General features: G+C 41.2%; 1 protein-coding gene and 1 pseudogene across 1 annotated transcript; one reads left to right on the top strand and one right to left on the bottom strand.

Moving 5' to 3' along the window:
• Window positions 1-52089: 52089 nt before the first annotated feature.
• Window positions 52090-103248, top strand: LOC121437488 (annotated as a pseudogene).
• A 24591-nt stretch (window positions 103249-127839) lies between these two features.
• On the bottom strand, window positions 127840-131168 carry LOC121437487 (probable G-protein coupled receptor 101). The gene is made up of 2 exons (XM_041637355.1): window positions 131115-131168; window positions 127840-129127 (listed from the first exon to the last, which is right to left on the bottom strand). Exon 2 carries the CDS (start codon window positions 129039-129041, stop codon window positions 127842-127844), a length of 1200 nt encoding a protein of 399 aa, XP_041493289.1. The 5' UTR covers window positions 129042-129127; window positions 131115-131168; the 3' UTR covers window positions 127840-127841.
• Window positions 131169-144179: the final 13011 nt, after the last annotated feature.

The following is a 144179-nucleotide window of genomic DNA, read 5'->3' as shown; positions in this document are numbered from 1 at the left end:
TTCAGGGAAGGGCTCCACAATATTCCCATCATTGGGCCCCTGCGTGAGTCATAACGGAAAAGACTGCGAGGAGCTTTTGAGGTTAGGAGGGAGAGCTGGAGGGTCATGAGACATGTTTTAACTTATTTTTTTTCTACCAAAGATCCTTCTCCAAGGGTTCCAGGGTTGAGGATGTGGGTTAGTAAGGTTAGAGAAGGTAAGTGGGCATTCCGCATCTGGAGTTTCAAGGTTCTCTCTGGAATCATGGATGTTCAGGCGATGGTAATGAACAGCGACAGAATCTCTGGTCATCATGTCCACCTGGGTCTTAACAAATCTGGTTAGTTTAGCAAAGGCCCATGGGCCAAAAGATAACAGCAATAAGATCCCCATAAAAGGGCCCAATAAGCTAGGCAAAAGTGTAGATAACCATGGGGAAGTAGAAAACCAATTCTGATACCAGGATTCCTGTTTTTCTCTATTTCTTTTTCTTTCTTCCAGACTATTTTTAACCTTTTGTGTGCTATCCTGTACCAGTCCCGTTTTATCTGAATAAAAACAGCATTCTTCTTTAAGAGCAACACAAACTCCTCCCTCTTTGAGAAAAATCATGTCAAGACCTCATCTATTTTGTAAAACTACCTCTGACAAAGAAACTAATTAATCTTTCAGACTCTCCAGGCCTTTTTGTAACTCCTGGATGTCTCTATCCACTGCCAGGCTAAGTTGAGCATATTGTTGTTGAGAGGTGATGAGGGAGGTGATTCTCATCCCTGCACCTGTGGCTCCCAGTCCCAGAATAACAGCCAAAGTGATGGCTGAAATAGGCTCTCTCTTATATCGAGGCAAGGCAGCACCTCGTTCCCAAAAACTGAGGAGGTCCCCTGGCTCATGTATAGTCAGCCGAGGTATCAATTTTACAAGCACGTGTACAAAGTTGATGGTAATTATATATGTAGTGAGTCCCAAAGCACAGGCAAAATAATGCCCCTTGGGTGCAGAAATGTACAAGTAAGAAGTGTTAACAGTAATTGTTTGATTGCAAATCTTTAATAGTGGTTGGGGAAACTTTAGGGCGGGCTCTCTGAGACACAGACCTATCCTCAAAGCCTGTCCCAATGTGAGGCCCTCACCATTAACCCGGTGCCATCTGAGTCCTTCAGTTTTATTCGTGAAATTAAGAGGACCGAAGATAGCTAGACCTTCATAGAAAGGAGGCCTTGGGGGAAAACATACCCAACATTCCTCGTATCTGGAGTTGTTGGAAGCATGTAAGGCAGTTGTGGAGGCATTAACCACGGATAAGATGGCTTCTGCAGAGGATGGATCGCCCTTGTGGTAATGTAGGTCTGTAAACAATAGGTGTTACCCGGCTAATGCAGGAGACAGAACAGAAGGCTGGGGCCCACCCAAATGCAATACAGGGTTAGGGCCTATGGACATGGGTTTTGAGCGAGGAACTTCTTTAAGAAGACGTATTCTAAAAAGAAGACCAAAGTCTATCCCTTCTTGATATAGGCGCAGACCCCATTCAAAGGTGCGGGAGGTTTTTCCAAAAATATTTCTCCCTGCTGATGTAAAATTAATTATTAGGGGGGTTACACCATCCTCCTTTGAAGCAATTTTAGCTTGAGGAATTATATCTTTTTCCAGTTATGTAATCCTGGCTGGAAGAGGGTTTCCAGTATGTATCTCCAGTAGTTTCACAGCCCCATGAGGCACAGTAATAGTCATCAGTATACCCGCAGCGGTAGTTTCAAGTGCGGTCTCTGTGAATGGTCCCAGGGCAAACATATATCCCTGAAATGTCATCTTTCAGCCTCTGCCTCTCATGCCAGTTGGCACAACCAGGGTCTATAGTAAAGGTCCAAAGTTCACATGGTCTTTTTATCTCAAAATAATCAGGGGTGCCCCAATAAGGGTGCCCTCCCAGAGCAAGTTGGCAGAGTCAACATATAAGGGATCAAAGGGTGGCTCAGAACTAATAACTGAAGATGAATTGACAACATCTCCCGCTCCTTTAGAAATCTGCCATGTAAAATTGAAAAGTTGCTACTGAGGTGATGTTCCTCCGACATGTATCCAAATAGAAAGGAACCAGAGTGGTTTCCAAATTGTTGCCAGCATCTGAAAGAGAACACAAAAGGGGAAATTTTCTCAGGGTTTGTTTTCCCTGGTTGGATTATATAATTTTATTAGACACTCAGGGAGCCATCTGGCATTTTGAGCCTTGCTATCGTAGATACATGCATGGCCCTAGCCCCAAATAAGCACAGGGTCTGGGCCAGCCCAGACTCCCACCAGGGGTACTTCCATAGGGCTTGTGCATAGGTAGATTGGGTAGAAGGGTGCCACAATCTATCTGCAGCGGACTGTCCCTGTTTGTCCAAAGTTAGGAAATTGAGCACAAAGAGAGCATGGGCCAAGATTGTCTTAGCATTGCCTTTTATGGGGTAAAGGGTCTCTTGTGTCATTAATTTAGAGATGGTATGCTTAAGAGTCTGATTGGCATGTTCAACAATGCCCTGGCCTTATGGATTATAGGGGATACCAGTACAATGTTTTATATTTAACTGGGCACAGAACTGTTTAAATTCCTGGCTAGTATAGCCAGGCCCATTGTCAGTCTTAAGTATTTTGGGCTGTCCCATTGCAGAAAATGCAAGAAATAAATGAGCAATAACCTGTTTAGTTGCTTCCCCCGTCTGAGCGGACGCATACAGGAAGCCACTATAAGTATCAATAGTAACATGAACATATTTAAGTTTACCAAAGGAAGGGATATGAGTAACATCCATTTGCCATAGCTCCCCTGGGATCAGGCCTCGAGGATTGACCCCCAGATGGGGTTCAGGTAAGAATGTTACACAATTTTTGTAACTTTTGACAATCTGTCTAACCTGTTCTCTGGTTATGCCAAATTTGAGACGCAAAGTTGAGGCATTGAGGTGATGAAACAAATGAGCATCTTGTGCTGCCTGCACAGGATCTTGTGGTGAGTTTAAAGCAATCAAAGGAGCATTCCTATCCGCCAAATCATTTCCTTGTGTTAGAGGTCCTGGCAAACCAGAATGTGCTCGAATGTGACCTATAAAAAACGAATGTGAGCGGTCTCTGATTAACTTTTGAATTTTGAAAAATAATTGAAAAGTGGCTGTCAAAGGCCGAATGGTAGGAACCATCTCAAGGACCTGAAGGGCCCTAACAGCATATTGGCTATCAGAAAATAAATTAAATTCTTGGTAACAAATCAATTGAAATATAATGAAAGCCGCATACAGTTCCACCATTTGGACAGACTTATGTGGGGTATCAACAATATAGGCCTTATCATTACTAACATATGAGGCTCTTCCATTTTTTGAGCCATCTATAAAAACAAGTAAGGCATTTGGAATGGGCTGCAAGCATGTATTCTTTAGAAATGTAAAAGGTGTGATATTAAGGAATTGAATAAGCCTCTTTCCTGGCATGTGGGTATCAAACTTTCCCTGAAACCCAGCAAGTAGGACGGCCCATTCATCATGTTTCTGTTGTAGCCAGGCTATCTGATCTCCCGAATATGGGGTAACAATAACATCTGGGTCACGGCCAAAGTATCGAACTGCAGTTTTGATACCTGAGAACAGAATCTGATTCACCAAAAAGGGATAGGAGGGCAAAATCTTGGACGAGATAGTAGGCACATGTATCCAAAGAAGCAGCTGCTCCTCTTGCCACAGGAGGCCTGAAGGCATATAATCAGTGGCAAATGTCAACAAATAAAGCATTTTTTTTCAGGATCAAAATATCCTGAGCCTTGTTGGGAGATAGCTTCCTCTATTTTTATTATTTATTTATTTATTTATTTTGGTTTTTCGAGACAGGGTTTCTCTGTGGTTTTGGAGCCTGTCCTGGAACTAGCTCTTGTAGACCAGACTGGTCTCGAACTCACAGAGATCCGCCTGCCTCTGCCTCCCGAGTGCTGGGATTAAAGGCGTGTGCCACCACCGCCCGGCTAGCTTCCTCTACTTTTAAAAGTGTGCCTTCTGCCTCTAATGTAAGGCTCCTAGGGGAACTAGGGTCAGGGTCTCCTTATAATATATTAAATAAGGATATTTAAATATTTTAAATCCCCTGTTGTGAGTCTTAAATAAGGGCATAACCAATTGATATCACCTAGAAGTTTTTGAAAATCATTTAGGCAACGTAAACTTGTTCTTTTTATATAGATTTTTAAGGTGCAAATTAAGGTTGGTTCTAATTGAAATCCCCAAAACAAAAAGGGATAGCAAGTCTGAATTTTTTCTGGGGATAGAATAAAGGCCCTGTATTGTAAAGCCAAGACTAAATCCTGAGTTATTTTTTGTGCCATATCAGCCTTATCTGAAGCTATTAGTAAGTCATCCATATAGTGAATGAGATACGCAGAGGATTAAAGTAACCTTATGGGATTCATGGATTGTGCTACAAAGCGCTGGCATAGGGTGGGTGAGTTGGCCCTGTGGCAAAACTCACCATTGAAACCGAGGATTTGGGCCAACATGATTAGTAATTGGAATGGAAAATGCAAATCGCTTACAATCTGCAGGATGAAGGGGGATAGAAAAAAAGCAATTTTTATGTCAATAACAATTTTGTGAAAATTTTTGGGAATAGCAACTGGTGACGGCAGGCCAGGCTGCAAAGCCCCCATGGGTAGCATGGTTTTATTAACCTCCCTTAAGTCCTGTAACAGTCTCCAGTCCCCATTTTTCTTTTTAATAACAAATATAGGGGTGTTTCATGGAGATGTGGAGTGCTCAAGATGTCCCTGCCCTAGTTGTTTCTGCACCAACTGTAGGGCTGCCTGAAACTTTTCCTGAGGCCTGGACCACTGGTAGATCCAGACTGGGTCATTAAACTTCCAAGATACCCTATCAGCCTGGAGTGCAGGAGCATCAGTGGTCCTTATGAAAAAAAGGTCCACACCTAAGCCTAAGCGATCTGGGTGTTGTTCAACAGCGATAGGGCCTGTAGGTCCCTGTTCTTCCTTTCCTAATCCTTTACCCGGGAGGAATCCCATATTAAGCATCTGTTTGGTGACAACTTCATTAGGGCTAAGCATAATAACTCCCATTTGTTTTAAGATGTCCCTTCCCCAGAGGTTAACTGGGAGGCCTGGGACTATAAAAGGCTGAATGGTGCCTGAATTGCCCTCTTTATCCTTCCAGGTTAACAACTTGGAGCTTTGTAGAGTACTCTGGGTTTGTCCTATACCTTGTAAGTGGGTGGCAATGGAGTCTACAGGCCCATGCCTTAGGCCAGTATCTAGATGATAGAACAGTGGCGTCTGCACCCGTGTCTAAAAGGCCCTGGAACTGTTTATTATCTAACCATAATGTCATCATAGGTCGAGTATCAGAAAGCTGTTGCACCCAATATATATCAGAAGAGCTGGGGCTCGAGGCACCATGCTCATTTCCTTGGCAGGGGAATTGTCCTATCATAGGCAATGGCAGGGCTTGTGCTATGCGATGTCCAGCTCTAAGAGTTAGGGGACCCTCGGTAGCCGTGGCAAGTAATTTAATTTCTCCTTCATAATCAGCATCAACTACAGAGGGAATAATAGAAAGCTATTTTAGAGAGCATGAAGCTCGCCCTATAATGAGATAGAACATGCCAGGAGGAGGAGGGACATATAGACAATTCTCTATAATTGTGGTCCCATCCTCGGGGGGTATAATCTGGGTAGAGGAGGGACACAAGTTCAATCCTGCGCTCCCTGGGGTGGCCCTGTAAAGGGGTTTTGATGTTGGGCCGCTCCCCTTACATTGGGCACCGATGTTTGAACTGGCTGGCACAGAATTGGTGAGTACGGGCCCCCGATTGGGGCCCCTTTCCTGTTTCCCTGAACCACAGTAGCAGAGACAGGGACTAAGGGGTTGTCCATATTATCAGTCTTGGATTTGCATTCATTTGCCCAATGTTTGCCCCACCTGCATTGGGGGCAGGGTCCTGGGGGGCCACCCCCTCTGTTCCCAGGACCATTTTGAATACTCTCAACCATTCATCGAGAGGGGTATTCTCTTGCAAAATGTCCCAATTGACTACAGGTGAAACATGTCTTCCCTCCGGGGTGAGAGTGTCCCCTTTGTCCCTGAAATACTGAGCCGATGGCCAGGCTGATTGACTTTGATAGCTGATGGCCAAAATTATCTACCTCATTACACACGTTAATCATACCAGAAACATCAATGTCCCTCATTTTTCCCCTTAATGCAGATTTGCATGCTGTATTTGCATTCTCGAAGACTAGTTGTTTGAACAAAGTCCCTTCCATTTCCTCTGGCCCCAAGATCCTTTTTGCTGTTTCTTGGAGTTGACCCATGAACTGGGCATATGGCTCCTGAGGCCCCTGAATGATCTTAGTGAGTGGGGTGGTAGTGGCGCCAGTGGAGGGAACTGTCCTCCAAGCTGCCAGGGCAGCCTGTGCTGTCTAGGAAAGTATTCCAGGTGACAACCTCTTTGTCTCTTTTCATCCACAAACTTGCCTTTGCCAGCGATTTTATCAGCTGTCCAAAAGGCAGTCTGACTTAATGGGTTTCTTCTATTTTTGCTAGCAAAGGCCTCAGCCCTATCGAGAAACTCAGACTTCTAGGTCAGGTACTGTCCTCTAGTCAGCACTGACTGGACCACCTTGCTCAATTCTATGGTGAAGGCGTAAGTCATAAACAATGCCACACCAGTTTGGAATTATGATTAATAGGGTGGTATTTATTTAAAGGGGAAAAAACTTACAGATCACCATCAGCCCTCTGCGCAACCAGGAAGGGAGTCTAGTCGCTGGCGGAGCAGGAAGTGAAGAGAGAGAGGAGAGGGAAGTGGCTGCTTTTTTAAAGGGAGAGAGACCACGCCCCAATGGGCTGGTATCTCAGCGGCGATAGGCTGGAGGAGTGGGAGGACCTCCCGTAACACTATGGGCAACATAAATCCTTCTCCTGCTAATCCCTCCAGTATAGAAAAAGTAAAAGGTGCATTTATCCCATAATTTTTAACAGCAGAGTGAAGATCTTTAATATGTTTAATTTTTAATTTTTTATATATGGGCTGAAAGGTTTCACATTCATCTTGTGCAGGTTCTTCCTCTGAATCAGAGGCCACCTGATTTTGATCATAATTTTCCTCTTGTCTTGGCTCTAACCCCAGTGGGTCTTCTGTGGTATCAGGTTGGGGCTCAGTAGCCTCCCCTGCTTGTCCAGCCTGCGACCAGGTCAGGATTGGATAAGCCATTTTACGATTAAGTCTAGAGTTTGTCCATCTGTCTAAAGTCATGCCCTTTCCCATAGTGAATTGTAAGTCCCAAATCTGAGAGGAAAGATCTGAAAGTTCATGTTATAAGGTAAGCACTTGCTTAAGACCCCCTATTTGTGCCTTAAGGGCAGCTTTTATATTAAACAATTCCTGAATCAAAGGAGTGAGCAAAGGCATGCTATCAGGTGTGGCCAAGGCATAAGGCAGCTGCCGTGGAATCCTTTATGGCTGACTGGGAAAGACGTGAGGAGCTTTACCTCCTCTATCATACCTCTCTTCCCCATATCTAACCGTTTTTTCCTCTAGTTCCTTCTCAGACTCTGAATCCAAAAGCTCCAAATCTTGCCAGCTGGGTTTGGTTTCATCTTTAAAAGTGGCCAGCGATGGATAAATGCCTTTAGGCATTTTTTGGTTCTTATCTCCAGTGGGTACAGTCCCCTTTTGGAGAGCTGTTGTAGGTTTAACAGGTCCTGGGGAGGGGTCCTCGGGAATACTAATTATAACCAAAGGACAGGGGAAGGGCACTCATTCTTGTTATCTTTACGAGATCATGAATGGAATGCCTCTAAGAATTCAGTGACTATTGTCAAGAGTTGGGAAACATCCCCTCCCTTTTCTGCACTATTTATGATGTCCCTGATCAGGGACCAGTAATTAATAACAATATCTGGCACAGAATTACCTGCTTTAATCATCTCATTAAGATCTTTGCCCACCTTGTCCCAAGTTTTAGGGTGAATTTTTAGACTGGTAAAAACTAACCAAGGGCATTTTTCATCTATAAAACAGAAAAATTCAGCTAAATCTCTCTCTTTAACTCTTACTCCTCTCTCCCTGAGTGACTATTTAAATTCTTGTATGAATTTCTTTGAAAGTGATTGTCCCATGTCTATTGGACCACAATGAACCTGCGCCTACCTCATCCTGAAGATTTGTCCAAGTTTTACAGCTGGCAGGACCTCTTTTTTCTTCTTTGTTTGTCCTGGGACTGCGCTTCTGTCATCTGATAGCTAGCCGTGCTTCAGGTCCCTGGTTCAGGCACCAATGTACCCGCCCAGCAGGTCCAGTTATTCCAGGGTCCCAAAGAGGCACTATCTGAAAAAGACACAGGCAGGAGAGGAAAAGAAGACCAAGCAAGCCAAACAGGATTCTGTTCTCAATTTGTCAAGGTCTCCATTTATTGAAGCAAGCTTTAGTCTTAAATACTCCTCAGTGAGGAAATCAGGCAGGGGGAACTGGGGAAGGGTGAAGGGAGAAGGGGGAAGGGGGAAGGGAAAGCAGCTCAGCAGCTAAGTGGGGAAGTTGCAAGGTCAGTGGTTAGAACACTTGCTGTTAGTGATAAGCAGCAAGCAATGAAAACACTCTGTAGTGTTTTCCAGAGCTTGGGTCTCCAAGGTTAGCATGTAATGTTTTGGTTCTTTAGGTTTTCTGTCTCAAGGTTTTTACTTCAAGGCCCTGTGAGAAAGGAGAAGCCTGAAATGGCTTCTGACAAAAGCATGTGTAGGTCTCTTGGCTGCTGGATTCAGTTCCAGTTCCCAGGGCACACAGAGGACTGCAGATCACTACTTTTTCTGTGAGTTTACTCCCTAGATAAATAAAACTTTGTTATACTTCATTCCAGTCTACTGTGGGACTCTTTTGTACACCAACACTCATTATGTGGCAACAAGCAAAGGAAATGATAAGGAAATGTCCTACTTGTTCTTTATACAACCAAACACTACTACCTCCAGGAAGCAACCCAAAGGATACTCAAGGGAATGATATCTGGTAGATGGATATGTTCCACTTTGTAGAATTTGGAAAACTAAAATATGTACACCACACCATTGACACATATTCAGATTTCATTGGGCAACTCTGAGTTTGGCAAAGGCTGATTTAATAATCACACATTTGCTAGAAGTTACGGCCATCATGGATATACTGTTAGGAATTTTTCCTAACATGAGCTCTCTGCCAATGCAAAACCCCAATCAAGCCAAATTACAACAAGACAAATTAAGAAATATCCATGTTTGATGGGATTTCTGCACTCTTAGGTGGACCCAAGGTGGAACCAGGAAGTCTTGAACACGACCACCACCAGGAAGAAAAAGAGACCATGTGTTCCTCTTTTGGGAGTTCACTTAAATACCCTGATGGAGGTAGGTCTTGTATCTTACCTGTTGCTTTCATTGGTTAACTAATAAAGAAAACTACTTGACCTGATAGGACAGAAAATTAGGTAGGTGGAGTAGACAGAACAGAATGTTGGGAGAAAGAAGCCAAGTCAGGCAGTCTCCATGATTCTCCCACTCCAGAAAGATGCAGGTTAAGATCTTTCCTGGTAAGCCAGCTCGTGGTGCTACACAGAATATTAGAAATGGGTTAGATCAATATGTAAGAGTTAGCCAATAAGAGTCTAGAACTAATGGGCCAAGCAGTGTTTAAAAGAATACAGTTTCCGTGTAATTATTTTGGGTATAAATCTAGCTGTGTGGGAGCTGGGTGGAACGCAGCCCACCGCAGCTCATACAACAGAGTGGTACCCAACGTGGGGCTAAATTCACTTAAAAACCTGAGAAGGCTTAAAAATAAGTGAGAGAGAGTTTATAAAGCTAGCCGTGTGGGCGGCCGGGTGCCAGGAATGTCGCCCGCCGCTCCAATCACAACAGAGTGGTGCCCCTGTGGGAGTGGTCCCGACCCCCCCCAGGGAGGGGTCAGAACCAGGCATGCTGGGATTTGTAGTCCAGACCAATACAACTCTCAGGCCTGGGGGCTGGGATGGATGCAAGGGGCTGGGGTCTATGCTCCCAACTTAACATTCCATACTCTGGATATAGGGATGACAGGAAATTGAAGTCATAATTGTGAGCAACAATTTAGGCTTTCTAGAAAAAACGGTGTTGACAAGTCTGGCTACTTCCTGCGGGTATAGGGCAACATGGGGAAGGGAGAGTGTAGATGGAGCAGTGGGCTGCTTCCTGCCACCCCAGAGAGCTCCCGGTCACCTGCTAGCTTTACCTGAAATAATTACACGGAAACTATATTCTTTTAAACACTGCTAGGTGTTGCTGGGTCAGCACTCAGCGAGAGGTGTGGCTGGAAAGGCATCCCACGTACTGTCATTCCAGAAATGTCAGCATCTGTTCCTTGGAGGAGGAAAGAAGTCAGGTGTCAAGTTTTCTGAATAGGTGCCTGCTTGAGCCTGGAGTGATGGTAGCAGCATGGGTGTCCCAGGAGCTTGGCAGCCGAGCAGGTTGTGAGGATTACCGTGTGAGATCCTGCCCATCGAGGTTCAAGAGACCTAGGAGTTAACTGTTTGAGGAGTACTCTGTCCCCTTTGGAGAGCAAGGCAGGTTTAGGGGCATTAGGGTCCACTGGTGTGGTGGCAGGGAGACAACTGTCAGCATGTGAATGGAGAAGGGACCTTAAAAGGGAGAGGTATAGTAGGTACCCTACCAGTGAAGGAGTTTGAACTGGGAGGTGATGGCTAAGGAGAAAGGGCCTGCCATAAAGCAGCTCAAAAGGGCTCAGGCCCGTAGGGGAGCATGGGGTGGCTCTGAAGCAAGTAAGGGCAATGGGGAGAAGGGAGGACCAAGATAACCTGAGCTCAATGGAGAGCTTGGTAAGTTGTTGTTTGATGAGTCCATTGGCTCTCCACCTTTCCTGAGGATTGTGGATGGTAGGGGGTGTGGAGTTTCCAGGAGATGTTGAGAGCCTCTGACATGAGCTCCATGACCCTGGAAGAGAAGGCTGGCCCATTGTCCATCTGGATGGTCCGTGGGACTCTAAACCTGAGCCGCCATATCTGCTGTTTCCCTGGAGACTAGAAACACTTCTATCCATTCTGTACAAGTGTCCACAAGTGTTATGAAATAATGAAGTTTTTTTATGAGTAGGCATATGAGTGAAATCAACCTGCCAGTCTTCACCAGGTTAGTGTCTGCGAAGCTGGTATAGAGACTGACGTATGTGGAGAACCCCTTGTGGGTTGGTCTGGGCACACATCTGGCAGGAGGAGTGAACCTGTAAAATAGAATCTTGGAGATAGGTGGGGTCAAAAAGGGGCTCCAAGAAGTGGAACAAAGCTTTGGGGCCTATGTGTAAGGTCTGGTGGATGTCTGAAATGATTGACAATGCCTGGTCTTGAGGAAAGATGAGATGGTTATTTAAATAGAACCATCCATCCTTTGGTTTTGTGTCCCTCTCCCTTTTTTAACCTCATCCCTCTCTGGTAACAGGGATGATAGAAGGGAGTTAAGAACAAAATCCGTTCTGTAGAATCTGAGGATCTGGAGGCCAGCCCCCAGGCTACTGAGTCTGCCTTGGCCCAGTGAATAATGAATGGCTACTTCTGCAGAGAGCTAGAGGGCCTCCAAAAAGTTGGCTATAAGGGGTCCATTAACTATGGGAGTGCCCTTGGTAGTAAGAAAGCCCCTTTCCTTCCAGAGTGCAGAATAATTATGGGCTATCAAGAAGCCATATTTCAAGTCAGTGTAGATATTAGCCCATTGGCCCCTAGCTATTTGGAGCACCCTAGTCAAGGCAACTAATTCAGTCTTTTGTAAGGAGGTTCCCATTGGCAGGAAGGTTGCTTCGACTATGTCAGTGGAAGTGACAATGCATATGCTGCCTATTAGTTTCCTGATTTATTTATAAGTTAACTTCCGTCAACAAACAGGAGGAGTTGGGGAATCTGTAAGTGTCTGGTTCAGAGGACCCAGCCAGTGTGAGGTTAAAGCCTCTACAACCTCTGGGCAAGAGTGAGAGGAGGTACCAGAAGGGGAGGGAACAGGGAGGAGAGTTGCAGGGTTTAGGGCAGGACTGGAAGCCAAAGTAATTTAGGGGTTTTCTAGAATCATTAAGTGAAAAGTCTGGACTCATGAAGGCCTCAAAAGGAGAGAGAGGAGTGTCTCAAAAGGTCTGAGAGGTGATGGGTGGAATTTACCATGATTGGCCCAGACAAGGCGATCTTGAGAGCCTCCCGAGTAAGTTCAGCTACTGCCGCCAGGGCTCTCAGGCATGGTTGCCATCCACAGACAGTGACATCTCACTGTTTGGATAAAAAGGTGACTGCCCAGAATGGCTAAGATCAAAAGCACCAATGATAGCCTTTGCTGAAGAGGATGTGGAGTAACAGAATACTCATCCATTGCTGGTGGGAATGCAAACTTGTGCAACCACTTTGGAAATCAGTGTGGTGGTTTCTCAGGAAATTAGGAATCAATCTACCTCAGGATCCAGCAATACCACTCTTGGGAATATACCCAAGGGATGCCCAATCATACTACAAAAGCATTTGTTTAACTATGTTCATAGCAGCAATATTTGTAATAGCCAGAACCTGGAAACAACCTAGATGTCCCTCAATGGAAGAATGGATAAAGAAAGTGTGGAACATATACACATTAGAGTACTACTCAGCGGTAAAAAATAATGACATTTTGAATTTTGTATGCAAATGGATGGAAATAGAAAACACTATCTTGAGTGAGATAACCCAGACCCAAAAAGATGAATATGGTATGTACTCATTCATTAGTGGACTCTAGCCATAAACAAAGGACATTAAGCCTATAGTTCACACATCAGAGCAACAGACTGAGCTCCCAAGGTCCAGTTGAAGAGCAGAAGGAGGGAGAATGTAGTGATGAGGCAAGCAAGCCTGCTTTTTGTCCTGCCCAGCTCCCCCATGGCTAGCTTTACACCCGAAATAACACCACACAAATTGTATTCTTTTAAACACTGCCCGGCCCATTAGTTTCAGCCTCTTATTGGCTAATTCTCACATCTTGATTAACCCATTTCTAATAAGCTGTGTGGCACCATGAGCTGGTGGCTTACCGGGAAAGATTCTAGCCTACATCCATCTTGGGTTGGAGAATCATGGTGACTGCCTCACTGCCTTCTTCCTCCCAGCATTCTGTTCTGTCTACTCCACCTACCTATGTTCTGACCTATCAGGCCAAGCAGTTTTCTTTATTAATTAACCAATGAAACAACAGATAGATAGAAGACCGACCTACATCAGGAGAAGATGAGCAAGTCTAGACTGCGAGGGGTTGGTCCACCCACTGAAACAGTGTGCCTGTTCTAATTGGGAGTCATCAAATTTAGCTGGACTGGGACTGAATGAGCATGCAATCAAACTGGACTCTCTGAATGTGACTGAAAATGGGAATTGACTGACTGAAAAGCCATTGATAATGGCACTGAGACTTGTTTCTACTGCATGTACTGGCTTTTTGGGACCCTAGTCTATTTGGATGCAAAGCTTCCTAGGCCTGGATGTAGGGGGAGGGCCTTGGACTTCTCACAGAGCAGGGTTTCCTGCCCTCTCTTAAGGAAGGAGGGGGAGGGTGGAGGTGGAGTGGGGGAGTGGAAGGAGAATGAGAGGAGGGGAGGAAGTATAAATTTTTGAATGGAAAAAAATTTTACAAAATTGAAATAAAAAAAAGGGGCGACTGCCTGATTTGAAGGCCCAGCCTTTTGGGTTAGAACTCCTGTGGCCACGCCTGACCTCTCATCTGTATAGAGTTGGTAAGGTTTTGTGGTGTCTGGAAGAGCAAGAGCAGGAGCTGTCAGAAGACCATCCCATAGTAGAGAGAAGTGGCGGTGGATGATGGCCGGGTGGGTGAGAGGTCCCGTGGGCATCTCTCTGGCTGCCTGGTACAGAAGCTTGGCTGTAATGGCAAAGTTAGGGATCCAATGGTGGAAATGGCAAAGTTCGGGCCATTTTAGAGGATTTTAGCCCCTTTGATTGGGGCTGTAAATCCTGCAGAGCCTGGACCCTGTCAGAGGTGAGGGTCTTAGAAACCGGGCTAAGTTGAGCACCCAAATATACCACTGTAGGAGAGCACAGTTGAGCCTTATTTGGTGAAACTTGATATCCCAAGGATCCGAGGAAGTTCAGGAGTGCAGTGGTGGCCTGTTGGGACAGAGACAATGTAGGACTGCAAAGAAGTAGATGGTCCATGTACTAGAGGAGTGTGCTGGAGCCTGCATCAAAGTTTGAGAGATCTTGAGCCAAAGCTTGGCCAAAGAAATAGGGACTGTCTCAAAAACCTTGAGGAAGAATAGTCCACATAAGCTGTCTGGAGGACCGGGAGTCAGGGTCCTCTCAGGTGAAGGCAAAGAGAAAGTATGAGTCAGCGTGTAAAGGGACAGTAAAGAAGGCATCTTTTAGGTCTAGAACTGTAAAGTAGGAGGTTGTAGGAGGGACGTTAGACAGAAAGTTGTAAGGGTTGTTAACTACTGGGTGAACTGGAATGACTGCCTTATTTATGAGGCAGAGGTCTTGAACTAGGTGGTAAGCACCAGAGGACTTCTGCAAGGGAAGAATTGGAGTGTTGCAAGGTGAGTCAATAGGAATTAAAAGTCCATGAGACCGGAGACATCTGATGATAGGCTTAAGACCTCAGTGGTGGGTTTCAGAAATGGAAAACTGGGGTCTGGAAGGGAAGGATAGAGGGTCTTTAAGGTTAACTAGCACTGGCTGGTGGTGAGTAGCAATCGCAGGAGTGGAAGTGTAGAACTTTAAGACAATTCTGAAGCCATTTCTGACAACTCTTAGTACTTCCCCTCCTCCCCTGGGAACCAAGGACATAACAGCTATGCATGTAGGTACTGAGATGTTGGGAACTTTCCACCTCCCTGAATAGGGGCATGATAACCCTTAGGTGTTGACTCAGTTACTGATGTTTTGACTTAGTCCCTGTAAAGAGGCAAAGTGACCCTCAGAAGTTTCCCTTTACCTCATCTGATCTGGCAGCCACTCTCCAGCCAATTACTGGTAACAGCCTTTTTGAATAAGCCAATCATAATAGTTAAATAACAACCCCCAGACTCCCCTTCCTTCTGTGGTTTTTCCCTTTAAAATTAGCCTGAACCAAACATTCAGGGTCTTCTAGCCTCCCGACTGCTGGAAGACCCTGTCATGACAGAATTAATAAAATTCTCATGCTTTTACATCAGCTGTGATGAGAGATGATCTCTTGGGGCGACTCCTCCTCCTCGATGATTGGACACTAGGGTCCAACAGAAGCATCCCATATGTGGGACAGAACAGTCTGCAATAGGAACCTGTGAGGCTGTTAAAGTGAAAAGAAAGTGTGACTCAGCAGAGTGGGGGGGGGGGCTAAAGTGAGTGTGGCCCTGAAGCGGCTAAGGATATCTCAACCCAGTAAGGTGCTGGGCAAGCAGGTATCACTAAGAAAGAATAAGAGAAAAATTGTCCTGCAAGAATGCAGGACAAGTGGCAAAGTTTTAAATGGGGGAGGAACAGGTCCCGTCTACCCCCATAACTGATATTGCTGAAGGGAATGTACGGCCCGAGTGAGAAGTCAGAACAGAATACGTAGCTCCCGTGTCCAATAGAAAAGTAATGGACTTACCAGCTACCTGTAGCTTTACCCTAGGCTTGGGTAGGATTTTGGGATATACCAAGTCTGGGCAGCATCAATCCTCTGCAAGGTTGAGAAGTTCGAGGGCTGGCACAGTTTCACTTGCTGATGTTGGACCTCCGTGGCATGGCATAGAGGACAAGCCTGCGTGGGGGCATTGTGATTTCCAGTGTCCAGGTTGCTGGCCGATAGGGCATAACCTCAGAGGAGGCATAGTGCAATATCATGCCCCATGACCATTTAGACCATACTTGAAACAGCTTGCCTGTGAGGTTGACTTAGGCTGGGATCCAACAGGGTAGAGCCTTGTGGTTGGATTCCCTTGTCCCCCTTCCTGTGACCTTAGGGCTGCTGCAAAGGCCTGGACCTATAAGGTAGCTTCCTGTTGTAGCCTCGTCTGATGGGAATACTTAGCTGTTTCTTTTCAGGCATTAAAAATTTTAAAGGCCATTTTCACCAATTCCCACATAGGGGTTTGGGGACCCTCCTCAACCTTTCTTAACTTTTCCTAATATCTGGTGCTGTCTGAGAAATAAAATGGGTAGCCAAGACCATGGCTTCTGCTGGGGAGGCTGGATCTAGCCTGGTATATTAGACCATGGTCTTTTGTAAGTGATTTAAAGAAATGGCTGGATTTTTATCTGCTAGCTGTATAATCTCTTGGAGTTTGTCAAAATTAATTACTTTTCTGAGACCATTTCCATACCCTGAAGGAGACAACGGACCATGATGTCCCACCTCTATTGGCGGCTTTGGCCAGGTTGGTAGTCCCACTGTGGTTCTGTGGCCGGCACAGTCACTTCTTCCACAGGGACGGTACTGTCTATCAAATGAGTTTTGTCTGCATATTGCCTAACTGCTACCTGAATTCTACTTCATTCCTCAGGAGTGAGAGTAGAATCTTGAATGATGTAATAGTCTGGGACAAATAAGAAAACTCCTTGATATAAGCAGAAGGATTAGTAGAAAAGGAACCTAGTTGCTTTTCTGAGAGAGATCTGGAAGAGAAAAGAGAACATGAACTTTCATAATGCAATCAACTCCTGCCACCTCCTGGAGAGGACAGAGAAGGGTGGAGCTATGGTGGGATCTGACATGGGAGGAGACTGGGGAGGATTAGAAGGGGCCAGCCCAGTGCACAGAGAGGGTCCAAGGGTGGGGAGGTGAGGTAGGAGGGGGAAGGGAAGGTGGGTAAAGTGGAAGTTGACCTTGAACCTCAGGATTAGGAAGGGAGTGGGTAGGCGGGGAAGGAGAAGAATGTGGAGGTTGTTGCTCCACAGGAGGGGTTTGGGTAGTGTGGACTTGAGGGAGTGGGTGAGGGGCCGGTGCCTCTGGCTGTATCGTCCAGCTGGAATTGTCGGGATCCCAATTTTCAGATGACTGGGAATTTGGAGGCCTTGCGGCCTTAGCAACCAAGATTGGTGTTGTGAGACACTGGCTCCTAAGGGAGGGTGAGAGCACAGAGCCCAAAAACCTTGGACATATGTAAGCTCTGCCCATTTGTCCTTATGGTGACAAAAACTTTCCAGGTCCTGGAGGACAGTAAGCTCAAGACTTCCTTCTGGTGGCCAACGTATCCCATTGTCAAGATCATATTGAGGCCAAATCTTAGTGCATAGGGAAACAAGCTGTTCGGGACAGATTGTGTCAGACCAACCCAATCAAAAAAAATTTGTAAGAGGCATCCCAGGGGAGACAGTGGATCTGGCTTTGAACTACAAGTGCCCATTTTAAAGTCTATGCCCAATCAAGCATATTTAGCATCCACTAAAATAGCTCTTAGGCCCAACAGGGTTGTGGAAATTGAATGCTAGGTGTCCCAAAACAAACATATCTCACCTCAGCTAAGCCAGGTCTTGCCAGTTTGACTCCTGCTGGGAGGGGTCAGGACATGGCATGCTGGGATTTGAAGTCCAAACCAATACAACTCTCAGGCTTGGGAGCTGACATGGATGCAAGGGACTGGGGTCTCTGCTCCCAACTATGCTCCCAACTTAAGATATACCTGTACAAATAAAGTCAGACGATGTTCCAGCATATGTCTCTAAGAAAATAAAACAGGTTTTTTTTGCTTATTATAAAACATATTACAGGTATACCACATAATCCTAGAGAACAGGCAGTTACAGAAAAATCAATCGACAGGTGGATCAGGATTGAGCCAGCAATGAGATCCAGAGTCAAAGATCTCCACCGGAACAAGTACAAGGGAGAAACCGCTGAACAAGTGAGCCAGAGCCAGAGACTGCTGAGGGTCTGGATGTGAATCCGGGACCTTCAAGGGAGTAGACCTAAGCCAACACCCTGGTGGGTTTGGGTGAGAGTCTAGGACCTCCTCCAGAAGTCCCTGGTTTGGAGTTGAACCTTTTCTGGTGGAGATCACTGACTCTGGATCTAGTCACTGGCTCAGTCCTGATCTGCCAGTGTCCCTGGTCTGGGTTGGCTTCTGGGACTGCATTTGCTTTTGGCTTCTGCTCCCAGTGGTGCTTGTTCATTCTTTTTCCTAGGTATCTTGTTCTGTCCCACATGGTTCTGTTATAGATCGCTGACTCTGAGTCAGGTTAGCATCTCAATCCTGATCTGCCAGCGTCCCAGGACTGGATTGGCTTCCAGGACTGGATTTGATCCTGGCTTCTGCTCCCCACCATTTGAAATTCTTTTGTTGAGAATTCTCAGTTCAGTTCTATACTCCATTTTTTAAATTTGGATTACTGGAATTTTTATATCTAATTTCTTGAGTTCTTTGTATATTTTGGAGATTAGTTCTCTGATGTGGGATTGGTGAAGATCTTTTCCCATTCAGTAGGCTGCTTTTTTTTTTCTTATTGACTGTGTCCTTTGCTTTATAGAAGCTTCTCAGTTTTAGGAGGTCCCATTTATTTATTGTTGCTCTCAGTGTCTATACTACTGGTGTTATATTTAGGAAGTGCTCTCCTGTGCCCATGCATTGAAGGCTTCTTCCCACTTTCTCTTCTATGAGATTCAGTTTGGCTGGATTTATATTGAAGTCTTCAATCCATTTGGACTTGAGTTTTGTGAATGGGGATAGATATGAAACCATTTTCATTCTTCTACATGTTGGCATCCAGTTATGACAGCACCATTTGTTGAACATGCTTTCTTTCTTCCATTATATACTTTTAGCTTCTTTATCAAAAATTAGGTGTGTGATTAATGTCCAGATCTTTGATTCGATTCCATTGGTCAACCTGTTTGTTTTTATGCCACTCCCAAGCTGTTTTAATTACTTTCTAAATAGAGCTTGATGCCAGGGATGGTGATGCCTTGAGAAGCATCTTTATTGTATAGGATTGTTTTGGCTATCTTGGGCTTATTGTTTTTCCATATGAAGTTGAGTCTTTCAAGTTCTGTGAAGAATTGTGTTGGGATTTTGATGGGTATTGCATTGAATCTATAGATTGCTTTTGTTAGGATTGCCAATTTCATCATGTTGATCCTACCTATCCAAGAGCATGGGAGATCTTTCCATTTTCTGGTATCTTTTTTTAAAAAAATTTTAATGAGAAAAAGAAAAAAAAGTTTCCACCTCCTCCCAGCCTCCCATTTCCCTCCCCCTCCTCCCACCCTTATCCCACTCTCCCCACTCCTCTCCCCCTCCCTCTCCAGTCCAAAAAGCAGTCAGGGTTCCCTGCCCTGTGGAAAGTCCAAGGTCCTTCCCCCTCCATCCATGTCTAGGCAGGTGAATATCCAAACTGGCTAGGCTCCCACAAAGCCAGAACATGAAGTAGGATCAAAACCCAGTGCCATTGTCCTTGGCTTCCCATCAGCCCTCATTGTTCACCATGTTCAGAGAGTCCAGTTTTATCCCATGCTTTTTCAGTCACAGTCCAGCTGGCCTTGGTGAGCTCCCAATAGATCAGCCCCACTGTCTCAGTGGGTGGGTGCACCCCTCGTGGTCCTGATTTCCTTGCTCATGTTCTCCCTCCTGTTGCTCCTCATTGGGACCTTGGGAGCTCAGTCCGGTGCTCCAGTGTGGGTCTCTGTCTCTATCTCGATCCATTGCCAGATGAAGGTTCTAAGGTGATATGCAAGATATTCATAAGTATTGCTATAGGATAGGGTCATTTCAGGTTCCCTATCCTCAGCTGCCCAGGGAACTAACTGGGGACATCACCTTGGGCTCCTGGGAGCCACTCAAGGTTCAAGTCTCTTGCCAACCCTAAGGTGGCTCCCCTAACAAAGATTTGTGCTTCCCTGCTCCCCTATCCAAACTTATTTTATCCCAATCATCCTGTTTCCCCAAGATCCCCCCATCCTCCCCTTCTCCCTTTTCTCTCCCCATCTCCCCTTACCCCCATCCTACCCCACCCCCCAAGATCCCAATTTTTTGTCTGGCAATTTTGTCTACTTCCCATAGCCAGGAGGATAACTATATGTTTTTCTTTGGGTTCACCTTCTTATTTAGCTTCTTTAGGATCACCAATTATAGACTCCGTGACCTTTATTTATGGCTAGAAACCAATTATGAGTGAGTACATCCCATGTTCATCTTTTTGGTTACCTCACTCAGGATAGTGTTTTCTATTTCCATCAATTTGCATGCAAAATTCAAGAAGTCATTGTTTTTTACTGCAGCGTAGTACTCTAATGTGTATATATTCCACACTTTCTTCATCCATTCTTCCATTGAAGGACATCTAGGTTGTTTCCAGGTTCTGGCTATTACAAATAATGCTGCTTTGAACATAGTTGAACAAATGCTTTTGTCATATGATAGGGAATCTCTTGGGTATATTCCCAAGAGTGGTATTGCTGGGTCCAGGGGTAGGTTGATCCCGAATTTCCTGAGAAACCGCCATACTGATTTCCAAAGTGGTTGCACAAGTTTGCATTCCCACCAGCAATGGATGAGTGTACCCCTTCCCCCACAACCTCTCCAGCAAAGGTTATCATTGGTGTTTTTGATTTTAGACATTCTGACAGGTATAAGATGATATCTCAAAGTTGTTTTGATTTGCATTTCCTTGATTGCTAAGGAGGTTGAGCATGACCTTAAGTGTCTTTTGGCCATTTGAACTTCTTCTGCTGAGAATTCTCTGTTCAGTTCAGTGCCCCATTTTTTAATTGGGTTAATTAGCATTTTAAAGTCTAGTTTCCTGAGTTCTCTATATATTTTGGAGATCAGACCTTTGTCTGTTGCAGGGTTGGTGAAGATCTTATCCCAGTCAGTAGGTTGCCAATTTGTCTTAGTGACAGTGTCCTTTGCTTTACAGAAGCTTCTCAGTTTTAGTAGGTCCCATTTATTCAGTGTTGCCCTTAATGTCTGTGCTGCTGGGGATATACATAGGAAGAAATCTCCTGTGCCCATCTGTTGTAGAGTACTTCCCACTTTCTCTTCTATCAAGTTCAGTGTGTTCGGACTGATATTGAGGTCTTTGATTCATTTGGACTTGAGTTTTGTGCATGGTGATAGATATGGGTCTATTTTCATTCTTCTACAGGTTGACATCCAGTTGTGCCAGCACCATTTGTTGAAGATGCTTCTTTCTTCCATTGTATACTTTTAGCTCCTTTATCGAAAATGAGGTGTTCATAGGTTTGTGGGTTAAAATCCGGGTCTTCTATACAATTCCATTGGTCGACTTCTCTGTTTCTATGCCAATACCCAGCTGTTTTCATTAATGTAGCTCTGTAATAGAGTTTGAAGTCAGGGATGGTAATGCCTCCAGAAGATCCTTTATTGTATAAGATTGTTTTGGCTATCCTGGGCTTTTTGTTTTTCCATATAAAGTTGATTATTGTCCTCTCAAGATCTGTGAGGAATTTTGATGGGACCTTGATGGGAATTGCATTGAATCTATAGATTGCCTTTGGTATAATTGCCATTTTTACTATGTTGATCTTCCCAATCCAAGAGCAAGGAAGGTCCTTAGATTTTCTGGTATCCTCTTCAATTTCTTTCTTCAATGCCTTAAAGTTCTTGTCATATAGATCTTACACTTCCTTGGTTAGATTTACCCCAAGATATTTTATGCTGTTTGTGGCTATCTTGAAAGGTGAAGCTTCTCTGATTTCCCTCTCTGCTTCCATATCATTTGTGTATAAGAGGGCAACTGATTTTTTTGCAGTTGATCTTGTATCCTGCCACATTACTAAAGGTGTTTATCAGCTGTTAAAGTTCTTTGGTGGAGTTTTTGGGGTCGCTTATGTACACTATCATATTATCTGCAAATAACGAAAGTTTAACCTCTTCCTTCCCAATTCGAATCCCTTGATCCCCTCATGTTGTCTTATTGCTATTGCTAGAACTTCAAGCACTATATTGAAGAGGTATGGAGAGAGTGGACAGCCTCGTCGTGTTCCTGATTTTAGTGGGATGGCTTTGAGTTTCTCTTTGTTTAATTTGATATTAGCTGTCGGCTTGCTGTAAATAGCTTTTATTATATTTGGGTATGACCCTTGTATCCCTAATCTCTCCAAGACTTTTATCATAAAGGGATGTTGAATTTTATCAAATGCTTTTTCAGCATCTAATGAAACGATCATATGTTTTTTCTTTCAGTTTATTTATATGATTGATTACGTTGATAGATTTTTGTACGTTGAACCAGCCCTGCATCTCTGGGATGAAGCCTACTTGATCATAATGGATAATTTTTCTAATGTGTTCTTGGATTTAGTTTGCCAGTATTTTGTTGAGGATTTTTGCATCAATATTCATGAGTGAGATTGGCCTGTAATTCTCTTTCTTGGTTGAGTCTTTGTGTGGTTTTGGTATCAGAGTAATTGTAGCTTCATAAAAGGAATTTGGCAATGACTCTTCTGTTTCTATATTGTGAAATACATTAAGGAGTATAGGTATTAGGTCTTCTTGGAAGTTCTGGTAGAATTCCGCATTGAAACCATCTGGTCCTGGGCTTTTTTTGGTAGGGAGGTTTTTTGATAACAGCTTCTAATTCTTCGCGACTAACAGGTCTATTCAGATTGTTCACCTGGTCCTGGTTTAACTTTGGTATATGGTATTTATCTAAAAAGGTGTCCATTTCTTTTACATTTTCCAATTTTGTAGCATACAGGCTTTTGTAGTAAGATCTAATGATTCTCTGAATTTCCTCTGTGTCTGTGGTTATGTCCCCCTTTTCATTTCTGATCTTATTAATTTGCATATTCTTTCTCTGCCATTTGATTAGTTTGGATAGGGGTTTATCAATCTTGTTGATTTTCTCCAGGAACCAGCTTTTTGTTTCATTGATTCTTTGGATTGTTTTCTGTGTTTCTATTTTATTGATTTCAGCCCTCAGTTTGATTATTTCCAGTCTTCTACTCCTCCTAGGTGAGTCTGCTTCTTTTTTATTCTAGAGCTTTCAGGTGGGCTGTTAAGTCTCCAATGTGTGCTTTCTTTGTTTTCTTTAAGTGAGCACTTATTGCTATGAACTTTCCTCTTAGGACTGCTTTCATAGTGTCCCATAAGCTTGAGTATGTTGTTTCTTTATTGTCATTGAATTCAAGGAAGACTTTAATTTCTGTCTTTATTTCTTCCTTAATCCAGGTATGGTTCAGTAGTTGAGTGTTCAGTTTCAATGAGTTTATAGGCTTTCTGGGGGTAGCATTGTTGTTGAATTCTAACTTTAAACCATGGTGATCTGATAAGACACAGGGGGTTACTTCTATTTTTTTGTAACTGTGGAAGTTTGCTTTGTTACTGAGTATGTGATCAATTTTCGAGAAGGTTCCATGAGCTGCAGAGAAGAAGGTATATTCTTTCCTATTTGGGTGGAATATTCTATAGATGTCTGTTAAGTCCAATTGACTCATTACCTCAATTGATTCTCTAATTTCTCTGTTAGGTTTCTGTCTGATTGACCTGTCCATTGATGAGAGAGGAGTGTTGAAGTCTCCTACTATTAGTGTGTGAGGTTTGATGGCTGCCTTGAGTTTTAGTAATGCTTCTTTTACATACATGGGTGCTTTTATATTAGGGGCATAGATATTCAGGATTGAGACTTCATCCTGATGAATTGTTCCTGTTATGTGTATAAAATGCCCTTCTCCATCTCTTCTGATTGATTTAAGTTTGAAGTCTACTTTGTTAGAGATTAGTATGGCCACACCTGCTTGTTTCTTAGGTCCATTTGCTTGATAAGCCTTTTCCTAGCCCTTTACTCTGAGTAGGTGTCTGTCTTTGTGGTTGAGATGTGTTTCTTGTAAACAGCAGAATGTTGGATCCTGTTTTCATATCCAATCTCTTAGCCTGCGCCTTTTTATAGGTGAATTGAGTCCATTGACATTAAGTGTTATTAATGACCAGTGGTTTGTAACTCTGGTCACATTTTTAGTAGTAGAGTTTGTGTGTTTCCCTTCTTTGAGTTGCGCTGGTGAAGGGTCTCTAGATGTCTGATTTATTGTGGTCATTGTTGGACTCCTTGGTTAGTGATTTTCCTTCTATTATTTTCTGTAATGCTGGATTTGTGGCTACGTATTGTTTAAATTTGTTTTTATCCTGGAAAATTTTGTTTTCTCCATTTATAGTGAATGAAAGCTTGGCTGGGTATAGTAGTCTGGGCTTGCATCCATGGTCTCTTAGTTTCTGCAGTACATCTATCCAGCACCTTCTGGCTTTCATGGTTTCGATAGAGAAGTCAGGTGTAAGTCTGATAGGTTTACCTTTATATGTAACTTGGTCTTTTTCCTTTGCAGCTCTTAATATTCTTTCTTTATTCTGTATGCTTTGTGTTTTGATTATTATATGGCGAGGGGATTTTTTTTTTGATCCAGCCTATTCGGTATTCTGTATGCTTCTTGAACCTTCATAGATACGTCTTTCTTTAGGTTGGGAAAGTTTTCTTCTATAATTTTATTAAATATATTTTCTGGACCATTGAGCTGCACTTCTTCTCCTTCTTTTACTCCAATTATTCTTAGGTTTGGTCTTTTTATTGTGTCCCATATTTCCTGAATGTTTTGTGATGAGAGTTTATTGGACTTGCTGTTTTCTTTGATCAGTGTGTTTATTTTCTCTATGTTATCTTCAGAATCTGAGATTCTTTCTTCTATCTCTTGTATTTTGCTGGTTATTCTTGTTTCTGTAGTCTCTATTCCTTTACCTAGATTTTCCATGTCCAGCCAGCCCTCTGTTTGTGTTTTCTTCTTTGCCTCCATTTCAGTTTTCAATTCTTGAACTGTTTCCATTATCTTTTTGATTGTTTTTCCTTGGTTTCCTAGGGCATCCTTCATTGATTTATTCAATTCCTTAAACTTTCTGTTATACTTCTCATCCATTTCTATAAGGGCATTTTTTACATGCTGTTTAAGGGCATCAATCACTTTCATAAATTCAATTTTTTCTACTTCTTCTTGATTAAGGTGTTCATGTCCTCCTGTTGTGAGGTCACTGGGTTCTGGTGGTTTCATGTTATTTTTCAGATTGTTGGGTGAATTCTTGTATTGGCGCCTGCCCATCTCTTCCTCTGAATGCTTCCCTGTGGATCTTCTTTTACAGGATCAGTTCTCCTTGCCTACTGTTGTACCTTCTCAGTGATGGCACTCCCCAGTGATGGCTCTCCTGGTGCTCCAGTGATGGCTTTCCTGGTGCTGAGATCAGATCTCTGTGCTGGTTGGGTAGCTCGTAAACAAAGCGCCTACCTTGATTGCTGCAGGCAGGCTATTGAAACAAAGGAGCTCCCACCCGCTAGGTTGCTCTTGGGATTAGGCCCCAGCACCCTGAAGAGGGAAGGGCCATTTTCTGGTATCTTTTTCAATTTTTTTTTCTTCAAAGACTTAAAGTTTTTGTCGAGTAGGTCTTTCACTTCTTTGGTTAGTACTACCCAGAGATATTTTATGTTATTTGTGGCTATTGTGAAAGGTAACGTTTCTCTGATCAGTAGGAAGCCGCCTACTTATTTTTTTTTTAGTTGATCATGTATCATTCCACATTACTGAAGGATTTTGTCTGTTGTAGGAGTCCCTGGTAGAGTTTTGGGGGTCACTTATGTAAGCTATCATATCATCTTTAAATAGTGAAAGTTTAGCTTCTTCCTTTCTTATTTGAATCCCCTTGATCTCCGTTTGCTGTGTTACCACTCTAGTTAGAGTTTCAAGAACTATATTGAAGAGATATGCAGAAAGTGGACAGCCTTGTCTTGTTCCTGATTTTAGTGGAATTGCTTTGAGTTCTCTCCATTTAATTTGATGTTGGCTGTTGGTTTGCTGTATATTGCTTTTATTATGTTTAGATATGTTCCTTGTATCTGTGATCTCTCCAAGACCTTTATCATGAATATCTGTTCAATTTTGTTGAGTGTTTTTCAGCTTCTAATGAGATGATCACATGGTTTTTTTTCTCTTAGTTTATTTATATGGTGGATTACATTGATGGATTTTCATCTGTTAAGCTATCCTTGCATCTCTGGGATGAAGCTGACTTGATCATAGTGGGTGATTTTTTTTAATGTGTTCTTGGATTTGGTTTGCCAGTGTTTTCTTGAATATTTTTGCATCTATGTTTATGAGTGAGCTTGGTCTGTAATTTCTCTTTCTTGGTTGAGTCTTTGTATGGTTTCACTATGGGTAACTGTAGCCTCAGAAAAAGAGTATGGTAATGTTCCTTCTGTTTCTATTTTGTGGAACACTTTGAGGAGTATAGGTATTAGCTCTTCTTTGAAGTTCTGCTAGAACTTTGCACTAAAACCATTTAGCCCTAGGCTTTATTTTTCCCCATTGGGAGGCTTTTGATGCCTGCTTCTTTTTCCTTGCAGGTTATAGGTTTATTTAAATTGTTTATATGGTCTTGATTTAATTTTGGTACATGGTACCTAGCCAGGAAATTGTCCATTTTTTTTTTACATTTTCCAATTTTGTGGAGTAGAGGTTTTTGTAGTATTACCTAATGATTCTCTGGATTTCCTTGGTGTCTGTTTTTATGTCCCCATTTTCATTTATGATTTTGTTAGTTTGGATATTCTCTCTCTGCCTTTTGATTAGTTTGGATAAGAGTTTGTCTATCTTGTTGATTTTCTCAAAGAACCAGCTCTTTGTTCCATTGATTATTTTTATTTTCTTTGTTTCAATTTATTATTTCCTGTTGTCTACTCCTCCTGTGTAAGTCTGCTTCTTTTTATTCTAGAGCTTTCAGGTGTTCTGTTAATTCACTACTGTGAGATTTTTCCACTTTCTTTTTATTGGCACTTAGTGCTATTAACTTTCCTCTTAGCACTGCTTTCATAGTGTCCCATAGGTTTTGGTATGTTGTGTCTTCATTTTCATTGAATTCTAGGAAGTCTTTAATTTTTTTCTTATTTATTCCTCAACCCAGGCATTACTCAGTTGAGAATTGTTCAATTTCCATGAGTTTGTAGGCTTTCTGAAATTAGAGTTGTTTTAAAATTCTAACTTTAAACCATGGTGATCAGATAAAATACAGCGGGTTATTCCATTTGTTTTTTGTATTGTTGAGGTTTACTTTGGTGCCAAGTATGTGGTCAATTTTAGAAAAGGTGCCATGAGGTGCTGAGAAGAAGGTATATTCTTTTGTGTTTGGGTGGAATTTTCTGTAGATGTTTGATGGAATTCTATAACTAGCTTTCCTAGCTCAAAAGATTGCAGAGGGCAGACATTGGGTATTCCAGGTCTCTACCACTGAGAGAATCAATTGCTAAAATAAATCTTCCTGTCTTCCTACTGCCTATCTCTATCTATCTATATCTATCTATCTATCTATCTATCTATCTATCTATCTATCTATCTATCTATCTACCTAATCATCTATCCATCTATCCATCCATTTATCTGGTTTGTTTTTCTGCAAAACATTAATACAATGTTCTCCATCAGTATAAGGAAAACCCCTTCTATTTTAAGTTTGTTTATGAGTATGTATTCAATATAAACAGAGGTATTTTAGACAAATTATTGCATCATTTAAGAAACCTTTGGGTTCATTATTTCACTATTATTCCATAGTAATCATCTTTCTATGATTCTGACTAAAAGCTCAAGGGAAGCTCTGTGTAAAGAAAGGTCTGATTTTGGCTCACTTTAAAAAATTTCAATCCCTGGTTGATTGCTTTTGTTGTTTTGGGGCCAGTGTGGAGGCAACGATGGTACAGAACATAAAGCTGCCCACTTCAGTGCCACCAAGAAGTGCAGTGAGAAGAGGAAGATGTCAGGGTCCCAGCAACCTTTCCAAGCGTTAGACCCTGGTCACCTAACTTCCTTATGCTAGTGCCTAATGATTATAGAATGTCTAATACTTTTCTGGCTGTCAACAAAGTTTACCTTATAAGAGTTTGAGGAGTATTCCATACCTACTTTATGAATATTCTCACTAACAGATGAAGAAACTGTCCTGCAGGTTTTGAGGAACTTCCTCAAGTTTACATTGACCTTAAACATCAGTGTCAGCAACACAGTTTCAATGCTTGTACTTTATAAAACTTCAATGCTTTTATTTGATAAAATGTGTGAAAATAGAGGCAGAAGTATTGCCAGAAGGTTGAGGCCAGTCTGGTTTACATAGGTCTAAGAGTTCTAGGCCACCAGTATTACACAATAAGACTATGTTTCAAAAAAAAAAAGCCAGGTGTGGTGATGCACGCCTTTAATCTCAACACTCAGGAAGCAGAAGCAGGCATAATTCTGAGTTTGAGGCCAGCCTATATTACATAGTGAGTTACAGGCCAGCCAGAGCTATACAGTGAGACCCTGTCCCAAAACAAATAAAAAAATATCAAGGAGGCTTAGTTACAAATAAAAAATAGTTCAGAGTGGTTTTGTATTCTCTTTACCCAAATTCTACTAATATGTCCATCTTACAAAACCATGGTACTTGACCAAGCTACAAAATCAGTATTAGTATAATACTACTAAGAAAAAGACAGGATTTATTTGGGTTTCACCAGTTTTTAATTAATGTCTTTTTAAGTTTCAAGATTCCACATTACATCATCTATTCAGTAATTAATTCATAGATGTATGTATATCTGTATGTATACACATTTTTTATTTATCTATGCTGTATTAGCGATTGACCCTAGGATCTCACACATTTATGTCTTCTACCAATAAGCTATATCCATAGCTCTTTTCTGTGTTTCTCTTTTTCTGTGTGTGCTTGGGTACACATGTATATGTGCATGCATGTGAGTGGAGGCCAGAGGTCAACCAGAGGAGCTGTCTGTGACATCTGTGCTCCGCTGCAGGAACAAAAGAGGGTCATGAGAGACTGGGAGGTTGAAGAGGTTGCTAGGACTCACAGGCAGACAAGACATATTTTAGTCTTTCTAGACAATGGCTCTTAGGTGGCAGCTGTCAGGCTCCCAGGCACACACTGGCATACATGGCCACACACAGGTGGGTGGTACACAGGCCTAAAGACAGTCATATAGAAGCAGGCTGGTGAGGGTGGAGACAAAAATTCAGACCTCTGGTCTCAAGGATGTGTTTATATACAATCACACAAAAGTGACATTCTGCCAAAATCAAATACATAGTATATTACTATTTACTCTTGGGTTCTAAGACATCCTATGACATCCATATATTTACTGACTCATATTGGTTATCCTAATTGGTGCCATGTTGTCTAAACACAAGCTTGCCCTTAAGACATTCTGCTCCCCTTTTAGACAACTGGCATCATTGTCCTGGTTTCTACACTTGACCACACGGGGGCAGTGTAGGCCTATGTGTTGCCCAAACTCTACTGCCATAGCCTGCAGGCAACAGGGGCTTGTGGATCCCACCTCTCCTCTTGGTGTCCTCAGTCCTTGGGGGAAAGAGAAGAGTGGCCTTTCTCCAGTGGTTTCACATTCTTCACTTGCAGTTAGAACTCCTGGGTGGTTGCTTAGAGACTTGCTGCCCCTAGGGCATATTCAGCTTAAGAGAATATATATATATCCGGGGAGCAAATGATAGTCACTGGATTTGACTTAACCTTATGACCACGTTATCTGCCTACATATGTAGATGGCCAGAGAAAGCAGGTTAGATTTCCATGAACTAAAGTATAGTAAGTTGCAGCGTCAACAATGGTTAACACTCTGTATATTAGTGGAAGATTAATGAATAAACATAACACCTCTGGTTGTCCAGGATCCTCCTTAGCCAGGCATTTTAGCTCCATCCCTAGGATATACTTAGCCCTGGAGGGACACAGTAGAAATTGATTCTGAGTCTGTGGGTTCATGACCTACAGGCACCGCCTTAAAGAAAACTCGGTGGTGATATAAGGCAACGTCTCCACTCCTCCCCTCTCAGTAGGATACTATCTGCCCCCTGGTATAGATGGAGATTGCACTTTTGTTTCCTGGCCATCCAGATCTGAATAATCAACAGAAACTCTATTAATTACAACCCTCAGCTAATGGCATAGTCCTAGCTACCTCTTGCATTTTAAATTAATCCATTTTTATGAATCTACGTATCACCATGCGGCTGTGGCTTACTGGTAATGTTCTGGCATCTTTCTCCTTCAGCAGTTACATGGTGTCTCGTTGACTCGGCCTTCTCTCTCTCTCTCTCTCTCTCTCTCTCTCTCTCTCTCTCATCTTTGGATTTTCCAACTGGCTTTACTCTGCTAAGCCATTGACCAAAGCAACTTTATTTAACAACCAATAAAAGCAACACATATACATCCAACATCACCCTGGTCTCACAGATGCAGGGGATAGACCACCCAGACTATGACTGTAATATTATATATATACTATATATACACTATATATGTGTGTGTGTTTGTGCATATATATGTATATATATGTTAATGAGATCATGCTCCAAATCATAAACGGAACTGAGCTTTCAGTTTCTTTCTTTCACACGCCTCAGTTTCTCACCACAAAGTATCCTCATAACCTTCTTTAAACAGTTAAAAGAGCCATTGACATTACTTCCTCCATCTTTGCTGACTCCTCTTTAGGCAGTGTCTTGGCAGGAGAAGATTTTCCTGGAGTTGCAGAGCTTCAGTTCCTCTCTTCTCTTGTCTTTCTCTTTTATTTTCCTTTTTTTTTTCGCCCCACAGTTGCATCCTGCCAACTATGTCGGGTACGAGGCTTATGCCCCAGTGCTAGGAAAAGAGGAGAATCGTGGGAGACTGGGAGGTTGAAGAGGTTGCTAGGACTCACAGGCAGATAAGACATATTTTAGTCTTTCTAGACAAAGGCTCTTAGGTGGGCAGCTGTCAGCAGGCTCCCAGGCACACACTGGCATACATGGCCACACACAGGCAGGTGGCACACAGGCGTAAAGACAGACACACAGATTCAGGCTGGTAAAGGTGAACACAAAAGCTCAGGCCTCTGGCCTCAATACTCTATTAACACAAAATCACACAAAAGTGGCATTCTTCCAAAACCGGTTATATAACAGACTACTTTACTGTTTGGTTTTTGTCCCAGGGCGTCCAATGTCTGTCATATATTAGCTAACTCATTGTATGTCTTTATTGGTGCCATGTTGTCTCAATGTAAACTAGCCCTTAAGGCCTCTGGTTCATTATGCCATCCTCATTATTGTTGTTGTTATTGAAACACTGCCTCAGCGTGTAGTGCTGGCTGCCTTGGAACTCACAGAGCTCTGCCCACCTCTGTCTTCCCAGCACTGGGATTAAATGCATGTACCACCACACTCTGCTGCATCCTAATAGTATCTTGAGAGGGTATCTCTCACTGGTCTGGAGCTCACGGAGTAAGCTAGAGCTGGCTAGGAAATGGCTCAGGATTCTGCCTGTCGTCCCAGCTGCACCAGCACTGTGGTTACAAGCCACCATGGCCAGCTTTTTCATGTGGGTTCCGGAAATCCATTGATCCATTTCAGGCCCTCATGTTTACAAGGCAAGCTCTTTACTGACAAAGCTATTTCTCAAGTCAGCCTCACCTCCATTATTATTATTATTATCGCTATTATTATTTGCAGTACAAAAAATCAAATCTGGGGCTTTACCTATGCTAGCCAATTATTCTATCGATGGTTTCTCTTTCCAGCTCATTTTTTATATTTTCTCCTTTTGATACAAGATCTGAGTTGTCTGGGCTTCTTCAAATCTCCTCTATAGCTCAGGAAAACCTTGATTTTTTTTCTATCCTCCTGTATCAGCTTCCTGAGTAGCTGGCCTTACATGCTTGTACCCCAAGGCCTGGTCAGTAGAGTGCTCTAAAGAGGAGCAAACCGTGATCCAAAATGAGTTAATCCATTTAGAAGAATCATAATTAGATTTGGAGAGAATGGGAAGGAAAAGGCAAGGCTGGGAACCCTAGAGGTAATCTGGTAGGGCACAATCAGCACACTATGAAAGATACAGTGTTCCTCTGGAGGTGGTGCTTGCTCTCCTATGGCACAGATGTACCTTTTATGGTACTGATCTAAGAACATGACTTAAACATAGCTTGATTCTACGCATCACAGCATTTCTTTGTTGCAATACTTGAAAGTGGTGTGTAACATAAGAAACTGTTGGATCCTATGGTTAGAAACTTAGAAAATTAACTGTTTAAGATCTAGACATTGCCCTAATATATTTGTGTTTTCTTTAATATGACCAGAACACCCTTGTTTGTGATCACCACATATCACAAATATCACACTTTATTTTCTATCTTTTAGGACTATAGATGTTCTGTCTGCATGCATGTGTGAGTACCGAGTGTGTATACAGTGCCTATGGAGCTAGAAGAGGCATTGAATCTCCTGGAATTGCAGTTAGATAGGTCATGAGCTGTTTGTGCTAGGAACTGAACCCATGTCCTCTGGAAGAGTAGCCAGTGCCCTGAACTGCTGAGCAATTTCTCAAGCTCCATGTTTTAATTTTTTTAAGTATTGTCTTGGTTACTTTTCTTTTTTAAGAAATATTTATTTATTATGTATACAATATTCAATCTGTGTGTGTTTGCAGACCAGAAGAGGACAGCAGACCTCGTTACAGATGGTTGTGAGCCACCATGTGGTTGCTGGGAATTGAACTCAGGACCTTTGGAAGAGTAGGCAATGCTCTTAACCACTGAGCCATCTCTCCAGCCCCTTGGTTACTTTTCTATTGACATGACAAAATACCTTGACCAAGGCAATGTAGAAAAGAAAACATGTAATTAGAGCTCATGGTTCCAAGATGGCTAGAGCATGAGCATCTGGCAAAGAGCATGGCGGTAGGCAGGCATGAGGCATGGCAACGGAGCAGTAGCTGGAGCTCACATCCCGAGATAACAATGGCAAGTCAGCGAGAAAGAAGAGAGGGCTGCTGGTGGAGACAACTAACTGGCAATGGGGGGAGTTGGGAGCTCAATGCCCAGCCATTCCCAGTGACACATTTTCTCCAATAGGGCCACATCTCCTAATCCTTGCCAACAGTTCCACCAACTGGGGTTAAGTAGTCAAATACGTGAGCCTATGGGGACCATTCTTATTCAAACCACCGCAAGAATCATCACAGTATCTTCCCTTGAGATTCAAAGGTTTCATGCAACTTTTTTCATTATTTTTGAAACATTCTCAATTGATGTAGATTGAAATTTCACCTCACACTAGGTTATTTTTGCACTGCCATGCACTTCACATCCCCTTTCTACCATTACATTTGATAACCATATTAAGTGCCAGACCTTCTTTCTAGTCTCCTCTTTTGTCTTTATTTGTCACTATCCTTATTAGCATTAAGTTTTTTCCTTTGACTATTTTTTATACAGTCTCATGTAGCCCAGACTTTCCTCAAATTTGCTGTCTAGCTCAGGCTAGCCCTGACTTTCTGAACTTCCTGCCTCCTGCTGGGATGACTGGCATGTGCCATGACTGAGTAGCCCCACCTTTTAATATAATAGCTGGGTATCCTAGCACCAATTATGTATTTTCTTTTTACATTTTAATTACATTTATTTATTTGTTTGGGTGGGGAACATGTGTCATGGGAAGGCCAACTTACAGCGGTCTGAGGAGTACTTGTCGGGGCAGTTAGGTCTCTTCTTCCACTGTTGGTAGTGGGCATCAAACTCCAGTCCTCAGGCTTGAAGGAAACACCTTTACTCACTCATTGATCCATTTCCCTGGGATTAGTTTGAGTCTTAGAAAACACCTCAGAAGCGAGACTAGAGGTTGAAACCACTGAGCTGGTCTACCCTCCCCAACCTCACACCACCTCATTGACACCTCATAGCCACGCCACTGACACGTGGCTAAAATGGTGGGAAAGTTGGGCCTCTCTCTGGGCAAAGTACAAAGAATACAGGACACACAGGCATGCACTCTTTGCCTGCTCACTGACTGTCACTGCTGGGAGTCCTAGCAACAGGGTCTTGAGCCACTGGCTAGCAAGACCCTCTAACAGTTCTTCTGGAAAGTTCTCATCCTGCCCACTTGTCGGTAGATAGTTTGCATTACAACGGACTAGTAGTTCCCATCTCATCTCTCATCCTTAAGATGCTGGTGGTTTCCATTTGGCCACCAAGCTCTTCCTTGCCCTCCCCGGGCTAAGGTGGATGCTGTGGCAGTGCCTCTTGGTTGCCACTTGTGAGGCTTTCTACTTGTTCCCATCCCCTACTGTGAGGAGGACCATCCCAACTCCCACTGTCAGATGAGGAGCTGGGGAGGGAAAAGCCCTGAGGGGAAAGGCCCCAGCGAGGTCAAAGGGCTGTTCCATCCCAGGCGCACCATCTTGGCATGGCGCCATATTTCCTCCTGGGTTTAGTCCTCGCAACATCTCCACCAGTCCCCCAGCCCCCGCCTTAGCCTTCCCTTGGTGGTGCCCAGCCCTGCCTGTGAGCTCCAGGAACTATGGGCTCTCCTGAGGCTCCTTGGCTGACTCTGCCTCCATTCTCTGTCTGTTGCCCAGCGACCTATTCCACTCTCTCCTTCCAAGGCATCCTTTTCCCCCATCACCTCCTCTCCCTCTTCCACATCTGGCCCCAAGCCAGCCCTCTTCCCTCAGCTTCTCCTCCTTCTTCCCCTCCCACTCACCACTCCCCTCCGGTCTTGTCTTTCTGCTCCCCTCACTCCTGGGCTTACACTTTTCCTGTTCTGATCCTCCCAGGCCCTTCCAAATTTATAACACTCATTAGTTGTCTACTTCTATAGGCTGATAGTACTGAATTTGCCACGCGGGGCATTTAGTCAGTTTTCAGGAAATGGAACTGTGATTGCTTTGTCCTTGTCATCTTTTTTCTCCCATCCCCACCCTCGTGTCCCAAGTGCTTTTTCAGTCAGGATCTGAACTTGTAGTCCAGGTTAGCCTTGATCTCGGCAACTTTGCAAGTTTGTACTTCACAGATGTGCACCTCTGTGCTCAACTTATTTTTTTTTTCAGTTTTGGAGACTTGGTCTCCTGTAGCCTAGAGTGGCATCTGCCATCTCCACGGTGATCTGAGTGTTAGTTTCCTTCACCGTGGGTTTTATTTGTTTTTTTTTATATTTATTTATTTATTATGTACATAGTGAAACACCATCCTAGTGTTTCAAGCCTGTAGATGTTGGGATTGCGGCGTATGACAATGCATGTCCCATTTGTTTGTTTAAAAACAGTCTCCTTTGTTTAACAGAGCCTGGCATTAGCCTCAAAATCCATTTGCCTCTGCCTCCCATATGCTGAAATTATAGGGTATGCCCCAGCATTGACTCGTGCTTCTTTTTATTTTATTATTATCATCATCATTATTATTACTTACTTTGGTTTGTCCAGACAGGGTTTGCTCACTTTGTAGAACAGGCTGACCTCAAACTCAGAGATCTGACTTCCTCTGCCTCCTGAGCACTGGGCTTACAGACATGTGCCACCACTGCCCGAGTCTTTTGAATGTTTTAACCACTGTGATTAGCTCAACTTTGTGCACCTTTCTTCTTTTAAAAACAGAGCTTGCAGGTTATTTTATATCGTGGCATGAGGTATAGCCCTCCAGGTTCCCTCCCCCATACTTCCTTCTTGTTTTTTTACCCCTCCCTCTCCCCTTCTCCCCCTCTTTCATTCTTTCCCTTTTCTCCTATTGTTTTCTTTTTTAGCCTTTCCTGTCTCATTTTCTTTGCTCCACTTCTCATTTTCAATGGCCTCCTTCTGTTTCTTTTTTTTTTCACTCACCTTTATTCTTTTTGTGAATTTCTTTGTCCTTTCCTGTTTTATTATTGTTTCTGGCTCTTTTTTTATTATTCTTTCCATTTCCTCCTGTGGTTCCACTCACTCCCTCATTTTCTTTCCCTCTCTGTTTCCCACAGAGCCTCTTCTTTATCATTTCCCCTGTATCACTCATTCTCAGTTTCTTCTTTCTCCTCTTCTTTCATTGGGTCTTCTGTTCTATTTTTTTTTGTCTTTTCCTTCTCTTCCACTGTATTTCAGTTTCTCATTCGATCCTTTCATTTTTCCTCTCACCCTTTTCTTTCTGTCCATTTTCCTTCCCCTTTACCTCTTTTTCTTCTTTCTCTGTCGTGCTGTTTTGCTTCTCTGTTTCACCCTTTTTAACTTCTTCATTTTTTTTTACCTTAGCCAATGTCTTTTTATTTGTCTTTGTGTTTCTTTGTCCTTCTTACTCTTTGTCCTTTTTTCTTCTTTGAAACTTTCATCATGTTGTCTTTGTCTGAGCCAGGGTCTCATGTCTTCCAGGCTGACTTAGAACTTGCAGTATAGTCAAGGATAATGTTGGACTCTGATCCTTCTCTATCTAGCTTCCAAGTGATGAGAGTAAAGGTGTACTCTGAGATCTCCTGAGTAAATTAGGAGCATAGGGACCTTGGGGGAGGGCTGAAGGGGGAGGGGAGCAGAGAAAAACGTAGAGCTCTGTAAAAACCAATAAAAAAAGGTGTACTCTGGCCTCTCGAGCCTTTTTTCTCACTTTCATTTTTCTTTCCCGTCTTTATTCCTCCTTCTTTTTCAGTTTTTTTTGTCTTTCTCACGTTTCCTTTCCATTTTGTTTTATCTGTCCTTTTTCTCTTTGGCTTTCTCATTTTATCTATTTCTCTGTATTTTTGCTTCTGTATTTTTCTTTTTTCTGTTCATTTTCCTTCTTTCCATTCTTCTTTTTTCCCATTCTTTCTTTTTTCTCCCATTGCTGTCTTCTCTAATTCTTTTGTTTCCTTTCTTCCTTTCCCTCCATCACACTTCCTTCCTTTCAACTTTCATCCTCCTCTCCATACCCTCTGCCTCCCTTCTTTCCCCCTTCCCTTCCTCCCTCCTTTCCTTTTCCATTTTTCTTTCACCTTCCCTCTCATCACCGCTTACACCCTCTACCTTCCTTCTTTCATCCTTTTTCATTCTTTACCTCCACCCTCCTCTTTTTGTCTACACAAGGTTTCTCTGTATAGCCTTTTTCCTGCAACTCACTTTGTAGACCAGGCTGGCCCCAAACTCACAGAGATCCTCCAGCCTCTGCCTCCCAAGTGAGTGCTGGGAGTAAAGGTGTGCACTTCCACTGCCCTTCTCTTATGGCTTCTCCCCTTTTTTCTTCTTTTCCTTTCCTTTCCTGTCTTGTTTGTTTGTTTAAATTCCATTTTACATCCCAACCACAGTTCTCCTTCCTTTCCTTTTTCTTTATATCTCTCTACTGCTATTCTTCCTCTGTCTTTTATTTCCTTCTTTTCCCCTGTTATGTCCAGATCCGCAAAGTCCCCCAAAAATTGACTAGGAGACCCAGTCCTGTATGTAAAAGCAAGGAGTCTTTATTTTATACAAGTTTGCAAACTCGGTCTCTCCACATGTCCAATGTATTAGAATAACCGAAGATCCCCAAGCTCAGATAGAGTTTGGTTTTTATAGTAGCCAAGGTGGGGGGGTGAGGGGTTTCTAAGGTTCAGGACCCCTGACTGGCTGACATTTGTCTAAGGGTGTCCTTGTGAGTGTGTACTGGCAGGTGATCCTATCTACAATGGTTGGAACTTTAGGCATTTCCTTTGGATGGTCTGTTCTTGGGTGGTGCTCAGGTAATCTCAGTTTGTGGTTCTTCCTGCAACCAGGTATTGCTTCAGGGTAAACTACTGAGACTCAGGCCTCCATTAAACCCACCAATGGCTGAGTCCTACTCTGGCAGGTTGTAATGCCTGCATTACTCTCAACTCGTACAGTTCGAAAGCCGGGCAAGGGCCTGGAGATTAAAGGAATACATAAGAGACGTGGGCCATTCGTGAGGAGAGAATGCCGAATGCCCTTTATTAAAGCTTAAAAAAAACCTTATGTACCTAGCTGCTGTACAATGGAGAGTCCCCCCCCCAGGCAGGTGGGAAATTACCAGGCTCAAGAGTAAACAAAACCCCTAAACTGAGCACCAGTGGGGGCAGAGGGAGCACAGGAACAAACAGGATGTTTGGCCAGAAACTGTCCTCAAGATGAACCCCTGGAGGAAGGGTAGCCCTGTGGACCCTACAGCAAGGTAATAATGGTTGAAAGAACTTCCTTTGAGTGGTCTGTTTCTATTTAGCTTATCATGGTTGGCTCCTACACTCCTTCCCTTCTCTATTTATATTGCATTTTCTTTCTTCCTTTTCCATGACCTTTCATTTTTCCCCCTTTGACTTGTTTCTTTACCACTTTCTTTTTTATTTCTATTTCATTTTTCTCTCTGGTTTTATTCTTAATAACTCAAGTTTTAGGGGACTCTAACTCCCTCTTCTGGCCTCCTTGGGTACTGAATGCAGGTGGTACACAGACATACAAGCAGGCAAAACATGCATATATGTAAAATAATAAAATTAAAAATGTTTTAAAAAGCTAGTCAGAATTTGATGAGTATGTGTTTTTATCATATTCTGAAAGGGTTTCATAATTGCTTTTAAAGTTAAGTATGAAGCCGGGTGGTAGTGGTACATGCCTTTAATTCCAGCACTTGGGAGGCAGAGACAGGTGAAACTCTATGAGTTTGAGGACAGCTTGATCTATAGAGCAAGTTCCAAGACACTGTGGCTCCAAAGCTACAGAGAGAAACTTTGCTTTGAAAAACCAAGAAACAGTTAAGCATGGTGGAAGCTGGGTTTGGTGGTTTATGCCTTTAATCCTAACACTTGGCGGGGAGTGGGGGGGGGCAGAGGTAGGCAAATCTATGTGAGTTCAAGGCCAGCCTGGTCTACAAAGTGAGTTCCAGGACAGTAAGGGCTACAGAGACCCTGTTTCAAACTCCTCCCCACAAAAGAAACTAATTTCATTTATCTAGAGAATCCAGTCGTCTTAGTTGGGCTCCTATTGCTGTGATAGAGTAGCATGGCCATGACCAACTTCAGGGGGAATTTCTAGCCCTACAGTTGTAAGCAGTTACCAGCAATAGGCCAGATTACCCCTTGGTTGTTTAGTTTTGTGTTTTGGAAAGACTAGCCCATTGTAACGTTCTTTTCCTTTTTTAAGTCATCAATACAAGTGTATGCTGATAGATTTTACTCAGTGGAAACTGTACTACCTTATGATTATGAGAGGTAAATGTAGCATATATGTAAAAACACTTTTAGAGTTGTTGCTTGATTTTATGACAGGAAAAAGGTTCATGTGGGAGTTTTTAGTGAATAATGATGTTTTGTTCAGTAGTGTTCTGTTTTTATGTGATCCACCTCAATATGACTTCACATCTGGAGAAAACAAATTATCTATATTATAGAAAAAAGAGGAAAATATCTTTTGGTGTTACCCTATTTCTACTAAAATCAAGTCTGATACTCATTATAAAGAAAGGCATAAATATAGGGTAACATGAATATTTAAAGAATATAAAAGCCCTGGCTTCTCTTTAGATTGTACAAAGATTTTGACTTTTAAAATACACACAAGATTTCTATGTATCTTATTTTCTACTTAAATCATCTTATACTCATAATACTTGAAAGAAAATTCTAATTATTTTCATCTGCTATTTTTTGTGAATATGTGGGGAGGAGTTGGCTCTTTAAATTTGCTTTTGATCAGAACTAATATTTATGGTTTCTGAATATACAGAGTTAGAATTAATACGGACTTGAAATGGCTGTTTTTCTTATTTTTGTGTAGTTTGAAATTTAACCCACAAAATATTATGAGTTTTTTTTTTAATTGCCATTTCTCGTGTTAAGAAATGAAGAGCTGTAAAAAGAGCCTTTAAGTAATGCATTTAGCAATTACACACTCTAATGAGAAATTTATAGTATGGTACATAGTTCATAAATTCTAGGTCATAGTTTTATTCACAGCCGAATGAAAAAAAGAAAAAACGGAAAAAGAAACATGAACAAGACTGCTCCCAAGTACAGTGGAGGTAGAAATGCAGGAGAGCATAGGTAGAGGCAGAGACAGCAACATCTGGGAGAGTCCAGCATGGACAGAATCAGACTGAGCTGTCCCATGTGGGGAGAGGGGAGAGGGGGAAAAGGAGAGAAGAGTGAGGGGAACCAAGTGCAGCAGCCAGGAAGCCCAAAGGTACAAAGAGAGTGGGTAACCAAAATGGGTGGATTATGTAGGGAAGAGCAGCCCAGCTCCTGGGCTGGAGATTGCAGCAGGAGGGCTCTGTAACAGGTAGGGATTGAAGGATGCAGGGAGAACCTGGCAGCCAGTGTCTGCTTTGATATGTTAAATGGGCACCTCAGCCATTTGTCCCAGGTTTAAAACCTAACAGCAGTCTTGCTAACAATGCAGAGGCTACATGAATTATAAAGACTGATTTCTTGCCATTTTAAAACATCTTACTCAAACCTCTTTCGTAGCTTTGACTTCTGCCAAGATCCTTTGAGGAAAACCCCCTCTGAGATTTTTGGAAGAATCCTATCTGAAGGATACACTCATTTGAAAAGTAAAATTTTGTGATTTGAGTTTGGTGAAAATTGAACTTAAATATGGGTAAGATCACATTTATGTTGCTTGATATGGAATGCTTATTAAAACTCTTATTTTAAAAATATTCTTGTCTAGGGTTATTGATAACACACAAGTCAGATGGTGTTATGACATGAAAGATAGAGAACACTATTACATATTAGGATTCCCAATAGGATGTTTTTAATAGTCCAAGTGACCAATTGAAAAACACTTGCTGGATCAATGTAAGTATTGCCATCTTAAAATGGGAGTACAAGAATGTCGTCTCATTTATGTTTTGCTTTATATTTTACTCATTTGGAAAACATTAATGGGAAATTCAAAATGTCATTATTTTTTACTGCTGAGTAGTACTCTAATGTGTGTATGTTCCACACTTTCTTTATCCATTCTTCCATTGAGGGGCATCTAGGTTGTTTCCAGGTTCTGGATATTATAAATAATGCTGTTATGAACATAATTGAACAAATGCTTTTGTAGTATGATTGGACATCTCTTGGGTATATTCCCAAGAGTGGTATTGCTGGATCCTGAGGTAGATTGATTCCTAATTTCCCAAGAAACCGCCACACTGATTTCCAAAGTGGTTGCACAAGATTACATTCCTACGAGCAATGGATGAGTGTTCCCGTTACTCCACATCCTCTCTAGCATAGGTTATCACTGGTGTTTTTGATTTTAGTCATTCTGACAGGTGTAAGATGGTATCTCAAAGTTGGTTTTGATTTGCATTTCCATGATCGCTAAGGAGGTTGAACATGACCTTAAGTGTCTTTTGGCCATTCGAACTTCATCAGCTGAGAATTTTCTTTTCAGTTCAGTACCCCATTTTTTAATGTGGCTAATTAGAATTTTCATGTCCAGTTTCTTGAGTTTTTTATATATTTTGGCGATCAGACCTTTGTCTGATGTGGGGTTGGTGAAGATCTTCTCCCATTCAGTAGGAAGCCTTTTTGTCTTAAGGACAGTGTCCTTTGCTTTACAGAAGCTTCTCAGTTTCAGGAGGTCCCATTTATTCACTGTTGCTCTTGATGTCTGTGCTACAAGGTCCAGTTGAAGAGCAGAAGGGGGGAAAAGATGAGCAAGGAAGTCTGGACTGCGAGGGGTTGGTCCACCCACTGAGACAGTGTGCCTGTTCTAATGGGAGCTCACCAAATCCAGCGGGACTGGGACTGAATGAGCATGCAATCAAACCAGACTCTCTGAATGTGGCTGAAAATGGGGGCTGGCTGAGAAGCCATTGATAAAGGCACTAGGACTTGTTTCTACTGCAAGTACTGGCTTTTTGGGACCCTAGTCTATTTGTCTATTTAAATGCAAAGCTTCCTAGGACTGGATGGGGGTGGGGGTGGCTTGGACTTCCCACAGGGCAGGGTTCCCTGCCCTCTCTTAAGGAGGGAGCGGGAGGGAGGAGGGAGAGCGGGGGAGCAGGAGGGGAATGGGAAGAGGGGAGGAAGTATAAATTTTTTTGAATGGAAAAATAAAAATAAAATAAAAAAGAAAACATGAATGGGACACCATCTAGGCTATGTGCTATGTGTTTGGGGATACAAGATCAAATGTACTTTGTCTCTGTCTTTTTAAATTTATAGTCTTAAGTAGAGAAAATAGGCTAGTAAAGAAATCAGTGCAGCAGCATGCTATATATAGGGAACTGGGGTCAGTGCAGGAAGGCAAATGGAAGGGTAAACATTTGTAGTCAAGAAATTAATGTGATCCAAAATTTGAAAGTGTGAAATAGCATACTGTAATTGGGAGACTGTGAGTAGCTGAGGATGAGTCTGTGGCATAAGCTTAAGATTTATAGCTACCGAAATAAATAAAAGGAGTTAAGCAGAAGCTCGTCATGAGCTATGGAAAATATGATTGAATACCAGTTACTGTGCAATCTTAGTGTTGCTGCTTATGTCACACGCAGTGATTAATTCTTGAACAGTTAAGCTGCTCCTGCCTAGAACTGCAGTTTTAGAGATGAGGAAGCTGAATCTCAGATAAGACATATGGCTTGACTAGGATCATAACAGCTGGGAAATGGCAGGGTGTTGATAGAGGTTTCTGTCCCGCCCAGTCTCGCAGTCCTTTAATCCCAAAGAAACACACAAAGGTCTACATTAATTATAAACTGGTTGGCCTATTAGCTCAGGCTTCTTATTAACTCTTACATTTTAAATTAACCCATACTCTTGTTTGTGTTAGCCATGTGGCTTGGTACCTTTTATAAGTGAGGCATTCTTATCTTGCATTCTCTGCCTCTGGGTGATGACTGTAGACTGACCTTTCCTCTTCCCAGAATTCTCCTGTTCTTGTTGCCCTGCCTAGACTTCCTGCCTGGCTACTGGCCAAACAGTGTTTTGTTAAACCAATACAATTGGCAAATCTTTACAGGGTACAAGACCATTTTCCCACAGCAGCAGAGGTCATACCTTAACTCAGGCCTTTTATCTTTTTTATTATTTTTTAACCTGACAAAATAAAATATAATATAATAAAATAAAAACCATCACATTGAGGCTGGACAAAGCAACTCAACAAAAGGAAAAGAGTCCCAAGGCATAAGAATCAAAGATCCACTCATTAACATACTCATATATATATGCAGAGTACCTGGTGCAGCCCCAATGCAGGCCTTTTGCTTGCTGCTTCAGTCTCTGACTTCATATAAATCTTGCTTAGCTGATTCAGAGGACTCTGTTCTGCTGGTATCCTCCATTCCCTCTGACGTTTAAATTCTTTCTACCTCCTTCTGTATGGGGGTTCCCTGAGCTCTGAGGGGGAGAGATTTGAAAGAAGCATCCTGTTTAGAGCTGTGTGTTCCAAAGACTCTCTGAGTAATGCCTGCCCTTTATGAGTAACGCCTGCCTGTGGTTCTCTGTATTTGTTCTCAAATGCCACAGAAGGAAGCTTCTCTGATGATGACTGAGCAAGGCATTGATCTATGAATATAATAGAATAGCATTAGGAGTCATTTTATTGATACTTTTTAGACCAGTAGTATATGGTTTTATTCTAGGTCTCTGGGCTGTGTAATCTATGGTGTGTAGTCATCCAGGCAGTGTTAGGTATGGGTTCCATCTCGTGCAGTTGGGCCCTTAAGTCATATCAGGCAATGGTTGACTACTTCCATAAGTTCTGTGCCACCATTGTCCTCACATATCTTGCAGGCAGGACAGATTGTAGGCCAAAGATTTTGTGACTGGGTTGGTGCTTATGTTTCTCTTTTGGTAGCCTGTAGTGTACTGAGATCCCATGTTTTTTCAAATGTGTCTATGGTATGGCTCTCAAACTATTTTTCTTTTCTTTTCTTTCTTTTTCAAACAAGAGAGGATCTCATGTAGCCCCAGTCGGTCTTCTTGCTTCTACCCCTAAGTACTGGCATTACAGGTGCACACCACCACGTGTGGCAGATTTTAATATTTTTTCTGTTAAAACTTCGAACAATGTTTAGGGATAAAGTTGAAATACGAGGGAGAGTATAGACCAACCCTTAGTTTCTGGCTTGGCTGTCCAGTTGCTAGTACTCTTGTTTCTTTTTGGTATGAAGTGTAGTCTATAGAAACTCTCAGTCATTAATACACTACTCTGGGGACTTTTGCTACATCTGACAACACTTATATTATTTGCCTAGTTTTTACTTTTTGTTTTGTTTGTGAGAACTGGAAGTCACTATGTAGCCCAGGCTAGCCTTGAGCTCATGGGGAGTCTCTAGTATCAGTCTCTTGAGTGCTAGGATTGCAGGTGTGTGCCACATGTCTGACTTTTGTCTGCTTTTTAAAAATTCACTTTTAAATTCAGATTTATTTAGAAAGTAAATTACAACTCCTTGTAATTTTCAGATTTAATGTACCCACCAACACACACACACACACACACACACACACACACACACAAGCAGGCACGAATGCATGGACATGCACACTCACACACACAGTGGGTGACTGACTTTTCTTGAGATGGGGTCTCATGTCACTCTCTGGGCTGTCACAAATTCACTGTGACTCTATGATGACAATGAATTCTTTATCCTCTTGCCTTCACCTCCTAACTGCTAGTTTGCCCTGTCACTCCCAGATTTTAAGTTATTTTATGTGTCTCTGTGTGTGTTTGCTTGTTTCCCTTTATATTTTGAGTTTTAATGAAATATATGTATGTAAATATGACTTACATAATCATAAACACTTTAGTATACCTAATTTTCCTTTAAATAATAATTTTTTAATTTTAATTTTTTTAGATTTATTTATTTATTATGTATACAGTATTCTGCTTGCAAGCATGCCTGCAGGCCAGAAGACGACACCAGATCTCATTACAGACGGTTGTGAGCCAACATGTGGTTGCTAGGAATTGAACTCAGGACCTATGGAAGACAGTCAGTGCTCTTAACCTCTGAGCCCTAACCCCAAATTTTAATTTTTTAATTAAAATATTTTCCATGCAATGTATTTTGAATATATTTTTCCTTCTCATCATTCATTCGAGATCCTTCCCATCTCCCGTGCCCATCCTAATTTATGTTCTTCCCCCACCAAATGCTGGTTTTAAAAGGATACTTAAAATTTAAGGGTAAGAATTATGAGACAAAAGAATTACAGAACTATTGAGACTCTTAAAATCAAAGTGACAAAACAGTTGTTTGAGAGGGATGTTCATGCTTTTAAATTTACAAACACATTACATTGTCATGCAACTATTCTGCCATGATTTGATTTTAATCAAAACCTATGATACTTGATCAAAGCCAAACACAATTTAAGGAAGTACTTGAGTTTAACAATTTAAAAATGAGATTCTTTTTCATTTTAAAAGGTATATTAAAAATAGCAGAGCAGAGTAGCAAGCTAGAAAGGGACCTAAGTACTCATGGGAATGTATATTTATTATAAAGGCAATATATCACATCAACAAAAAAAAGTTTGATAAGTGGCATTTGTCCAAAGAAAGTCTTGGAAAAATTTTGTAAGGTATCTCCATCAAAACCTTGTCCTCACCAGGTGTGGTGGCACACGCCTTTAATCCCATTACTTGGGGGCTGAGGCAGGTGGATCTTTGTGAGTTAGTGGCTAGATTGGTCTACAAAGAGAGTTCCAGGACAGCCAGAGCTGTTACACAAAGAAATCCTGTCTCAAAAAACCAAACCAAACCAAACCAAACAAAAACAAAATCAAAAAACCACTCCCCCCAAAATCATTGTACTCAAATGGAGTTTAAGCAAATGGACCTGAATTTGTTTGTTTGTTTGAAACAGGGTCTCATGCATCCCAGACTGTCCTTCAACTCACTGAGTAGTCAACCAGGACTTCAAACTTATCTTCCTGCCTCTCTCCAAAAGATTACAGATGTGTATCGCCATATCAGGTTTATATAGTGCTTGGGCTCAAACCAGGTGCTTTGTCCATACTAGCCAAGTGTTCTACAACTGAACTGTATCCATAACTGAAGGATAATAATTTTCAAACCCCCAGTCATGACCTATTGTTTTTTACACAAACTATTATGGAATGTGAACACTCTCCACCCTATCCCCCATACACAAAACAGACAAAAATGTAATATAATTTTAAAAATCATAATGGTTTAATTTTAGAAAACAGAGACTTAATATTGCCTACTATCATTCTTCAGCATGTAAGCTTCAAAGTAATATATCTTTGGATTATACTGTGTTATAATGTTTGATTAACAACTGTACTGTTTGAGGGTCTGAGATGTGACTCAGTAAAGTACGTGCCTATCATGCGCAAAGCCCTGCCTTTGATGTCTACACTGCACAAACTAGGAATTGGGACATATACCTGTAATTCTAGCAACTGAGGGTCCAGCCTGGGCTACATGAGATCCTGTATTGAAAAAAAGTGTGTGGTTTGAGTTGCTGACTTGAGTTTCATAAAAAAAGAAAACCTATTGAAAGGATTGTGGCTTGGAATTAGTATGGAATTACCAACAATTTCTGAAACAGCCTTAAACATATGCATGATATTTTGTACTATACATTTATATGATGTGACATTCTTAGTATTGATTATAAAAATCAAAATATTGATGAATGCTGAAAACACTGAAGATATTATTTTCTACAATGTCGATACTGAGCCAGGATTTTAATTCACTCTAGAAAAATAATTAAGTACATCTATCCCATTAGTATTAAAAATTTCTTTCCTCTTTAATGCATGCTAAAATTATATGGTACCAAAGGATTATTTTCTTAATGATTTATCAGTAAATGTTTAATCTGCATATCTATTTTATATGCCTAATATACTCAAGGTCACGTAAAATTTTCTTGGATGAGAAAACACGGGTCAAATGGGTGGAGAAAGTGGGGCAAGGGAAATGGCTCAGCAGGTAAAAGCAATTATTGTATAAGCCTGATGATCTAAGTTGGTAACTCTCAAACCCATGTAGAAGCTGAACAAAGTGGCACATGTCTGTAATCCTTGCACTTGTATAGTAAGATGGGAGGCAGAGACAGGGAATTTCCCAGAGGTTCCTGCATATCTAGATCACAAACTATACCATCACTATACACAGTGTAGCAATAAGAAAGACTCTTCTTCGAAACAAGGTGGAAAACGAAGGAAGAATTAAAAGGAGAAAGAGAAGGGGGAAGGAAGGAAACAAGAAAGAAAGAAGAGAAAAGTTAAAAATCAAAACAACACAGGTCAAAGACTAGAAGCAGTTTCCAAAAACTGGCGTGTGTATGCTCTCGTGCTTACACACTCAGACGTACCATATACAGCTGCAAAAATAAATACAGTTTTAAAAGAGTGGATAAAGTTTAATAAGCCCTGTCCTTATCATGTCTGGTGCTTGTAGTTCCAACACACTGGAAAATAAGGCAGGGGAATTACTATGAGTTTGAGGCTAGCCTTGGTTACTGGCTTTGTTAAGGTTCCTATTGCTGTGATGAAACACACCCTGACCAAAAGCAAGTTGAGGAGGAAAGGGGAGAAAAGGAGAGGAAAGGGTTTATTTGATTCACACTTCCTATTACTGTTCATCACTGAAGGAAGTCAGCACAGGAACTCAAACAGGGCAGGAACATGGAGGCAGGAGCTGATGCTGAGGCCGTGGAGGAGTGCTGTTTACTAGCTTGCTTCCAAGGCTTGCTCAGCTTGCTGTTTTTTGTTTATTTGTTTGGTTTGGTTTGGTTTGGTTTTTGGTTTTCCAGGATAGTTTCTTTGTGTAGCTATTGCTGTCCTGGAATTCGCTTTGTAGACCAGCCTGGCCTCAAACTCACAAAGATCGGTCTGCCTGTCTGCCCCTGCCTCCCAAGTGCTGGGATTAAAAGCACGCAGCATCTGGCTTGAGCCTGCTTTCTTATAGGCACTAAGACTATCATCCACAGTGTGCTGATCCTCATCAGTTCTCATCAGTACTCATCCTCATCAGTACTAGTTAAGAACATGTCCTATTGCTGGATCTTATGGAGGCATTTTCTCAATTGAGGTTCCTTCCTTTCAGATGACTCTGGCTTGTATCAAGTTGACATAAAAGTAGCCAGGAGAGCTTTATAGTGAGTTTCAGGCTGGCCTGGGCTATATGCGGAGTGAGATCTGTGAGATCTTGTCTTAAAAACACAATAAGCAGCCCTGTCCTAACCTACTAATATTATATCACTAATAGCCTGCCATTGTTACCTCATTTTTACTTGCATGTATCTGTAGAGACCCTATGTCCAAACAAAAGTCAGATTCATGGGTATTGGGAGTTTGAACTTGAGCATATCCTCTTAGGAGGCATATATTCTTAGGAGACATATCCAACCCTGAATAACTTATTGCAAAACTACCTACTAGCCAGGCAGTGGTGGTACACGCCTTTAATCTCAGCACTTGGGAGGCAGAGGCAGGTGGATCTCTGTGAGTTCGAGACCAGCCTGGTCAACAAGAGCTAGTTCCAGGACAGGCTCCAAAACCACAGAGAAACCCTGTCTCGAAAAAGCAAAAAAACAAAAACAAAACCAAAACCAAAACAAAAAAAACTACCTGCTAATCCCCATGAGAAAAACGTTTATTCACTCTTCCTAAAGCGTTATTACCATAAACCTTTTAGTTAGTACAGTGAAATATCGCCCATTTTCTTCTAAAATCTGTGAAAAAAATGTTTATTTGTTCTTCCTAAAGCATTCTTACCACATTTACATATTACATATTACAGTGAAATATTACCTATTTTCTTCGTCTCTCTCTCTCTCTGCCCCCCCCTCTGTGAATGTATTGTATAGCCATCAGAGACTGATATCAGATGGATATGTTTTCCTCATTTGCTCTCCACCTAAAGTTTGAGACAGGATTCATCACTGAATCTGCCCCTTGCTGATTAGTTATACTAACTGGTCCGTATGTCCCGGAGACCAGCTTCAACAAGGATGCCGCAACTTACCAGGGTAGGGGCATGGGGATTAGAAAAATAAGTAAGGAGAGCAAAGACATGAGTGAAAATAATAAAAAGAAACATAGGATAGTATTGGGAGGGAGTCCCAGTGAATACTGAAAATCGTCTCTGTTTAGTTTCCATTTGCTTAAATACCCCGACCCCAAAAGGTAGGGGTAAGATTAAAAACTGCATTCACATGATATGAGGAATGAAGAGACCAGGTGAGGGATTGCAGGCTACATTCTTTTTTTTTTATTGAGAAAAGGAGAAAAAAAAACAAGTTTCCACCTCCTCCCAACCTCCCTTTTCCCTTCCCCTCCTCCCACCCTTCTCCCCCTCCTCCCACCCTTCTCCCCCTCCCCCCACTCCTTTCCCCCTCCCTCTCCAGTCCAAAGAGCAGTCAGGGTTCCCTGCCCTGTGGTAAGTCCTAGGTCCTCCCCCCTCCGTCCATATCTAGGAAGGTGAACATCCAAACTGGCTAGGCTCCCACAAAGCCAGCACATTACCTAGGTTCAAAACCCCGTGCCATTGTCCTTGGCGTCTCATCAGCCCTCATTGTTCGCCATGTTCAGAGAGTCCAGTTTTATCCCATGCTTTTTCAGCTGGCCTTGGTGAGTTCCCAGTAGATCAGCTCCACTGTCTCATTGGCTGGGTGCACCCCTCGTGGTCCCGACTTCTTTGCTCATGTTCTCCCTCCTTCTGCTCCTCATTGGGACCTTGGGAGCTCAGTCCAGTGCTCCAGTGTGGGTCTTTGTCTCTATCTCTATCCATCACCAGATGAAGGTTCTATGATGATATGCAAGATATTCGTCAGTATTGCTCTAGGATAGGGTCATTTCAGGTTCCCTATCTCAGCTGCCCAAGGAACTAACTGGGGACCTCAGCTTGGGCACCTGGGAGCCCCTCTAGGGTCAAGTCTCTTGTCCACCCTAAAGTGGCTCCCTTAACTAAGAATTGTGGTTCCGTGCTCCCCTGTCCAACCTTCCTTTATCTCAATCATCCTGTTTCCCCAAGTCCCCTGCTCCTTCCCTTCTACCTTTTCTCTCCCCATCTCCCCTTACCCCAATCCCACCCCACCCCCAAGATCCCAATTTTCTCCCTGGCAATTTTGTCTACTTCCCTTAGCCAAGAGGATATCTATATGTTTTTCCTTGGGTTCACCTTACTTAGCTTCTTTAGGTTCACCAATTGTAGACTCCGTGACCCTTATTTATGGCTAGAAACCAATTATGAGTGAGTACATCCCATGTTCATCTTTTTGGGTCTGGGATATCTCACTCAGGATAGTGTTTTCTATTTCCATCCATTTCAGGCTACATTCTTAGTTAAACATTCTTTTGCCAGAACAAGACAAGTAATGCTCACACCCTAGACCAAAATATTCTGTAGGCAAACCTCTCCCTGAGTAGAATCCATAGTTACCTCCCTAAAGGAGTAGGAACCTAATTTAATCCTTAGACTTTTATTTGAGGGAGAAACAGACCTACTTCTTAATACCTGAAATATCAGGGCTGGATATTAGCCACGTTTGTTGACAATAGCTTTGAGAAAGTAGAACTCTCTAATCTAAATCAAGAGGGAATGGAGCCTTGATCTTTGTTTGAGGTAGAAACAGATCTACTTCTTAATACCTGAAATACCAGTTCTGGATATTAGCCATACCTGTTATTTGAACTGCTGATAATAACCTTGAAGGAACAGAAGTAAGTTCCAACATTCTGACCTTTAGTCAAAATCAACAGGCGTAAAGCTTGTATGAGCTTACAGATGTGGAAGTGGCAAGCACGGGGCCTGCACAGGTCTGCAGCGGATGGGCACAGTTCTGGGCAGGTCCTGTCCCTTATAAAGGGTTAATGAAAATATATTTGCATTTGTTTTTCTTGAGAGGACAGCTTTAGTATCAGTAGAGTCTATTAGGTGAGTGGCAGAATCTGCTAATGATTAGAACTCTCTTAACAGTTGAATAAGAAAGCTCAAGAATTATTGAGAATTCTATCCCTGGACATATGTAGGAAGAGCCTGGAGGCCCACTTTTAAATACATTGAACAATTAGAGATCTAACATTGTACCTTGAGCCCTAGTAAATGCCCAAAGAGATTTTCATTGATCTCCATTTGATATACCCAGAAGTTGGGTGGGTGGATTTTAGGAACCTCTAGTCATTTTCCATAATGGCTATACTAATTCAGCTACCATTAGTAGTATCAACTTTCATTACTTTAGCTTGGTGCTTTATACATAGTAGGCTCTCATATATCTGGGTGCTTACAAATATGATTTATTCTTCATGTACTTAATATCTTAGCCCTACAGTTAAATTTACAAGCTATTGAAAATAGGTGAGTCAAAAGAAGGACAAAGCCATTCTCTGGTAGAATTTATTTTGTTTCTCTTCAGGTGATAGGAATGTTCTTTTTTAAAAAAAGATTTTATTTATTCACTATGTATACAGTATTCTACCTGCATGTCGGCCTGCATGTCTGCCTGCAGGCCAGAAGAGGGCACAAGATCTCATTACAGATCATTGTGAACCACCACATGACTGCTGGGAATTGAACCCATGGTCTTGCACTTGCTAGCGCTCTACCACTGAGCTAAATCTCCAACCCCTGAAAGTAGCTTTTTTTGGGGGGAGTGTTTGAGTCAGGGTTTCTCTACGTAGCTTTGGAGCCTGTCCTGGAACTTGCTTTATAGACCATGCTGGCCTGAAACTCACAGAGATACCACCTGCCTCTGCCTCCCGAGTGCTGATATTAAAGGTGTATGCCACCATGCTCAGCAGGAGTGTTCTTTTTTTACATTATTATTATTAAAATTTTCCACCTCCTTCCCACCTCCCATTTCCCTCCCCCATACCCCCACTTTCCCTCCCCCTCCCTCACCAGTCCAAAGAGCAGTCAGGGTTCCCTGCCCTGTGGGAAGTCCAAGGTCCTCCCCGCTCCATCCAGGTCTAGGAAGATGAGCATCCAAACAGACTAGGCTCCCACAAAGCCAGTACATGCAGTAGGATCAAAACCCAGTGCTATTGTCCTTGGCTTTTCATCAGTCCTCATTGTCCACCATATTCAGAGAGTCCAGTTTTATCCCATGCTTTTTCAGTCCCAGTCCAGCTGGCCTTGGTGAGATCCCATTAGATCAGCCCCAGCGTCTTAGTGGGTGGGTGCTGACTTCCTTGCTCATGTTCTCCCTCTTTCTGCTCCTCTTTTGGACCTTGGGAGCTCAGTCCAGTTCTCCAATGTGGGTTTCTGTCTCTATCTCCATCCATCGCCAGATGAAGGTTCCCTCTGGATGGAACTCCTCAGCCAGGAATATTCTTAAGTATAGTTTTAGGTAGTATATAGAGTCCCATTTGTTGGGTACATTTAGGGACAAATGTATTTTAAATCATGAAGAACTATAGGTGAGTATCATATTCATTAGTGTAACTCCAATATTCCAAGTCAAGAGGAGGAGGCCAGTGGATAGTGAGTTTAAAAAGTGTTCTAAATAAGGAATGTAATGGAAAGTTTCCCCCTTTCTTCCTTATTAGCTATAAACATACAGATGAAAATCACCTAACTTGCAATGAACCCCCTTTAGAAATTACTGAAGAAGATACAAATAATTTTATCATGGTCTACACATATTCTGTGAAATTTGAGGCAAGTATTCCATGCTCTCATCTTGCTTTTTATAGACTAGACACATAAATAGTATGTATTTATCTTAAAGCTGAAGCGTTCATCACTCCAAAGTCGTAGGAATGAGATTAGAGCATGCATAAGGCCATGGTTCTTACTTGAATTAGTCAGGCTGTCTGTCTCTCTCACTCCCCGCCTCTGTCCTCCCCTTCTACCTCTCTTCTTCCTCCTCCTCTTCCTGCTTTCCCCTTTTCACTCCAATGTCTGCCGTATCCCATCTGTCCTTGAATTTCAGATCCTCTTGCCCTTACCTCTTAAGTGCTCTGATTATAGCTGCGCACCACCATGTCTTGTTCACATCTCATGTCATTTAATTCTTCTTTTCAGAATAGGTAAAAGAGCAGATAATTTTATGGCGTTGGTATGTTTATATACATATATGTACACACACACATATGAAGCTTCCTAATGAATATTCCCTCTGATGTTCCCATTTTTTGTAAACTGCTTGCTTTTATATCATTTTCCTTATTTTTGTTTAATATTTTGGGGTACAGAAATATAGTTTTATCCCTATATGAAGTTTATCAAACCTACTTTGAAGTTACTACTTTAGGATTATTTCTGTGAGCATGAGTCAAACTTGAGGTGTCGCATGTGACTAGTGGCTGTTCCCTTGGTGGAGGTGCGGACCTCCACATGGGCCCTGTCTCTTTGGCTTCCACGTATTTTTTCCTGCTTCTCCTAGTATAGGAAATTTCATCACACCCTGTGACATGGATTGACTCTAGACTCTGTAACTGGGTGAACTACAGTGCGGCATCCTGCTTTGAACCATGGAAGTCTTACATATGCCTCTGGTGTACAGACATTCAGGAGATGGGATGGGGGCACAGGTAGAATCTTGACATGAGGATGGCACAGGGGCATAAATGGAAAACCAAATTCTGTACACACATTGAACCACTTAATGGAGGTCAGTGCCATGTAGAAACTACATGCTCCTAACCACCTGAGTTACAACCTCTGCACCTGGGACTGTTTCCCCTGCCACCCTAAGGCAGCCAGCCACCTACAAACTGCTGTCTAGACTTACGGGTTTATGAACTGTGAGTGACTTTGTGAGTTTGAGCCCCCGATCAGGCAAATATTGGCCACAGAGAAGTTCAGATGTGGCATGATAATCTTTAGTTTTTCGAGTTTTGTTTGCCCGTGTTTTGGAAAAGTAGTGAGAGAGAATTTCGCTTTGTAGGATAGGCTGACCTGGAACTCATTCTGCAGCACAGTCTGGCCTCAGACTTATGTTGATTCCTGCTTTAACCTCCTAGGTGTTTGAGTTACCACTATGAGCCATCATGCCTAGGTCTTATTTTGCCTTTTATTTAAGAATCTTTGTGAATGTATTTTAATGTCTTCAGAGAATGATACATGTTCTCAAGTAATACAAAACCAGTTTATAATACATTTATTCAAAAGGGAAGATCGAATCAAATATATTAGCATTTGAGTGAATACTGCTTTGCTTTTATCACAAATATTTTAATTCTGATTATGAACTCATTGCCTTCATTTTTACTCTTATGACTTAGAAATATTGAGTTTATTATGAACTATTGAACACTGGTCTAAAATCCATGTATTCCTAATGCATAATAAATCGTTTTATAGCATTGAAAAGCCTGAGGCAGAACAATAATGAGCAGGAAGCTAGCCTGAGCTACATAGTGAGAGCCTATTTAAAAACAAAAGCAAATATTATACTTCATGTACTCTCATTTAACCCACTAGGTCCATTTAGTGTGGGAAAGTAAATTAAGTTTGGATAGTGGAGGACGAATTTGTTCAAAATATGTCGTATGCATGCAGTGACTTCCCAAACAACTAAAAACCCAACCAAGCAAAAATAACCCTTACTGTTTTTCTTTTTCTTTTTTTTTTCTTTCTTTCTTTTTTTTTTTTTTTGAGACAGGGTTTCTCTGTGTAACAGTTCTCGCTGACCTGGAACTCTCTCTGTAGACCAGGCTGGCTGTAAACTCACTGACATCCGCCTGCCTCTGCCTCCCAAGTGCTGGGATTAAAGGCATGTGCCACCACTGCCTGGCCCTGCTTTCTTTTTAAAATTTTTCGTGGAAATAGGTTCTTCTCTCACCCAATATATCCTGGCCACAGTTTCCTTTCATTTTACTCCTTCCAGGCCCCCTCTGCCAGATCCGCTCCCCCTTTGTTTCTTCTTCAGAAAGGAGCAGGCCTGCCTCCCAGAGAAAACAGCCAGATAGGACACAACAAGATCCAATAAGACAAGGCAAAGCTGTCATACTGAGGCCGGACCTAATAGCAGGAAAAGAGTCCTAAGAGGAGACAAAAGAGTCAGAGACAACCCCACTCCCACTGTTAGGACAGGAAACGCCAAGCTAATAGCTATAACATATATGCAGAAGGCATATATATGTGTGTGTGTGTGTGCTATATATATATGTGTGTGTGTGTGTGTGTGTGTGTGTGCAGACCTATACAGGCCTCTCGCTGTTTTTTTCCACCTCCATGAGCCAATGCGAGCCCTATTGTTTTCATACTCCCAAACAAAGATCTTTATGCTTCATGGTAATGATAAACGTTTCTGGTGTGGATTCTAGTTAAATAAGCTCTGCTTGTGAGCTAGCCTGAGACCGCCTACATTTATGCACTGCATGCTTTGTTTGCTTGTGGAGTGTGGAATGTGGAACTCGGGGCACAATTTGTAACACCGAGCTATACTTTTAGCCTCATGGCATTGCTTCATCGGAAAGAGCAGTTTGGATTTTCAGATAGCATGCTTATGCGAATTATGAATTGCAAGTTTTGGGGTCTGGCTTGCCCAACTAATGTTGGACTCTGAGGACATTCATTTTCTCCTTGCTTGGGACACCAGTTTCCTTCTAATAAAATGAGGGAGACACACTGGACCAGGGAGTTTCAAGTCTCTCAGAGTGATGGCCCTTTAATAACAAATGTTTGGGAACTCTCCTTTTACTATTCTGTGTTGTGACTAATAGGAAAAAATCTGTCTGTGTATGTAATTTTTAACAAATACCAGTGTAACATCCTAACGATAACATAAAGGGGAGATAGTAGTAACTTTAAAAAATAATATACCCTTTGTGTATTTTATCCATTTTATATGCTTGCATCTATGTGTATAGTCATTGTAAGTGTGATAATGGGAAGACGAGAATATTGCAAATTGTTGGCCCAAATACTGCTATTTTTCAAATGATGCTATGACTTCTTGAAATGTCAGTCAATTTTGGTAACATGCCACGACAAGTACGGTACAACTTTCTCCTAATTTAATAAGACCTTCTTGAGCGGGAATATTTATTACATATTAAAATCATATAAAATACTTTATGAAGCAATGTTGAACTCAGAGGGTAGGCAATCACAAGCCGTTTTTCACGTACGTGACTTTTGAAAGGTGTGAGGCACAGCACAATTCTCCTGGGTTTTCTTTTGTGTCTTCTCCCTGTGCCCTGCAGGACACCTGGCTTCTGAATGCCGGTAGCAGACGCATGTTTTCATTATGCCCTGTAGGGGGTGCTGCTCCTCCTGTTGAGAACCACTGGGCCAGCGATCGAATTTCCGACAAAATTGAGTCTCTGCATAATTTCTATTGACGATGACACATCACGGGGTACTATATTATGGATAAAGAAGTCTTTGTTTCCCCCCTCGTTGCTGTGTCACTGTTACCAACATTAAAAACCGATTTGTCATATATTATTTTATGAGAATTGCTAGTTTACAAAAAGATTTTGATACTTTGGGATAGAAAAACCAAGAATAATTCATTAATTTTAAGCAGTTAAGAATAAGGTTCTCTCTTACTTCGTTATCTTTTTATATTTGTCATTGTTCTCAAGCGCTTTAGATTTTTTTAAATATTTATTTTCGGGATGACTAATTCACATTATGACCTATTATTTCCAGCAGATGGCAGTGTTTAGTACAAAAAGATGTTTAAACACTTAGCTGATTTTTTTTTTCCTCCAGATTTTGTTTTTGTTTTTTGTGTTTGAGATGGGATCTCATGTAGAGCGGCTGCCTTGAACTCAACTATGTAGCTGGGGATAACATGAACTTGTAAGAAGCAAAGTTGTTGAGTTATAGTAAGAGAAGTTGTCTTTTATTTTAACTTTAATATTGATAACAGTTGTAATATTTGCAGGTGCTGTCTATTGGAAAGTATAAGGAAATTCTGTATCTACCTTTGTTCTCGTATCTCTGATTTGTCTTTCTGAAAGCATAACCTTTCTTTTTTTCTAATTTATCCTTCCAGAACAATATTTGCATCTGCCATATAGGTATATAACTTTCTGGGGGCAGGGAATGAGATTTGAAAAATTAAAAGATGATTATTATGTGTTCCTGGGGTGTGTGTGTGTGTGTGTGTGTGTGTGTGTGTGTATTTAGGTTAGGGGACTGCTTTGTGGGGTCTATGCTCTCCGTTTCCTGTCCCTTGGCTCTGGGAATCAAACTCATTTGGCCTGCTCATGCAGCAAGTACCTGCTGGGCAGGAGAGCATAATTTTGCCATATGTACTTCCCACCTTTTTAAAGTCCGTTCTGTCTTGGACATGTCACTTGTCAATGCATTTCCTTCTTTCTAATGCCAGCACAGATCACTACCATCTATCCTTATCCTGAAGAGCCTTTTGGTTGTGGGGCTTAAATTTTCCAAATATTACAGGGACTCATTACGTAAAATTTTATGTACTTTTGCAAGCATTATAAGAAGTTCCAATGGAAATGGAAATATGTCAGGATAAAAGGGTAAAGGGAGTGTCTGATGGGTTTGAGACGACACAAAAAATAATAGTAGAAAGATGTTGTCTTTTTGGAAAGCAACAATTTTCTTTCTAGGTCTTTCCTTGACCTTTTCCTTTTTCTTCTGAGACAGAGTATTTCTGTGTGCCCTGGAACTCGCTCTGCATACCATGCTGGCATTGAACTCACAGAGATCCACCTGCTTTTGCCTCCTCTTTTTTGTAATGAATTCAACATTACTGAGTGAAAGGAAGCTTAAGATATAATAGTAGCTATTATGATTCCATGAAACTGGAAGGATGGAGCAAAGGCCCATGCAGAATAGGCTTCTATATGCTTCTGAGTAATAAATCACAAATGGTCAGATAAAGTTTAGTCATTTGATTTTATGTTTTCATTTTAGGAAAGCAAAATGACCAAGTGGTCTTCTGAATGGGATTATGATTTGGAGTCCGCAACTGAAATCAACATTCAGTGGACTGGGTAAGCGCTTTGTAAAATAAAGACAAAGTAGCTGCAGGATAGCAAGCATAAATGATGAATTTTTTTCAGATCTTTGAGGTGAGGGTGGGCACAGGGGATTGAGCCTGGGATCTTGTATATGCAAGGCAAGTTCTTTACTACTTAGTTGGATCCTCCTACTATAAATATCCTTTTTCTATTATTGTTTTGAGACAGTTTCATGTATCCCAGGTTTGCCTTGAAGTTGCTGTATAGCCCAGGATTGTTTTAAACTTTGGTTCCTCCTGCCTGTTTCCCTCCAGGGGTAATATATTTATTTTTAAGTTAAGGTATTTTGTCACTGGGATGATACTGAGTGGCATTTCCTTTGGGATAGTTTCCCTCTCATTCACTTCTTCTACCTCCTAACATATCTGGTGAAAAGAAATATATTTTACATATACTAATTAATGCTTATGCTGAAGAGAAAGGAAGCTGTGATGCCATAGATTCTGTGTCTTCACATAGACGACATGGGAGGTGGTTGGCAGAACATAATTGAGGAAGTAGGCTTTATGTAATGGATGAAAGCCAGAGTTGGCCATAGTGACACGCACTAGTAATCCCAGAACGTGGAGGACAGAAGCAGGAGGATAGACAAGACAACTTGTAAGAACTAGGCAGGACGGAGTGAAACAGCAAACAAAATGCGAGGGTCTGTTTGTCTGTGGACTCAGATGGTCTGAGCAAACCCAAGAATAAGAAAATGTAAGTAACTGGGTAGAGGAAGGTAGGAATGTCATGAAAACTTGAGACAGAGAGAGAGAGAGAGAGAGAGAGAGAGAGAGAGAGAGAGGATGTGATCATGCACATTCCCAACTTCCCCTTTTTCTACCAGAGCCACCCTGACAAGTCCCAATTGTTCTTCTGTACTCTCTTTGTTGTGCTAATAACCTCCTGAGTACAATTCGTGATGATTGTTGGAATGTCGACTGACTGATCTTGTTAACTTGACCTGGAACAGTGAGATTTTTGGTACAATGGCTATGTTATATTCATCCCTCTCTTTTGGCTCTTATATTTTTTCCATTTCTCTTCGGTGGTGCTCTCTTGCAGGCAAGGGATGATATAAATATCCCATTTATGGCTGACCACTCAATAGATGCTTATTCTCAGCATTTTGACTAGCAATGAGTCTATCAATTGCTGTCCACCGGAGACAGAATCTTTTATGGTCATGTCTAAGAGCAGCGCTAATCTATGGGTATAAACAGAAATATTTAGAAGGCTTGTTTAACAGCATGACATTTAAATCGCAGCCCTCCGTGGCCATTATGAGCTTTTGACCAGCTGTTTAGTACCAGGCTTAAATTCCTTCCTGTAGAACAGGCTTCAAATCTAATCCCCAAACAACTGGTTTCTCTAATAACTTTCATGCCACTGTCTTAGTCATGGGCACATCTTGCCTGGCATGTCAATAGTGGAGCATGCAGAGTTGGCTACGGGTATGTTTGAGACTTTTCTCTGCTAGAAGCCTTCCTGGCACTTTTGGCACAATGAAATCTAACCAGTAGAGAAGAAGTTTTCGGGTCAGTTCAAACATGACGGACTAACAGATTTCAAATTGGCAGGTTCTACAAACCGAAGGATTGTATGGAAATAATATCTGGCAGTGAGAGTCTGTTTATTCGACAGGATTTTCTTTTAGTTCCTGTTAACCCGAGTGCTACTACCATTTCCAAGTGGTTAATGAAGCAGAAAGGTTTCTGCTTAAATGAATCCTCCATTATAGTATCTTCCAAGTAAAAGATCTTGATTTTCAATTATGTAGTCTGACCCTTTTGAAGACTCCTGAAAAAAAATCTGGCCAGGAAGGGGCAGTTTTAGTTTTAGGTACTGAAGGATGGACACACTGAGTACACATTGATTGGGGTTGCTAGGAAGAGCTGGCAATGTGAGGAGGAAAAGCTAACAGCTTAGGAGGTCATGCAGAGAAGAAATGAAGGTACATATTTAGAATTTGTTCCATCATTCCCATTTCCTAGAGTAAAACAGCCGAGGCCAGGAGAAAGCTGTAAAAGCAAACTGGAAGTCAGGAAAGGGGTCACGCTGTGCTAGAATATTTGTGAGGAGTTCATTTTTCTTATGTCCCCACTGCCTTTAAAATGAGACTAGCGTCTTACCCGAGTGTGGTTGCACACACTTAGATCCTAGCATGGACGCAGTTGGGTCATAGTTTTGAGGTCAGCCTGAGGTACAAAGCAAGATACTACCTGTCACAGGAGGAAGGAACAGAGGGAGAGAGAAAATGAATATGGTCTTATCTTTATTCATGTTCTTCCCTTTCCTCTACCATACAGGAAATTTCTAGAGAAATCTTTCATTTAGAAAGCACCCTATGTTGATCATACCCAGAAATTCCCTTGGAAAAAGATTTATTTGTTATTTTTCATTTTTAAACACACACAGGGAAAGAGACAGAGATACACAGAGAGAGACTGAGGCACAGATATAGAGAGACGTGGACAGAGAAACAGAGAAAGTAACACACAGAGATAGAGACAGACACAGAGATTTCCTATTTTTTCAAAGACAGCATCTCTTAGACTAGGCGGTCCTTGAACTTGTAATCTTGCTTCTACCCCCGGATGCTGGGGTTACAAGTATGCATATCCATGCTTATCTTATTATCCTGAGATAGTGTCTCATCCTGTAGGGTAAGCTGGTCTTGAAAGTTTCAACCCTCCTGCATACTGGAATGATAGGCCTGCACCACTGCTCCTGGCTTATATATTTTATTTTAAATCTACACATAGTAATTGTATTTATTACAGGGACAGTGTGACATTTCAGTGCATGTGCACTTGGACAACTGGAATACCTATTCATGTACATGTTACTTTATTTTCTGGTTTTAAAATATACAATAATTGTTGTGAGCCATATGTATTTTACTGTTACTCCTTTTGGTGTCTCAGGAAAATAGTTCCAGACTTTTCATTAACCAGTAAGTTTTTAATTGTGTAGATTTGGCTGAGATTGCAAAAGCAATTGGTTTTGATTTTAGGATTTAAAAGAAAGAGGTTTAGTCTTATAAACAGTAATAGTTAATAGATAAGGAGTCCTTGGAGATTTTGCTCTGACTCTCACAAATATTAAAGTCTTAGTCTATTGACTAAGAGGTCAGTAAGCCTGTGACTCCTGGACTTTATCCCACAATGCCATGATCCAAAATTAAGTTTGTGATATTGATTTTATCTTTGGCATAGATTTTTAATTATTCATTATTTCTGCCACAATTGTTGCAAGAGATGGAGCCAGCCCAAATCCCAGCAGGGATGAGGGAGAGACTCACGAAGTTCTCCCTCTTGTTTAGGAGCTGTTGGTACTTGGCGGCTGCTGGGGGAGGCACAGTCAGTTTGCTTTAGAGATGTACCTGAGAGGCTACCCATGCTCTAGTCGGTACGCAGACAGGCAGCATCAAATGGACTCAGTGGGATTACAGAAAAGGAACACATGAAGCTGGGAAGGGAAGGTGCTGGGCTCAGGAGATATAGGGGGAAGCTGGAAGGCAGTGAATGGGGGAGACTTGATCAAAACATGTCATTTAAAATTCTTAAACAAAAACAAACCATTTATCATGCATGCATGTGGATATCAGTGGACAATTTGTGAGATTCAGTTCTTTGTTTCTGTATGTGGGTTATGGGGATCTAATTTGGGTCTTAAGGCTTCTCAGCACGTGTCTTTGCTCACTGAGGTATCTTAATAGTCTGACTTTTTTTAAAAAAAAATTCTGAAGTGAAGTGTGGTAACTCATGCTTATACATCTAGCACTTCACCAACATGCCCAGGCTGGCCTCAAACTTATGATTCTCTGTCTCAGCCTCCTAAATGTTAGAACCACAGGAGTGTACAAATATGTCTGTCCTGGATGCATTTAGTCTATGGTCTAAATTTAACCTTAGAAAATGGATAGATTGAGTAATAATTTTGGATGTCTTTCTTTTATAGCTCACATATTTTCTATTTAATATTCAATTAAGCAATTTGAAATCAATTGTGATTACTGTCAGAAGTCCCTCACAAGACTGGGCCTGCCAACATCCTGTCACAGGCAGGGAAGGGCTCATGAGCAGACTCCCCCTCCCCAAGACACACACAGGATCCATAGGAGAGTAAGGGTAGCACATGAAACCCTGCCCTTCCCTGGTTGCTGGGGAGGGAGAGACATTTTCTTCAGTGTGTAGCCAATGGTATGGAGACCATACTCCCAAGTCTCCTTATTCTTTAACCAGGATCCTATAAGCAACCATAATGAAATTCACAAATGAATGAATGAATGAATAAACAAGAGCAGAAGAGAAACTAGGTAGGAAGAGGTGGGTGACCAGTGAGAGCAGAAGGGAAGCAGTATAATGTAATGGGGGAACATGCTAAAACTGCATTATATGTATGTGAAATAAGTTTAAAATTCAGCTTCTCAAAAAACCACAAAACAAATAAATCAAAATTAATAAAGAAATTTAACATTTTTCTTTGAACTTTTTTATTGCATTTTTCTTAAGTTGCTCTTCTATTGCTGTGAAGATACACCATGACCAAAGCAACTTATTTAAAAAAAGCATTTAATTGGGGACTTGTGATGGAAGAAGGCCATTGGCTAATAAAGGAACTGCCCTGGCCCATTTTATTGGTTAGAGGATAGGTGGGAGGAGTAAACAGAACAGAACGCTGGGAGGAAGAGGAAGTGAGCTCAGAGACTCCACAGCTCTCTCGGGAGCAGACGCCTGAGAGAGACGCCATGCCCCGCTCCGGGCATGAAGCTCCGACCCAGGATGGACTAGGCTAGAATCTTCCCGGTAAGACCGGTTCTCACAGATTATTAGAGATGGGTTGATCGGGATGTGAGAATTAGCCTGTAAGTGCTAGAGCTAAAGGGCCAAGCAGTGCTTAAAAGAATACAGTGTCTGTGTAATTATTTTGGGGCATAAGCTAGCCGGGCAGGCGGCCGGGGTTCTGGGAACGCAACCCCGCCACCCTTATTACTTCAGTTGGCGCCCCACGTGATGGACTAAACCCACTTAAAAAACCTGAGAAGGCTTAAAAATAAGGGAGAGAGAGTTTAACACAGATTTTTGCTGTTTGTTGGTGGCGTGCTGTAGAGAGATTTCCTGATTCGGCAACAGTAGCAGAAAAAACGCTGTGTCATTTTAAAGCGCGACTTCCTGGGGCTGTGCCGCCATTGCGATCTCTGTCTGGCTCCTGCGGGAGACAGAGCTTTTGAATAGAGCATAAATGGAGTAAAGTGCTACGATTAGTTTGATGGCAACTAGACTCGCTGTGTTCTCCGGTCTGCTCTGCTTGCCAGAGGCAAGCAAGCACCTCATCTAAGAGAGGCTTCCTGACTCAGCTTTAGCTGCAAAGCCTGCAGCTCATTAAGAGGTCCTGCCACGAAATACTTAAAGGGTGTTGACGAAAAGCTGAACGCATGCTTTTCGGTTTTCAGCCGTAGCAGGAAAAAAGCTGCGCCGTTTAAAAATGCTGGCTTTCTGGGCCATCCTGCCAGGGCAAACTCTGACTGTTTGAGGCAGGAGGGCCGGCTACCAAGAGAGGACGTGAGTGTTGTCTGTTGTAGCTCACTTGCTGGCAGGGACCTTGAAATGCCATACAGTTGTTGCAGTAAACATGGCTACAGCCTGTATATCAGCCATGAGGCTGGAAAGCTAAGGAATGGACTGGATCTAGCTGGCAAAGCCACGCCTTTAATCCTACCCATATTGCTCAGTAATTTAAAGGCTCGTGTGGTCAGAAAAAGAGAGATATACAGTAAAGAGAGATTCAAAGACAAAGAAAATTTCTGAATGGTTTAAAGTGTGTTAAAAATATATGCAGACTAAAAGTTGAAGTTCTTAAAGTAAAAAACAAAAAAAAGGAAGAGAGTTGTTGTGTGTAGTAACACACGCCTTTAATCCCAGTGCCTAGAAGGCAGAGACAAACAGATCTCTGTGAGTTCAAGGTGTAGTAGTGTACACCTTTAATCCCGAATGCCTGGGAGGCAGAGACAGGCAAATCTCTGAGAGTTCAAAGACAGCCTGGTCTACAGAGTTACTTCAGGTCAAAGATACAGAAAACTTATCTCAAAAAGCAAAAAGTTAAAAGTAAAAATAAACAAAATAGAGGTTAAAATAAAACGAACAAAGATGGAAAATACACAGAGAATCTTGATACTGTATGCTATTATGCTCTCTTTAAATCGTTTGAATGCTGAGGAAGGAGCAACAGCTGCTAAAAGATATTTATTTATAAATACTGCTGAACTAATCCAACATAGATATTTTAAATTTGTATCTAAGGATATGATACTTTGGAAAGGAGTTTCTTATTTTGTTTTCACAGAGGATGAGACGCTGTTCATTTCTTCTATTCCGATTTGGTATGATGGACCACGTCCTCCTGAATGGTTCCTGTGCACGCCTTCAAAAAATTGCTTCACTCAACTACCAACTGAGATGAAACTAGCACACAGGTTATACCATGAAAGACCTAATTAACGACGCCCCCATTCAGCAGGAAGCAGTTTGGAGAGAAAAAACTGCGCCCATGTTCCCAAATATGGTTTATAAATGTTCTTTTATATTTAAAGGGGGATATGATATAGGTATGAATAATTTGCATTAGTATAGATTTTGCTTTATTGATAGAGATTTAAGGTCAATTTTGTTATATGTATAAGTGTTTCTGATTTTGATTAAGGCATTGTGATTGTGTAGTTCATTTAAATATGTACTGTATAATTAAGAAATATAGGTTGTTAATGGATAATCATCGATAATAGTAAAGCTTGTAGTCATGTTAGTTAGATTTTCTAGATATATAGAGATATATTTTAGATAGACATTCTTCATGTCTTTCAAAGATTATAGAATATGGCATTTTAAATGTTTTAATAACTGAGGACTTTTCAAATGACAATGAGACACTCTGCTCCTGGCAGCACCAATGTACTTCAAGAGGAAGATGGGCATCGAAGAGGCACCTGATGGAGTTTGATAGCATTTGGGCAAGAAACTGCTCTTGCCTGGGCTACTGCATAAACTGGACACAGAGAACCCGCAGAGAGAGGACTACTGAACTTGCCTAAGGTGAGATGATCTTTCGGGGTTCCTGATTCATGAAAGAGTCTGCGAGACATTCTGCAGGACACAACAGATAGTGACTGAACTGACTTTGAATTTTCCTGCTTTATGGAAATGTCTGCTGGATACCATGGGCCTGAAGGCTGAAGATGGATGCCCCAACGGTACAAAAGAACTTTGGGTGACTGTCCAGGCAGCGAGATGTCTTTGTCATTTCTAGAGTTTGAAGTTTCTTAGTTTTTGTTTACTTAGGTAATATTATATCTTTCTGGAGTTTTTGATGGAGTTAAGAATAGTTAGTTATAGTTATAGTTTTCCTTAGTTATGATAAAGATTATTGTAACTTTTACTTGATAACTGTTTTGTTATATGTAATTTTGCTATGTTAAAGTTAAAGCTTTTTTTTTTTTGTTTATACCGAAAAAGGGGAAATGATGGAAGAAGGCCATTGGCTAATAAAGGAACTGCCCTGGCCCATTTTATTGGTTAGAGGATAGGTGGGAGGAGTAAACAGAACAGAACGCTGGGAGGAAGAGGAAGTGAGCTCAGAGACTCCACAGCTCTCTCGGGAGCAGACGCCTGAGAGAGACGCCATGCCCCGCTCCGGGCATGAAGCTCCGACCCAGGATGGACTAGGCTAGAATCTTCCCGGTAAGACCGGTTCTCACAGATTATTAGAGATGGGTTGATCGGGATGTGAGAATTAGCCTGTAAGTGCTAGAGCTAAAGGGCCAAGCAGTGCTTAAAAGAATACAGTGTCTGTGTAATTATTTTGGGGCATAAGCTAGCCGGGCAGGCGGCCGGGGTTCTGGGAACGCAACCCCGCCACCCTTATTACTTCAGACTTGCTTTACAGTTTCAGAGGTTAGTCCATGACCATCACGGTGGACAGACAGGCATGGTACTGGATCACTCAGTAGTGGACAGCTTAGATCTTATCAGCAAGACGGAGGCAGATAGGGAGAAACTGGAGCTGGCATGGGCTTTTAAAACTTCAAAACCCACCCCCAGTGGCATACCTCCTCTAATAAGGTCACACCTCCTAATCCATCCACCAACTAAGTACTAAGCATCCAAATATATGTGCCCTCAAGGGCTGTTCTCATTCAAACCACCACAAGCATTTACTTTTATTTATTCATATTGTGTGTGTGTGTGTGTGTGAGAGAGAGAGAGAGAGAGAGAGAGAGAGAGAGAGAGAGAGAGAAGAGAGAGAGAGATATGCAGAGGACAACTTTAAGGAGTCAGTTTCCTTATTCAACCATATGGGTCCCCGGGTCAAATCCAGGTTCAGTCTTGGTAGCAGGTACATTAATCTGCTGAACCACCAGGCCAACTCTAACTTTTTTTCCAAAATTTTCTAGACTCATAAACTCCTTTTTTTGTGGTACTTTCCTTGTGTGGACTGGCGGTTATCCTCGTTTTAAAGAGTATCTGTAAAGATATCGCCAAATACAATCATGCAAACCTTCCTGTAAGTAGAACTGCACATTTTGATTCAACATGATATATATTCTGCATAGTTGTCAGCTACTGAATTCCTACATAGAGTGTAGTACCTTGACTATACATATTTCTGCTGTGACCGTTTAACACAATTCCTCCTGTTGTGGTGACCCCCAACTATAAAGTTATTTTCATTGCTACCTCATAGTTGTAACTTTGCTACTGTTATGAATCGTATTGTAGATCTCTGTGTTTTCCAATGGTCCCTGTGAAACAGCTCTTTGACTCTGAAAAGATCACAACCCACAGACAGAGAACCACTGGATCATACAGTCAGAAAGTATAGCGTTGTATGGGTTTGTTTAAAAGTACAAGTTGATTTAAAGAGTTGTTGGGCAATAACTCTGGTTATATTTGATAGGTGTTTCTGATGACTTAAAACATCATTTTAAGAAACTCTTAATTGACTTAAAAGATGAGATAGAATTACCAATGTTGCAGGGTAGTATAATTTATGTTATACCATATTTACTATCTTGGTTCTTGTAAAAGTTTGCATATTGACGAATTTTAAATTTCTATGAATCTGTTGAGTTCCTTAGGTTAAATAACTTTGCTTTCTTTATGAAAACACAGCAAACTGTGTGCTCTATATAATTAACACACTACACTAATGCAAAACATAACTTAAGTGACGGATTTATTCATGTAGCAGGCTCACAGGGCACCCAGAAACCTGCCAAAGCAATCCATAGCTATTGCTTTCCAGTTAGCTTGTCTTGAGTGGAAAATTCCCTTTTATGTAACTTGTCATATTAACTAACATGTTTATTACAGAATTTCTTACTTTCAGGTATATGACCAGAGGCAGTTTGGATGGAGAATAATTCATGGGAATGAATTTAAGCTCCCAGAACATGGAATGTTGCTGTTGGTCCTTCTCCGCCAAGGAACATGAGTTTTCATAATGACATTTTTTTTCTTTATGTGAGTACATTCAGGTATAGCCTAAACATTTGAGGTGAAGTGTTGACATGTGTTAGACTTTGATTTATAAGTACAAAATAATTTTGAAAAGTGTACCTTCAATTTTAAGAAAATTCATGGGTTTTAGTACTTATATTTATGTCTTTTCAAATACCGGATGTGAGTATGAGAATGTTCCCTCATAAGTTCTAAATAATTTGCCTAAAAGCTTCAGCACAGTCAGGCAAAGTAGCACACGCCTTTAATCCCAGCACTTGGGAGGCAGAGACAGGTGGATCTCTGTGAATTTTAGGCTAGCCTGATCTACAAAGTGAGTTCTAGGACACCCAGAATCCATAGTGAGACCCTGTCTTAAACAAAAAGCAAAACAAAATAAAAAATTAAAACACCATATATTTCTTACCTTATAAGGTAGAGAGATGCATTGTTGAAAATTGGTATGAGTAGAATATTTTCAGTGGACTGGGGACACCTGAAACAAAGGCTACCATTTTGAAATAGTATGGCAAGCTTCAGAGCAGGGTTTTGATTTTTCTGTTTATTTTTTTCTCTTTTTGAGACAAGTTTTCTCACTGGCCTGGAACTTGCCAACTAAAGTAGGCTGGCCAGCCAAAATCAACCCGAGAGAGCCATCTGTCTACCTCCCTGGAGCTGGAATTCAAAATGCTCTACAATGTCCAATTTGTTTTGGAGACAGGGTTTCTCGGAGTAACCTTGTCCTGGAACTTGCTCTGTAGATCAGGCTGGCCTCAAACTCACAGAAATCCTCCTGCCTCTTCTTCCCCACTGCTGGGATTAAAGGTGCATGCCACCACTACCTGGCCCTTTTGATAATTTATATTTATTTTATGTTCATTGGCGTTCTGCCTGAGTGTATATATACGGGAGGGTGGCAGAAGCCCTGGAAATGGAGTTACCGACAGGTGTGAGCTGTCAAATGGGTGCTGGGAATTGAACCTGGGTCCTTTGGAAGGACAGCCAGTGCTCTTCACTGCTGAATCATCTCTCCAGCTCATGTCCAAATATTTTAGCACTGGTTCTTGGTATCGAACTTGGGTCTTTGTACTTGCAAAGTAAACACTTTGCAGACTGAGCTATGGCCTCAGCCTACAAGAACAGATCTTTAAGTGTCCGATTGAAATAGTATTCTAATTCTTATTTTTAACCTTGCATTTACTTAGTTGGTTTCATGTAGCTGAGGATGAAATTGAACTTGTCATCCTCTTTCCTCTTCTTCCCAAGTGATGGGTACTACAAATAGACACATGTCACCGCAACCATTTTGTGAAGCTCTGGAAATCAAACCCAGGGCTTAGTCTTCGAGGCAAGTGCACTACTAACTAAGCTACAATCCCCAGGCTTCTCTTTTTTTAATTTTTGAGACACGATCTCCTGTAGCACTGAACGGTCTAGATCTCTGTATGTAGCCAAGGACTTGTTCTCCTGATCCCCTTGCCCTCACTTCACAAATTCTGGGACTCCAGGTATGTGCTACCATGCCCAGTTCTTGAACTGCATTGTTAGAAGGCAGTCTAAAAATGACTTAAGAGCATGTGCTGTCTTAGTTTGTGAGCTCAGAATGGAGCTTGTCACTTGTCAATGGCCAAAGCAATAATTTTATGAACAAAGGTGTGCAGAAAATGGCTTATTAGATGTTTCGAAGGTCAACGGCATTTTTAAAAGTCCAATGTGAACACACTTCCCCCTCTCAAAACTGTCTTCCTTTGAATTTTTTATTCCTCACTTTGACAAAATACAGAGAAAAGAAATTTTTTGTTTGCTTTTTGAGACAGGGTTTCTCTGTGTATCTCTGGCTGTCCTGGAACTCACTCTGTAGCCCAGGGTGACCTTGAACTCACAGAGGTACACCTGCTTCTGCCTCCTGAGTGCTGGGATTAAAGGCATGTGCCACCACCACCCAGCTGAGAAAAGAAATTTTTAAGGGGAAAATAACTTGCTAGTCTTGGAATGATTATTGGAATAGGGAAGGGGAAACTGTGTGACTTTGACCTAGTGAAATTAAAGACTAATTCAACTATAAAACTTCCACATACCTTTAACTGGAAATCAAATCTTTTCACTTAAATGGTCAGGGAAGTAGATAACTGAATATTGTTTGTTTTCAATATGATTTAAGTACTTCTCTTAGAACATTTCCTTGTCTTTTTTTTTTACATAATGCATTAGTGGCATAATATTTAAAGTCCCAGAAAGCTGGAGGCTGTTCTCAGGCAGCCCCCATTTTGTTTCTTGCCTTTAGTTCTGGCTGGCCTGGGTTTTCTTACCCCTGATGATCAAAGTGCCTTAAAGAACTATGCTCTTCTGCTGTAGCTCATACTGGAAATCCCTGCTGGATATGTGTCTGCCAAGATGTGCAAGATTAAGCGTTACCACGGTTATTATTCCAGAAAGTTGGTGTGTTAAATGTAGAAATTAAAAGGCCTTAAAGAAAAAGATCAGAAAAAAATTACAAGGAATTTTAGCCAACATACTCAATTTTAATTTTGTACTATTACCCTATAGTACAGTTGTAATGTACTGATTACACTTCAGTATTTTTTTAAATTTAATTTCAATTGTTTGAGATCTGATTTGCTCTGTGTAACAGCCCTCAGCTGTCCTGGAACTCACTCTGTAGACCAGGCTGGCCTTGAACTCACAGAGATCCACCTGCCTCTGCCTCCTCAGTGCTGGGATTATAGGTGTGCGCCACCACCACCTGGCTACATTACAGTATTTGTAAAACGGTTTCAATCAAGGCATTTCAGTAACTATTCTGCTTTTTATTTCCTAAACATTTAAAGGTATAAACTGGAAGATGCATTTTTTTTGCTGACAGCATTGTTATTTCCTGGGTGAGTATCTCATATTATCATCTCTATATATAATTATGTTCTTAGGTTTTGCCTTGGAAAATATTTTGCACTATAATGAAGAGCAGGAAGGAGCCGAATGTCTGCTATGCTCTCTGTAGCTGCAGTATTCCCTTACTTTTGTATCTACATTCTCCTCTATGTTTTAACTCCAGCACAAAGAGATGGCAATTATACTGTTACATGCTCCATTTTGATCCTTGTTTCCTAAGCAGTTTCTGTCAATGATCATCATAGTTAAGCATCTTGCCTCGCACATCATACGGTAGTGACAATTTACACATGGCATTTTGTTATTCGCCTTGTTGCTGCCTTCGGTGATTATTTTTCCCTGTATCTTCTTGTCACTGCAGCATCATTAGTGACAGTCAATATGGAGTGGGGGCAGCTGCTGTGCAGTGGTTGTGGGAAAGTTTATTCAGTCTCTTAAAGACAGTGTGTGTGTGTGTGTGTGTGTGTGTGTGTGTGTGTGTGTAGGTGAGTGTCCCATTATGTCTTAGCCAGTTAGCTTCTCACTGTACTTCACTGATCAAGGTGGAGGTTGCTTAAGATTTTACCTTCATATTTGTTGAAGTTTTTTTTTTCTTAGTTTGGGCTGCCACAACAAATGCTATAAACAGGATAACCTGGGAAACAGAAACATACTTTTACATGGGTCTGCAGGCACATGGGTTTGAGGGTGCCAACATAGTTGTGTCTATTGCTTTCTTCCTGGCTTGAAAATAGCAAGCTTCTCTCCAAGTCAGAGAGATTAAGAAGGAAGATTAGGGGAGGGGAGGGGAGGGGAGGAGAGGGGAGGGGAGGGGAGGGGAGGGGAAGGAATGAGGGCTGTTCTTTGGGGGCCCTCCTTTTGGGTTTGTGGTGCTAATCTCAGGGGTTCCCACATTCACAACCACATGTAAACCTAATTATGTCTCCAAGGGCCCATCTACAAATAGAACGTTGGTGGCTAAGACTTTAATACATCAGTTTCGGAGAACATAGTTCAGTGCACATCATGCTCTTTAATGCCAAGGAAAAGTATTCCCTAATGTGTGTTTTTCAGATTATTTTATTTATTTATTTATTTATTTATTTATTTATTTATTTTTTATTGAAAAAATTTCCGCTTCTTCCCCGCCTCCCATTTCCCTCCCCCTCCTCTCACTCCTCTCCCCCTCCCCCACTCCTCTCTCCCTCTCCCCACTCCTCTCCCCCTCCCCCACTCCATTCCCCCTCCCTCTCCAGTCTGAAGAGCAGTCTGAATTCCCTGCCCTGTGGGAAGTCCAAGGTCCTCCCCCCTCCATCCAAGTCCAGGAAGGTGAACATCCAAACAGGCTAGGCTCCCACAGAGCCAGTTCATGCAGTAGGATCGAAACCCAGTGCCATTGTCCTTGGCTTCTCATCAGCCTTCATTGTCCGCCATGTTCAGAGAGTCCGGTTTTATCCCATGCTTTTTCAGTCACAGTCCAGCTGGCCTTGGTGAGCTCCCAATAGATCAGCCCCATTATCACAGTGGGTGGGTGCATCCCTCGTGGTCCTGACTTCCTTGCTCATGTTCTCCCTCCTTCTGATCCTCATTTGGACCTTGGGAGCTCAGTCTGGTGCTCCAATGTGGGTCTCTCTCTCTATCTCCATCCATCGCCAGATGAAGGTTCTATGGTGATATGCAAGATATTTATCAGTATGGCTATAGGATAGGGTCATTTCAGGTTCCCTCTCCTCAGTTGCCCAAGGTACTAGCTGAGGACATATCCCTGGACACCTGTGAGCCCCTCTAGAGTCAAGTCTTTTGCCAACCCTAAGATGGCTTCCTTAATTAGGATATATACTTCCCTGCTCCCATATCCACCCTTCCTTTATCCCAACCATCCCATTCCTCCAAGCTCCCTCCATCCTTTCCTTCTCACTTTTCTCACCCCAGTTCCCCTTACCCCCATCCCTCCCCACCCCCAAGTTCCCAGTTTTTGTCTGGCAATCTTGTCTACTTCCCATATCCAGGCGGATGACTATATGTTTTTTTAAATTTTGCATGCAAATGGATGGAAATAGAAAACATATCCTGAGTGAGGTAACTCAGACCCAAAAAGATGAACATGGGATGTATCCACTCATAATTGGTTTCTAGCCATAAATAAAGGACATTGAGCCTATAATTTGTATCCTAGAGAAGCTAAATAAGAAGGTGAATCCAAAGACAAACACATAGGCATCCTCATGAATATTAACCTTCATCAGGCGATGAAAGGAGACAGAGACAGAGACCCACATGGGAGCACGTGACAGAAATCTCAAGGTCCAAATCAGGAGCAGAAGGAAACGGAGCACTAGCAAGGAACTCAGGACCACGAGGGGTGCACTCACACACTAAGACAATGGGGATGTTCTATTGGGATCTCACCAAGGCCAGCTGGCCTAGGTCTGAAAAAGCATGGGATAAATCCGGACTAGCTGAACATAGCGGACAATGAGGAATACTCAGAATTCAAGAACAATTGCAGTGGGTTTTTGATCCTACTGCACGTACTGGCTTTGTGGGAGCCTAGGCAGTTTGGATGCACACCTTACTAGACCTGGATAGAGGTGGGCAGTCCTTGGGCTTCCCACAGGTCAGGGAACCCTGATTGCTCTTCGAGCAGATGAGGGAGGGGGACTTGATCGGGGGAGGGGGAGGGAAATGGGAAGCGGTTGTGGGGACGAGGCAGAAATCCTTAATAAATAAATAAATTAAAAAAAAAAGAAAAGAAAAAAAAAGAAGGTGAAACCCTAATATGTTTTGAAAGAAGATCTTTTATTTGGAAGGAAAGTAATATTGGATTGTATTTTAATTGTATTATGGTACTGTAATTACTATTTACTTAGAAACACATCTTTAAAGCTCCGGGTGCATCACAACAGAAAATACTATAGAGCAGATATGAGGGAAGTGTCCAATGTGTTCTGATTGGTGACAGAATGACAGGAAAGTCTCTAATAATGCTGGGACTCAGTATAGTCCCATAAATGCTGCACATCAGTGATGCCGTCACTGGATATGTAATCATTTTCTTTTTTTTCTACCTAGAGGATTATTACTTTAATTTTTATAGGAGATATTTTTCAAGTAGATTGCCATCTGTAATTGTTTTTTATATTTTTCTTTTATTATTATTATTACAAATTTTCACCTCCTCCCCTTCTCCCATTCCCCCCTCCTCCCCCCATTCCCCCTCCCCCTCCCTCTCCAGTCCAAAGAGCAATCAGGGTTCCCTGCTATGTGGTAAGACCAAGGACCTCCCCGCTCCATCCAGTTCTAGAATTCATCTACAGGCTGATTCACACTCAAGAGAAAAGGTTAAGATCATTGCAACTTTACACATTATAAAACTGCACATCAAACCTAAATTCCTCAGGATTTTTACTGACTTAAATTAGCATAATTAGTTGCTTCCCCTCTTTGTGAATGGAGCCATCTGGGTTTCTGTACCATACACTCGAATCAGAATAGGTGGTCTTTCCTGAGGTGAGTGGCTTAATCCACTTATGGAAGAAAGACATGACCTTGACAACTTTCCAGATATATTGCAGATATATTCAGATATGCTTCAAGTTCAAGACTCAGATGAATATGAAACTGAATATATTTGGTAGCAAAGTGCCAGTGCAAATGTCATTATTTGTCACTGCAATACTCGGGGTAACACATATGAATGCCAGCTTGTGGGGTCTTAGTGAAGTGGCTCAGCAGGTAGGAATGCTTGCTGCCAGCCAAGCCTGAAAATTTAAGTTTGAGCATAGGAACCCACATGATGGACAAGAGAACCAACTCCTGCAAGTTGTTCTCTGACCTCCACATGTATGCTGTGGCATGTTTATGCATGGCATGTATTCATCCATGAAAGCACATTTAAAAGTAAATGCTTTAGAAAAAGAATCAGTCACTGCGCTTTGATCTTTCTTACTGCAGGATTTTGTTGTTGTTGTTGTTGTTGTTTTTCTGTATTTAGTAAGTACCTTGAGAGAAATAAATACAACATGACTTTGAAATTCTGTTTTCAAATAATTTAGGAGTCAATGCATTGCTGAGATAAGAGGAGGGAATGAAAATGTATGTAAAATATTAACTAGTACAAATTCTACTTGTTAGAAAGCCTGGAGATTACAAGGGTATGTATTAAATATAGTGGAGGAAAAGACTGCTTCAACTTGACACACCTGGGAAGGCCTCACAAAGGCAATAACACGTAAACTATGATTGGAAGGCAACTTTACCACTATTGGGATCCTTTCTGCTCCCTTCTCACTTCTTTTAGAGCCTGGCTCATTCAGATCTTGTTCCTCTCTTAGACATCTATTCTACCTTTTCACTGAAGCCATTCTTTTTACTGCTTATAAATTACTCAGACCTTCCTTTCTATTCCTAAGACAACCACTTTCCTTCCTCCTCTCCCTCCCCCTCTCCCTCCCTTCCTCCCTCCTGCCATCCTTCCCTCTGTCCTTTCTTTTCTCCCTCCCTCTTTTCCTCTTCTTCTATTCCCCCTCTCAGTCCTAGTCCTACCCAGAACACTGCTCATGCTAGGCATGTGAAGTGTCTATTCAAATCTTTACTTATTTTTAAAACTTCACTACAAGTATATATGCAAATATACATGTTTTATGTTTATTTATTGAGTGTGTTCAAGGGCAAGAGTGTCTCATGGTGAGTGAGGTATCTACTCAAATCCTTACTTATTTTTTAAAACTTCATTACAAGTGTGTGTGTGTGTTTTATGCTTATTTATTTATTTATTGAGTGTGTTCAAGTACAAGAGTGTCTCGTGGTGGGTATATGGAGGTCAGAAGACAACAGGCAGGAACTCATTTTGTTCTTCCACCATGTGAGTTCTGGAGATGAAACTCAGGTTAGCAGACTTCAAAGCAAGTGCCTTCATCCAGTGAGCCATCTCACAGGCCTGAATCTTTACCCATTTTTAATTGGTTCTTTTCTCCACGCTTCCTTGTCTACAATCTTCCATTCTTAGTCCCTGTGGTGGTTTGAACAGGAATGGCCTCCATAGACTCATGTGCTTGAATGCTTGACCCATAGGGAGTGGTGCTGTTAGTAGTATGGCCTTGTTGGAAGAAGTGTGTCATGATGGAGGAAGGTCATTGGTTAATTAATAAAGAAACTACTTGGCCCTGATAGGTTAGAACATAGGTGGATGGAGTAAACAGAACAGAAGGCTGGGAGGAAGAGGAAGTGAGTTCAGACGCCATGCTCCCCTCTCCTGGGCAGATGCCATGAAGTTCCAACCCAGGATGGATGTAGGCTATAATCTTCCCAGTAAGCGCACCTTGGGGTGCTACACACATAAATAGAAATGGGAAATCAAGATGTAAGAATTAGCCAGTAAGAAGCTAGAGCAAATGGGCCAGGCAGTGTTTAAATGAATACAATTTGTGTGTTGTTATTTTGGGGCATAAGCTAGCCAGGCGGCCAGGAGCCAGGCTGTGGGAAGAGGCCCGCAGCTCCCTCAACAGTGTCACTGTGGGGTGGGCCTTGAGTTCTCATGTTCATGCTACACCCAGTTGGGATATAGTTGTAGAACTCTCCGCAACTTCTCCACACCATGTCGGCCTGCACACTACCATCTTTCCTGCCATGACAGTCATGGACTTAACCTCTGAAAACTGTAAGCCAGCCCCAATGAAATGTTTTCCTTTATAAGAGCTGTCTTGTCATGGTGTCTCTATAAACACCTTAAGACATCCCCCTAGTGCTGGGATTTCAGGCATATGCGACCATACCTATCTACTAGTTTTTTTTTCTTTTCTGTTATTGACTTTTTTTTTCTGAAGTAGGGTCTCTGATTACCCAGGATATCCTTGAACTTGCCACATGTCCAAGGATGACCTTGAATTGTTTACTCTTCTGCCTCTACTTCCCAAGGGCTAGGATTATAGGTATGAACTACTACACTCAGCTCTGTGCAGTTCTGAGAATCACAATGGCTTTCGTGCTTGATACTCTTATACTCTAGCAATTGAGATCCATACCCACTCCTACTTTGTTTCTTCCTTGTCCAATTTTGAGTTTTTTATGTATACAAGTCATTTCTCTGCCATAGCATTTATAACTATTTCTTGTAGTAGTTGTCATTTGTATAGCAAAAGATGTGAACATGGATGCATCCTGTTTATCAATGTTTTCTTTATAGATGTGCTTTTTGTTTTGTATGACTTATAGTATTTTTATTTATTTATTTTTTTACATCACTGAGAATTACAACCAAAGCCTTAGGTTGATTGAAATTTTGTTTTGTTGAGACAGCGTCTCACTACTATGTGGCCCTTGCTGGGCTGAAACTTGCAATGTATGTCAGATTGATCTCATGTTTGTAGCAATCTCTGCATTTGTCTCCCAAGTACTGAAATTTGAAGTACAACACTCAGCTTTTTTTCACTTTCTAGATTGTGAATATTTTACTGTTACGTTTGCATTATGACCATTGAGTTTTTAATTTATTCGTTTTTGGTTTGTTTTTCTGAAGCAAGGTCTTGCTAGGTTACCCTAGGCAGCCTCAAACTTGAGTCAGTCTTCCTGTCTCAGTTTCCCACGTATTGAAATTACATGTGTGAATCACCGCGTTGGGAATCTTTTGGTTTTCTGAACGTTCCTTTAAAATATCGCTTCTCAGGGATGGAGCTCTTCTTCCTGACACAACAATTGCCTAACTTGTATATTTTGTTACTTTTCTGTTGCTGTCATAAAACACTATGAGCAAGGCAACTTATAGGAAGGACAGGGTTTTGTTTGCTTTTGTTTTTGTTTTTGCTTACGGTCCCAGAAGGAGAGTCCATGGTGATAAGGAGGGATGGTGAGAATGCCTGAAACAGAAAGAGGTGAGATCACATCTTCAACTATAAGCCCCAAAGCAGAGGGAGAACAAACTGGAAGTGGGCTAAGGCTGTGAATTCTCAAAGCCCTCTCCAGGGACATGCATCTTCTATCAAGGCCATACCTCATAAAAGTGCTATAGCATCCCTAAACTTCATCAACAACTGGGAACCAAGTGTTGAAACACCTCAGCCTACAGAGTACATTTCTCTCACACACACAAACCAAAACATCTTGTCTGTGTCTCATGGGTTAAGATATTAACGACCTAACTGCGTATTCTTTTTTTGATGAATAGTGTCATTTCTTTTGAGTTTACTTTCCAATTTTGAAAGTCATTTTTAGCCTCTATTTTTCAAGTATTTCCCAAAGGCCTGACAACTGCCTATATATATATTGCATGCTTTTGTAGAGACCAGAGGAGGTCATCGAGTATCTTGCTTCTATCACTCTCCACCTTATTCTTTTTTTTTCTTTTTTCTGGAAACCTCTTAGGACATTATCCTTAGGGTTTAAGTATTTGTCTAATCACTTTCCCAAGAGACATATTTTCTAGTCTCCTGTCTGGGGAGTTACTATCTGATCAGTACCCTTCTAAGAGATACATGGGAGAAGACAGTGTGTCTCAACCTAGAAAATTTAGTGTGTATTTGGCTACTTAAGCATTTCAGAGTAGCCATTTCCTTTGCCTTGTTTGCTGTTCGCTAGCACTGAGAAGACGCCTCCAGATATTTGCTGCAAGGGAGGGAGAAAATAGAAGTCTCCACTTCTCAAAAAGCTTTCGCAAAAGTCTCTTCCTTTAGTCACTTCCCACCTCTTCTCGTTACTCATAGAATACCTGCTGTTATCAGTTTCTGACCCTTTCATGGGCTCAGTAGTGTGAATTATTTTTTCCTCACATTTCTCACTGCCTGCATGGCTTCTCACATCTTTTTTTATTTTCCATTATCTGATTTCCTGTTCATTTTGCTCATGGAGATTTTAAAAACAAATGCTTCTTAAATTTTTTTATTTTATATGGATGTCTGTGTGCTTGTGTGTTAGTATGTATATGTGAATGCTGGTATCTGCACCAGCCAGAAGATAGCATAAGATTTCCAGAATCTAGGGTTCCAGGCAGTGGTGAGCTGCCAGATGGATGTGGATGCTGGGTTGGGTCTTTTTGAAGAACAGGAATCACTCCTCTGCTTTTCCTATTCTATTTTTACATTTTTTTATTTCTGTAATTTTTTATTATTTCTCTCTGTGTGTGCACGCATATGCACATGAGTATATGCACACAACTGTGTAAGTGATGTGTGTATATGTGTGTGTGTGTATGTTTAAGTGTGGGTATGGTCACAGCATGAGTTAGTCAAGGAAAACTCTTGGGAGTCAGTTCTCTCTTTCCAGTGTGGGATCCAGGGACTGAATTTGGGCTATCAGGTTTGCACAGCAGCCACTTCTGCTGGAGGGGACATGCCATTGGTCCTTTAGTATCTTTTTGGAGACAAGGTCTTACCATAGGTGACCCAGACTTGCCTAGTGCTCACTTTATACAGACAGGGTTTGTAAGGAATTGCTTTCTGTTACTGAGACAGACTCTCACCTTGTAACCCTGGCAGGTTCAGAACTAGCTGTGTAAGCCAGGTTGGCCTTCAGCTTGCAAGTATCTCCATGTCTCTGCCTCCCATATCCAGTTCAGGAAGCACTATTAACTGCTAAGCATCTCTGTATTCCCCAAACAAATGATTTAAAATTTTTATCATATTAAATCCGGACTAGCTGAACATAGCGGACAATGAGGAATACTGAGAATTCAAGAACAATTGCAGTGGGTTTTTGATCCTACTGCATGTGGGAGCCTAGGCAGTTTGGATGCTCACCTTATGAGACCTGGATAGAGGTGGGCAGTCCTTGGGCTTCCCACAGGTCAGGGAACCCTGAGTGCTCTTCGAGCAGATGAGGGAGGAGGACTTGATTGGGGGAGGGGGAGGGAAATGGGAAGCGGTTGTGGGGACGAGGCAGAAATCCTTAATAAAGAAATAAATTTAAATAAAAAAATGAAACCCAAAAAAAAACAAAAAAAAATTATCATATGTATCTATCAAGAATTCCATGCATAAACACAGGCATTTTGATGATACCTATTCTTTTTCTTCTTCCAACTTCTCCCAGATTTCCCACATCACCCTCCCAAGGTCATACCTTTTCTTTTTCTTTATGACCCACTTATTGCAGTCAGTGTTGAATGTATGAGTCAGTGTGTAAGGCCATCCATGGGAGGATGGGCAGAATTTAGGCCCAAGCAGTTTTGCTCAAAAGTCACTATATCACACAATGCTCCTTAGACATGTGTGATCACTAAGTTGTCTCACATTTTATATGAATTATGTTTTGCCAGATACCATTATATATGTTAGGTTTTTAGTATATTTCTTTAAATTGATCCTTTTGAACTGCTCTTTGGTCTTTTCCTTCCCCATCTCTTATATTCCTGTCTCACTTTTCTCTCTCCAAGCATTTTTGTTATTTTTGTTTTAGGTATGTAGGTGTTTTCCAGAATGTAAGCCCGTGTACTACAGGTATATAGTGCCTATGGAGGCCAGAAAAGGGTGTCAGAGCCCTTGGGACTGGAGTTCCATCTGTTTGTTAGCTGCCATGTGGGTGCTGGGCATCGAACCAAGGTCCTCTGGAAGAGCAACCAGTGCTCTTAAACACCAAGCTAAATTGTTTTTTTTTTTATGTTCCATTCCCTTTAGTATTTTCAGGTTTTGTCTCTTTTCAGAAAAACTGTTTGGTTTTTTATTTATTTATTTATTTATTTTGAATTTTCGAGACAGGGTTTCTCCGTAGCTTTTTTTCTTTTCTGGTTCCTATCCTGGAACTAGCTCTTGTAGACCATGCTGGCCTCGAACTCACAGAGATCCACCTGCCTCTGCCTCCCGAGTGCTGGGATTAAAGGCATGCCACCACCGCCCAGCTTGTTTGTTTGTTTGTTTGTTTTTTATGCTGAGAATGTAACTGAAGCCCTTGGGTATGCGAGGCAGATACTCTATCCCTGAGATACAGCACCATCTTGTAAAACATTCTCTTAACTCCCTTCCATTTTCCCTCCCGGACTCTGAATATGACCCTGCCTCTTAGTTAAGTCCTGTTTCTTTGTTCCTTTCCCTTCTCTTCTTCAAAATGCTCTTCTCCTATTGTTCCTCCTCTACTTTTGACATTTCCCTCTTTAAGTTATGGCATTAGTTTACATTTAACATAATGTTAATCAGGATTTACACTTAATAATTTTGTTCTTTTCTTTCTATGTATCTGTGACATTTTTATCTCTGTTCCTTCCCTTCCTTACATGAAAGAAAACATACTTTTTCTTTGTGGAGCAGGCTTTTTCACTTAACATGTTAATCTTCACTTTCATCCAATTTTCTGCCAATATAATTCAATTTTTCTTTATGGCTAGATAAAATACCATAGTTTTGCTCAATCGGTTGCTTACAGGTACTTGTGGTGATTGTATAGTTTGGTTACTATGCATAGTGTTACATAGCAAAACTGTAACTCTAACAATCGTTTTTTAAAAAAAGGAAAAAAGAAAAGTATATGAGCATATCCATTGTCATTGTTAGTAGGATTATCTGGTATTTTGCCTTAATTTTGTATATTATATATGTACACACATACACAGACACACACACACACACACACACACACACACACACATATATCCCTGTCAGTTGAATATTTGGCAAATATTTTGTTCCATCCCAGATGTAATCCCATTGATCAAGTCTTGTAACTGTTTCCTGAGCTACTGGACTCTTAGTCTTCATAGATCTTAAATTGGTTCCCCTTGTATTGTCCTGTAGAAGCTTCAGAGTTTAGGTCTTTTATGAGTCAATTGTATAAGTGGAGAGATAAAGACAAAGTTTCTGTTTTCTATTCAGTACTGGAAAACAGAATGCAGTTTTAAATTCAGAAACCAGATGTGGTTTATGGGATATCATATGCAGATGATAAGCATCATAAAGTACTAGAATTATTATTTATTCAAATATATTAAGGTGAAAGAAAATTTAATTTTCTCAGTTTATAAATGGATTTAGAGTTATGTGCAAAAAGGCTATATGCCTTTGCTCTATGTAACCCTAAAAGCAATAAATATTAGACTAGGAATATAAATCAATGACAACAGAGTGATGGACTAGCATATGTAAGGTGCTGGGTTAAATCCTAGTCTGTGATAGAAAACATAAAGCAATAGAGAAGGAAGAGGGAACATGATTTGATGGGTATATATTGCAAAATTCAACTGGAAGAAAGCTTGAATTGTAAAATTCAGCACTGGTTGACTGACTTTGGTAAGTCCCATAGCTTCTCTGAATGTCCATTTCCTTGCCTCTAGTGCCTGTGCTGCAGTGTTGTTTAGAGAAATAAACTGATGGATTGTGAAATTGGTTTTTGAGTTTAAAATGTTTTGTCCTTTTCTTCTAGTGTCTTAGTGCCCTCTGATCAATTGTCTGCTCTATATTTCCCACACTGCATTGTAATTTATTTGTCTGTGGTGTCTGACTATTACTAGATTATCTTTTCTTAAAAGCAAGATTTTTATCTCTTTGAACATCAAAGATTAACATGTAAATACTCAGCAGATACTCGATGAATATGTATATAAATGTTTCATGTGGAAGATGAACCCGGGAGACTCAAGTTTAACTCTAAATTTTCTGCTTATCACATGGTACTAAAAGTCTAGAAATAATAAGGTTGACATAGTAAGAAATTTTCAGAATGCAAAAACATGATGTTGCAGAATAGTTATAGATTTATTAAACCTCATATTAACATTTGTGAGCTTACTTTCTAAAGGGACATTGTTGAGATGGTTTAATTGAGTTTATGTCTAAGAAGGGAGGCTATGATTTGTCAAGTGAGAAGTAATTTTCTGGCTAAGGAATGATAACAGCTGAAATGAATCTCAAAAGTAGGAAATTTGGCAAAGGAATATTATGATTAAACAAATTCATTAGAACAGAAAGGTATTAAAAGCATTTTAGGGAGTGTGGTTAAATCATGGAAAACCAGGCTTCCTTATAAGGCACAAAACATTTTAAAGACAGGAAGCAGAGGCTTTGTTATTGTTTGAAAGAAATTGAAGGTGCATTTACAGGAAAGTATATCCAGTTAAAGAGTAGACGAGATACACCTGCTGGAAAGGGTCTCGCCTAGAAAAGATCTTAAATACAAGTGGGGGAGGGCTGTGAAGTACAAACAGTAAAATGAAAGGATAGTGGAAATTTGTTTTTAAATGACTTATAATTGTAACTTATAATTGAAGAAGAACAAGCATCTGGTGCGATGTTCTTGAATAAGGCATTGACAAGAGAGGGCAGGAAAGAAAGCAGCATTAGTATTCTAGTTTTGGACTGAACCTGAGGGAACTTAAGATGGAAGAGTTGTTTCTGGAAACGTCTCAAACAAGGTCCGTAGACAGAGCCTGTTACGAACATGGTGTGGTGCGCACGCTTTCAGCTCCCGCACCCCGGCTTGTTCATGCAATTCTTTGCATGTGCTATTGTCCTCTTGTTGCGCTTTTTGCTGTTCTGTTGGGCTTCTCTTTAAGGCATTTGATCAGATCTATCTCTCAACCATTTTATTGAGGTTTTAATTCCTCTTTTCATATTTTTAACTCCCAAGAGTTCTTTTAGTACCTCAAAAGTCCTCTTTATTACCTTAAAATTTCCTCTTCTTGTTTTATGGTTGTAATATCTCTGCTAATTGCTCCACGGATGCCTTATGATAGACTTTGAAAATTATTCTCCTGCGTTTGAAGGCTTCTTCCCAAGAGAGTAGACCCTTCAGTCTTCTGCTGAGGTAGGGGAAGGGAAGTTGCTGGGCTGTGACTAGTGGGTACAGGAATTTGTAGGTTTCTTAGCTTCTTAGGTTAACTTTCATAAGTCACCTTTTGTGCATGCTTAGAGAAGGACTTGGCCTCTGAACATTCTTCAGCCGTTTTGGAGCTCTCAATATAAATTCAGTTGCCTCTCAGTTTTCTTTGCTATGAGGTTGGAAGGCAACTTTCTCAGATATATTGATTTACTTACTATTTACCTGGCCCACTATTTAGAGCTAAAATTTGTTCCAATGTTTTCTTTCCTATAACATCTAAAGTTTTGCAATTATGACCTTTTATAATTCATTTACTATATTTTTATCATGGTTTTGAAAAGGAAGCAGATCCAAATGCATGAGTTTGTGGTGATATTATTTTGTTTGTGCTTTAACAAATAAAGCTTGCCTGAATATCAGACTAGCTACACTAGTTAGCCATAGAGGCCGGGCAATGGTGGCACACACATTTAAATCCAGCCTTTAGGAGACAGAGGCAGAGAGATCTATGAGTTCAAGGTCATCCTGGGCTACACGAGATTGAATCAGTCTAAAAAAGAAACAGAGCCAAGTAGTGGTGACTCACACCTTTAATCCCAGAGCTAGGGAGGTGGAGACAGGAAGGGACATGGCTGGGCAGAGAGAGGAATATAAGGCACGAGGAGACAGGAGCTTAGAGCATTTAGTCTGAGGATTCATAGGGACAAGATCGCCCCTTTGGTCTGAGGATTCAGTGGAGGTAAGAACTAGTGTCTGGCTGCTCTGCTTCTCTGATCTTTCAGCATTAACACCTATATCTGACTTCGGGCTTTTATTATTAAGATCAATTAGAATTCATGCTATATGAGTTCAATATGCTATCTTTAGTCAGACTCTTGTCAGCTAGGTCTTTATATCTTGTGAGCATCCCCTTTATGTTTTAACTACCACATTATACAGACTCTTTCTATTTTTGGCTCCTTTCTTTTGTCATCTTGCCCCACAGGTTGATCGCCACCCGCCACACATACACTCTGCTACACATTAATTGTCCCCCCCCCAAATGCACGTAATTATAACAAATTGGAGTTTAAACCTCTTCAGGTCATTTTTTAATTTTTATTTTTGAATAGGGAAACATAGATTAGGAAAGGTGAGAGAGAACTCTTGAAAGTAGGAGGGTCTCTAAACAGGATGAATACCTCTTTAATTCATCCTGGATTTTGATGGGATAAAGTCTGTTTTCCTTAACATTCAGAGACTTCCATAAGTTAGTCTTTGTCTATGTCTTTTCAAGTTTGTATTTTGGGTATTCTAACACACTCATAGTCATCCCCACACTGACACTTTTAACAGTATGCAAATTTATCTGGAACAAGTGGAGCCACAATTAGTATTGCCGCTGCTGTAGCTAGCTCATTTAGCAGGTGTTTTATTGATTTTGAGTGTATCACACAGCCTATTTCAGTCTGGGTTTCAAAAACCTGTTTTCCATATATGTTGCTTCTTCAATGGGTTCGTTATACTGCATAGTGACATATAAATCTATACATTATTTCTATTTCTGCTAGATTTTGAAGATGTAAAGATCAGAGGATTTGTAATCATATTTGTAAATTAACTGTTATTGCATGATAGCATGTTTAAGTCTCAGCTTAAGGACCAATTTGTGCATTGTGATGTAATATGTTTCCAGGACTTAACATTGTAACTAATTATTCTCACCAAAACAATGTTCTGACATTCGCATTAAATATCTTTATAACATTCTTCTGGCAGTATATTGTGCAATGGTGTTCTCTACCCCTCTCCTCAGAATTGCCTTCGCTGGTATCTTTATTAGGAATCTAATTCTTTGGATGGAAAATTCACCAGCTGCTGTATCTTTTAGTACATTGGCAAGTCTGTTTGCATGTTGCTTTGGAGTTTCAGCACCACTAACATTTTTGGGGAGTGTACTTTGGGAAAAAGGAAAAGGTAAACTTTCAGAATACTGCTTTTGATTTTTGATTGATGCTTGAAATATCTTACTGTGTATATGCTATACATAAAATACAAAAATGCAAATAAAAACAACTTTAAAATCACTTTTAATTGAAGATATAAAGATAAGTAAAAGACAGCAACACCTTAAGACACTGTTTAGTATACTTTCCACATCATCACATTTATCTTTGATGGACAAAATTAAAAGAACATAGTATAGAAAGGCTAACATCAACTGCCTTGGACTGCAAATGTTTTTATAGTGGGAGAAGAGAGCAAAGACACAATCGAGAAATGGGATGATCAGTTACAGATTTGCAGTTAGCCTAATTCTATGTATAAGAGAAAAGGAGCAGATCCCCCCAAAAGACTAAATGTGCCCACTCTGAAAAAGGACTGTACAAAACTAGTTTGAGACATGGGCGGGGAGGAGAGAAGTAAAACAAACAAACAAACAAACAAACAAAAACCCTGATGAAGTAGAAAATGGAGTTCTACAGAAAACAGGAAAAGGAAAAAATTGAATACTGTTGACAAATTCATTGATAAATTTATTTAGAAGATATTTTTTAGGTAAATTTGGAGGGAGATTTTAAATATGCCTACTTCATATTAGAATGTGTTTGCAAAGGCAGATACCCAGGGCTACAGGTGTTGATCAGTAGAGTGCTCGGCTACCAAGCAACATGTCCTGGGTTCAATCCCTAGCAAAATCGGGATTTGATAGCACGTGCGTGTGTGTAAATCACCACACCTGACTTCAAAGGTTAGTTGTTATAACAAATAAAATATACTCCTGTTATAGCAAATAAAATATACTCTTAAAATGATTTTGCCTGTTACTTTTTATGTAATTACTAAAAACCTTAAAAACTATATATATATATATATATATATATATATGTATCATATTCCTATTTACATTGTACTTTTATTGCACAGTGGTGATCTAGTCCTAGCCCATATGATGTTCATGTGTTGTTCAGTTTCAGGATTCTGTATTGTATTGTCATTATGTCTGTGAATTTGTCTCACTCACTCCTATTGTCGCTTTATGTATTTTTAAACAGTTTGAGTTTAACAGTTCAAACACAAGAGACTCGCTTGTGAGTCCCAAAAGGAGTTTCTTTACCAAGCCAACTATTATACTTACTAGTCTTTTACCCTTTGGCTGTATTTTTCTGCAACTTCCTTACATTCTAAACCGTATTTGGTGAGTATCACATCTCAATAAATTCAAGTTTGGTTTAATCCTTAACAATAGAGCATATTTATATGGTAATAGTTCAGTCATAATATAATAGTTCAGGACTTGTGTGCAGTGTTCGAAGATAAAACCAAGGAAGATGGATGATAGGTGGTACCAAAATAAAATTAAATTAATAAGTTCCAATGTTGTACAGCACAGTAGAATGGCTTTAGTTTATAGTAATATACATATTTTATAAAGACTAGAAATTTTGTGTTGGTAGGATTGAACATAGGGCTTTCTTCATGCCAAGTAAAAACCTCAAAATTTTAGTTTTGTTCATTAACTTTGTATCATTTCAAAGAGGTTAAATTCTTGTATAATATTTCATCTATCTTTACTTTATCCGGGAAATATTAATTTGGCTTTGGTTTATTTCCTAGGGGACAGATATAATTTGCAGCTTTTAAACATGACTCTAATGGAATTCTCTATGAAGATTTACTTTAAAAAATTAATAACCAGGGTTTGGGGCTGGAATGATAGCTCAGCCATTGAGAGTACTTGTTGCTCTTCGAGAGGACCTAATTCAGTTCCCAGCACTCATGGCGGGTGACTCACAACTTCCCGTAACTCCAATTCTAGTAGCTAGCCTCTGTGAGCACAGGCACACACACACACACACACACACACACACACACACACACACTTAAACAGACATCCACATAAATAAATAGAGGTCAGTGAGATTGCCAGTCCACCTGCATTTGATCATTGAATTCACACTATGGAAGGAATGAATTGACTCCCACCAGTAATCCTGTGCCCTCCATACAAGTGCAGTGGCATGCCTGCACCCAAACACATAGACACACAGGAAAAAAAATTAAAATTGAAAAGTAACCTCTTGGTAAGCTGTTTTCCGTGCCTTAGAGACATTTTCCAGGACTTAACTGAACCTCGTGGGACAGCAGGCATATGGAAACCCTAGGGTGGAAGGTACCTAAATATGGAAAGGGGAGATCTGATTTTTATATTTTAAATATTGCCCTTCCAAAGGAATATTTAGAATTCCTCTGCTAAAATTAATGTGAAGATTATTGGCTTTATTGGCTTTTGAGTTTTCATGTGTACTGAGCTGTACATAGTCCTCTTCTGTTTTCTTCCTGTCAACTATTAGATCTGGTGTCAGAATACCTGTTGCTTATACGGTTTTGTTTGCTACTTTTAACCTGTCATGATTTAAGAATTATGATAATGTAATGGTTATATGTATTTTCTTATGAGTAGCTGTGCCTTTTGTTTCAAAGCGCCCTAGCTTGAGCTGGGGAGGCAGCTTAGTAGGAGAGCGCTTGCTTAGGGTGCACAGGTCCTGGGTTCTATCCTCAGCACAGGAAAGAAGAAGACAAGTCAGCTCTGAGTGATGGCAAATGCCTGTGATCCCTGCCATCCCAACAATTTGTGAGGCTGAGGCAGGAAGAGCATGAGGACAGGTCCAGCCTCGGCTACATAGAGCAAGACACTGCCTCCAAAAATATGGGCAAGCGCTTTACTACATTAGCTTGATGACCGCTCTCTCATTTCTTCTTTTCAAGATAGGGTTTCTTTGTGTAGTCTTAACTGTCCGGGAACTAGTTCTGTAGGAGCTCATAGAGATCTGCCAGTCTCTGCCTCACGAGAGCTGGGATTAAGGTTGTGTGCCATCATGCTGGCTTTACCCCTTTCTTTCTTTCTTTCTTTCTTTCTTTCTCTCTCTTTATTTTTTTACTTTATTTATTTATTTGTATTATTTAATTGAAAATTTCCACCTCCTCCCTGCCTCCCATTTCCCTCCTGCTCCCCCCATTTCCCTTCCCCTCCCTCTCCAGTTCAAAAAGCAGTCGGGGTTCCCTGCCCTGTGGGAAGTCCAAGGTCCTCCCCCATCCATCCAGGCCTAGGAAGGTGAGCATCCAAACAGACTAGGCTCCCACAAGCCAGAACATGCAGTAGAATCAAAACCCAGTGCCGTTGTCCTTGGCTTCTCAGTCAGCCCTCCTTGTCAGCCACGTTCAGGGAGTCCGGTTTGATCAAATGCTCCATCACCCAGCTGGCCTTGTTGAGCTCCCATTAGATCAGCCCCACGGTCTCAGTGGGTGGGTGCACCCCTCGCGGTCCTAACTTCCTTGCTCATGTTCGCCCTCCTTCTGCTCCTCATTTGGACATTAGGAGCGCAGTCCAGTGTTCCAATGTATTTAGAAACTGGCCAGCTAGCATATTGCTATGGAGAGGTTTGAAGACAGACAAAGGCAATAGGTAAAAGTCAGTAGCGACAGTGCTTGTGGGCAATTACTGCTTTTCCGGAGGTCCTGAATTTTGTTTCCAGCACCCATATGAGACAGTTCATAGTTGCCTGGAAGTCCAGCTCCACTGGATCTAACACAGTGACATGCACACACACACACACACACACACACACACACACACACACACACACACACTACTTTAAAAAATTAGCTTTAAAAAAAGAAGTAAAATGCAGCAGCTATGTTTTTATGACTTTTTTTAATACTTTTTTTTTTAAACGGGAGTACTCTTTCAAAGAATCCTGTCCTGGAACTTGCTCTGTAGACAAGTCTGGCTTTGGACTCAGAGATCCTCCTGTCTCTGTCTCCCAAGAGTTGGGATCAAAGGTGTGTGCCACCACTGCCAGGCTCAAATATCTTTTAAGTCCTCAAAAGTCAGAATTATCCATGTCCATTCTAAGGCCTGACTTTTGAAGCAGGATTGGGACAAATTGGTTTGAAAGGCAAATGGTCGACTCTGGGGCTTTCATGTTGCCTGTCTAGCTCCGTGGGAGAGTGCCTGCTTAACACTTCCAGGGCCCTAGGTTCAATTCAGAAAAAAAATCTGTCAAAAAGGTGTCAAAATGAGAATCAATATTTTCTTTTTTTTTAGAGTTATTTATTTATTTATTACAGATTTCTGCCTCCTCCCTGCCACCGCCTCCCATTTCCCTCCCCCTCCCCCGATCAAGTCCCCCTCCCTCATCAGCTCTAAGAGCAATCAGGATTCCCTGACCTGTGGGAAGTCCAAGGACCACTCACCTCCATCCAGGTCTAGTAAGGTGAGCATCCAAACTGCCTAGGCTCCCACAAAGCCAGTACGTGCAGTAGGATCAAAACCCCATTGCCATTGTTCTTGAGTTCTCAGTAGTCCTCATTGTCCGCTATGTTCAGCAAGTCTGATTTTATCCCATGCTTTTTCAGACCCAGGCCAGCTGGCCTTAGTGGGTTCCCGATAGAACATCCCCATTGTCTCAGTGTGTGGGTACACCCCTCGCGGTCCTGAGTTCCTTGCTCGTGCTCTCTTTCCTTCTGCTCCTGATTTGGACCTTGAGATTTCAGTCCGGTGCTCCAATTTGGGTCTCTGTCCCTGTCTCTGTCTCCTTTCATCACCTGATGAAGGTTAATATTCAGGAGGATGGGTATATGTTTGTCTTTGGATTCACCTTCTTATTTAGCTTCTCTAGGATCGCTAATTATAGGCTCAATGTCCTTTATTTATGGCTAGAAACCAATTATGAGTGAGTACATCCCATGTTCCTCTTTTTGGGTCTGGCTTCCCTCACTCAGGATAGTGTTTTCTATTTCTGTCCATTTGTACGCAAAATTCAAGAAGTCCTTGTTTTTTACTGCTGAGTAGTACTCTAATATGTATATATTCCATACTTTCTTCATTCATTCTTCCACTGAAGGGCATCTAGGTTGTTTCCAGGTTCTGGCTATTACAAACAATGCTGCTATGAACATAGTTGAGCATATAATTTGTTGTATGATAGGGCCTCTCTTGGGTATATTCCCAAGAGTGGTATTGCTGGGTCCAGGGGTAGGTTGATCCCGAATTTCCTGAGAAACCGCCACACTGATTTCCAGAGTGGTTGCACAAGTTTGCATTCCCACCAGAAATGGATGAGTGTACCCCTTTCTCCACAACCTGTCCAGCAAAGGCTATCATTGGTGTTTTTGATTTTAGCCATTCTGACAGGTGTAAGATGGTATCTTAAAGTTGTCTTGATTTGCATTTCCCTGATCGCTAAGGAAGTTGAGCATGACCTTAAGTGTCTTTTGGCCATTTGAACTTCTTCTGTTGAGAATTCTCTGTTCAGCTCAGTGCCCCATTTTATAATTGGGTTGATTAGCCTTTTACGGTCTAATTTCTTGAGTTCTTTATATATTTTGGAGATCAGACCTTTGTCAGTTGCAGGGTTGGTGATGATCTTCTCCCAGTAAGTGGGTTGCCTTTTTGTCTTAGTGACAGTGTCCTTTGCTTTACAGAAGCTTCTCAGTCTCAGGAGGTCCCATTTATTCAATGTTGCCCTTAATGTCTGTGCGGCTGGGGTTATACCTAGGAAGTGGTCTCCTGTGCCGAAGTGTTGTAGTGTACTTCCCACTTTCTCTTCTATCAGGTTCAGTGTGTTCGGACTGATATTGAGGTTTTTAATCCATTTGGACTTGAGTTTTGTGCATGGTGATAGATATGGATCTATTTTCATTCTTCTACAGATTGACATCCAGTTTTGCCAGCACAATTTGTTGAAGATGCTCTCTTTTTTCCATTGTATACTTTTAGCTCCTTTATCGAAAATCAGGCGTTCATAGGTTTGTATGTTAAAGTCAGGGTCTTCTATTCGATTCCATTGATCAACTTCTCTGTTTTTATGCCAATACCAAGCTGTTTTCAATACTGTAGCTCTGTAATAGAGTTTGAAGTCAGGGATGGTAATGCCTCCAGACAATCCTTTATTGTATAAGATTGTTTTGGCTATCCTGGGTTTTTTGTTTTTCCATATAAAGTTGATTATTGTCTTCTCCAGATCTGTGAAGAATTTTGATGGGATTTTGATGGGGATTGCATTGAATCTATAGATTGCTTTTGGTAGAATTGCCATTTTTACTATGTTGATCCTCCCAATCCAAGAGCAAGGGAGGTCCTCCCATTTTCTGGTGTCCTCTTCAATTTCTTTCTTCAAAGACTTAAAGTTCTTGTCAAATAGATCTTTCACCTCCTTGGTCAGAGTTACCCCAATATATTTTATGCTATTTGTGGCTATTGTGAAAGGTGATGCTTCTCTGATTTCCCTCTCTGCTTCCTTATCCTTAGTGTATAGGAGGGCAACTGATTTTTTGGAGTTGATCTTGTATCCTGCCACATTACTAAAGGTGTTTATCAGCTGTAGGAGTTCTTTGGTAGAGTTTTTGAGGTCGCTTATGTATACTATCATATCATCTGCAAATAATGAAAGCTTAACTTCTTCCTTTCCAATACGAATCCCCTTGATGCCCTTATGTTGTCTTATTGCTATTTCTAGAACTTCAAGCACTATATTGTAGAGGTATGGAGAGAGTGGACATCCTTGTTGTGTTCCTGATTTTAGTGGGATGGCTTTGAGTTTTTCTCCGTTTAATTTAATGTTAGCTGTCGGCTTGCTGTAAATAGCTTTTATTACATTTAGGTATGACCCTTGTATCCCTAATCTCTCCAAGTCCTTTATCATAAAGGGGTGTTGAATTTTGTCAAATGCTTTTTCAGCATCTAATGAAATGATCATATTTTTTTTCTTTCAGTTTATTTATATGGTGGATTACATTGATAGATTTGCGTATGTTGAACCAGCCCTGCATCTCTGGGATGAAGCCTACTTGATCATAATGGATAATTTTTCTAATGTGTTCTTGGATTCGGTTTGCCAGTATTTTATTGAGAATTTTTGGGTCGATATTCATGAGTGAGATAGGCCTGTAATTCTCTTTCTTGGTTGGGTCTTTGTGTGGTTTTGGTATCAGGGTAACTGTAGCTTCATAAAAGGAATTTGGCAATGACTCTTCTGTTTCTATATTGTGAAATACATTAAGGAGTATAGGTATTAGCTCTTCTTGGAAGTTCTGGGAGAATTCTGCATTGAAACCATCTGGTCCTGGGCTTTTTTTGGAAGGGAGATTTTTGATAACAGTTTCTAGTTCTTCACGACTAACAGGTCTATTTAGATCGTTCACCTGGTCTTGGTTTAGCTTTGGTATATGGTACTTATCTAAAAAAAATGTCCATTTCTTTTGCATTTTCCAATTTTGTGGCATACAGGCTTTTGTAGTAAGATCTAATGATTCTCTGAATTTCCTCTGGTCTGTGGTTATGTCTCCCTTTTCATTTCTGATCTTATTTATTTGTGTGTTCTCTCTCTGTCGTTTAATTAGTTTGGGTAGGGGTTTGTCGATCTTGTTGATTTTCTCCAAGAACCAACTTTTTGTTTCATTGATTCTTTGAACTGTTTTCTGTGTTTCTATTTTGTTGATTTCTGCCCTCAGTTTGATTATTTCCAGTCTTCTACTCCTCCTGGGCGCATCTGCTTCTTTTTTTTTCTAGAGCTTTCAGGTGTGTTGTTAAGTCCCCAATGTATGCTTTCTCCGTTTTCTGTAAGTGGGCACTTAGTGCTGTGAACTTTCCTCTTAGCACTGCTTTCATTGTTTCCCATAGGTTTGAGTATGTTGTCTATTTATTTTCATTAAATTCAAGGAAGACTTTAATTTCTTTCTTAATTTCTTCCTTGACCCTGGTGTGGTGCAGTAGTTGACTGTTCAGTTTCCATGAGTTTGTTGGCTTTCTGGGGGTAGCATTGTTGTTGAATTCTAACATTAGTCCGTGGTGATCTGATAAGACACAGGTGGACACTGATATTTTTTTGTATCTGTGGAGGTTTCCTTTGTTACCGAGTATGTGGTCAATTTTCAAGAAGGTTCCATGAGCTGCAGAGAAGAAGGTATATTCTTTCCTATTTGGGTGGAGTGTTCTATAGATGTCTGTTAAGTCCATTTGCTTCATTACCTCCAATGATTCTCTTAATTCTCTATTAGGTTTCTGTCTGATTGGCCTGTCCATTGGTGAGAGAGGTGTGTTGAAGTCTCCTACTACTAGTGTGTGGTTGTATGTCTGCCTTGAGTTTTAGTAATATTTCTTTTACATAAGTGAGTGCTTTTATATTAGGGGCATAGATATTCAGGATTGAGACTTCATCCTGCTGAAACGTTCGTCTCATGAGTATAAAGTGTCCCTCTCCATCTCCTCTGATTGATTTAGTTTGAAATCAGTTTTGTTAGAAATTAGTATGGCCACACCTGCTTTTTTCTTAGGACCATTTGCTTGAAACACCTTTTCCCAACCCTTTACTCTGAGTAGATGCCTGTCTTTGTGGTTGAGATGTGTTTCTTGCAAACAGCAGAATGTTGGATCCTGTTTTCGTATCCAATCTCTTAGCCTGTGCCTTTTTATAGGTGAATTGAGCCCATTAATATTAAGTGATATTAATGACCAGTGCTTGTTTACTCCGATTAGAATCAATATTTTCTACATTGAAAAAGGAGTGTGTACAACTTGTACATGCTTATTAATTACAGAATATTCCCTCAACCTTGCTTATTATCTTCACACCCGAATATATTTCATATTATACTTCAGTGAAGTATTTACTAATTTAATGGTTTTCTCAATACTCTCAGCTTTAAAAATGAACCACAGTTGATTAATTAATTTAATTTTACTGGGATCTGGAATGAGGGCTTTCTGCATTCAAAAGAGGGGCTCCTCTGCCTCCCTTTTTACTATTAATTTTGAGACAGCCTCACTAAGTTACATAAATTGTTCTTGAGTTTGCGTTCCTCTTGCCTTAGCTTCCTGAGCAGCTGAGTTCACTCATATGCCTGTATAAGTAGCATGTTCCTCAATGCTTGGATTCAGGGGGCTTTTAAAGATGTTTGTTATTCTTTCCGATGTAATCAGTTCAGCTTTCCAATGACAAAGATAGTCATTGATTTCTTTTGGTTTGCTCTAAATACAACCCACACACATATTTTTAAAAGATGCCTGTTTCAAAGGTTAGTTAATAGAATTCCTTGCACCACACTATGAAAACATAGTTGGAGAGGCATCTTTAGAGCTTCAAAGGCAAAGACATATTTGAGTCTGTCATTTTCTGGTATATAATATGTTTAGCGATATTTATGGCAATTGCAAATCTTTTGTTTCTAAAATGACAACTTCAATCTTTGTAGAGATATTGATGAGTCTCAAGTTTAAACTTAGTAATGCAAACAGATAAACATGGGTAAAAAGTGGTGTACACTTGTAGAGAAGGTGGGGCTAAAATCTGAAAGTATGTTTGTAAGAGATTACTTTATTACTATGTGGATGAATGGAGGCTTGGAATAGAGAGTTTAAAGGCTGGCCAGCCATGGTGCTACATACCTTTAATCCCAGCACTTGGGAGGAAGAAGTACGTAGATCTCTATGAACCTGGCCCACAAAGTGAGTTCCAGGACAGCCAGAGTTATGTTGAGATCCTATTTCAGAAAGAGGTGGGAAAAGATGAGGGAAGGGAGGGTTAGTGGGAGTAGGGGCAGGGAGAGAAGAAAAAACATCGAGAATTGTGTGATAGTCTTTTTCTATGTAATGTTAAAAGTTTAAATATTGTGTTTGTTTTTAGGTCTGCTCATATGCACTACCTGCTTGCCTTCCTTCTCTTAGTATTTTTAATTCTTATGATTTGCTGTTCAGAAGTTACAGTTCTGCTATGCTATTTTCGACTGTGTGCTGAGGTAAAGACACAGATATTAATGTTACTTAAGTATTCTAAAATTGCATTATTGGAATTAGAGTGTTTTCTCAGAAGGGTATTGAAATAAATACTAACTTCATGATTTTTATTACTTGGGATAAGTTCTGTGTTATACTTTCCTAATGATATATTTCGACTTTGATGTAGCTACTGAGTGCTACTTTAGATGCAAGATTTAAAAAGAAAGCAATTTCTCTCTGGGTGGTTACTGTAATTTCTGCTTGTTATTCAGTTAACACTGAAAAAATATGGCAGTGGGGGGCTGGTTTGAGTTTAAAAATATGGGGGTAGGTGACTAATTTTCATTTAGACATGTAAAAGACTTAGTACATTGATTTTGAAAAACAATTAAAGGTTTCTTTGTAGTGCCGGGAAGGATTATATTTTGTGGAATTGAGGTCTCCGCTGCAGGTCCTTTTCCCTTCTTCTAATATATTCCTCTTCTTCTATATATGTCCTGGAATTCGCTCTGTAGACCAGGCTGGCCTTGAACTCACAGAGACCCACCTGCCTCTGCCTCCAGAGTGCTGGGATTAAAGGCCTTTGCCACCACCATGGTTACATCTCTCTCTTAAAATTTATCTATTTATCTATGTATCTATCTATGTATCAACGTATCTATCTATCTATCTATCTATCTATCTATCTATCTATCTATCTATGTGTGTGCCCTTTTAATTGCTAAGCCATCTCTCTAGCCTCACCTTGTTTCAGGGTTAGCACTAGGGTTAGGTTAAATTTCATAAATCATCATTTTATTATTGTTAAATGTCATTGTCTAAAGGTAACAATAAAGAATTATGAGAATGATTATAGTACTTGTTGCTTTGCAGCATTTTGTTCTTTAGATGTAGGTATGAAGTATATAATGAAATATGTATTATATTTAGCTACTGATAAATTTTCTGGTGCATTTTTATCATAAATAGAAGATGTAACAATTGTTAATGAGCCTTAAGAAGCAAGCATATCGTGGGTATATTTTATTTCTTAGACGGAAGAATGGATGAAGAAAGTATGGAATATATACATATTAGAGTATTACTCAGCAGTAAAAAACAAGGACTTCTTGAATTTTGCATACAAATGGATGGAAATAGAAAACACTATCCTGAGTGAGGTAAGCCAGACCCAAAAAGAAGAACATGGGATGTACTCACTCATATTTGGTTTCTAGCCATAAATAAAGGACATTGAGCCTATAATTCGCGATCCTAGAGAAGCTAAATAAGAAGGTGAATCCAAAGACAAACATATACCCATCCTCCTGAATATTTACCTTCATCAGGCGATGAAAGGAGACAGAGACAGAGACCCACATTGGAGCACCGGACAGAAATTTCAAGGTCCAAATCAGGACTAGAAGGAGAGGGAGCACGAACAAGGAACTCAGGACAGCGAGGGGTGTACCCACACACTGAGACAATGGGGATGTTCTATCAGGAACCCACCAAGGCCAGCTGGCCTGGGCCTGAAAAAGCATGGGACAAATCCGGACTTGCTGAACATAGCGGACAATGAGGACTACTGAGAACTCAAGAACAATGGCAATGGGTTTTTGATCCTACTGCACGTACTGGCTTTGTGGGAACCTAGGCAGTTTGGATGCTCACCTTACTTGACCTGGATAGAGGTGGGCAGTCCTTGGACTTCCCACAGGGCAGAGAACCCTGATTGCTCTTAGAGCGGATGAGGGAGGGGGACTTGATCGGGGGAGGGGGAGGGAAATGGGAGGCAGTGGCGGGGAGGAGGCAGAAATCCTTAATAAATAAATAAATTAAAAAAAAAGAAAATATTTGGGACATCTTGAACATCAATAATTAACCAGAAGAGCTCATGGTACCAAACATCAGTATACTTGGGGCTAGAGTTTATTACAGAAGAAGACACATCATAATGAACAAGGGAAAAAGACACAGTTCATGAGTCTTGGCAAGATCAGGCTTCATGCTGACCTCAGTCATGTCTCCCATAGATCCTGAATTTAGCTAGAAAATCCCATTAACTACAAGGTCTATCTTAAATTTCTATAATACTTTTTCTTGTGTCTGACCTAAGTCATCACTAGACATAGTATTGCATTTTTTAAAATAATGGGTTTCATTATGAACTTTTCTTCTATTTTTTTAAATTATAATTACATTTTTTAATTTCCTGAATATCCTCCCTAAATACCCTCCCATATATCCTTCCTTGTTTACTTTCAAGTTTGTACCCTCTTTTAAAAATTGATTTGCATAATACATGAATAAATATATGCACATATAAATCCTTAAATACAATCTGATCAGTCTGTATAATGTTACTTGTATGTATGTTTTCAGAGATAACCATTTGGTATAAAATAAGCAATTGGTGTACTCTTCCTGGCGAAGACTGTTTCCCCCATTCTTAGTGTCCCTTAGTTGTTTTTGTGTAGAATTGAGGCCTCATGGGTTTCCCTACCCCATCCACTTTGATATGTCTGTGAAACTTCTCTTCACAACAGATGAAGAACACTACAGCAAATCACATCAATCAAAACACAGAGTTTTGGAGCTCAGTTCTAACAGATACATCTGCAAAACACTTTTGTACCTAAGGCTCAGTGAATACTAGAGAAGAAGGAGACAGAAATATTTTAAAAGTCACAGGGAGCTTGCTGTGAGATTGTGTCTCCTAGTAATGCCAAAAGCTGCACCCATGAAGCCTCACCAACATAGCTGCCCTATCATGAGCTTTTCCTCTATCTATGTAATGTATTTGGTCATATGCCATAACTTTTTCTTTTGTGACCCCCCACTCCATTTGATACCATTCTTTCCAACTAGTTCCCCTTTCGCTGTCATATCTTTTCCTTTTGGTAACCCCTAGAGTTTAGTTATGATTTCTTACAGGAGCATGCGGGAGGGGTTATGCATAGGACATGTGTGACTTACAAGTGGCTATACCACTGAAGAAAATACCTCTCCCTTTTCTAGCAGTCATTAACTTCATTTACACACTCGGTGAGGGCGGGGTCTTGTGATCTATTCTCTTCTGTGATAGAATGTTAACAGTCTCGATTTTGTACATGCCTGGTGCTGAGAATCACAGTTTCTGAATGTTTGAGAGTGCAGTGACCATGCCAAGCACAATAGAAAGCATCCTATAATACTCTGCAACATTCCTCTGACTTTTTTTCTGCTCCTTATTCCCATGTCTCATGAGACTCAGCGGTGGTTATATAGGTGTCACATTAGGGCTAAACAGTAGATTCTTGCCACTACTATTGGTTACCCACTCGTATTAGATAGTCATTTGGTCAGAAGACATGGATGAATCAAGCTGAAACTTACCAGGAACCTCCCTCCCTGTTGTTTGGTTCTTATAGTAGTAAAGAGAATAGAGATTGCCATAGGAGAATTGTCATATTAGCAGTCCTACTTAGCTACGGACCCTTCATGTTATATTATCAAATAGCCAGGCAATGCATTTGGCATTGGTGCAATAATGGCAAGTCTGTTACTGGGGAAGTCAATTGATTTTCATTGGATTTGAGATATTGTGGGCAGGCGGAAATTCATGCCTGTCATAGTAAGCTTAGTCAACATCCTATTTGGTCAGATTATTAGCCCTAGTAGTGAACGATTGCTATTGTTTTCCTTAGTGGACAAGATGTGCCTGCCATATTTCTGCCTGAATATTTTTTATTACCATTGAGCAGTGCTACTGTCAGCTTTTGCCAGAGAGACTTAGTTTTTGCAGTAGATGATAGTTACTACAGAGACTCCAAACTGGGCACAGCAGAATTCATGGCAGTAAAGGAAGATGAGCTGAATGCCTTCCAAGGCTGAGGCAGTCTTAAAATTGCATTCCCCATGAATTATAACTCCATGCTTCAGAAGGCACATGTGATATCCCTGGAAATAGAGTTTACAGTAGCTAGAGCATCTCAAACATGACATAATTACATGTTTTATTAAATTGCTTATGGAAAATCAAATTTTATTTATATTTTTAGGAATTTGTATGAGTGTTTTGCCTGCATGTATACCTGTGCACCATGTGTGTGCCGTGTCTGCAGAGGTGAGAAGAAGACATGAGATTCACTGGAACTGGCGTTAGAGAGAACTGTGACCACCATGTAAGTGCTGGGAATCAAACCTGGGTCCTCTGGAAGTGCAACAGTGATCCTCACCACTGAACTATCTTTCCAGTCACTACATTTTCTACTTTTAATTAGTAATGTTATAGAGTTCATCTTGTGTTATAAATATAACTGCTAGTCCATTTATACTTATTATTTCACCTAAGCAGCATTTATTTCTGTTTTTACAGGATTGTGGTTGGTGGTGGAGAGCCTTTTGGACCGGCAGTTTTACATCCATTTATGTTTTTCTATTTGCAATTCATTACTTCTTTACCAAATTTCAGGTCACTGGCATCAGAAGCACCTTTATGTACTTTGGATACACATTGATTCCGTGCTAGCTTTCTTCCTTTTCAGAGGTACGTGACAACAGAATTGTGCAGTATATTTTAGATTCTCTAAAGAGTCAGACATTTGTAATTTACTAAGCGTCAATAACTATTAGAGGAAAGTACAGGGAACAAAGTCGCCAAGTCCATTCATATGTTTTTGGTATCGAATATCACGAAGCCTGGGGAACTAAATGTACCTTCCATACTTCCTTGTAAGATTTCTTTTCCTTGTGGATATTTTTAATCATTGGGGATATTTTCCAAACCACAGAATTGGTTAAATGTAATAAACTTTGAATAGGCTCCAAGTACAAAAATTAACAGATTTAAATACCTTTTGAATTATTAAAATTAGATTATTTGGCCACATAAGCAATTACATGTCAAGGACAAGATGTATATACTTGTAAGGATTAGTGGGTTGCTGGCTATTATTTGTCTCAAATGTGGTGGAAACATTTTTCATACTTAATGAGTGCTTAAATTAGGTGAAAAAAATGAAATGTTTTATAAAATGGCCTAGTTGAAAATATAATAAAATTTCAGAGGCATTAGACCTTCCGAACACAAAAGAATGTTTTAGCTTGCCTCGCTAAGTTTGAGTTTTAGTAGCTTAGATCACATCATTTTTATAAGACAGAGTAGAAAACTTAAGTATTTTGTCAGAGTTAACATTCAGGTTCAGCAAATACATAAAATGAAAACTGGGAGCTGGGGAAGTGGGTCCGTGTCTAAAGTATTTACTATACAAACTTAAGGACCTTACTACAGATGTTTGTCCGTTATCATCATGGCAGGGAGCGTGGTGGCATATATGGTGTAGGAGAAGTAGCTGAGACTTTTACATTCTGTGAGAGAGAGAGAGAGAGAGAGAGAGAGAGAGAGAGAGAGAGAGAGACCAAAGACAGAGACAGAGAGAGACAGACACTGGACCTGGCATGGATTTTTGAAATCTCAAAGTCCATTCCTGGTGACATACTCCTACAAGGCCATACTTCCTCCAGGAGGACACACCTAATCCTACTTCTTTCAAAGCTCTCTACTTCCTGCTGACTAAGCACTCAAATATATGAGCCTATGGGAGCATTCTTATTCACCCCATCACTACATATGTAGCATTGCTTAGCTACCAGCAGTTCTATTTCCAATAGCAGACAAGAGCACTTTTATCATTGTATTCTAACTCAATTCTGCATGTTATTTTATTTTAGCTTTCCCCCTGAAGTATGCAAATAGGGCCAAGGAAAGTAGCTCAGTGGCAGAACACTTGAGTAGCATGTTCAGTTCCCAGCAGTACAAGAAAAAACATTATGCATATGAATCATAAGCATACACCTTGATGTGCTATCATAAAGTGAAACACCATTATTATTAGCACTCACATAGATCAACAGCACCTGATTACCAGCCCCAGAACTGCAGTGGGGCCTTTCTACTCACTTTCTACAAGTGTAGCTACTGCCTTGACTTTCAGTAGCAGAGATCAATTTGTCCTAACTTTGAATATAGAAGTATGTACATGTATACAGAATAAAATCTTTTATGTCTGGTTTCTTTTGCTGCTGCTTTCTTTCTCTCAGTATTGCTTGTGAGACTGATCATTACCAATGTCTGTAGATGGAGTCTAAGTCCCTCATTTATTTTGTTTTGAATTACTCCATCCGTCCTCATAAGTTACTGGTTATATATTTATGTAGTGTACAGTTAGATACATAGTAATTTCCTCATATTCAGGTGATACCAGTCTATGACCCCAAGTGATTACCTGAAATCATATATAATCCTGGATCATATATACATACACCCACATAGTGTTTTCTTATACCTACAACTCTACAATAATTTTACAAATTTGGCACAGTAAAGATTAACAGTGCTTGTTAATGAAGTAGAAAAAAATAAAGCATTTATAGGAATAAGTTATGTGACTATGATGTCTCACTTATTTCCTAAATATCTTTTGTACCATATTCTTTCTTTTTGTGCTGATGTTAGATGATACAATGTCAACCTGATGAAGTGAAGTAAATTATGTAGATATTTTGATATGGCCTTATATGCAAGGGTTACACGAATGTGTTTTGATAGTTGTCCTGAAAGCTGAGACACTAAGTGAAAAATGAGGTAGTTAGTATACACACCACAGTGAACAAAGGGATAGATTAGCTTAGATAGAATTGAGGAAAGATGTAAATTTTCATCATGCTATTCAGAATGGCACATAATTTCTGATTTATGAATTATTTATTTTTGAAATTTTCTACTCAATATTTTTGGATCATCGTTGATTCATGCCTGTTTTTATTTGCTTCTTTTTCTTTTCTTTTTTTGGGACAGCGTTTCTCTGTGTAATAGTTCTGGCTCTCCTGGAGCTCACTCTGTAGATCAGGCCTGCCTCTGCCACCAAAGTATTGGGATTAAAGGCATGTGTCTCCACAGCCTGGCCAAGCCTGGCTTTCTATGTGGATGCTGGGATCAAACTCAGATCTTCATGTAACTAAAAGCAAAACAAAGCAAGCAAACAAACAAACAAAAAGCCTAGCAAGACCACATATAAGAGGCATTTACCAGACAAAACATAATCACTTCTGGCTTATTTTCTTTCATCAACAAGTATTTTAACTCACATTGTTTTTTCCTGAAAACCATATTGCAAGAGCTGTTTTATTTTCTTCCAAAATAGAGGTAGTCCTGAATAATCATGTTTTCTAATAACTCACCCTCCCCATTGGTCTCTCCACCAGCTGCATATTTGGCTCTCTGTTAATCATAGTATGCTGAATAGTGACTCTCAATGATAAATAGCAGTCTCTCTCTCTTTTTAAAGATTTATTTTATGTGTGGGGGTGTTTTGCCTACCCATATGTTTTCGTACCACATGTGTGCAGTTCCCATGGAGGCCAGAGATGTCAGATCCTCTAGGACTGGAGTTACAGATACATTGTTAGCAGTTTTGTGGCTGCTGAGAATTAAACCTGGGTTCTCCGAAAGAGCAACCAGTGTTCTTACCGCTAAGCCATCTCTCCAGCTCCTGAATATGATCTCTTGACAAAACAAATAGACCTTCTCCGGTACATTCCTTGACTCCACTATCATTACTCAGACCTATTCTGTGAAATTCAACTTTTGCATTATTCCCTGGTTCCCACTCTATGCTTTCTGCTTTCCTTTTGTGTGTTATCTAACTTCAACTTTATTACCATTTTAATCTTGTAGTCCTCCCTTTCTATTCACATTCACATCTTAGAACTTATCCATTCTCAGTGTTCTCACTGCTCACTGTCCTCCATTCTGTATCTTTATCATCAACTGTATTTTGAGTAGTTGTGTGTCCTGTTGGTACTTCACATTCCACACACGTTCCCAACATAAATAAATACTCCCTTTCCTTCAAGCTATGCACCTTAGTCTTTTTCTCTCTTTCCTGGCTAAACTTTTAGCTGTTTTGATCTTGTATAGGTCTTGGGCACATAACCACAGCTCTTATAAGTTCATGATTATGATAACCATGTCATATACAGATGTCATTTCACAGCCCTCCTCCGCATCTTACTTGTACACTGAAGAACTGAAATCCCTTTGAGATCAGGACCTGTTATTGCCAATTCAAGAGCATCATTCTTGAAGTGCATAGGGCATGAACGGCAAGAGATACTATCATGTCACCATATTTCTGTATCCAGTTTAATATTAAATCACAGGTGTGAGAACTGTGTTAATTGTGGTTCTCAATCAGATCATGGAAACATTATTAGATAATAAAGTATGATTTTGGCATCTCTTTTTCAAGACAGTTCTTTTTGGAGCTCTGTCTGCCTGCATTATCTTAAATGGCATGCTTTTTATATATATTTAGATCTGTATGTTTTGATCATATTCTTTCTCTTTCCTCAACTCCTTAAAGATCCTTCCCCAAAAACACTCACCCCCCACAACACCAAAGAAGCCATGGATTCCAGTTTTTGTTGACCTATTACTTCCTTAGCATGTGGCCTGTCCTGGAGTGTGGTTGTTATACCCAGTGTCTCTCCATTGAGGAAAACTTTTTTTTTCTCCTATCAGCTATAAAGGGAAAATAGATTTTTGGTTAGGGGCTACACCTTGTGTCCTCTTGCCTTTCTTCAAGGTTGGATTTTGTCTGACTTGAACTGATGCAGTTCTTGGATATGCTTTTAAAGTCTTTGTGAGTTCCTATGTGCATCAGTCCTGTTGTTTCTGGAAAATTCTGCTTCCTAAGAATCATTCTCCGGCTTTTACAATTGTTCTGCCTCCTTCTGCACAGATCCATGAGCCTTGAGAGGAGGGATGTGAGAAAGATATAAAGTAATATAAAGTTTGTCACTCTCTATACATTATCCAGTTCTGGGCCTCTGTCTTAATCACCAAAACTTGTCTGATGAAGACTGAGTCATGCACTAGTCTTTTGGAATAGCAATATACCATTAGGGGTTGTTTTACTTCCATTTTCACTTAGCTGAATACTATCAGGATTTCTCTAGGGCCTATGACTTATTGAGTCTCAGGTCATTGGCTTTGTTAATAGTGCTAGATATTAATTTGCTCTCTTTCACGGAGCATAAAATATTATTGAATTTTAAATTTAATAAAAAGAGTAGGGATATTGGTTACTCCCTTAGCATTTATGACACTATTGCACCAGTGGGTATATCATGCAGTCAGGTCACTATTGTTGTTCTCAAGGTTTACATCTAGGTGAGATTAATAATTATATTTCTACTCCAGTACACAGAATCTTCTAGTGTTGTCTGTGAATGGTTGTCAGTAGAGGTAACTTTCCTTGGTGCTTGAATTCATTCATGGCATCATAGGATATATAAGACTTCATCTTTCAATAATGAACATTGTGACTGTAAGAAGATACTTTATACACTAAGAATTTCACATTCATAGGAAGAGAGAGGGACAGAGACAGGGATGGGCAGACACTGATTTAATCCAGTGAAGTTTCTTCTTTGCACAACTTGCTTCTTTCCTTTCTTTGAATTATTTCCTTAAGATGATGGTCTTTGAACGACAATGACAAAGTCACATACTTTTATGCTTCCTTATGTTTTTTTGCTACCAGTAAAACATATTGATTTCAGTCTTGGCTGATGTTGAATATTATCTGTAAAAACAAGCAAAGGAGTTTCATATTTTTTCATTAGCATTTCATGTCTATTATCACAGACTAGTATTCCATTGTTTTCTATTGTTTTTGAAACCAGGGGAAGTGATAAGTGATGTGCTCTGTGACTTGTGGTCTTTTATTTATTTTTCATTTGGTAATATATATATATATATATATATATATATATATATATATATATTTCCAAAGACTCAAGTAACAGGGAGAAGAAGGATAAAACACAATATTCTAACAAAGGATAGTAGGAAAGGAACTTTGTATTTTACAAAGGCAAATGAATTTTAGTCAAGGTTGAATTACTTATCCAAAATCTTAACTAGTCTTTGTTTTAAAAAAAATCTTTTAAATATTTCATTTTGAGTTCTTTAGAATATTAGGACAAGAATGAGGAAAATATAATTTTCTTTACATAATGCAGCTGTAAGTGCTGATTGGGTCTTCTGAAATTTTTCTTTCAGTGAAATAATATAGGACTTGAAACTCTTCATGGATATTTAATTACATAGTATTTAAAATCCTAAATATTCTTAACTGAACAGTCTTAATGGCTATATTATTTGTACCACATTTTGTTTTGATGAGTTTAAATCTTAGAAAATTAATAGAAGCGACGTACTCCTATTTTGATGTAACAGATATAAAGTTAAAATAACTGATTAAGAACCAATATTTGAGCTTCCTTGTCTTACAGCCTGAGCTGTAATATATAGCCCACATTAGTACCACTACAAAGGCAAGGACACTGAGGCCTAGTCAGTGTGAAAAACACAAGGGAAGCACTTACAAGGAGCACTCAGTTGTTGGCTATGCCTCCTAACACTTTACATAGGATTCACAGCCGGAGACACAGAAGTTAGGGTTCCCTAACTCTGAGTGATGCATTCAAGACATTTCCTTAGTACGTGATGGAACCACAATTCATTCAAATTTTGATTGGTTTGATTCCAGAGTTTATTCTTTCATAAAAAAAACCTCTCTATGTTCTCTTCAAGAAAGAGGCATGTTTTTTTTTAATATGGACACCAAATCAACAATCAAAGAATACCTTTGTAACTTACTGTATGGTCTTCCATTTGACCATGTGTACTATTCTTGACTGCAGGAACTAAGACCTAGTACATATCAAGCAAAAAAACATGTGATAAATGTTTCGGTAATTATCCTATCCTAAGGAGTCTAAGTCTTGTATTATAAATAACTTGGCCAAGTCACAAGAGAAAAGTAACTATGACTATCTAGTTTTCAACCCCATCAAAGAACTGAGAAGGGAAATAATATTACTTGAGTAAGTAGGAAGTGCAATCAAGCAAATTCCAAAATTTACAAAAAATGACAGAGACAACTGGCTACTTGGGCAATCACCCAAAATCTCATTTGCAAGGTTGGAGCAACCAAATTTGGCTAAGGCATCGAATAACTGACAGACCATTTTCAGAGGCAGGAAATTTTTCAAAATCGTCTAACCAGATCTAGGCAGGATTTGACAGTCTTTTTTCTTATGTCCTGCTTGTCCTGTCTGGACATGGTGCATTTTGTCAGTGGTCAATGCATGGGTAGTTCCTTGTCCAAAGGCCACTTTTGTCAAGAAGAAAACAAGCTCCAATAAAAGCATCACATATACAGAAGGACTTCCAGCACCAACTGTGTGTGTGTGTGTGTGTGTGTGTGTGTGAGTGAATGCATTTATCTGCACCACATGTGTCTAGAAATTTGCAGAGCTCAGAAGAGGTCATCACATCCCTGTAGTAATAAAGGCGCCGGCGGGGCTGCGTCCCCAACACCCCAGCCGCCTGCTCAGCTAGCTTATGCCCCGAAATAACAACACACAAACTGTATTCATTTAAACACTGCTTGGCCCATTCTCTTCTAGGCTTATTCTCACATATTAATTTAGCCCATTTCTAATCATCTGTGTATGGCACCCTAAGGTGCGCTTACTAGGAAGATTCTAGCCTATGTCCATCCTGGGTCGGAGCTTCATAGCGTGCGTCTGCCCAGGAGCCAGGAGCATGGCGTCTCTCTCAGGCGTCTGCTCCCGAGAGCAGAGCTGTGGCATCTGACCTCACTTCCTCTTCCTCCCAGCGTTCTGTTCTGTTTACACCTCCCACCTATCTTCTAACCAATAAAATGGGCCAAGGCAGTTCCTTTATTAGCCAATGACCTTCCTCCATCACATCCCCTGGACCCAGAGTTGCAGGCAGTTATGAACCATTGTGGTTTGACTGAGAACCAAACCTACGTCCTCTGCAGCAGCAGTAATTGCTCTTAACTTCTGAGCCATCTCCTCAAAATCTTGATTTTCAAACTAAGTTTACCATGTCATTGAAATCATAATTTCTGGGCTTGAAACACACAGGTTACATTTCACCAGGCATTTTCAATATGAAATCAGTGTTGAGGGCTGCTGTATTTAGATAAATCCCACGTATTGATATATTTCAAGTTCCAAGCCAGAATATTTGTGATGTTTCTTTAATAACATTGGAGAGTTCTTATAATATGAAATTATATATGAAAGGAATATGTCCTGAAGTATATAGTGATAACTTATACTGTCCATGTTCTAATTTATCTAATTCAGTTTATACTAATATTGGTGTATTTTTTGGGAGTTAAGGTCTAAATTTCTTTCCACCTAGTACCATTTATAAAGATTGCAGCCAGTCTTGGTGGAACATGCCTGTAATCCCAGCACTTGAAACACTGAGGTAGGAGGATCACCTCAAGTTCAAAGCTAGTAATTTCAAGGCCTGCTTCGAATGTTTTCAAAACAAACACCCTAAAAATCATCAACCAAAGATTTCATTTTTTTTTTTTTTGGTTTTTTTCAAGACAGGGTTTCTCTGTGGTTTTTGGAGCCTGTCCTGGAACTAGCTCTTGTAGACCAGGCTGGTCTCGAACTCACAGAGATCTGCCTGCCTCTGCCTCCCAAGTGCTGGGATTAAAGGTGTGCGCCTCCACCGCCCGGCTCAAAGATTTCTTTATACTGCTATATTAGTATTTATACTTGTTATTTTGTTGAATAATTATTTCACTGTTTACATAGATCACAGTCTAGCTAATGACCTCTTAGAGGAGGTTTGTTTGTAATTATTCAATGTTTTAAGCCATAGTATTAAGATTAACTTTGTGTTGATGTTTTTTCTATAAGATTATGGGTTATTTTCATAAAAATCCTCACAAATAGGATATTGTTCATGTTTATAAGACAATTTGATTTGAAAACTAATACGTATTCTGGATATATGTTTCATTTCCATTATTATATAATGATAATGATATTTTATAGTTCTGTGTGTGTGCATGTGTGTGTGTGTGTGTGTGTGTGTGTGTGTGTGTGTGTGGGAGAGAGAGTAGGCTAGAGTTTCATGTCAGGTATCCTCAGTCATTCTTCACAGTATTTTTTGAAACAATTATTGAACCTGAAGCTAACCAATTGGCCATACTGGCTGGCTGATCAACTACCAGGGTCCTCATGTTTCTGCCTCCGAGCATTGTGATTATAGGCAAACACCATAGCACCCAGAAATTATGGGGGTGTTGGGATCTAAACTCAGTCTCTCTCTCTCTCTCTCTCTCTCTCTCTCTCTCTCTCTCTCAAGACAGGGTTTCTCTGTGTAGCCCTAGAGGTCCTGGAACTCGCGTTGTAGACCAATTTATGGCCTCGAACTCACAGAGATCTGCCTGCCTCTGCCTCCTGAGTGCTGGGATTAAAGTCATGTGCCACAGTTGCCTGCCTCAGTTCCTCATTTTTTGTGTGGCATACACTTTACTGACTGAGCAAGCCATCCTCAGAGCCTGGTTACTTACATTTTCTAAATTCTGAAACAAATTACAAGAACTTTATATCAGAAAGTAGTCTTGAGCCTCTTTGAAATGAAGAACACAAGGTGATAATTTTGTTTAATATTTGGGCCTGGTTAGAGACTTACAGAATTCAATCAGAAGGATGCTCTCACCTGTTTATAGGTGACTGCTTCTGGCCTTGTTGCTCACCGTAATTGCTTAGCAAGAGAGCCTGGTGATTTATCTTGTTTTGGTACAGGGTCTCACTATGTAGCCTAGGATGGCCTTGACTTAGTTTGATTTTCCTGCTTCAGCATCTCAAATGCTAGGAATACTGGTGGGTAACACCATGACAGCTGAACCCGATGACTTTTATTTGATCATGTATAAATCTTGAGATTTAAAGATTTGGCACCCTGCCTTGAAGTAGCCATATTTGTGTTTTTAAGAAAGCTTCATATGTTTTTTTTTCTTTCAGTTTATTTATATGATGGATTACATTGACAGATTTTCTTATGTTGAAACAGCCCTGCATCTCTGGGATGAAGCCTACTTCATGGATATTTTTTTTTACATTTTCTTTTATTATTATTATTTTTTTGTTTTTTTTTAGTTGTTGAAAAAGAAAAAAAAATTCCGCCTTCTCCCCGTTTCCCATTTCCCTTCCCCTCCTCCCACACATCGTCCCCTCCCCTCACTCCCCTCCCCCTCTCCCCCTCCCCCCCACTCCATTCCCCCTCCCTCTCAATAATTAAGAGCAGTCCAGATTCCCTGCCCTGTAGGAAGTGGATATTTTTTTAATGTGTTCTTGGATTCTGTTTGCCAGAATTTTATTGAGAATTTTTGCATCGATGTTCATGAGTGAGATTGGTCTGTAATTCTCTTTCTTGGTTGGGTCTTTGTGTGGTTTTGGAATCAGGGTGACTGCTGAGCTCCCAAGGTCCAAATGAGGAGCAGAAGGAGGGAGAACAAGAACAAGGAAGTCAGGACTACTAGGAGTGTGGCCACCCACTGAGAAGGCAGAGTTCACCAAGGCCAGCTGGACTGGGACTGATGGAGCATGTGATCAAACGGGACTCTCTGAATGTAGCTGACAATGAGGGTTGACTGAGAAGCCAAGGACAATGGCACGGGGTTTTGATTCTACTGCATGTACTGGTTTTGTGGGAGCCTAGTCTGTTTGGATGCTCACCTTCCTAGACCTGGATGGAGGGGGGAGGACCTTGGACTTCCCACAGGGCAGGGAACCCTGACTTCTCTTTGCACTAGAGAAGGAGGGGGAGGAGGAGTGGGGGGAGGGGAGGGAAATGGGAGGAGGGGAGGAAGTGGAAATTTTTAATTAAAAAAACAAAATAAAATAAATAAAAAGGAAAAATGAAAAAAAAAGGAAACACACACACATCTGGTTTAATCTGGGAAGTGTAGTAAATCATGTGCTGAAGGAACTAGTTCAACAAAGGAGGCATCCCCTCCCATAGCCCAGGATCTGTACTGGGAAATTCATGGGTAGGATTTGCCTGTGTATGTGTTGTTTAAAAAAAAAAGAAAGAAAGAAAGCTTCATTTACTTACTATGATACCTGGCTAACGAAGATCTTTTACATTTTGTTTCAGGGACAATTGGATTTTTTTCCCTTGTTTCTGCTTTATTACTACAGTCTACGGTGTAATGAAAGTGGATTAATGAATTTTCCCAGAGATGTGTCAAAGCACATAACCCTTGCTTTCAAACACCTGTGTATCTATGTAAAAATCTGCTATGCTACATACATAGGTATTCTCTAAGTTACATTTAGTTAAAGTGTTCATAAAGGCAAAATCTCACTGTCTGGCCTCAGTTTCTTTGACATAAAATACTGATTAGTGGAAGAAAATAGATTGCTAAAATGATTTATTCTCAGTCATAGTTTCTTGAATAAAACTATTTCATTTAAAGCAATCAGATCAGAAAAAGGAGGCATATTTTGAAAAGCTATATCCATTGGGGGGGTTTCCACACAAAGTTTTTTTTTCCAATTCTGCTTCTTGATGTTGCTTAGAGTGCCTATTTTTTCTGTCAGAACAATATTTCATTGGCACTATATGACAACTTTTAGGTAAAATGTTTTTGTGACTTAAATTGGTGATACAAGCTATATTATATTTTATATCTACATGGTTGTTTTAAAAATGTATGTGTCTTAGTTTGGGTTACTACTGCTATTATGATGAACACCATAACCAAAAGTAAGTTGGGGAGGAAAGGATTTATTCAGCTTCCACATCCACATCAGAGTTCCTTTTCAAAAGAAGTCAGGAGAGAAACTCAAGACTAACTGGAACCTGGAGGCAAGAGCTAATGCAGAGGCCATAGAGGGGTGTTGCTTATTGGCTTCCTCCCCATGACTTGATCAGTCTACTTTCATATAGAACCCAGAGCCACAAACTCAGGGATGGAACCACCCAGAATGGGCTGGGCCCTCCCCCGTCAATTACTAATTAAGAAAATTCCCAACAGATTTTCCTATAGCCCCATATTATAGAGGCATTCCCTCATTTGTAGCTTCCTCCACTCTGATGACTCTAGCTTGCATCAAGTTGACAAAAATTAGTCAGTACAGTAGTTAGTTTAAATTACAGAGTTTATAAAATGATTAGATGCTACTATCTTATTTCTCAGTCAATCCTGCATATTTCCAGATATTTGGAGTCTATCTCCTTTAGCTTAAAACACATGTTTTGTTAGTCTATTTCTGTTTACAGTCATTTGGAGGGCAAGACTATTCAATTTTGTATTAGTTTTACATAGGTAACATATCCTTGGATTCCAGTTTTATAAAATTTATCTTCCTTTACAGTTTTCTGCAAATGTGAGAGATGGGTGTGTGAATCTCATGGAGCATGCATGGAGGTCAGAGAACAACCACAGGAGTCAGTGATCTTCTTCTACCATGTGGGTTCCAGGGATTGAACGTAGGTCATCAGGGCTTTTGTTAAGTGCCCTTATCACTGTTGTCCACATTTATAATTACTCCTGCTATTATTATGTCTTACTTTTCCTACATGGATGTGTATGGGTATGTGTGTGACATGGCAAACAAGTGGAACACAGAGAACTCTTCGTGGGATTCTGTCCTCTCCTTCCACCACATGGGCTCTAGGGATCACACCTAGGTCATCAAGCTTGGTGGCAAGTCCTTTATCTACTGAGCCATCTTGATAGTCCCTATGTATTGATTGATTTCTACTAAACAATAGGTTATTAATTCTCTGAATATTGGGCATTTCTATTACAAATATTCCCAAATTTTATTTGTGGTTTTGAGGGAGCAGTCACAAAAATCATATATATTTTATGTTTTTTTTTAGTTGTTGAAAAAGAAAAAAAAAATTTCTGCCTCCTCCCCATTTCCCATTTCCCTTCCCCTCCTCCCACACATCGCCCCCTCCCCCCCACTCCCCTCCCCCTCTCCCCCTCCCCCCCACTCCATTCCCCCTCCCTCTTGATAATTAAGAGTAAAAATAAATTATGTAGTAAATTTTATTTATAACTGTCTCAATTAGGAAAATATTTGAAAAATATTCACTCACACTCTTCAATTTATGATCATTCCCAACATATCCTAAAAATGAAGAGTTGTTCTTGTGTGCCTGGCTCAAGGGCTCAAAGAGGTCATATTACCTTTCAGGGAAAGGGGTGGCTAGACTGAAATGGGGAAAGACATGAGACATTTATAGCATGGGGGCCGGCTTGTTGGGGCTTCTGTCCTGTCCAGTTCCCACAGCTGGTAAGCCCCAAAGAAAATCACACAGAGGTCTCCATAAGTTATAATCTGATTGGCTCATTAGCTCAGGCTTCTTATAACTTATATTAACCCATTATTCTTATCTATGTTAGCCACATGGCTCAGTACCTTTTCAGTGTCTGGACAGGACCAGGGAGGGAGCTTCCCTCTTCCCAGAATTCTCCTATTCTCATTGACCCACCTCTACTTCCTGTCTGGTTGTCCCACCTATACTTCCTGCCTGGCTACTGGCCAATCAGCATTTATTTAAAACAAAAAGAATTGTCCCGCCCCAGAGATTTTCATTCTGAGAGGAGAGGGCAATTAAGGATTGATTGGTTGACACTTGGAAGAAAATAAGTCATTTTCTCGGTAGCAAGGCCTGCCATTATCTAAATAAGAAAGATCTATATTGTGACTTATGGCAAATGAGCCTGACTCTATTGCAGAATTGTTGTAGGGGTGGGCACAAAAGGGCTCAGAATATCTCCTGATTGGAGTTTTCAGATTCCTCATAATCTAGGTCTTGAAGCCTGCCTAAGAATGAACTGCTTGTTAGGATTATTTGGAGCTTATTCCATTCTCCAAATATTCTAAACTAAACAGTGCTGTATGGAGTTTCAGGGAGCACATTTACCACCAGGTTAGCTGCCTGAAAATGTTGTGTAGGCTTCCACGTTTTTTTGTATTGAAGATAGTTTTCTAAAAAAGAAAAGTTATTGCTTAAGCAAAAAAAGGTGTTGTTGCATAAGTGGTGTTCATAGATTAAGATAAAGGCAGGTCTTAGGACAACCATCTTTGAACATCTTGAAAGTGTGTAAGTCAATATTAGATTGGCTTTGTAGTTAAGTGGAGAAGTGCCCTTTAATTTGATTGAAATGAGGCTGAATAGCATCCTGAGCCTCCTTGTATGGGTTCATGAATATAACTTCAGCAGCATAAGCCCTGCATTTGCTTATACCACTACAAATGAGAGGATCAGGAGAGAAGCTAATAGTAGGTCAAATGCTTTGTCTCAAGAGGAACTAGAGGTTCTTAAATACTAGACACATTAACCCATCTTATCTGTGTACTGTTTTCTTTTTTCTCTTTATATTTATTTTATTTCTTAAAACAATCTTTTTTTTTTTTGATTTTTCGAGACAGGGTTTCTCCGTAGCTTTTGGTTCCTGTCCTGGAACTAGCTCTTGTAGACCAGGCTGGTCTCGAACTCACAGAGATCCGCCTGCCTCTGCCTCCCGAGTGCTGGAATTAAAGGCGTGCGCCACCAACGCCCGGCAACAATCTTTTTATTTTGCATACCAGTTCTAGTTCCCTCTCCCTCCTCTCCTCCCACTCCACCTCTCATCACTCCTCAGAGAGCATGAGGCCTCCCATGGGGAATCAACAAAGTCTGGAACATCACTTGAGGCTGGACCAAGACAAAACCCACCCCCTGCATCTAGGCTTAACAAGGTATTCCTCCATGGGAAATGGGCTCCAAAGAGCCAGTTAATGGAGTAGGGATACATATTTGTTTCACAGCCAGTGGCCCTACAAACTGTCCAAGCCACACCCAGCTGTCACCCACATTCAGAGGGTCTAGTTCGGTCCTATACAGGTTCCCCAGCTGTCAGTCCAGAGTCAGTGAGCTCCCACTAACTTGGGCCAACTGTTTCTGTGGGTTTGTCCATCATAATCTTGACCCCTTTGCTCATAGTATCACTCCTCCCTCTCTATGGCCAGGCTCCAGGAGCTCAGCCCAGGGGATCTCTGTGTCTGCTTCCATCAGTTACTGGATGAAGGTTCTATGATGACAATTAAGGTAGTCACCAATCTGATTACAAGGGAAGGTCAGTTAAAGCACCCTCTCCACTATTGTTTAGATTCTTAGCAGGGTCATCTTTGTTGGATTCCTGGGAATTTCCCTAGTGCCAGGCTTATCACTAACCCGATAATGGCTCCCTCTATCAAGATATCTCTTGCCTTGCTATCCCACTCTGACCATCCCCATCTCTACCTTCTCAATCACACATGTTTTCTTCCCCTCCACTTCTCCACTACCCACTCCCCTCCAGCCCTTCCCCTTCTCCCCACACTCTCAATTTACTTAGGAGAACGTGTCTATTTCTCCTTCACAGAGGGATCCATGTATGTCTCTTTTAGGGTCCTCTTTGAATCCTGGATTCTCTGGGGTTGTGGACTGTAGGCTGGTTATCCTTTGCTTTATGTCTAATATCCACTTATGAGTAAGTACATATTGTGTTTGTCTTTCTGGATCTGGTTTACCTCACTCAGGATAGTTTTATCTAGTTCCATCCATTTGCCTGCAAATTTCAAGATGTCATTGTTTTTTACCACTGAGTAGTACTTCATTGTGTTAATGTACCACATTTTCTTTATCCATTCTTCAGTTAAGGGGCATCTAAGTTGTTTTCAGGTTCCAGTTTATTATAAATAATGCTGCTATGAACACGACTGAGCAAAAGTCCTTGTGGTATGATTGAGCATCCTTTGGGTACATGCTCAAGAGTGACATTGCTGGATCTTGAGGTAGATTCATTCCCAGTTTTCTGAGAACCTGCCATACTGATTTCCAAAGTGCCTGTACAGGTTTGCACTCTCACCAATAATGGAGGAGTTTTCTTGCTCCATTTCCTCTCCAGCATGTGCTGTTCTTAGTGTGTTTGATCTTAGCCATTCTGACAGGTGTAAGATGGAATCTCAGAGTTGTTTTGGTTTATATTTCCCTGATGATTAAGGATGTTGAGCAATTCCTTCAGTGTCTTTCAGCCATTTGAGATTCCTCTGTTGAGAATTCTCTGGTTATATCTGTACCCCATTTTCAAATTTGATTATTTGGTTTGTTGATGCCTAGTTTCTTGAGTTCTTTATATATTTTGGAGATAAGCCCTCTGTCAGATACGGGGTTGGGTGAAAATCTTTGTTCATTCTGTAGCTGCTGTTTTGTCTTGTTGACATTGTCCTTTGCCTTTCAGAAGGTTGTCAGTTTCATGGGGTCCCATTTATTGATTGTTACTTTCACAGAATGTGCTACTGGTCTTATATTTAGGAAGTGGTCTCCTGTGCCAATGTGTTCAAGTGTACTTCCGACTTTCTCTTCTTTTTTTTTAATTTAAATTTATTTATTTATTAAGGATTTCTGCCTCGTCCCCGCAACCGCTTCCCGTTTCCCTCCCCCTCCCCCGATCAAGTCCCCCTCCCTCATCTGCTCGAAGAGCAATCAGGGTTCCCTGACCTGTGGGAAGACCAAGGACTGCCCACCTCTATCCAGGTCTCGTAAGGTGAGCATCCAAACTGCCTAGGCTCCCACAAAGCCAGTACGTGCAGTAGGATCAAAAACCCACTGCAATTGTTCTTGAATTCTGAGTATTCCTCATTGTCCGCTATGTTCAGCTAGTCCGGATTTATCCCATGCTTTTTCAGACCTAGGCCAGCTGGCCTTGGTGAGATCCCAATAGAACATCCCCATTGTCTGATGGAGGAAGGTCATTGGCTAATAAAGGCACTGCCCTGGCCCATTTTATTGGTTAGAGGATAGGTGGGAGGAGTAAACAGAACAAAATGCTGGGAGGAAGAGGAAGTGAGCTCGGAGACTCGACCGCTTTCCTCGCGGGAGCAGACGCCTGAGAGAGACGCCATGCCCTGCTCCCGGGATGAAGCTCGGACCCAGGATGGACTAGGCTAGAATCTCCCCGGTAAGCGCACCTTGGGGTGCTACACACAGATGATTAGGAATGGGCTAAATTAATATGTGAGAATTAGCCTAGAAGAGAATGGGCCAAGCAGTCATTAAAAGAATACAGTTTGTGTGTTGTTATTTCGGAGCATAAGCTAGCCATGTGGGCGGCCGGGTGTGGGGGACGCAGCCCTGCCGCCCCATATTACTACAGTTGGCGCCCAGACATGTGGACAGCCGAAACCCACTTAAAAAACCTGAGAAGGCTTAAAAATAAGGGAGAGAGAGTTTAACACAGATTTTTGCTGTTTGTTGGTGTCGTGCTGTAGAGAGATTTCCTGATTCAGCAACAGTAGCAGAAAAACCACTTTGTCATTTTAAATCGCAACTTCCTGGGGCTGTGCCGCCATTGCGATCTCTGTCTGGCTCCTGCGGGAGACAGAGCTTTTAAATAGAGCATTTGGAGTAAAGTGCTACGATTTGTTTGATGGCAACTTGACTCGCTGTATTCTCGGGTCTGCTCTGCTTGCTAGAGGCAAGCGGGCGCGTCATCTAAGAGAGGCTTCCTGACTCAGCTTTAGCTGCAAAAGCCTGCAGCTCATTAAGAGGTCCTGCCACGAAACACTTAAACGGTTAAAGCTGAACGCATGCTTTTCGGTTTTCAGCCATAGCAGGAAAAAAGCTGCGCCATTTAAAAATGCCGGCTTTCTGGGCTGTCCTGCCAGGACAAACTCTGACTCTTTTACGCAGGCGGTCCCTGCGGTTTGCAAACACAGGCTGCTGAAGCTCGCTTGCTGGCTACAGCCAGTACCTCAGCCATGAGGCTGGAAAGCTAAGGAATGGACTGGATCTAGCTGGCAAAGCCACGCCTTTAATCCTACCCATATTGCTCAGTAATTTAAAGGCTGGTGTGGTCAGAAAAAGAGAGATATATAGTAAAGAGAGATTCAAAGACAAAGAAAATTTCTAAATGGTTTGAAGTGTGTTAAAAATATATGCAGACTAAAATTTAAAGTTCTTAAAGTAACAAAAAAAAAGGAAGAAAGTTGTGTGTGTGGTAGCACACGCCTTTAATCCCAGTGCCTAGAAGGCAGAGACAAACAGATCTCTGTGAGTTCAAGGTGTAGTAGTGTACACCTTTAATCCCAAATGCCTGGGAGGCAGAGACAGGCGGATCTCTGAGAGTTCAAAGACAGCCTGGTTTACAGAGTTACTTCAGGTCAAAGATACAGAGAACCTATCTCAAAAAGCAAAGAGTTAAAAGTAAAAATAAACAAAATAGAGGTTAAAACAAAGCTGCACAAAGATGGAAAATACACAGAGAATCTTGATACTGTATGCTATTATGCTCTCTTTGAATTGTTTGAATGCTGAGGAAGAAGCAACAGCTGCTAAAAGATATTTATTGATAAATGCTGCTGAACTAATCCGACATAGATATTTTGATGCCTTAACTTTGAAATTTGGATCTAAGGACATGATGCTTTGGAAAGGAGTTTCTTATTTTGTTTTCACAGAGGATGAGACGCTGTTCATTTCTTCTATTCCGATTTGGTATGATGGACCACGCCCTCCTGAAGGGTTGCAGTGAACATCTTCAGAAAATTGCTTCGCTCAACTGCCAACTGAGATGAAACTAGCACACAGGTTATACCATGAAAGACCTAATTAACGACGCCCCCATTCAGCAGGAAGCAGTTTGGAGAGAAAAAACTGCGCCCATGTTCCCAAATATGGTTTATAAACGTCCTTTTACATTTAAAGGGGGATATGATATAGATATGAATAATTTACATTAGTATAGATTTTGCTTTATTGATAGAAATTTAAGGTCAATTTTGTTATATGTATAAGTGTTTCTGATTTTGATTAAGGTATTGTGATTGTGTAGTTCATTAAAATATGTACTGTATAATTGAGAAATATAGGTTGTTAATGGATAATCATCAATAATAGTAAAGCTTGTAGTCATGTTAGTTAGATTTTCTAGATATATAGAGATATATTTTAGATAGACATTCTTCGTGTCTTTCAAAGATTACAGAATAGGACATTTAATGTTTTAATAACTGAGGACTTTTCATGACAATGAGACACTCTGCTCCTGGCAGCACCAATCTACTTCAAGAGGAAGATGGGCATCGAAGAGGCACCTTATGGGGTTTGATAGCCATTTGGGCAAGAAACTGCTCTTGCCTGGACTATTGCATAAACTGGAAACAGAGAACCCGCAGAGAGAGGACTACTGAACTTGCCTAAGGTGAGATGATCTTTCGGGGTTCCTGATTCATGAAAGAGTCTGCGAGACATTCTGCAGGACACAACAGATAGTGACTGAACTGACTTTGAATTTTCCTGCTTTATGGAAATGTCTGCTGGATACCATGGGCCTGAAGGCTGAAGATGGATGCCCCAACGGTACAGAGGAACTTTGGGTGACTGTCCAGGCAGCGAGATGTCTCTGTCATTTCTAGAGTTTTAAAAGTTTCTTAGTTCTTGTTTACTTAGGTAATATTATATCTTTCTGGAGTCTTTGATGGAGTTAAGAATAGTTAGTTATAGTTATAGTTTTCCTTAGTTATGATAAAGATTATTGTAACTTTTACTTGATAACTGTTTTGTTATATGTAATTTTGCTATGTTAAAGCTTTTTTTTTTTTTTTTGTTTAAACCGAAAAAGGGGAAATGATGGAGGAAGGTCATTGGCTAATAAAGGCACTGCCCTGGCCCATTTTATTGGTTAGAGGATAGGTGGGAGGAGTAAACAGAACAAAATGCTGGGAGGAAGAGGAAGTGAGCTCGGAGACTCGACCGCTTTCCTCGCGGGAGCAGACGCCTGAGAGAGACGCCATGCCCTGCTCCCGGGATGAAGCTCGGACCCAGGATGGACTAGGCTAGAATCTCCCCGGTAAGCGCACCTTGGGGTGCTACACACAGATGATTAGGAATGGGCTAAATTAATATGTGAGAATTAGCCTAGAAGAGAATGGGCCAAGCAGTGATTAAAAGAATACAGTTTGTGTGTTGTTATTTCGGAGCATAAGCTAGCCATGTGGGCGGCCGGGTGTGGGGGACGCAGCCCTGCCGCCCCATATTACTACAATTGTCTCAGTGTGTGGGTGCACCCCTCGTGGTCCTGAGTTCCTTGCTCATGCTCTCTCTCCTTCTGCTCCTGATTTGGACCTTGAGATTTCTGTCAGGTGCTCCCATGTGGGTCTCTGTCTCTGTCTCCTTTCATCGCCTGATGAAGGTTAATATTCATGAGGATGCCTATGTGTTTGTCTTTGGATTCACCTTCTTATTTAGCTTCTCTAGGAACATGAATTATAAGCTCAATGTCAATTTTTATGGCTAGAAACCAAATATGAGTGAGTACATCCCATGTTCCTCTTTTTGGGTCTGGCTTACCTCACTCAGGATAGTGTTTTCTATTTCCATCCATTTGTATGCAAAATTCAAGAAGTCCTTGTTTTTTACTGCTGAGTAATACTCTAATATGTATATATTCCACACTTTCTTCATCCATTCTTCCACTTTCTCTTCTATGAGATTCAGTGTGGCTGGATTTATATTGAGAACTTTGATCCATTTGGACTTGATTTCTTTCTTTTTTTTTTTGTTTTTCGAGACAGGGTTTCTCTGTAGCTTTGGAGCCTGTCCTGGCACTAGCTCTTGTAGACCTGAGCATGGGAATATTTATATATCCATTTGCATTCTTCTACATGCATTCAGTTATTCCAGCACCATTTGTTGAAGATGCTTTATTTCCTCCATTTTAGCTTCTTTGTCAAAAATTTGGTGTTCATAGGTGTGTGGATTAATATCAGGGTCTTTGATTCAATTCTATTGGTCCTCCTGTCTGTTTTTTTTTGCCAATATCAAGCTGTTTCCATTATTATAGCTCTGTAGTAGAGCTTGAAGACAGGTATTGTGATGCCTCCACAAGTTCCTTTATTGTACAGGATTGTTTTGGCTATCCTGTTTTTTTGGTTTTGTTTTTATTTTTCCATATGAAGTTGAGTTTTGTTCTTTCAAGTTCTATGAAGGATTATGCTGGGATTTTGATGGGGATTGCATTGAATCTGTAGATTGTTTTTGGCAAGATTTCCATTTTTATTTTATTTTATTACCTATCCAAGAGCATAGGAGATCTTTCCACCTTCTGATATCTTCTTCAATTTCTTTCTTCAAAGACTTAAAGTTCTTGTCATACAGATCTTTCATTTGTTTGGTTAGAGTTACTCCAAGATAGTTTATTTTTTGTGTGTGTGTGGCTATTGTGAAGGGTCATATTTCTCTAATTTATTTCCTAGCCCATTTATCATCTGTGTAAAGGAAGGTTACTGAATTTTTTTTAGTTAATCTTGTTTTTTTTGCATTTTATCTTTGTGTCATTTTTTTATTATTTATTTATTTATTAAAGATTTCTGTCTCTTCCCCGCCACCGCCTCCCATTTCCCTCCCCCTCCCCTAACCAAATCCCCCTCCCTCGTCAGCCCAAAGAGCAATCAGGGTTCCCTGCCCTGTGGAAGTCCAAGGACCACCCACCTCCATCCAGGTCTAGTAAGGTGAGCATCCAAACTGCCTAGGTTCCCACAAAGCCAGTACGTGCAGTAGGATCAAAAACCCATTGCCATTGTGATTGAGTTCTCGGTAGTCCTCATTGTCTGCTATGTTCAGCGAGTCCGGTTTTATCCCAGGCTTTTTCAGACCCAGGCTAGCTGGCCTTGGTGAGTTCCTGATAGAACATCCCCATTGTCTCAGTGTGTGGGTGCACCCCTCGCGGTCCTGAGTTCCTTGCTCGTGCTCCCTCTCCTTCTGCTCCTGATTTGGACCTTGAGATTTCTGTCTGGTGCTCCGATGTGGGTCTCTGTCTCTGTCTCCTTTCATCACCTGATGAAGGTTAATATTCAGGAGGATGCCTATATGTTTTTCTTTCGGTTCTCCTTATTAAGCTTCTCTAGGATCATGAATTATAGGCTCAATGTCCTTTATTTATGGCTAGAAACCAAATATGAGTGAGTACATCCCATGTTCCTCTTTTTGGGTCTGGCTTACCTCACTCAGGATAGTGTTTTTTATTTCCATCCATTCTTCCATTGAAGGGCATCTAGGTTGTTTCCAGGTTCTGGCTATTACAAACAATGCTGCTATGAACATAGTAGAGCATATACTTTTGTTGTATGATAAGGCCTCTCTTAGGTATATGTTTTGTAAGCTTTTTGTATCTTCATATGCATATCTTTGTTTAGGTTGGGTGAGTTTTCTTCTATGATTTTGTTGAATATGTTTTCTTTGTTTTTGAGTTGGACTTCTCCTTCTTCTTTCCCTATTATTCTTAGGTTTGGTCTTTTCATGGTGTCCCATATTTCTTGGACATTTTGGGTTAAGCTTTTGTTCGATTTAATGTTTTATTTTCTCAAACATTCTCCTAAAGTTATTTTTAGGTCATTTCTTCTGCTTCATCTATATTTGAATGTCCAAATCTTGCTGTTGTAGGGCCACTAGTTTTTGTTGATATCATGTTGCTCTTTGTTGTGTTGAGTGTGTTGGAGGATTGTTGAAGGTTTGGGGAGGAGGCTCCCAGGTCTTTGGGGCTTTGGTGGGTGAGGTGGGGCACAGAATATGCCTCTGGGCAGTAGGGCCTAAAGAGCAGGGCCCTCCAGCTTGAAATTGAGACACCTCTCCAGGTACAGTCAGGGCCAAGGCTCTGGTGCTCAAAGTTGCAGTGGGGGATGGTTGGGAGTGTGGGAACCCTGATCCCAGGTCTTTGGGGCTTTGGTGGGTGGGGAGGAGGTGGGGTGTGGATGTGCCTCTAGGGGATAGGACCTAGGTAACAAGGGCCTCCAGTTTGGAACCCAGATACTCACCTCTCCAGGTGCAGTAAGGGCCAGGGCTCTGGTGGTCACTGATGCAGTGGGGGATTGCTGGGTGTTGAGGAGGCTGTTCCCAGGTCTCTGGGGCTTCGCTGGTTGGGGGTGGGGCATGGGATGTGCCTCTGGGGGTTAGAGCCTAGAAAACAGGGCCCTCCAGTTTGGCACACAGATACTTTCCTCTCCAGTTGCTGTCAGGTGTATGGGAAGGCCTTTCCTAGGTCTCTAGGGCTTCGCTGGTTGGGGGTGGGGCATGGGATGTGCCTCTCGGGGTTAGAGCCTAGAAAACAGGGCCCTCCAGTTTGGAACACAGATACTTTCCTCTCCAGGTGCTGTTAGGGCCAGGGCTCTGGTGGCCACAGATGCCCCAGTGTACTGTTTTCATATGTGATATCTGTATCAGGCTTAGGACTACTTTCTGAGGCTGGGGGTTGGAGAAGTGTGCTTTGTTCTCCTGTCCTATAGACCCTGGCTAGTTAGGGTGAGCTGAGAGATAGGAGTGTGGGTAATGAGGCCCAGGTGATGAACGAGGTGCTCTGAGCTGAGATAAGAAAGCAGGGGCTTGAGCCTTGTGGTGGTAACTGAGGGACTGCTTAATTCTGTTCATTTATTTATTTAGAGTTTTAAATTAATTAATTTATTTAGTCTATGTGTCTTTTACATCATGTAGCTAGATCCCCTTCTTTCCCCTCATTCCTTCTTATTTACCCTACACCCCTGCACACCCCCAACATTAAAGAAAGTTTAAGAGAAAAAAAAGAAAAAAAAAGAAAAGAAAAAAGGGAAAACCTTAAAAATCTCATTATGGAAGCTGCAGTATGACACAGTGAGTCACGCTGTACACCTTTTTGTCTATTTGTCTTTACTTGGAGGTGTTCATTTCAAAAGAGTTATTGGTTTGACTCAAGGCCTTTGGTTTCTACTACCCTATCAATGTTGGGCCCTTGCTAGAGCTCGTGTTGTGGAGACCCTGCAGATTTGGGTCTGCAGGTGAGGCCCCTTCATGTTCTCCAGCAGATCCTAGATGGGGTGGATGGTGGGGAAGACCAAGTCATGTCCTTGGGTCTGGGCCTAAGCAGCTGTAGGGTTTGTCTGCCAGGTGTGAAATGGGGACAGCTCTCCCAGGGTCACAGTCTTGGGGCTGGCGCACCCACACCTGCACTAACAGGGTTGGCTCTAGTGTGCTGCCCTGGCAAGGGGTGGGACCTGCTCTTGTAAGTGTTACAGCTGGCGGGGGTCAGGGGTGGCTCTCCCACTCTTATGACAACAGGGACAGCTCTCCCACCTGCCCCCATACATTGACGGGAGGGTAGGGGAAGAGGGCAACTCTCTCCTGCCCATGTTGCCACAAGACAGATGGGTAATGGGGACAGATCTCCCATGCTCACAACTTCAGGGCTGGCTCCCCACACCTGCAATGGCAGGATTGGCTCTAGTGTGTTGTCTTGGCTAGGGGCAGGGCCTGCTCTCCCGAGTGTTGCACCTGGTGGGGGTCAAGAATAGCCCTCCCACTCTCATGACTACAGAGCCAGCTCTGCCACCTGCCTCACCCATTGATGGGTAGGCAAGAGGACATCATTCCCTTGTCCATGTCCCCACAAGACAGATGGGTAATAAGGACAGTTCTCCCATGCTCACAGTTTCAGGGCTGGTTCATCCACCTCTGTATGCACACGGTTGGCTGTATTTCATTTTGCCCTGGTGAGGTACAGGGTCTGCTCTCCCAAGTGTTGGAGGCGGTGAGGGTCGGGGATGGGTCTCTCACACTTATGACCATAGGGCCTGCTCTCCCACCTACCTCAGGCATTGAAAGGCAGGGATGCCTCATTGCCCTGCCCATGCTGCTACAAGACAGCTGAGAACTGGGGACATCTCTCCCATACTCTCAACTTCGGGGCTGGCTTTCTCACACCTCTGCTAATGGGGTTGGCTCTATTGTGCTGCTCCGGCATAGTGCAGGGCGGGTCCTCCTGGGTGTTGCTGCTGGTGGTGTCAGGGTTAGCCCTCCCACTCTTAGGACCACAAGGTCAACTCTCCCACCTGCCACAGGCCATGTTGCCACAGGACAAATGAGAAATGGGGAGAGCTCTCCCATGCTCTCAACTTCGGGGCTGGATTGCTCATATCTGAGTTAAACAGGGATGGCTCTCTTGTGCTGTCCCGACAAGGGCCAGGGCCTGCTCTCCCGGGTGTTGCAGCTGGTGAGGGTCAAGGACAGTTCTCCTGCTCTTAAAGCCACAGGGTCAACTCTCCCACCTGCCCAGACATTGATGCCTCATCCACACCTGCACTAACACGCTTGGCTCTGTTGCGCTGCCCTGGCAGGGTGCAGGTTTTTTTTTTTTAATTAATCCCACTTGCAAAGCTGGATACATGGCTAAGAGAACTTGTTGCTCTTATAGAACACCTGAGTGTGATGTCCTGTACCCACATGTCAACTTATACCTGTTCATACCTCCAGTTCTGGTGCATGTGATGTACCCTTCTGACCTCTGAGGACACCAGGCATGCGTGCGCGCGCGTGTGCGCGTACACACACACACACACACACACACACACACACACACACACACAGACTGAACAAACATGTAGGTATCTGGCCCCATTCATGTTTCCTCTCTACTCACCCCATTTCACTTTGAAATTTTCTTTATTCATTGAGCACAAAACAATGTGCCTCTCCCGACACTGTACTACTGTGTAATTTTTCATTTTTATCTTAAAATATGGTGCACAAGAGTGCAGTTGCCCATGGAGGGAATTGGACACAGTGAGTTGCTTATTCTGTCTCCACAAAAGAGGAGGGATGGGAATGTCACGTGGCACCCTTTGTTCTCAACGAGCACAATATAGGAACCAGATGCACACATCAAATTAGGCTTTATTTCGAATATTTCAGAAGAATACACCAAGGACAGATTAACAGCACCTATTTAAGAAACACAAACATTTAATAATAGTTAAATCACAAATGTTAATCTCACTGCATTCCCCAAGCAGGAGTCTGTTATTCTTGTCCAGTGATAAATGCATCATAACCAGTTTAGAAAGCATTCAATTAAAACCATCCAATCTATGAAACCTTGACTTTGGGCAGAGTCTCTGAGACTACTGGCCCATGGAACAATATCAATTCATAAATTTGATTGGAGTGTGAGGGGATTTCTCTTCTTGCTGAAAAGTGGAAAATAAATTCCACCCCATTTGTGCACCTGAAGGTAAGTTGTGCCAGTGGGAACTTGGTCCCAGGACTGTAGTTTTGAAAATCCTTTGAAAAGGCACTTTTAAATTACAAACCCCTTTTAAAGGAAACTTTTAAATTTAAAGTGGAAAGTATTAAAGAGAATTGTTTTATTGACTGAGTGCAATTTTCCTATTGTTCTCAGTCTCAAAATAGCACATGAAATTTGGTATTAAAGGCAGTTTTAGAAACGATTTAATGAGTATATATATATATATATATATCCTCTTGTAATACTTTTGTTCTCAAAATATAATAAAATACTATTATTTCTTTTGTAAATATATTTGATCTACAACTGTAACTCTTCAAACACCTGAGCTGCAATCCCTGCCCCCACCCCGAGAAATCTCACTGTCTCTTTACCAATACTGCATCAGGTCTGAGACAGCCAAAGTGGGTAAAAACAGAGCAGTCCTTTTCTGGGTTTTGGCACTTATCTAGGAGGGCAGGGATGGTCACAATATAGATCAGTTAAGTACAAGTCCAATAACTTCCAATCAGGAACTGGTTCCTGTTTCAGTCTTGAAACTGCAGTGTTCTTCTCATCTGCTCCAATAGCCTGTCCTGGGGTTCTTGCTCTTTTATGGGGAAAGGACTGTCTTCTTTGACTTTGTATTCTATTATTCTATACACTGAAGCAAACAGGTATACCCGTGCCAGGTGTATTGTGGAGAACTGCCAGCGTGGACTTCAGCCAAGATGATAATTTAATTCACATCAATTACCGCTTGTACCAAAATAAGTTCCTGCTTGTCACGTACCAGGGATTTAAGGAACGAAGAGGCACCTCTTCCTGCTGCACCGTCTTGGAGCCGTCTTCCATATCCTGTAGTATACACTTTCAAAGGTAAAAGAATGTACTATGTTCTACTTCAAAAGTTGTGGCTAGCGTAGTGCATGCATTTTGTTAACTAACTTCACACGGACACATCACTCACTTTTCACTAATAACACTAGCTAAGAACACATACAACCTACTATCTAGCACCTCAAATCCAAGAACACATTTTATTTACAGTTAGAGCTTACATCTAGAAGAAGTACCACAAAAGAACACAGCATTAACACAAGACAAAAGTACTGATTTTTCACAAAATTGTAACAAACGAAGAGGGGAAATCCACTCAAGTTTGAAGCATCAAACCAAAACCATTCTTGTTTTTGTCTCCTTAAGAGCAAAAGAAATACAGCAATTAATCTTCACACAGCAAACCTCCTTACATGTACAAGTTGCTGTGATTTCCCCTTAATGTGTATACTCTAAAGATATGGAGGCTTTGGGAGGCAGTGATGGAAACCTAATTCCTATTGGTAACCGTCATGTTCATTGAGGATTCTTACCCTACTTACCAAAGAACAGTGAACTTGCCAGTGACCTTGCAGTGGCCAAGTTCAGTGTATTTGAGTTTTCCTGTTTCTTCCTCTTACCAGTTTTGTTCCTTATAGCCTAAGTGTGTTAATACACATGTTAAACATTTGCTATCAAGGAAGATGTCATATGTAGTTAGAAAGGTGTCCTTTCTTCCAGGGTTTTAGGCTCTACTCTGTTGTTTCCAGCTCATGCTTCTGCCCTCTCATGCCTAAGCTTGGGTGGTTTGGGGCCATCGGAAAGGCTGGAAGAGGAGTGGGTGAGTGTACACCTTCAACATGGGAAGTTTGTCATAGCTGATGCTTTCCATATCTCAGAATTCGCAGAAACCCAACGGCTGTTCCTTAGTACTGCCTTCTAAACCTTGTTGAAATTGGTGTGTTAAAGCACCTGCGACTCCTCTGCAGAGTAGATGCCCTATTATTCTTAAATAAGGAAATCATTAAATTTAAGACACATCATTTCCAAGTCCAGAATCTTTTGCTACTGCACTTATGTAATGATTTGATAAAAGAATACATCCTCTATAAACATTTGGGAGAGTGATTGTGCATGATTATCTGTGAGGCTAATGATGACTTTTTGTGTAATTTCATATTTTTAAAAGGCAAAACAACATGTAGAATAAAAACTCATTAAGTTGTTAGCTCTTTATTCAAAACAGCACAAAACTTGAGGCAGTTGCTATCTCCGTGCTACCCAAAAGACCTATTGTGCATTAAAAGAAAATGTCATCAAGACAGAATGCTTTTAATTCAAGGCTTGTCCTTTTCACACTGTTTTCAAAAGGTCTTCACCTTTAAAGAATCCAATTTGCCAAATTATGGACAGCAAAGAAAAGAGGGAAATTTAGATTGTGTTAGGAGCAGGTGAGTCTCAGCATCCTGGAAGATGTGTGTGCTGTCAAATGAACTTACCACACTTGGACAGGTTCTGGTTCCATTTGGATTTTGTATTTGGGCAAACAGTTTTCTTTGTTACACTTTGAAGGGGTTGAGCTTTAAAAATAAAATAGAAAGTTCAGTTGCAACAAAATGTTAGAAACACATTTGAAATCCTGTTTTCTATGGAGGCGTTTCTAGCAATAGGCTGGGCATTGCCACCTTTCAATGCCTGTTTCAAACCTGTAAGGAAATACCTCTTGCCCACAAGAAAACTGATCAAATAAGCCACTTCACCCAGGTATCTTTTGAACTTAGCGATAAATCACTGTCAGTCACAACCCATGTGGACACCTAGGGTAGGGGAGGATGGAGAAAGAGAGGAGAGAGAGAAAGAAAGAAAAAAGAAACACACAATTGTTTAGCTCCATGGCTATGTCTTATTTCTCCGCTTCTTCTTTTGGACCAACTCCCCATTTCCTGTGTGCATTTTTCTGGATCGCTTTAGAGGACCCAGAAGCTTTCTTTATATACTACCTGCATAATTCCCCTTTGTTGAAGCTTGCATTATAGTCTTTGCACCGTACCGTGGGGCTCTTCAGTACAGAAATCAGCTCATACGATGATCTGTCCACCTAGCTCTGCTTTGGGGGCTCCAAAAGTGATTTGATCAATTGTTTTTTCTGTCAGTTGAGCACAATATGTAGCCCCAGTCCATGAGTTATGACCTGAAGGTCAAATATTCCTTCTGTCCACAGGCGCCACTTGCCCTTTTACGCCGAGCTAAAGTTGCCATGTTGTAGCTCTGGAGAGGCAGGCAAAATAAACACCGCGAACAGTTCCACACCAGACAGCCCTTGTTTTAGGAAATTTAGAGCCTAATATGTTATATACATATATGTTTGGTAGGAATCCTCAATTCCAATCTTTGATGGGCTTATACCTTTCAGGAAAGATTCAAGTCTCTGCTTCTTCCTTACCTTTCTTTACCTGCCTCATGGTGGGAAGGAATGTGTGCGCAACACCTTTGCCTGGAATGGTAAAAACTGGCACTAATGAGACTGGGGGTGGTGCACTGAAAAGAAAGCGGCTTTTGTTTTTGTTTTGTGGACACTTAAATGCTTGCCATAGAACCAACTTTAAGCAGACTCATAGGAGGGGACAATCTTGTCTTCAATCCCTCCCTCTATGCCAGCTTCGGTTTCATGCAGGTCACGGTGGCTGACTTCTGTAAAAGGCCTATTCTTACGGAGTAGCTTCCTCAGTACCTCGTTGATTTCCTTCTTGATGCTCTGGTTCATGTAGCCATAGACATAAGGGTGGATGCAACACTGCAGGAAAAAAAGCCAGATGATTATGGTGATCGCCCACTGGGGTACCTTGGTTTGGACATCCACCCACACAGCCAGCACAGCTATGAAGCAATAGGGCCCCAGCGATATCATATAGGAGAAAATGATGAGGAAGATCACTCTGGCAGCTTTGCACTGATAGCACGGGGGCAAAGGTGGGTTGCAGTTGCTGTTTCGACGACCTCCATCTTTGCTCTGGAACTCATTCTCATCCTGGAACTCATCCCTCTTCTTTATTCCCCGTCTATTCTCAGTCTTCACAGAGTCCTTGGCTCTTACCCCCAAGCTGCGGCTCTTGGCGTTGTTGTACAGGAGAGCATGCTGCCGACGGGCTACACCAAACACTGCAGAGTAGCAGCCAATCATAACAGCCAATGGAACAACAATGAAGGACGCCACACTGATCATGGTATAGACGGGGCTGCCTCCCCAGATCATGGAACAGAGAGCATTACGCTCATCAAAAGTAGCCTGGCCCCAGTTGTAGAGAGGAGGTGTGCTTTGCAGTATAGCCAGAAACCAGGTGCCTTGGAGGAGCTTATGAGCACGTCGGGTGGTCATCATTGATGGGTAGGAAAGAGGGTGGATGATGCACAGGTAGCGATCTACTGACACCACCATAATGGTATTGACAGTAGCGAAGGCAAATAAGTGAGTGAGGCTAACCAGGGCTGTGCAGAACTGGCTGTTGAGAGGCCAGAAGGCAGGAATGGAGGTGGCTATCACCCAGGGAGCCACGATGGTAATCTGCAGCAGGTCAGTGATCAGGAGGTTGAAGACGAACCGGTTGCTCACCTGCATTAACTGTGGCTTATGGTTTAGTACATACCCAAGCACTACATTGCCCACAAAGGATACAGCGAGGAAGGCAAAGAGCACTGTGGCTCGGATGATGCCGTGAGCTAGACTAATAGGCATCTTGGAGAGGGGCATGCACGCTTGGCTGCTGTTGTCCTCTCCAGTGCTGTTGGTGCAGGTGGGTGTCATGGTGATGGTGGGCAGGCGGGAGACAAGGTGCAACTCAGTTTCTGCACCAGTGGGCAGCCAGATGCACAGACTGCACACTATCTAGGCTGAGGAGAGAAACATGTGGGAGGGTTAGTGCCCTGCAGAGACAAGCCTCTGCGCCCAGCAGCAGCGCTGCAGGGCCCCTCCATGAGACCCCTGTGCACTCTCAACCCCAATCAGAGCAGTTTCTCCAGCTCCTTTTCTAACTCTTGGGGTCTTGCTGCCAGTCTGTCTTGCATTCTCTTCCTCTTGCTTGTCGTTCCCGTTAGTTCGGGGGGCACTCCCTCAGCCTGTCTCCTCCATGAATCTTGGAGATCTGTTCTCTTTAGATGACGCATGCACTTGCACTCTGTGTCTGCCTGCTTGTGACTCTAGATTTCTGTCTCCTGTGTTTTACTTGGGGCACTTTTCCTCTATCACAGAGTGCATGCCCCTATTTCCAGGTACTTTGTCTCATCCTTCACTCCATAGTCTTTTTTTTTTTTTTCAGTTTCCCACCAGCATATACAAAGTCTGCCTATGTCTGGCTGTCCCTGTCCTCTGTCTGATATGCTGTCTCTCCCTCCCACTGTCAGCTCTCTGTCTCTCAGGCTCTGCGTCATTTTTTTTTCCACTAAGGAACTCGCTTTGTAGCTGTGTGTGTGTGTGTGTGTGTGTGTGTGTGCGCGCGCGCGCGCGCGCGCACGCACACCTCTTCTCCCTGGGTCTTTTTCTCTTGGTGAATTTCCCTGATCGTCCCTTTGGGCTCCTAACACACCTGTTTGGTATCTCTGACTCTCGAGTCCGGGGTTCTCTCAGACTTATGTGTCTCAAGTCTCACAAACAGAGCTCTTCCTCACATTTCTCTGGAACTCTCCTTAGTTTCCTTTACTGGGTTTCTAAGTACCAAAGTTCTGTCTTGCCACACCTGTCCCTCCTCCCTCTTGTTCCTTAACACTCTGGTTAGGGCTCTAAGCTAAGCAGATTCAAACGATGTCTCTAGGTGTGTACTCTAGTGTATTCCAGTTCATCCCTGCCTTTCATTCTCAGCAACCAAGTACCATTCAGTCCAACTCTTTCTCTGCTTCTTTGAATATGCGTACATCACTATCGCTCAGCATCCTTCTCTGGGAGCCCCTCCGCCCAGTTTTCCTCTACCTGGATCTTTGTCTCCATGTACCTCTCTGCTGTCTTTATCTTGCAATGGAAACCAGTTGCCCCCTTGGCCCCCAGAGCTTTGTCAAATAAAATGCGTAGTTTCTCAGTGCGCAGTGGCGGCTGGAGCATGCAAGGTGGATACCTATAACACTACTTCATGCCGCAAATTCGCCATCCTCCCTATATTTTCCAGCCGGCTAGGAGTCTGAACCGCAGGGTGGTGGGGGTGAGAGGAGCGAGCTGGGGAGATTGAAGAATAGGTAAAGAGATAGGGGTGCGCAAGGACCGGGTCGGGGGTCTGAGAGGGAGAGCGCAGGAAACTTGGAAAGGTAGAGAGAGGGAGAGAGATTGAAGGGGAATGAGAGACACAGAGAAAGTGAGAGAGTGAATTGGAAGGAGAACCAAGAAAGAACAAATAGGATCCTTAGAGTGGGAGAGAGGGAAAAAAAGATTAAGAATGTGTGTGTGTGTGTGAAAGAGAGAGAGAAAGAGAGAAAGAGAGAGAGAGAGACAGAGACAGAGAGAGAGACAGACAGAGAGAGAGACAGAGAGAAAGAGAGACAGAGAGACAGAGACAGAGACAGAGAGAGAGAGAGAGAGAGAGAGAGAGAGAGACAGTAGGAGACAGGGGCATGGAGAAATGGGAAAAGAAAAAGCTAACCAGAATTTAAAAAGAGAGAGAGAGAGGTTTGAGAATAAAAGAATGCAGGAAGGAAACATGAAAATTAGGGAGAGGGAGAGGACGCAGGAGAAAAAGTGCCCGGGATAAGCCAGGGCACCTGGAGAGCCCTGGCGGACCTCACGCGCAACGTTATTAACCTTCTAGCCTTGGCAAAAGGGTGTCCTGGCGCTTGGGTTAGGGGATCTGTTGGGCTTGGGGACCCGCGGCGACCCAAGGGGAGCTCAACAGCTTACCTGTTGCTGCTAGAGACGTTGCGCTGCAGGAGCTGAGGACCGATCCCTCGGGGCTCGCCGCTCGTCTGGCCACCTTTCGGGGCACAGGCGGCTGCAAGCTCGCACCGAGTGGAAGGAGCTGCGGGCGCGTCTGGAGCCGGGCACGGAGCTTGTGCCCGCACGTCCGGCCAGCGCGCAGCGCCGCAAGCTCTGAGCTGTGGCGGAGGCGCGCGGCTTCTTAAAGCCGCGCTGTGCCCTCACCTTGCAGCGCCCCCCCCCTCTGTCCCCGCCCGCGCCGGTGACGCACGAGGCCACTGAACCCAGAGGAGCGAGGCTGGTGGCAGCGACAGTGGGGCGGGAAAGGAGGGGGAATGACTCGCAATGGACCCACACAGATTTTGTCACCCTGCATCCCATCACAAGCACTCTGAGGCTCACAGACTGAAGCTGTCACCAGGATGAGTTTTCATGTAAGCCCTAGCTCCTAGCCCTTAGCCCCTGGAATTGGGGCGAGATCACTGCTAAAGACTTTAGAGTGGGGAGACTCTAGTCTGGACCTCTGAAGACCTCCCTCCTAATACGAACTGTCCTCAGTTTCCAGAGCGGAATCGCAGCTTTGATGGCAATTATTTTTCCCTCGCTCCCATAAACAGCAGCGTCTTACCTGTAGGTTTCAGAAACATTCCATCTTGGACAAGTTGGGTAATTATTTATCCACACTATGCTTGAAGTCTGTGTGCCTGTCGGTCTCAGGCGCGCCTCCCTCCCTCCCTCCCTCCCTCCCTCTCTCCCTCCCTCCCTCCCTCCCTCCCTTCTTGCCTTCCTCTCTGCTCTCAGCTCTCTGCTCTCCGCTCCATTCCTCCTTTTCCCCTTCCTCTGCCCTCTCCCTCCCTCTCTTTCACCTCCTCTCTCCTTTTTCCTCTCCCATCTCCCCTATATCATCTTCCTTTGTTTACGTAGAGGACAAAGCAAACTGGAGGTAAACCCAATCTTGTGAGATAAGTACAGCGATTACTTTCATTTCCTAAAGAGAGAAGCAGAAGCCAACTTGAATTACTCAATTTGCCCAAGTTGAAGTAAATTTCGTACCTATTTGAGTAACTAAAAACATTCTGCTCTCTTGAAATACATTCAGCATATATGCATATCGGGCCAAAGGACACACCCTCCCCCATCCCCATCTTCTCGGGATCGGGGAGAGTTTGGGAAGATGTCTTTGATGGATCAGGAATCATTTTGATTTGACTGCCTCCAAGAGAGAAAGAAGCACTTTGTAGGCAGGAGGGGAGGCAGCTGCTCTGTTATGTGGAAGTGCATGGTCCAAGATAGGGCTGCATACCAAGGTTGAGAAATACAGAAGGCTGTGGCTATGGTATCTTACAGACAGCCTGAGGGACCTTGAAGGCAAACCCGAGGACTCTGGGCTTTAACTTGACATCCGTGAACAACTGTTGAAGATCTGTTTTATTATGCGTAATTTAGAGTATACACAAGTATAGTGAGAATAATTAAGTAATTTAAATAATTAAATATTTAAATAAGCATGTTCTTATCACTCAGCCTGAATATTGACACAATAAACCATTCCTGTTCATTTTTTTTTAAAGTAGGGCAATATGAGGAGGTTTCTGCTTTTCTGTGCTTTCCCAGATGCAATGCTTGCATGGGGGCAGGTGGGACACTGGGTGGAGAAAGGGCAGAAGGAAATGCTGCCATAGGAAACTCAAGAAGAGCTCAACAGGACACACAGAGGGGTCTAACAGAGTCTTCAGGAAAGAGGAAATTAGCATCGAGAAGAACAAGCAAGGGCCAGGAGGTATTAGGGATAGCACAGGATGACCACATGATTCGGAGTTGGGACAGGGAGATGTGGCTAGTGCATAGTCATGTCCCGGGATGCTCTTTGGATTTCAAGTTCAGCTTTTGCTCTTAGATCATTTGTCTTTTTCTGCTAGACCCGATTTTATCTTCCCAAGGCTGAATGGTAAAAAAAAAAAAAAAAAAAGTCGTTTTTCCTGGAGACAGTTTCTATGATAATTGCTCACTATTATTAATTCCCAGCCTCACATTGGCCATGGTGCAAGATCCTGGGTGGCATGCACTGTCAAGCATCAGTTGGCTTAGATTCAATTATTTTACAATTGCTTGGGAAGTGTTGCTTGCTCCAAATGGCCAGAGACAAAGTCCATTTTTTTTTCTGACATTTCTTCCTCTTTATTGGGGTTCTTCAGAGTGCACTAACTTGCTGGGAACCAGAAGGAGACAAAGAGCCAACCTCTCTACTTACCTGTTTCAGGACCAGTTCATGGAGTCTACAGCTATATTCATGGGCACAGCGAGAGGTGATTCGGATGGTGTGTGTGTGTGTGTGTGTGTGTGTATGTGGTGAAAGAAGTTCAGGAGAAGTAAGGCCTTACAATGCAAGCAGCCTGCCTTGTTTGCATTATACTACAACCAGAAGGCTTCCTTAGCTAGTGGGGGCGATATTTGAAATGAACTAATAAGAGTTTGGGAAGATGACCCAAGAAGTCACAACAACAGTTTTCCCACCTTTATAATTTAATAGAAGCAAAGGTGGTATTGAGATAATGGTATTTATAGGCTTAAAGTAGAGGGCAAAATCCTTCTAGCAAGAAAGACCGAGGGCCGAACTACAGTGATAATTTGTGACACCGGTGAGCAGCATGATAGCCTCCAACTTTCCAGACAAGCAGCTCCACCTGTGTATCGGCACTCAGAACAGGGAATTTGGAAGGCCTGTGACCTGATCAGGTATTGCTTTTTATCATTGGTGATGATGATAATGATGATGATGTTTACGACAACAACAACAATAGTAATTACCGATGATTTTTTTCTGGCCTCTGTGGGTGCTGCATCCACATGGTGCACAGACACACAAGCAGGCAAAACATTCTACACAGTAAAAAAATAAATAAATAAATAAATAAAATAAATCTGGAAAAAAGAAAGAAAAAACCTGCAAAGTTGACTATTGTTGGAAAGGTGCTAAGATATGAGATGAATAATTAGTTATAATGATGGTGTGCTACAATGTCAGCCAAAGCCCTTACAGAGAGGTTAAGTCACTTATCCAAAGTGCGACTGTAAGTGTTGAAGCTAATTACTACAATCTGCTCTAGGAGACTTTGAAACCAGCATTTCCTAGACTGTTTTAAGGAGGGTTATGACAGCAGGGTTTCTCAAGACGTAGCCAATCCATTTTTTAAGATCAGGTGAAAGGAGACTAGGAACCACTGGACTTGTGGGGGCTCACAGGGAACTATGAAAAAGTTGACTTTTGTAGGGAACCAATCTAAGTTCTAAGTCATATCTTTTTCTACTTAAGAAGTTCACAATAAAGCAACAGGGGGAAATATATAGTTTTGTCCTGGATTGACTCTCATGGAAGTGTTTTAATTTTTCAATGATTTGAGCTATTTTGGTAGTATTTACTTTCAGCTAACCCCTAGGAGTTGTGGCTGCAAAAGTCAATCGAAATGAAATAGCATCTAGGTGGGAGCTAATAACTGCCCACTCTGTAGCCTGGGGAAGCACAAAGTTTGGATTTCAAAGCTATAATCTATCCAAATAAACTAGGTTGTAAGAGAAAACAAGTAGAAAAAAATCACTGTATGAATTAAAAATAAAGGCTTGATTTCTGTCTTATTTTGTGGCTAGTTTGCAATGTGACTTTGGGAAGAGTCTGCCTTTCCTGATCTCTGTTCTGCAATCCATCAAATGAAACCTGAGGGGAGATGAGTGGGGAAGACAATCCAAGGTCATCTTTAAGAACCCTATCAGTTTATGACTCAGAATTTTTACTTTTTACCTGGTATTACTAGGGATCCAAAACCTAGTCTAAGCTGATTATGTGGAAAAATCTAGAGCTACTCTCTGATTCCTGCCCTAGAAGAGTAACAGGAGCTGAACTTAGCCCTTTACCTCAAGGAACTTGAAAAATGTGCAAAACACACAAAATAATGGTCGTCAGGCATTTGGTAAGTAACATAAGTGAGAGAATTGGTAAGCAATTACATTACAATAGTTTCTTACAAAACATGCTTCCTATGCTGAGGGAGACACAGGTTCGATTCTTATGTCCACAGATAAAGAATATAATGCCAGATGTTTTTATTACATGTATTATTATAATACATTGTAGATTAAAACCCTAGTGACACTGAAGGCCTAGCAATAGAAAATGTTTAAAATCAAACACAGAGAAAAATGAGTTAGAAATAGCTGAGCAGAAGAGCAGCAAGGTGTGGAGCAACTTTTCATGGCTTTAATGCATGTGGAATTGGAGCCCCAGAAATAGGGAGACAAAAACAAGCATTATTTTAAGAAGTAATGGCTGAAGTTTTTCCAAATTTAATCAAAATTCTAAAATGAAATCTCCAAGAACTCCAACAAAACTCAAGTGTAAAGAATGTGGAGAAAACTAAGTTAAGACAAATCATAATGTTGAGTTTCTCCCTGACCCTTCACTATACAGTTAGTGAGGATTCAGAGAGATTCTACATCTCCACACTGCCTTTGGAATGGAAAACAGTACAACAATATTGGAAAGTAATCTCCTTAGTTTAAACAATGTTGCAAAGAAATAAAAAGGGTTGTCCTCCACAAAGATATAGACAGAAGTGTATAATACCTTCATTTGTATAGACTAAACCCTGGGAGTTTTCTTAATATGTGTCAACAGGTAACAGTATATACGTGGATGGAAGTGCTATTCAGCCAATAAGAAGAATGAATGTTTAGTAGATGGGACAGTGGATGATTATCAAAATAATGATGCTGAATGAAAGAAAGCAGACCCCAAAAATTATATATGTTGTATGATTCCTTTTATGTAAAATTCCAGAAATTTTAGCTCAAGTGTCAAAAAGTAGATCAACGATTGCTTTGGGATGAGAGACGAGAGGAAAGGAAGGAGGCTCAATTTAAAAAGCTCACGGAGAATCTTTTGGTGGTGACACAAATGTTCATCATCTTGATTGTGATGATAGTTTTATAAGAATATGCTGCTATCAACATTCATCAAATTGTACTCATTAGGTATGTACAGTCTAATTTACATATATTACACTGAAAGAAAATTTTTAAAAGATCATGAAAAATAAAACCCAAGTCAATGGTTTGCCTTCCAATGTTCTTACCGCCAGTGTAAGAACACTGGATGGCTTTCCCTAACGGAAGCAATCAAACCTTGTAGCACCTCCATCTTGGGTCTCATCTGTCAACCACTGTGTTTTAGAAATTAGTATTTTCTCTCTGTCTTCCCTCTGTAACCTTGCCCAAATGCTTGCAGAATAGCTTCCACTCTCTGCAAGCTGCCAAACAGCCCCCAGTTACTGAGGACATGTGCTTGACCTCTTTCAGTGGCATTTCATGACCACTGTGAGGTAGGTACCATGATTACAGATGGTGGGCTGAAGGCTAAGAGAGGAGCCAGCACTGATTTAGAGTTAGCTACTCAGCAATATGTAGGGCTGATAGTTCAATTTAGGACCGATTGACTTTAAAACCCAGACATTTATATGTTATGTTATTTTGTTTCTATATTGTAAGGGGTTTTGGATGTTTCAGTGATGTGCAAGAAATTTTATTATCCATTTTGTCTCATCTATTCTTTAGCAATTGTGAAATTTGTTAATATTCCTTATTGTATATATGTGAAAACAACACAGAGAAATTGCATAACTTGCTTTCAGCTATTCCAACAACAGGTGGATAGCAGTAGAGTTTATTGTCTATAGCTACTTGTTCTACCATCATGCTTAGGACAGGCAAGACTTAGCTGCATGAATCTAGGAATCAGACCTAATCTTTTTGAATTCATTTGCCCACAGGCAGCAATGTTCATGGCCTAAGTACAGTAAGTATCAGGTGCCATGCTGAGCATACCCCGTTCCAAGATCTGTATTCCTCCAGAACAAGTGGGGTTTTTGTGATTAGAACCAGCACAGTGTTGGTTAACACCAAATACTCAAAATATCAACTACATCACCCTTGTTAGGACTCTGCACTTACTAGTAGGACTTGCGGAGTTTTTCAAAGACTAGTTGATATTTGGTTTGTCATTGCATCAAATCATTTTGACGTTTGACTTCAAGAAACAGTACGAGCTCTGAGACTGATGACAGTTAGGAATCAAAAGAGCCCACGGCCTAACGGCAGAAAGGCCATTCTTCACATGCACTCTGATGTTTTGTTGAGCTGTTGGTGTGGCTTGTTGGGTTAAGAAATAGTTCCCACATGCCTCAAAACTATCTACAGAACAGAATTATGTTGCTGCAACCAGGAAAATACTTCTGCTAGGCTCAGATATTAGTACTAGAGGAAGAAATAGACACCCGCTTAGGCCATATAAGCATTTGAATTCTGCTCAGAGGGATGCAAGTGGCGGCACTTTCCTAAATATTTACATAATACCCTCAAAAGGAGTGCTTTTGAATCACAGTAGAGTGCCCATTATTACTCTGAACTTGTTTATGGGCACTTAGTGTTAAATTTTCATGACTTTTACAAATAATAATTAAAAATAAAATTTCAAAATTATAGTTAAATGTATTATATTTAAAACAATGGAAATAAACAGTCAAAGCATGCAATTTTCTAATTACTCTACCATCTTACATTATTCATCTTGGTATATTTACTACTTTGGTTTATTATGTATGGATGGTTTAAATACTGTGAGAGCAAGCAGCTCTATGTTTCTTCCTATCCACACATCCACTATAGAGAACTCTCTTCTTAAAAACAGCCAGGGGATTATTTTCCCTCATAGAAACACTAAACACTCTAAGTCAAGATATTTTTTTCCTGTCTGAGAAATAGAAGCAAATGTTTTTATTTTTACATTTCTGCCTACATGACACTTTATTGTTATTTTATTTAACTTATTGAGATGTAGTGTACATACCACACACCTCATTTAAACTGATTTACAGACGTGTCCAATCATTACCAAAGTCAACTTTAGAACCACTGTACCTCTTAGCTAAATAGTTCTCTGCCCACACCTCCCAGTTCTCGGAAACCACTACTTTCTACTTTCTATGAATAGCTTATTCTGGAAGTTGCATACAAATTGTGCTGGTTTGAAAGAAAATGACCCCCAAAGCGGGGAGGCATTATTAGAGGGCGTGGCCTTGTTGGAGGGTGTGACATGGTGGAGGCAGGCTTTGAGGTCTCTTTTTTCAAGCTTCACTCAGTGATACAGTCAGTCAACTTCCTGTTGCCTCTGAGCCAAGATGTAGGACTCAGCTCCAGCAGCACATCTGCCTGCATGTCACCATACTGCCTATCCTGATGATAATGGCGCGAACCTCTGAAACTGTGAGCGAGTCACCTCAATTATATGTTTTTATTTATAAGAGTTTCTATGGTCATGGTGTCTCTTCATAGCAATCAAAAACCTGAACTAAGATAGAAATTGGTACCAGTGTAGTGGGGGTATTGTGAAAGACCTGACCATGTTTTGGGGAGGATTGTGGAGGACTTTGAAACTTTGGGCTAGAAAAGTCACTGTTGAGAGACCTCAGTGGGATGGTCTGTGGGAACGTGGAAGATAAAAATATTGAGGGAAGTGCAGAGGATTCAGGCCTGGCTTGCAAAGTTTCTGGAGGAAGTTTTAAAAGATTCTATAAGGTCCATTTGTTATTTTGAATTAAGATTCCGTGATTCCAGTTAGCTGGGGCTGAAGACTCGGCTGTGATTAAGAAGATACCAGAACTACTAAAGCAAAATTGTGCTTGGCTGGGATACTTGGTGCTGGTCGGCTGGAGATAAGAAATTAGCAGTGATTAAGAAGAAACCAGCATCACTGGGGTGACATCTTCTGGGAAGCAAAGAAATCCAGTCTACAATTCACAATCCCAGAGAATCTATACAACAATGAGGACCCTAAGAGAGAGATATACATGGATCTAATCTACATGGGAAGTAGAAAAAGACAAGATCTCCTGAGTAAACTGGGAGCATGGGGACCATGGGAGAGGATAGAAGGGGAGGGCAGAGAAAGGGGGGACTGGAGAAAAATATATAGCTCAGTAAAAACAATTTAATAGGGTCCTTGTTGAATTCTTTTAAAATGTTTCTCTCATAATAACTTTGCAGAATGTACGTGGTAGTTGTGTCCTACAGACGAGTCAATTTACACACTACGAGATTAGGGCATTTGATCAACTTGGAGAAAACTAGAAATGGAGCTAGAATAGAATGGATCTAGCTTGGGAAGTCATGCTTCATCCATTACACTACACCGCTTCCAAGACCCTTGATCTTCCAGTTGATACTTAGAGACTAATTTACTCTTAGCCAGTGACTGATGATCTGGATAAAGTGCTCTGGCCTGGGTTCTTCTCCTCTGCCTGTCCCTAGGCCTCTATAGCCTCATCTCTCGAACGCAGACTTTAAGCAAGATAACTTTTATACTACTCTGTTGGTCTAAAAGCAGATCTGGCCCTTTCGTTTGGGGTACAGGCATCCTAAGGAGTTGTACAAAGGAGGCTTGATTGCTTGAAGTGTTATTTTGAATGGTTAATGGGATTCTTCTTCTCAGTGCATTATGTTATACTTGCCTACACTGATGCTCACCTGCTACTTCTCAGCCCACTCACCCAGCCTCTCAGCATCTTCCTGCAGTTTAAACTAAAAATTTTAACATGTTACTACCCAGAAGGGTTGGGTGTTGCCTAGAAACCTGATTTTTTTTTACTAGACTGACTCTATTTTCACATAGATTTTGAGTATGCCAAATAAGACAGATCCCTCGACTACTTTATGGGAGGAGGTCACAGCATCTCCATAAAGAAAGTCATGTTTATGCCTGTTTCTTGTCCCTATGTCTGTTAATTGTTTCATTTCTTAATGAGCTTCCCTGCAGCAGACTATTCTCACTTCAGAAGAAACTGTTATACAATACATACTACTGATGAAATTTATAATTTTTCGAGAAAATGAATCTTAACTTTACAGCTTCCTTTTGGAGAAGGACATTTCATATTGATCAAAGGAAAAACTTACCAAGATAATGCCTCAATTCTGAACATCTATTCTCCAAATGTAAGGGAACCCACATTTGTAGAAGAAACATTACTAAAAGCTTAAATCACACAAAGAACAACACAAAATAATAGTGGGAAACTTTAACACCCCACTCTTTCCAATGGACAGATCATTCAGACAGAAACTAAACAGAGAAATAATCGGACTAACAAACATTGTGACTCAATGGACCTAACAAATATCTACAAAACATTTTACCCAAACACACAAAAATGCCTTCTTCTCAGCACCTCATGGAACTTTCTCCTAATTTGACCATACACTCAGCCACAAAGCAAGTCTCAACAGATATTTTTTTTTAAAAAATGAAATAACTCCCTGTATCTTATCAGATCATCATGGACTAAAGCTGGATTTCAATAACAACAGAAACAACAAAAAGCCTACAAACTCAGGGAAACTGAACAACTCTCGACCGAGTTATCACGCCATCAAGGAAGAAATAAAGACGTTAAAGACTTCCTAGAATTCAATGAAAAGTCCAACATACCCAAACTCATGGGCCCAGTGACAGTGGTGCCGAGGAAAGTTCACAGCACTTCATGAAGAATTTGGAGAGCTCTCATGCTAGCATTTTAGCAGCACACCTGAAAGACCTAGCTTCCTTTTGGATTAAGGGCTTCATTAAGAAATTGAGAAAAACTAAGCGCTGTGGTCTATGCAAAAGTGCAGACACTTTTGTGATTGAACACGCATGTACTTGCATAAACGCAGAATCATTTCAACACATTTTCAAGAGTAGTCATTGGAGTATGAAGTCAATCTATTGACTTTTGGGGCAGAAACCTATGGTTAGTAACTCTTGCTGAGAAAGATAGCTCCTGGCATGCCCTGAGCTTAGTGTTCTGGCTTGCAGTTTGGTTATGCTCTTATATACTAGGACAAATATGGATGATCAACAAACCACTAGAACAGCTGCAGAACTTTTATTGTTTCTAGAAGGAGCCACTTACTCTTAGAAATTCTACAGCTCAGAACCTATATTATGTCCTTCCAACACTGAAAGAACTAAATGGTGCTGTGTGGGAAGATTCTTGTAATACCTTAGGGCCAAGGAACTTTCCTTGGTGAAAAGTTTGCTAACATGTGTGAAATGGCCAGGGAATGTTTTTCTGAAGAAAGAAAGAAAGAAAGAAAGAAAGAAAGAAAGAAAGAAAGGAAGGAAGGAACTTCTTTATATTACACAATCCCTGTTGTGGAATAATCCTTTGTACACGGTGAAGAAGTGTCACTCATTTTTGTTTAATAAAGAACTTTATGGCCAATAGGTAGGCAGGATTTCCAGGCAGAGAGAATGCTGGGAAGAAGAAGGACAGAGTCATGAGGAGACACAGTGACTCTGTACTGTGCACCACGTAAAGCGTGGGCTTTACAAAATAAAGGTAATTGAGCCTCGTAAAAGAATGTAGATGAAAAGATATGGGTTAATTTAAGTTTTCAGAACTGGTTAGAAACAAGCCTAAGTTATTGGCTAACTTTTCATAATAACTAAGAAGTGCGCATGTGGTTATTTGGGAGCTGGCAGGCAGGACAGAAAAATCTGCCTACAAACCACAAATCTGCTTTTAAAAAATCAGCCCACCACAAAGTATTGCAAATGAGTGTGCAAAATGAATAGAATTAGAAAGCAAGAAACTTTAAAAAGAAAGCCTAAGAAAAAGTAGAGGTGATTGAATGTTCTCAAGAGTTTCTCTCAATCTGACTTTTTGTTTTTTCAGTGGAGATGTCAAGATGCCCTCTGAGAGAGCATGTTTGCTCATCTGTGCCACGGAGCCCAGGAAGATTTCAGGGAAATGTTAGGAACCAGAGAGTAGAGGGCAGCTCATAATCACAAGGTGTTTTTGTCCTGCTCAATTGGAAGAAAATGAGCAAAGGCCACTGAGGAAGGAACTATGCAGAGTCCGCAGATCCATCTTTGCTATAGCTGGATTTTGTCCACTTATGGAGCAAAATATCTTTTCCAAACACCATGCTGGGTTTCCTATTGGTGCTGTAGACCATGCATGGTGAATAATCATGTATAGTAGCAAGGATATAGCTAGTCTGGTACTAGCAGAGACAAGCTCTTCTGGAGTAAACGAGTAGAAGAAAAAGACACCTGCTACCTGGAGTTGCTTACGTCAATTTAGGGCATGTGCATGGAATCGTGAACTTACTTCAGTGCTGAACCCTTCCCAAAGCTGGAGTGCTGGCTAGCTCTCTAACTGGAGGAGAGTCCCTAGGGCATATCCAAGTGGGTCAAGCCAATGGGGCTTGGAGGTTCAATAGCTTTCTTTGCTCAAATGTAGCACTTTCCCTGCCTAAGGCAACATGCCATATCTGTAGGTGGTTGTGAATGCACTCGTAGGGTAAGAACCCAGGAAGCATTTATAATCAAGCATTTCAGAGGCAGCGGGCATGAACTGCTACTAATGAATCACTTACCATCACTTACTTGTCCCCGCTCAAGTAGGCAGAAACAGCCCTGGTCCTCCCAAAAGTCTGTTTGCTTTTCTCCCTCCCCCCTCCCTCTCTTCTCTTTCTCAGTCTCTTTATGGCCAGGATTTTGTGATCACGGTGAAAGTGCTACGGACTGCTGGCAAGCCTAGTGAAATTGTGAATTCTCTAGCTTTGTGGTCTTCCCTTGAGTCTCCTTAGTTCACACGTAGGTGCACTAACCCTTCTGAAGAAGTTTGACTTGCTCTGGGCCCTCCAGGGCTAGACTGGGCCACTTGCCACAACTTTCCCTCATTTTCATTTGATGCACCGTGCTCCCGCTTTTCAGACCCAACTACCGGAGCCATGCAGTGGAAACCATGCTAGAAGTGGAATCCGTTTGTTCCAAGCTCTGTAGATGGTAAAGATGGGGCCTGTGCGGAGCATCCTAGTAGATCCTGTGTGTTCATTTCAAGCTCAAATAGTTTGTGACACAACCCTTTACCCAGAGACCTAGGGTCATATAACTTTGTGTCTTAGATTTGGTTTTGATGCTGGTGTGTACTGTTTGGGCAAGAAATGGGTAACTGGCCCAAGACTGATGATCATTATGTAGTCTGGTACCAGAATTTTTGGCTAACAGTAGTCCTGACCAAGCCATGTTCGCTGTACCTGGATTTGGGCTAGAGAATGTCAAGAGACTGGGTCAACTGGTTGGGAGAAGACAGCAGGCAAGAGACACAGAGCTACATGAGAGGGGAACAGGCAAGAGATGCAGAAATCCCATGAATGACAACGTAGAACTGAAGCAACAGATTATGAGAAGATCGGGTCCTTGGAAAAGCCCCTGACCTTGATGACTTTAACCTCTAATTCCTCCACTTTTAAAGTTTCTTGTGGAAAACTTCAAGCATAAAGCTAAAGATGGTATCCTAATAAATCCCATGTATTCATCACCCAGTCTAAGCAATACCCATTCACAGCCAATCTTGCTGCATTTAATTTCTATCCATGTGTTCCTCCCATCCCCTATAGCATTAAAAGCAGAACAGCTTTATTGAGGCATCATTTCTATTGCATAAAATTCACTCATTATGAGAAGGAAATCGAATGGCTTTATGTAAATTTACAAAGTCACAAGAATATCGCCACAATCAGGCCAGCAAGATGGTTCAGAAGGTAAGGCTGTTTTATTTATTTATTTATTTTTGCCAAGCCTGAGGACCTGAGTTCAATACCCAAGACACACATGCTAAACAAGAGAACTGATTTCTGCAAGTTGTCCTCTGACTTCCACATGTGTCCCGTGGCACACATGGCACATGAGTCCTCTCCCACAAAATAAAATGATGTAATAAATTTTAAGACCCCCCCCCACAATCCAGATTTAGAAGATGATTGTGCCAAGAAAATTCTTTAGACACAGCCTCCTTAGCTTTCCTTTCCACTCTTACCTGGCAACTACTAATCTTTCCTTTGTTCTTACAGATTTTCAACAGCAAATCTTTGCTTTGTTCTTACAGATTTTCAATTCACAAACGATCCAGATTTTATCTACTGGTGAAGAAAGACAATATGCAATTATCTAGACCT

This window comes from Microtus oregoni, unplaced genomic scaffold, assembly GCF_018167655.1.
Source record: "Microtus oregoni isolate MIOR12 unplaced genomic scaffold, Mior012 000052F_ref0000163, whole genome shotgun sequence".
Taxonomy (NCBI): Eukaryota; Metazoa; Chordata; class Mammalia; order Rodentia; family Cricetidae; genus Microtus; species Microtus oregoni.
Note: the sequence above shows the minus strand (reverse complement) of the source record. Positions and strands in the feature narration are given on the sequence as shown.

Bases quoted from the DNA above. Each gene is read 5' to 3' on its own strand.
- LOC121437487 (XM_041637355.1), bottom strand. From the start codon at position 129,041: ATGACACCCACCTGCACCAACAGCACTGGAGAGGACAACAGCAGCCAA.